At 44.9% G+C, this 108,195-nt stretch overlaps 1 protein-coding gene and 1 pseudogene across 1 annotated transcript; both read left to right on the top strand.

Annotated features, from left to right (window-relative positions):
- Positions 1-17,415: 17,415 nt before the first annotated feature.
- On the top strand, positions 17,416-107,878 carry LOC136624522 (zinc finger protein 84-like; annotated as a pseudogene).
- LOC136624496 (oocyte zinc finger protein XlCOF29-like) lies at positions 104,754-105,485 on the top strand. The gene is made up of 2 exons (XM_066598481.1): positions 104,754-104,882; positions 105,240-105,485. Exons 1-2 carry the CDS (start codon positions 104,805-104,807, stop codon positions 105,483-105,485), a joined length of 324 nt encoding a protein of 107 aa, XP_066454578.1. The 5' UTR covers positions 104,754-104,804.
- Positions 107,879-108,195: the final 317 nt, after the last annotated feature.

Genomic DNA, 108,195 nt, shown 5'->3' with positions numbered 1-108,195 from the left:
CACCAAGCTAATTAGTTTTTATTTAGTGTCCATAGAAGGCAGACCTCTTCATTGTTGGTCTTCAAGTGCCATATTTGGACCTATTGCATACAGGGAAGCAGGACTCTCCCAGTTACCCCAGTGAGAAGGGCGAATAGAATGGTTTCTTCCCTTCTGTTGTCGACCTTCTATCTCACAAGAAAATATGGCATGTTAAGGCATTCTCAAAGGTAGCCCACCTGCCATAGGGTTTCCCCTTCTTTTGTCCGAAACACACTCGCCCTCTTTAAAAGGCTGGCGAGGGATGAGAGAAGTGGGGACACTGCTGGGGCCATCAGAGCTTGCTGTCCGGCACTAGACTTTTTTGGGCCTCAGTCAAAGCAAGTCCCCCATTGAGACCTGCTTTGACCCTCCCTCGCAGTGATTCCTAACTTGAAAGCAACAGCTGATCTCACTCCTATCCTGCTCCTGTCCTGGGGGCTGTTCTGGCGTTTTCTGTGCCTTTTTGGGGTGCTTCCCCTGTTGTTGGTCCACTGCCCTTACCAGTGAGGGTCCGTTTGTTTCTCTGTCCTGCCAGGCTGGTGTGCGCAGTGCTGTGGGATTGATCCCCATGCTGCTATTTTACTTTTCAGAAGGCAATGTGTGCATCTGTGGGTTCACAGCATCCTGACAGTTCCTCGTGCCACCTGGGCATGTGCTTCCGGGGTCCCTCCTTCACTTCCAGGTGAGCGCTGTGCTTCTACCACTTGACTTCCAGGGTATCATTGCTGGGAGTTTATGTGGTTGGTGGTGCTGCATGTACGGGAGGCAGGCTGTGGTTGGTAGGGCACTTGTTAAATTTAGCCCCGGCTTCAGGCCTTTCGGGGGGCTTCCACATGGGATGGAGCTTGTATGCATTGGGCGGAGGGATGTCTCCCCTACTATTAGCTGCTGGTATGCAAGACTTTTCATTTGCATCCCAGAGGACTGCCGCCATTCTTTTATATGCTGGACGTTCTTTGTCAGCACCCACATTTGGAAGTTCCTGCATGCAGGCCTCTCCATACAGCAGCGACTCTACACTATGTAAGAAGGCATGCTGACACTTGTGGTTCCACACAGGAAAAGCTGGAATTGCTGGGACATGCACTGTATAAAACAGTTCCATTGGCTCCATGGGACAGATTCGGCTGAGTAAGCTCTGCCTGGCAGCCAGCTTCCCGCTTGCTACCCCTCCTATGTCGTTATTAGTCAGGCTTTCTGTCCGTCACCATGTCAGACACCATAGTGAAGGATTCAATACAGCAGTCAGCCAGAGTCACATACTATGAGTGTTCTTACTATAAAACTAAATTTGTATGTGGACAATTTAATCTGTTTTGTCTTAACTGTATTCCATTGAGACAGGTGACTGTAGATCCTTCTCCTGATACCCCTTCTATTCAGTCCTCTCTAATCACAGAGCTGTCACTGGCAGTTTCAGATCTTTCTTGGCCATTCTTGACAGGCACGACCGCATGTTTAGTCCACCTGGACAGACTGTATCTGATGACAGCACCTATTCTTTGCAGGTCTTGCCGTTGGGTAGACCACGTAAGAGACTTAGGCCTTATTGCTCTATGTTATCATTTGGCTTTCTGGCTTCGTCCTTTTCTTCTGCACTACCTAAGCACTTACAGTAATTTTCCCTAGGCACAGTAGTCGATCAGTGGGCAAATTATCTGAGTATTTCTCTCTCTGATATGGACCAGGAACAGGTTTCCAAACTCTCAACGATAGATTTAATTATGGCAGTAACAGATACTTTGCAGATATCGGATTAGCCTCCAATTACATCTACATCGTTTTTCTTCCAACACCCCAGGCATTTTCCCCAAACTTTCCCTCGCATGAGGAGTTTGATGACATCATAGTCAGGGAATGGGATGCTTCAGACAAACGTTTCATCATGCCTAAACGTTTAGATATTATGTATCACTTTCTGGAGGATCTTGTGAGGTTAGGTCAGTTTTTTCAATAGTGGATTCATCTGTGTCCTATTTGGCAAAACTTACCACTCTTCCTATGTTGGATGCTTCGTCATTCAAGGATGTATGTGACAGAAAGATTGAGATTCTAGCTAAAACCTCCTTTGAGGCAGTGGGTTCAGCTCTCAGGCCAGTCTGACCCAACTCTGTCGTGGCTTTGATGATCCAGGTAGAGGTGAAATCAGCTGCGCAGGGATATTCATTTCCAGTTATCTCAGCAGTGCTTACACTGGGGGTAGACAATAGGAAAGCTGACTTCCTCAGCCATGAGACAGTAAATCCAGGAGAATGGTAGCTACATCACAGTCTTTAGGATTATATGTCTGAGCTGGGCTCATCCGGACGTCAATCTGATGGCTTTCATGCTCAACCACCGGCTACTGATCTTTGTAGCCAGGTGTCGGGATCCACTGGCACAAGCAGTAGACGCTCTCGTAATCCCGTGGATGGGTTTCCAGTTCCAATACATGTTTCCTCCCTTCTCACTAATTTCACGTCTCATTATATTGTCTTTTCTGTTGCCCAAAAAGCCATGCACGGTCACTTTGAAAGAGGACCAAGTGGCTAATTCGAAATTTGTGAGTTTAGTATCAAAAGTTGGATCTTTCATTAATTTCCTGATCTGTAGCTGAACAAATATGCCCTCTTTTAGCATTCCATCGCTCAATTTGGGAAACATTTCTTTCAAATGATTAAATGTCTGACCTTCTTTATCAAGAGCTTTTACGATGTTCTTCATCAGGCCCAACTTGATATGAAGCGGAGGCAAAAGGACTTTACTTGGTTCAACCAATGGAGTATTCTTCACATTTTCTTTTCCAGGTATATATGATTTCCTCACAGGCCTTTCCTTGACTTTGTAGTGGTTCTTGGTGTCTCATGTCCATTAGACTTAATACCTTTATCGGTCAGTATGTTCACCCAGACGACGTTGGATTCATCCCTGGTCGGCAAGTCACTGATCAGACAAGATGGGCAATTGATACTATGTTGGCTGTGCGGTCCGCCTGGGATGTAGTGGGAACCAGACAAGGACTCCTCCTCAGTCTAGATCTGAAAAAGGCTTTTGATTCAGTCTCCTGGCAATATTTACCTTTCATCCTTGAGTAGATGGGTTTTGGGACAAAAATCCGAACGCTAATTCAAGCCCTTTATTCCATCCTCTCCGCCTCAGCGCGAATACGTGTCTCTGAGTCTGACACAATAGCAATTGAGAGGGGTAGAAGACAGGGTTGCCCCTTATCACCTTTCCTTTTTGAGTTTGCAATCGAGCCTTTAGCATCCTTGCTCAGAGTGAAAGTGAATGTTGAGGGTATCCACAAGAACTCAAATGCGTCCTATATGCAGATGACGTGCTGTTATTTATTTCCTCCCCTCTCACTTCCCTTCCTAATATATATCAGATTCTGGATACATTTTGAGTGATATCAGGCCTCAGGGTCAATGACACCAAATCATTGGCTATGAATCTTAACTTGCCTCTCCCCATGCTTAAACTCCTAAAAGTTAACATTAATTTTTAATGGGTCACAGAGAGTCTGCCTTACTTGGGTATACAACTTACAAACTCCTATAAGACCTTATTCCAAGCTAACTATTCTTCCTTGATTAAAGATTTAGAGCAAGACCTAAATATTTGGGCAACCTATAATTTTATCCTGGCTAGGTAGAATCCACTCTAAATATCTTAGCTCCCAAAAATACTACACCTCTTCAGTGCTTTGCCCTTCCCTATCCTGGCAGTGGATTTGAAACACCTACAATACAAACTATTGTCTTTCATTTGGTCTATCAAAACCAGGCATATCCAATAGTCTACCCTATACACGCCCTGGAGTGTGAGAGGCTTGGGGGTGACTAATATCATAAAGTACCCATTCACAGAAAAAGTGCCATAAAAATCAACCTTTATTAACGTTCAGGGAAAAGATAAAAGGTTGCTCTCCTTCACTGCATCCAAGTGGTGTCAGTTTTGTAAAGCCATGTGTCCACGGAGCTCTGGCATCACTTCTCAGTCCCAGCGGTATAGCGAACAAGAAAGAATTGAAGTTGAAGTCAGCTTCCCGTGACAAAAGAACATGCTTTATTTAGTGCTTAGTGCCAAAAAACATCAGCGCAAAGGACGCGTTTCTTTGCGCTGAAGTTTTTTTTGGCACTAAGCACTAAACAAAGCACGTTTTTTTGTCACGCGAAGCCAACTTCAATTCTTTCTTGTTTATTAATGTTCATCTAAAAACTATGACCTAAAGGCTAACAAAATGTACAAAACAGACAAGATACCACAAATGTGGATCAAGGTGGAATACCATACAATGTAGTCTTTCCAAAAGAGAGAAATCCAGAAAGATGGGAGAGTCAGTCATTAAACTCCTAGAATATGAGAGTAATAAAAACAACCAGAGACCCCTAGGATACGGTCCTGGTTGTCTAATCAGTCACTCCGATGCCAAAATAAATCTCTAATAAGGAATGGGACTATATCTATTTTAACAGAAATGAACCCTGTATGCAGTAATGCCAGAACCCAGGGATAACCTGGAGCTATGACTGATGTTGATATTGCCTGTTTAGTGAATTGACCCAGCTGGGGTAGCCGAAAAACATATTTCTCAAGTCTCCACTGTGTGTATCTGTACCAAAATCAACATAAAAAACTGGATCATTGAGTTTACATTTTGGCACAGTTTTTGTTGTAGATCTGCATCAAATTTTACCCTTTCAATGGAGGAGGTGATGTCTGCTGCCCTAGAAGATTTGAGTGATTTTACCGCCTTCCACGCTTCCTCTACAGATACCTCCCTTTCAAGAATGTCCCTATAGTCTGGTGTTAGTTTTGGAAGAACTTTGTCTAACAGTTACCTACACATTTGCTGTGGGAAATGTTCTTGTATATAGTTTATTATAGAAATGACCAAATGATCTACCAATCTCTGCTGGCTTTTAACTCTGGGTACCATTCTGGAGACGTAACTTTGAGAGGGCTGGGAGTAAGAGTCTGGGAGCCAGATGTTGGGCCAACAGGCGATCCTGTCTGTCTCCCTGTGAAAAAAAATGTAGAGCTGGACCATCTTAATTGTTTTTCTGTTTGTGTAGTTAGGCAAAGGTTGAGCTCAGTGTGGGTTTTAGCTATCTCAGACAAAAGATCTGGATGGCGATTAGTTTTATGACTTTCTAACAATGAAAAATAATGGGCCTCTTTTGACTGTAGCTTCAAAAACCACTGAGCCTTCATCCAGAAAACCAATTGAATGAATTTTCCACTAACCATCGCCTTGGTCATCGATATTTTGGTTCATCAGCAACAGAACCTGTTTCTTGGAATTTGGAAATAAGTTTGGCAATAGCACTGTGGGTAATAGGAGGTCTGGTTGGGTGGCGTTGATTGAAATCTGTTTTGATGGCATGTGCTTTGTTCACTTGACATAAGGACCATCTCAACATGTATCTAAACAGAAACGTATCTGACTTGAATAAATTGTGTGTCTCACTGCCCCCCATCTTCGCGCACACTCCATATCATTACTATACAACCTGATTATCAGTCTCTCTTCCTAAGAACTCCCTTATTACTGTTCTTCCTGGGAGGAGCTTGGGATGATACTTGATGAATCACAATAGACCAAGTGTTATCAGTTTGCACATAGAACTCTTATTGCTAAAAAAGCACAGGAAACCTCCTTCAAAATTGTCTTCCAGTAGAGAGTGACTTCCGTACTCCGCCATTGGTGCAGAAAAGTCCCAGCCACATGTTAGAGATGTGGGGTGGAAAGGGAGAGAATGACACAATAAGTTGAAGTTGTCCACCAGCTCATGGATTTTGGTCCTAGGTCTTGATGCTCGAGATGACAGGGACTAAATCCTCTGAAGCAACCCTTCTGTTTATGATCCCCACAACTCACAGTAGTTACAAAAGATCGGTGGTGAGCTTTTTGCTCCAACCAGCCGAGAACGTCCTGCCACGTGACTGGAAAAGTCAGGATTTCCCATTTTTGGGAGAGTGATTTGCTGAAATTTCTGTTCTCAACAGAATGGAAGACCTTATAGCTTCCAAACCAACTGCTAGGGAGAGATATTACCGGATATGGAGGGCCTGGGTAGAATTTCAGCAGACTGTCACACAAAGATCTAGGTTGCCTGGGCTATCTACTCTGGGTGTCCCCTATATTCTTCAGTCTTGTGTCCTGCTCCACCAGGAACGGTCTAGGGAATCGGATGCTCAGCACCTGCAAGAAAAAATGATACCTACTGCTGTCTGTATTGTCCTTACTTTTTCCTTTTCCCAGTTCCATTGTCTTTTCTATTCCCATTCCCATGTTCATCTCTAAAAATGTGTTTGGAATGTTCTTTCTTTTCTTGTTTTGTAAATTCTGTTTTCATTAAATTATATGCATATAACAGATTGATTTTTGTATGGAAACCAAATTATACAAAAGCTTGAGTGTAGCATCATAAATAAAACATAACTTGAATTTGGATGAGGGGGTAAAGGTCTGAAGTAAGGGAGTAAGGTTGAGAGAGAAGACCTTCTGGGAGGGGTATGACCTTGAAAAATGAATACATAGTGTTAATTGGCTAGAGACGTGAGATATTTCACATCTGGAATGGGTCATGGTCCGGGCTAGGCTTACAGTCAGCACTACATTCATTTCAATGGCAGTGAAGGAAAAAACCAAATGGGAGCGCTGCTCTGGTACTCGGATGGCCCATTGAAAGTGAACAAAGTGCTCATGCGCTTGCACAACCAGCGCACCATTCAGTCTTTAAGTAGAAATCACAGAGGCATACGGGAAAAACCAAAATTTTTTGAAAATATTCACTGTGTGTATTCCTTAAAACATAACTTTTAATAAACAATACTTAAAAACTTAAGGTGCCTCACTGACACGACATCACATACAAAAACGAACATACAAGACTAATATGAGCTCAACATGGAGCTAATAGTGAAAACACTACGAGAAAGCCCTATAGTAGGTAGTAACCAACGAGAAAAGCCGGTAACACCTTATGTTGATGATTACCAATGAAATAAAGCGATGCTGAGTATTAGATGCTACTTATTATAGATAATGTCGAATGGATTGGTACCGACCGACCGTGGTTTAGGGCTAGTGGCCCAATGATGGTCAATAACTCCTAGATTTCACAAGTGTATGAGAATCGTAATTCTGGGACAATGCCCAGCTTAGAAACAGGTAGATGACTAATATAAGTGTTGTCCAGGAAAACCCGGACAACAAAACAGATCGGTTCTCAAATGCTAGTTGGTTCAACTCGTTTCTGTCAAAATCTGACTCATCAGGAACCTTAGTCAAATAATTGTCATCTCAAGAATGGGTATAATGACCCGTGCAAATATGTTAGTATAAGGCTGCCGTATCCTTAGGGTAGAAGGTATGCAACAGTCCAAAAATGATGGCCCGATAGCAGCCATAAAGTGGCCCTTAGACTGTGCACCCTTGCCTTCTCTTTCCTTAGTGGTGGCAGATAAACACCAAGACCGTACACCTGAGAGCATCTGACAGCATCACCCGGCTCTGTGCTGCTATGTACCCTGCGTCAGCACCCCCCCCCCCCCCTTCCCTCTGGCTTCGTCTCCTCGCATAATCACTGCTGGCTACAACAATAACAATGTGACCGTCTGAATGGGAATAATTATGCAATTTATATATGGCGCGGCGGTGGGCCTCTGTGCCCCAAAGAGCAGGAGCCCGGGTGCAAATAGGACCCCTGCGATCCCCTTACTAATAGATATAGCACATTATATGCTGCATTAAAATATCCCACAACACACAAGTCTGATCTGTCATCGGAGCATCCAGACACCATGGCTGCAGGAGAGCGAGGGGGAGAACTGAGGAATGGCTGGTAGATAAAGGGTTAAACCATTTACATATGTACAACGGCCTGTATGGCACTAAAAATAATAGTAAGACAGCCCCTACATGTACGTCACACACTCGGCTCCGCCCCCGTCTCGCACGCACTCGGCTCCGCTCCCCCGTCTAACACGCGCTCGGCTCCGCTCCCCCGTCTCACACGCGCTCGGCTCCGCTCCCCCGTCTCTCACACGCGCTCGGCTCCGCTCCCCCGTCTCTCCCAAACGCTCGGCTCCGCTCCCCCGTCTCTCCCAAACGCTCGGCTCCGCTCCCCCGTCTCTCCCAAACGCTCGGCTCCGCTCCCCCGTCTCTCCCAAACGCTCGGCTCCGCTCCCCCGTCTCTCCCAAACGCTCGGCTCCGCTCCCCCGTCTCTCCCAAACGCTCGGCTCCGCTCCCCCGTCTCTCCCAAACGCTCGGCTCCGCTCCCCCGTCTCTCCCAAACGCTCGGCTCCGCTCCCCCGTCTCTCCCAAACGCTCGGCTCCGCTCCCCCGTCTCTCCCAAACGCTCGGCTCCGCTCCCCCGTCTCTCCCAAACGCTCGGCTCCGCTCCCCCGTCTCTCCCAAACGCTCGGCTCCGCTCCCCCGTCTCTCCCAAACGCTCGGCTCCGCTCCCCCGTCTCTCCCAAACGCTCGGCTCCGCTTCCCCGTCTCTCCCAAACGCTCCCCCGTCCCTCCTCCGTCTCAGACGCGCTCGGCTCCGCTCCTCCGTCTCTCCCAAACGCTCGGCTCCGCTCCCCCGTCTCTCCCAAACGCTCGGCTCCGCTCCCCCGTCTCTCCCAAACGCTCGGCTCCGCTCCCCCGTCTCTCCCAAACGCTCGGCTCCGCTCCCCCGTCTCTCCCAAACGCTCGGCTCCGCTCCCCCGTCTCTCCCAAACGCTCGGCTCCGCTCCCCCGTCTCTCCCAAACGCTCGGCTCCGCTCTCCCGTCTCTCCCAAACGCTCGGCTCCGCTCCCCCGTCTCTCCCAAACGCTCGGCTCCGCTCCCCCGTCTCTCCCAAACGCTCGGCTCCGCTTCCCCGTCTCTCCCAAACGCTCGGCTCCGCTCCCCCGTCTCTCCCAAATGCTCGGCTCCGCTTCCCCGTCTCTCCCAAACGCTCCCCCGTCCCTCCTCCGTCTCAGACGCGCTCGGCTCCGCTCCCCCGTCTCACACGCGCTCGGCTCCGCTCCCCCGTCTCTCACACGCGCTCGGCTCCGCTCCCCCGTCTCTCCCAAGCGCTCGGCTCCGCTTCCCCGTCTCTCCCAAACGCTCCCCCGTCCCTCCTCCGTCTCAGACGCGCTCGGCTCCGCTCCTCCGTCTCAGACGCGCTCGGCTACGCTCCCCCGTCTCACACGCGCTCGGCTACGCTCCCCCGTCTCACACGCGCTCGGCTACGCTCCCCCGTCTCACACGCGCTCGGCTACGCTCCCCCGTCTCACACGCGCTCGGCTACGCTCCCCCGTCTCACACGCGCTCGGCTCCGCTCCCCCGTCTCAGACGCGATCGGCTCCGCTCCGCCGTCTCAGACGCGATCGGCTCCGCTCCGCCGTCTCACACGCGCTCGGCTCGGCTCCGCCGTCTCACACGCGCTCGGCTCCGCCGTCTCACACGCGCTCGGCTCCGCCGTCTCACACGCGCTCGGCTCCGCCGTCTCACACGCGCTCGGCTCCGCCGTCTCACACGCGCTCGGCTCCGCTCCTCCGTCTCACAGGCGCTCGGCTCCTCCGTCTCACACGCGCTCGGCTCCGCCGTCTCACACGCGCTCGGCTCCGCCGTCTCACACGCGCTCGGCTCCGCCGTCTCACACGCGCTCGGCTCTGCCGTCTCACACGCGCTCGGCTCCGCCGTCTCACACGCGCTCGGCTCCGCTCCTCCGTCTCACAGGCGCTCGGCTCCGCTCCCCCGTCTCACAGGCGCTCGGCTCCGCTCCCCCGTCTCACAGGCGCTCGGCTCGGCTCCTCCGTCTCACACGCGCTCGGCTCCGCTCCCCCGTCTCACACGCGCTCGGCTCCGCCGTCTCACACGCGCTCGGCTCCGCCGTCTCACACGCGCTCGGCTCCGCCGTCTCACACGCGCTCGGCTCCGCTCCTCCGTCTCACAGGCGCTCGGCTCCGCTCCCCCGTCTCACAGGCGCTCGGCTCGGCTCCTCCGTCTCACACGCGCTCGGCTCCGCTCCCCCGTCTCACACGCGCTCCCCCGTCTCACACGCGCTCCCCCGTCTCACACGCGCTCCCCCGTCTCACACGCGCTCCCCCGTCTCACACGCGCTCGGCTCCGCCGTCTCACACGCGCTCGGCTCCGCCGTCTCACACGCGCTCGGCTCCGCCGTCTCACACGCGCTCGGCTCCGCTCCTCCGTCTCACAGGCGCTCGGCTCCGCTCCCCCGTCTCACAGGCGCTCGGCTCGGCTCCTCCGTCTCACACGCGCTCGGCTCCGCTCCCCCGTCTCACACGCGCTCCCCCGTCTCACACGCGCTCCCCCGTCTCACACGCGCTCCCCCGTCTCACACGCGCTCCCCCGTCTCACACGCGCTCCCCCGTCTCACACACGCTCGGCTCCGCTCCTCCGTCTCACACACGCTCGGCTCCGCTCCTCCGTCTCGCACACTCAGCTCTGCTCCTCCGTCTCGCACACTCAGCTCTGCTCCTCCGTCTCACACACGCTCGGCTCCGCTCCTTCGTCTCACACACGCTCCGCTCCTCCGTCTCACACACGCTCGGCTCCGCTCCTTCGTCTCACACACGCTCGGCTCCGCTCCTTCGTCTCACACACGCTCCGCTCCTCCGTCTCACACACGCTCGGCTCCGCTCCTTCGTCTCACACACGCTCTGCTCCTCTGTCTCACACACGCACGGCTCCGCTCCTCCGTCTCGCACACGCTCGGCTCCGCTCCTCCGTCTCACACACGCTCTGCTCCTCCGTCTCACACACGCTCGGCTCCGCTCCTCCGTCTCACACACGCTCTGCTCCTCCGTCTCGCACACGCTCGGCTCCGCTCCTTCGTCTCACGCACGCTCCGCTCCTTCGTCTCACACACGCTCGGCTCCGCTCCTCCGTCTCACACACGCTCCGCTCCTCCGTCTCACACACGCTCGGCTCCGCTCCTTCGTCTCACACACGCTCGGCTCCGCTCCTTCGTCTCACACACGCTCCGCTCCTCCGTCTCACACACGCTCGGCTCCGCTCCTTCGTCTCACACACGCTCTGCTCCTCTGTCTCACACACGCACGGCTCCGCTCCTCCGTCTCGCACACGCTCGGCTCCGCTCCTCCGTCTCACACACGCTCTGCTCCTCCGTCTCACACACGCTCGGCTCCGCTCCTCCGTCTCACACACGCTCTGCTCCTCCGTCTCGCACACGCTCGGCTCCGCTCCTTCGTCTCACGCACGCTCCGCTCCTTCGTCTCACACGCGCTCGGCTCTGCTCCTCCGTCTCACACGCGCTCGGTTCCCCTCCTCCGTCTCACACACGCTCGGCTCTGCTCCATCCACTCTCTGAATCCATCCTCACACAGCAGAGTCCTGCATCCACTGAGCAGATAGACCTGGTCATGTGACCCCTTGTCTCCTCCCACACACTGATCACATGACGGTGACATCATCACAGGTCCTGTAAGCACAGAACAACCCCACGGCTCCTGTCCGGCTGCAGGTGGAGGTATGTGGGGTCACCAGCACTCTGAGCGGGGGATTCAGAAGACAAGTGGGGTGGCACCGTTCTGCATCCAGCTGTTCTCTGCTCGGAGCTCAGCTGGACCGCTGTGTTCTTCATGCCCCACCTGTATTCAGGGAGCGGGATGAAACAATAGTATCAGCTGTATCCCGCTGTTAATCCCTGATGAGGCTCATCGTCAGCACGCTGAAAGACAACAATCAGCGACGGCTTAATGAAGTCTGCAGGATGTCAGTGCAGTTAGACACAACGATTATCGCTCAGAAGACGGCTTTAAGCGATATTTGAGCAAAACTCATTGTGTCTAAATCAGCCTTAAGGAAGAGTAGAGGGGATAATTACCTCTCAGGATCTAGACTCTATGCTTCTCTTAATACATCTAATTTTTTTTGCTACTGCTGCATCACATTGTTGACTCATGTTCAGTCTATGATCTATTAGTATACCCAAGTCTTTTTCACTTGTTTTGCTGCTTACCCCAATTCCTCCCATTCTGTATGTGCTTTCTTCATTTTTCTTGCCCAGATGTAGGACTTTGCATTTCTCCTTGTTAAATACCATTCTGTTTGTTGCTGCCCACTGTGCAAGCTTTTCTAGATCTTTTTGAATCCTCTCTCTCTTCCCTAGTGTTAGCTATCCCTCCTCGCTTTGTGTCGTCTGCAAATTTGATCAGTTTCCCATCAATTCCCTCCTCCAGGTAATTTATAAAAATGTTGACCAACACTGGGCCCCGGACAGAGCCTTGTGGTCCCTCTTGATACATTCTTCCACTCGATGTGCAGCCATTTATGACCAGTCTGAGTACGATCACTCAATATCAATGAGACTTTCTAATGTTAAAAAGTCGCACGTTTCTGCTTTGTGATTTTTGTGTGACGCGTTTTTACATTAGAACGTCCCTTTGACATCCGCATTTTAAAAAGCGCAGCGGTAAGTTAGGTGGGCAGGAGCCCTGAGGGCGATATAATCACACAATGCGAGAGAGAGTAAAAAAGCAGGTTTATGAAACCAATGATTTTCAATGGTTCCCTTCCAATGAGCGATGTTTTCACTGATGCGATGCTGCGAGGATTCCAGCCCAAATAGAGCCCATTGTATGTAGAAATACGCAGGACAGCAGAGTATTGTGCCAATGAAAAAACATCCGCAGGGACGGGCTTTATTTCTAAACAATCATAACAAGTTTGCGTTGTTTTGACTACATCCTGTAATCTTTGCCAAGCTCGACAAAAACTACAGGACACAGTCGAAAAGTCGCAAACTTTTTATCATTGTGAAGAAATAAAGCACATTCCTGCGGATATTTTTTTATTGGCACCAATACTCTGCTGTCCTGCGTATTTCTACATACAACACACACACGGCTCTACTACGTTTGCGTGACACACAGGCCACATACTGCTCTGATACATGTGCATGATACAGCAGTACACACACGTGACACATAGGCCACATACTGCTCTGATACCTGTGCATGACACACCGCACACACACAGCTATGCTACATGCACGTGACACAGCAACACACACACAGCTCTGCTACATGCGGGTGACACACAGCAACGCACACACAGCTCTGCTACATATGCGTGATACACAGGAGTATACACAGCTCTGCTACAAATGCCTGACACTCAGCAGCACACACAGCTCTGCAACATGCGCGTGACACACTGCAGCAAATACAGCTCTGCTACATATATTGTTCATCGGCTTCTGCTGGTTTAGGATCTGTGATGACATGACCATCATGTGATCGGGGAGCGGAGCTAAGAGGCGGTGACTGATCTCATGATGGTGACCTCATCACAAATCCTATCAGCACACGGCTGCTGTCAGACTTAGCATGTTTTATGCTTTATAGGACCTACGATCACAAACATGATTTAAACTATATTTTATTAAAAATCTAAAAGGAAAACACTTTTTCGTAGATTATAAATTAATAATAAAAAAAATAATCAATAATCAGCTAAAACATTAATTTTCAAATTTTTGAATTTTTTCTAAAACGTCATTTAAGCCATTGGGTCTCAAGGTGTTAGGGCAAAAAATCCAATACATCTCCTTAGATTTTGCGTGTGAAACATGCCCATGAGGTATATAATCCAAGAGTGTGATGCGCATTTTGGTGGTATCTTTGTTGTGGTGATGCAAGAAATGCTCAGACCCACTGTGGAGTAAATAACCTCTACAATGCTGGAGAGATGCGGATTCACGTGTTCGCACAGCTGAGTTACAAGCGCAAAAAAAATGTGACTATGAGAACCAATGGATTCCTGTGGGAACTCTCAGACGAAAGAATTTTAGGAGCATCAAAAAATAAATTGCACCTAAAATATTCGGACAAGCGTGACTAAAACCGCGCAACTGAAATGCCCTGCTGCATGAAAAGATGGGACCTGACTAGAGATGAGCGAACCTACTCGTTTCGAGTAATTACTCGATTGAGCACCGCGATTTTCGAGTACTTCAGTACTCGGGTGCAAAGATTCGGGGAGCGCCGGGGGGCGGGGGGTTGCAGCGGGGAACAGGGGGGAGCCCGCTCTCTCTCCCTCTCCCCCCCACTCACCCACGGGGCCCCCCGAATCTTTTCGCCCGAGTACGGAAGTACTCGAAAATCGCGGTACTCGGGCGAAAAAGGGGCATGTCCGAGTAGGCTCGCTCATCTCTAGACCTGACCAGTCTTTGGTGCGCGATGCGCAGGAGCTTCCATAGACTCCTATGAGAGCTGGAAAAAAGGGAGGGGGAGGGAGTTGAGCTGTGCTCAACGCTTGGAAAAGATGACAGCTGTCTGTAGTTTAGACAATAAAAGTCATTCAGAGGATTTCTACCGACCGAGGGAATTCCGAACAGCAGCGCATATTTTCCTGCAACGCGCAGCTCCCAATCGTGTGAATGGGCTATTTCACCACTAATTAGGCTTGGGACTTGGGACATTTTTATTTTTTTCCTGCAGTTATCTGCGATTTTTGTGCGTGGGTAACTTCGGCCTGATTTTCACGCTCGTGTGAAAGAGGCCTAATTCTTAAGGTATTTGTGGTTCTCCCTACGTATTGGAGACCGCACGAACACTCGATCAAATAAACTAGATATGAGGACCCGCAGTACTTTCCCTGCTGCTACTGTCTGCTGTTTAATCAGGGGGCAGGGGACCAGGACAAGCCCGCTTACCTGATCCTTTAGCAGGGGATCTTCTCCATCCCCTGCTCCCAACATCAGCTTCTTCCAACCGCCTGCTCCTCTGCCATGCTTCCCCAATCACAGGCTAAGAAGACGTCTGTGAGCCGTTTCGGCCCTGACTTTGTCTGTACCTTCTTTGTCACTTAGCTTTCACTTTTAGCTGCCTCTGCAGCTGTCAGGGGAGCCATGGGTTATTTTATTCTGTTGCTTGGAGGTACGGAGCTTCACTCTCTTGCTGCTGCTTCCCTCTCCATCCAGGCCACGCCCCCCCGAGCTTTACTGGGTTTTGATAGCACTATAATAGCAGCATCATAAAAGGATGGGAGGGGGTCCTCCAGAAGGGCCTGTTGTAGCGTGTCTTGTGATAATGTGGAAGAAATAATGTAATATTTTGCTGTACGGGTTGTTATGGATGTGACAATACCACATTTCGGTAGATTTTTTGTTTGTTTTATTTTGTCAATGATAAAAGCCTCGTGTAAGGGCTACAGACAAACTTATGGGGTCATAAAGCCAATAATGTTAGCTTTACAATAACTTCAGAAGCATATCGATAGCTCTGATACAACCGGAGCTAAAGCCATTTAATACAGAACAAACTCCGTCCGAAACTGTAATGTTCTTTTCTTGCAGAATGAACAGATGTCGTCCAAAACTACTGTGGGGAAGGGGTGGGGGGTTGATGACCAAGCTACGTCTTTCATTGTATTAAGTGCCATAACATTTTTTATATTTTTAGCGGCATAGCCATATGATGGCTCATTTTCGGAAGCACAAGTTGTATTTTTTAATGGCACCACTTTGTTTTGTGGGTTATTTTTTAAAATTTTACATTGGATTTTTTTCACTAAACGGTTACTGAGCGTTTCTAAACACTATGCTTTAATCTGTCATGGTGGACTTGAAGATGCAATTAGTCGATTTCTAAAATAGCACACTGCATTACTTCTGTAATGCAGTATACTATGCATATGCCGTCAGCCTATTAGACTCTGACAGAGGTGGGATCTAAAAGGCTGAGATAGCTGACGAATACGGAAGCTTTTGTTAGGCTTCCTGCTGCCATGGTAACCCATCATCATGATCACATCACGTGGTGCTGATGGGGGACACTCCTCTCCCTCTTACCCACTTACATGCTGCTTATATTTATAATTGATTGTGGCATAGAAGGGATGGAGGTTTCTCTACTCTCAGCCGTTACAGTAGGACCCCGGCTATGAGTAGACCACCAAACACCCAACCTGCCCTTATTAGATTAGAGGAGCTTTAAAGCTGCACCTTAAATTTTTCATAGGATGGGTTTAAAGCACAGTACCAAGTGCTGTACAGGCTTGGTCACTAAAGAGTTAAGATCTCCTTACATGTTTTCCCTTTTAATGACCAGTAATGGTTGTAAATTACTACAGATTTTGTATGATGTTACATTGTCTCGTCTTCTTCCCATTCAGGATCCTCGGCTGATATCTTCTATATCAGATAATATTCCTGATTGACCCGACAAGGATGGAGAGGAACCGGGACAAGATGGCGGAGAGTATATTCACCCTCACCCTAGAGATACTCTTCCAGCTTACAGGAGAGGTGAGAGATTCTGGGGGTGACGTCACGTTCCATCATTCTTATCTCTGTCAGTCTCTGGTCACATCTACGGCAGAGGATTTACTGCCGATTAGGTCATAAATGCTGGAAAATAATAGAGCCGGCTGGGCAGTTTTGCTGGTAAAATGACAGATACCCAACAGATCTATTATAAGGCAATGGGGTTCTTGGCTGCTGCTGATGTCGGCCATATAATAGATCCGACACTCTGCCAATGTTGTTTTTCTGTTTCGATGAGTAGAACAAAGAAATTGATGAACACAGATGTGAACAGAATCTTAGTAACAGATGGATATAATTGGAGACATGAAGGACTCTGGAAATCTCTGCAGTGATATTTATGGATGTATCTCCCCATAAACAGGATTACACGGTAGTGAAGAAGACTTCTAGTGATGGCTGTCAGGCCCCGGTGTCTGATGGATGGGGAAGACCCCTGAGCCCAATCCCAGGGCCTCCACCTCACCCCCTGATACTGGAGGAGATCAATGAGCAGAAGATCCTAGAACTCACCAACAAGATGGTTGAGCTGCTGACTGGAGAGGTGACGCTGCTGGGAATGCTGGGACATTATACAGTAACACTATGGCGGTATAACATGTCTGGGTGATGACGGTATCATTGTGTTGTAGAAGCAGAATCCAAGATTGGCAACAGCACGCAAAATAAATTTACTATCAGAGGTATATATACCTATAATCTAACCACATTAAATAATGCAAGGTTCTTAGTATGTAATTTGATCAAACTACATTGGCCCATCCACCAACGTCCAGGTGACCAAGCTCTCAGATGGGTCCTACCACTAATACCAGGTGGTTTATCTCAACCTGGGAAAGCTGAGTTCCTACCTCTCAGAATGCTCCTCTCTTGGGACTAAGCCTACAAATAAAACCAGGGAGGGTAGGATACCTTATAGATGTTTCAATAGGAGGGACAGGAGGTGAATGGGCGGCAGGTGTGCACGACCCAGTGAAGGCAGCCAAAACTTCACAATATATGTACAGAAAGGGAAAAAGGGGGTCAGCACTAACCATGGGAAATATATCCCAATAGAAATGTATAGGTGCACGTTAAACCATGGCTGCAACACAACCCTTTCGGTATCATTGTGTTGTCAGGTTCCTATAAGGTGTCAGGACTTCACTGTCTATTTCTCCATGGAGGAGTGGGAGTATTTAGAAGGACACAAGGATCTATACAAGGACATCATGATGGAGGACCACCAGCCCCCCCTATCACCAGGTAATAGACAGGACTAAATCCACACGGCCTTTATTATTTGTATGTAGAGACTGAATTTAGTGGCTGTCTGTGTTTTCTGCAGGTAGATCCAGTAAGAGAACAGCAGCGGAGAGATGTCCCCGGCCTCTTCTTCCACAGGATGATCAGGTAGATGGAGAGAAGGTCTCATGAAATCTCCCCTCTGGTCTGTAGGACGGCTGGGAAGGTCTTGTGTTCAGTCTTATTATATGATTGATACTTGTGTAATGAGAAAGCTGGAGATGGCAGGATTACAGCCGACCGCAGACATTAGATCTCCGCATCTTATCACTATTTTCTGGTTCTGGAGACTTCTGGTTGGAATAAAGAAGCAGCAGGTTGGAGTTATACAGGAGACCTGCAGCTATTTGGCCCAGATCACTACTGCTGTCATGTCATTCCGGCTCCTCATACTAATTAATGACCTTTTCTGGCCATATAAAACCTTCCACACGACTTCTCCAACTGTGTGATGACTTTTACAATATTTATTTCACAGCTGGTGAAACTGGAGGAAGATCTGCTCCCTATTGATGCTACAGAGACACATGTGAGGGGGGATCAGCCGTGTAAGGAGGAGATCCCTACAGATGACCCCCCAGGTGAGACTACATGTAGAGAAGAGTCTGTGTTGTCGGGGTTTTCAGCTGTATATTCCCTTATTCAGCCAAAATACATAATAAAGTGTAACTGCTGTTAAAAACATTTTTATGTAAAAGCAATTGGAAACATTTTTTCAATATATGTTACTAAAAATAAATTGAGGAAACATCTCAATCACACATCAGCTCTGCAACGGAGTGGAAAAATGAAGAAAGGTTTGTCTAAAATGATTGGTCCATTAAGTTAGTTGTCAGATTGGGTGCGCCATGGAATATTGTGCCTGCTATTATTGGGAGATCCTTTTAGAAATTGAATTTGTAAAATAGAAATGTAAAAAAATAAATAGAATTGCTATTTTATATTCAAAAATATTAAAACCTGTATTATTCTTGGCAGAAGACGACGCCAGGAGTTCAGAGGGACATCTGATATCAGGAAATTGTAAAACGGAAGATCATGATATCATTACAGATACATATGAAGATTGTGCCATTATCCCAGATATACCCTCAGTCCCTCACAGCAACGATCTGTCATCTGATCCTTCTAAACAGCTTCCATCATCTGATTCATCACAGACTAGTTGGCAACACAAAATTTACAGAGATGTTGAACATGAAGGAGTTGACACAGGAGAAAAGCCATATTCATGGTCAGAATATGGGAAACGTTTTCCCCAGAAATCAAATCTTGTTAGACATGAGAGGATTCACACGGGTGGGAAGCCATTTTTATGGTCAGAATGTGGGAAATCTTTTACATGTAAAACAGTTCTTATTAAATATCAGAAATCTCACACAGGCGAAAAACCATTTTCATGTTCTGAATGTGGGAAATGTTTTAACGAGAAATCGGCTCTTGTTCGACATCAGAGCACTCACACAGGGGAGAAGCCATTTTTATGTCCTGAATGTGGGAAATGTTTTACCCAGAAATCACATCTTATTAATCATCAGAGAATTCACACAGGAGAGAAGCCATTTTCATGCTCAGAATGCGGGAAATGTTTTGCTCAGAAAAGATATCTTCTTAACCATCAGAGAATTCACACAGGAGAGAAGCCTTTTTCATGTCCTGAATGTGGGAAACGTTTTACCCAGAAATCAGATCTTCTTAGACATCAGATAAGTCACACAACGGAGAAGCCTTTTTCATGCTCAGAATGTGGGAAATGTTATACCCAGAAATTAAATCTTGTTAACCATCAGAGAACTCACACAGGGGAGAAGCCATTTTTATGTTCAGAATGTGGGAAATGTTTTACCCACAAATCATATCTTGTTGAACATCAGAGAATTCACACTGGGGAGAAGCCATTTTCATGTTCAGAATGTGGGAAATGTTTTACCCACAAATCATATTTTATTAAACATCGGAGAAGTCACACGGGAGAGAAGCCATTTTCGTGTTCAGAATGTGGGAAATGTTTTTTCCAGAAACCACATCTTGTTAAACATCAGAGAACTCACACAAGGGAGAAACTATATTAATATTTAAAGTTTAAAAAAAGGTTTCAGCCACAAAATCACATTTTCTTAAACATCCAATAACTCATCAGGGAAGAAGCCATTTCCTGTTATTTTTTTAGCTATTGTTTTTTTTTGTTTTTTTTTAATTTTTAATTTTTTTTTTATTTAAAAAATCCAACATTCATTCCTTCCCAGCACTCATATTGACAGGCACAATTCCTCTGCAGCTGCTAGGATTAAACTTTACTCCATTCCCAGTGATTTAAGCCCATAGATACTGCTACTGCCGACAGCGGCATCTAGATGGTTTGGTGAGCTATTGGGCTCCCTCCTTCACCCCATCTGTATCCCCATAATGAAATCATTGTGTGCCCATAATAATGGCCCCTTGGTCTGCCATGTTCAGTGACCTAGGGCAGTCAGTTTTTTCATTGTCAGTAATAGGCCTTACTTTAGTGTTTCATCTAACTGATTGTATCTTCAAGTACTTTTGTCTGACAAATAAATGTGTTAAAAAATATTTCTTGTCTGTATCATGGGGAGACATAGCCTAAGACCATGGGTATAGCTACGGCCACTTTGAGGCGGACACTCAGCAACAGAAAAAGTTTTGGCTCCTCCCACTGGCTATATTTCCCCTGCAGGCACCAAGCCTCCTTTTAGCTGCTAGCATGCAGGATTTTTCATTTGGATACCTGAGGACCGCTGCTACTGCCTGCCTCTTTCTTATCCCAATCTTCCTATGGTGGACGCTTCTTCATTCCAGGATGTATGTGACAGGAAGATTGAGGCTCTAGCTTAAACCCCCTTTGAGGCGATGGCTTCAGCTTTCTGGCCAGTCTCTGGATTATCAAGGCCATGGCTGAGTGGGTCAATCAGCGGCGCCGGAATATTTGTTTCCGATTATCTCGGCAGTGCATATACTGGGGGTAGACAAATGGAAAGCCGACTTCCTCAGCTGAGAGACTGTTGATCCAGAAGAATGGTAGCTACATCATGAAGTTTTTTGGATGATATGTCTAAACTGGACGTCAATCTATTGGCATTCAGGCTCAACCACAGGCTACTGACCTTCGTAGCCAGGTCTCGGGATCTGCTACCAAAAGCAGTAGACGCTCTCATAATCCTGTGGATGGGTTTCCAGTTCCCGTACATGTTCATCCCTTCCCACTAATCTCACATCTCCTTATAAAGATTAAGATGGACGGTCTTCAGATAATCCTCATAACCCTAGATTGGCCTCGCTGAGCACGGTACGCAGATCTCGTCCACCTGCTGGTTGACTCCCTATGGCACCTCTCTTGTCAAGAAGATCTTCTCTTACAGGGAGCCCTCTTCCACCTGAGATTGTCCATGCTTCATTTAACGGTGTGGCGGTTGAAGATGCCGTCTTCTAAACACGCAATTCTTAGAAACCGGTCAATCAAACCATAGTAAAGGTGAGGAAACCTTCCTCCTCTTGCCTTTGTTATTGCTTTTTAAAAAGTTTGTTTTTTTCTGTGTGCGAACATCGCAATTTTCACCCTATGCGTTTTTCTCTCTTACCTTCTGCTCTTTCTACAGGAAGACCTGCATATGGTATTAAGTCTGAGTTCCCTGAAGGCTCAGGTATCTGTGCTATCTATTCTGTTCCAGTGCCCACTTGCCTCTAAGTCGGCCATCTGCACTTTCTGCAAGGGGTAGTGCATGCCGTTCCTCAATACTGTTTGCCCATACTGCCTTAGGAACTGAATCTGGTACTGGACGCACTTCAGTCCCATCCTTTTGAACCATGAAGTGAGGTTCCAGTACGTCTTCTAACCTAGAAGGTGGCCATCCTGGTAGCAGTTCCCTCTATACTTGGGGTTTGTGTGCCAGCAGCTTTCTCAGCCAAAACCCGCTCACTATTTTTCATCAGGATAGGGTAGTACTGCGTCCCGTTATGTCCTTCTTGCCTAAGATTACATCAGCATTCCATCTCAATGAGGATATCATCCAGGCTTTTCTTGTCTTCTAACAAGGTTCATCCAAGAGAACGTGCACTCCATAAATTGAATCTAGGATCTATCTCAAACAGCTTCTTTCAGACGTGCAGACTCTCTGTTCATAATTCCGGACGGCCCAAGAAAGGGTCTTGCAGCTTCTAAAATTGCCACATCTCGCAGCATACAGGTCACTATGGGCGAGGCCTATCATGCCAAAGGCAGGGCACCTCCATTCCAGGCTACGGCACATTCCACTTGGGCAGTAGGAGCATCATGAGTGATTCATAATGGGGCCTCAGCTTTGCAGGTGTGTAAGGCTGCTATATGGTGTTCTCTGCATACTTTTGCAATGTTCTACTGCGTGCATACATATGGATCCGTATATACTTTTCTCGATCAGAGAGTTTTGCAGATGGCAATGGACTGTCCCCATGCATCAAACTTATTTCCTCCCATTCACATATAATCTGTTTCTTAGAGGGTCTTGTCAGCTCCAACCATGTAGTGAGTTGAGTTGAACTGTCTTGTAGTAGTGAAACATATCTGGTAGGTTGATCCCGCCACTCTCCCTTCTCTACATCATAAGGCAATAAATAGAGATGAGCGAGCACCAAAATGCTCGGGTGCTCGTTGCTCGAGTCGAACTTTCCGCGATGCTCGAGGATTCGTTTCGATTAACGAACCCCATTGAAGTCAATGGGCGACTCGAGCATTTTTGTATATGAACGATGCTCGCTAAGGTTTTCATTGGTGCAAATCTGCAAAACCTACAAAAGTGATGGAAATGACACAAACGGATAGGGCAGGCGAGGGGCAGCATGCAGGGCTGCATCTCAGGTTCCCAGGTCTCACTATTAAGCCACAATAGCGGCAAGAGTGCCCCCCCCCCCAACAAATTTTACTTCGGACAAACCCTCATTAGCAAGGCCATACCTTAGCTAAGCACCACACTACCTCCAACCAAGCACAGTCACTGCCTGCGGGACACACTGCTGCCTCTTCTCCTGGGTTACATGCTACCCAACCCCCCCCGCACGACCTTGCGTCCAATGGGGACTCCATGTGTCCACACACTACTCATTCTGTTTGGGTGTCGGATACCTCATCGACAACGCAAGGGGTTAACCATCTGCACTCTGCACCCTACCCAAATCTGTCAGTGTTTTAGGGACAGACAGGTAAAACACCTCAATGTGAAGTCTGTGTGCACCCACAGCATGGGTGGCTAGCAGGAACCCACAGACGGTACATAAAGAAATCCCATTGCAGTGCCCCGGATAGCTGAGGTTACGTGAGAGGAAATACATGTTGGCTGCGGCCCACACGCCATGCCCTAGTCAGTCTGGGTTTTTTTTGGGGGGCCAGATAGGTAGAACACCGTGATGGGAAGACTTAGTGCACCCATAGTATACACAGACCCCTGTAATATTCCTGTAGCAAAGGTTTAAGCTGACCCCAGTAACAGTTATGTTGCAGAAGTCTAGGGAGACCCCAGTAACATTTCTGTAGTAACAGTATAGACAGACCCCAGTAACATTTCTGTAGTAACAGTATAGACAGACCCCAGTAACATTTCATTAGCAAAAATGAAAAAATTATAAATAATTATATGCTAGGCTGCAAAAAGGCCTAGCTGGCTAACAGTGAGCCACTACAACTCCCAGCAGCCACGCAGTAAAATGCACACAGTCACAGGTAGCCCTAAGAAGGAGTTTTTTTCAGATTTTTTCGAAAGAGCCAACAGCCTAGATAGCGTGTGTATGTCTTTCCCTCCATCAGCGGCTGTGGGCATACGCTGTGCGTGAAGTTGACGGGACGCACAGAGCGGTGTAAAAAATTATGCAATTATTGGCCTGCACTTGGAGGTTCACAGCAGTTATGTATACGCTAGGCTGCAAAAAGGCCTAGCTGGCTAATAGTGAGCTACTACAACTCCCAATGGCCACGCAGTAAAATGCACACGCTCACAGGTAGCCCTAAGAAGAAGCTTTTTGGGGGTACTTGTTGACAGGATTCAACGCTAGCACTGTCCCTGCCTGACCAGTACTGCCCCTATACTCTGTATAATTGGCTGCAGACTGAGAACGCTATAGTCTGCACAGCCCAAGATGAAAACAAAATTTGTGCGAATCTGCTCCCAGCAGCCACAACAGTAATGCACACGGTCAGACGTCGCCCTAAGAAGGACCGTTGGTGTTCTTGAAGACGCAAACAGTAGCCTAACACTCTCTCATAGCAGGAACAGCACTCTCCCTAATCTCTGCCAGCGTGTGTCTGAGGCAAGCCGCGGGCGGGAACGCTTTAGATACTCGGCGGTCACTTGATCTCGCCAGCCACTCACTGCAGGGGGGTAGTATAGGGCTGGAACGTCACAGGAGGAAGTTGTAATGCCTTCCCTGCATGTCTATTGGCCAGAAAATGGAGCAAAACATGCTGGGAAGGAAATGTAATTGACTCGAGTACCGCGTGGTGCTCGTCTCGAGTAACGAGCATCTTGAGTACCCTAATACTCAAGCGAGCATCAAGCTTGGACGAGTACGTTCACTCATCTCTATCAATAAACTATCCGAGGTCTCTTATGCTTCCAAGTGAATCTAGAAAACAGTAATTTAATAGTTGAAGAATTCATTTGGGAGGTGAATCGGCAGCATCTGTAGTTTGTACAGTATTTTTGGGACAATGTATGTTTGCAGCAGGTTTTTGCGCCCGAACCACAATAGGACTGGAAGGTCATATGTATGTAGTGAAATCCAAAACACTCTTGCCATGAGCAATACCTCGGAATTGGATCCCTTTGCAGTATAACTTTTATTGAAGAAAACAGAGATTGTACCTAGAAATGCAAATATTTAAAAGCCCAGTATATGCTGCCGGCATATATATTTATTCTGTGGTTTATTACTAACCACATTGTCAACAATATCCCATATTCAGATTCAAAGCCGCAATCAAGGCTCCTCGTGTCTTGCGGTCCCTACTTTAGCAAGACACAAAATTAGGCAGCACAGGACACACAACACCCAGCAAGCTGCAAACCGACATGACACAAACACAGGCAGACAAGACTGAGGAAATACAGCTTCCTCTTGCAGAAGGGCTTGGGTATATATCTACCACCAAACCCAGGGGATTGGCTGACCAGAACAATCCCACCCAGCCAGCTTATAAACCCGTACCTGTGAAGGTGTACTCCTGGAACTCTGAAATAGAGTCCAGCAGCACAACCTGACACAATCTTTGTGTTATTCCATAAAAGTTATATTGCAAAGGGAATGTTCTGTATTTTCTGTGCAATGTTCGGGAAAACTGAATAAACTTAAAATGCGTAAAAAAAAAAAAAAATTTTTTTTCCAGAAATCTTTGCACGACATGATAGACTTACTGGGCTGGCTTCTCCACTATTGCCCTCTATTGGTCTTCTCTCCATTGTACTGTAACATAGTAACATAGTTTGTAAGGCCGAATGAAGACAATGTCCATCTAGTTCAGCCTGTCTATCCTACTGTGTTGTTGATCCAGAGGAATTAGCCCTTTTGGTAGAAAAATTCCTTCCCGACTCCCTAATGGCAATCACACTAATCCCTGGATCAACCCCTAATAGTTCCTACCTGCCTGTATACCCGGATTAACAAATAACCTTAGATTTATATCTTGTAATATCCTTCCCCTCTAGAAAGACATCAAGTCCCCTTTTTAAACTCCTCTATGGATTTTGCCATCACCACATCCTCAGGCAGAGAGTTCCACAGTCTCACTGCTCTTACAGTAAAGAACCCTTTTCTGTGTTGGTGATGAAACCTGCTTTCCTCTAGACGTAGCGGATGCCCTCTTGTTACCGTCAGTCCTGGTTATAAACAGATCTTGGGAGAGATCCTTGTATTGTCCCCTCATGTATTTATACATAGTTATTTGATCACCCCTTAGCCCTCTTTTTTCTAGAGTAAATAGTCCCAATTTGGATAGCCTCTCTGGGTATTCCAGTCCCCTCATTCCATGTATTAGTTTAGTTGTCTTTCTCTGAACCCCCTCCAGTACTGTAACATCTTTCCTGAGCTCTGGTGACCAGAACTGTACGCAGTATTCCATGTGGGGCCTGACAAGTGCCTTATATAGTGGGAGGATAATGTTCTCCTCCTTCGCCCCTATACCTCCTTTAATGCACCACAAGCTTTTGCAGCAGCTGACTGGCATTGGTTACTCCAGTTTAGTCTACAGTCCACTAGTACCCCCAGGTCTTTTTCCATATCACTTTTCCCTAGCAGTACGCTATTTAGTGTATATTGGTGACATCCGTTTCTCCTGCCCATATGCAGAACCTTACATTTTTCAACATTGAACTTCATTTGCCATTTTTCTGCCCAAGCCCCCATCTTATCTCGGTCCGTTTGTAGCCGCACATTGTCCTCCGTTGCATTGATTATATTGTAAAATTTTGTGTCCTCTGCAAATATTGATATTTTGCTGTGCAGCCCCTCTATCAGGTCGTTGATAAATATATTGAACAGAATGGAGCCTAATACTGAACCCTGTGGCCCAATCAGAGTACGAACCATTTATTACCACCCTCTGCTTTATATCTCTGAGCCAATTATTTACCCAGATACACACGTATTCACCCAGGCTGAGCTGTCTCATTTTATATATTAGCCTATTATTCGGCACTGTGTCAAATGCTTTAGAGAAGTCCAGATATACGAGATCAATAGACTCTCCCAGGTCCAGCCTAGAACTTACTTCATCGTAGAAGCTGATCAGATTGGTCTGACATGATCGACAGCTTCATGAACCCATGCTAGTGAGGAGTACCCTTGGGTGTATTCCATCTGGGCCTGGCGAGTGGCGGCACTGCTCTGGTACTCGGATGGCGCATTGAAATTTAACAAAGTGCTGGTGCGCTTGTACAACCAGCGCCCCATTCAGTCTCTTCATTGTTGGGGTGCAGTAAACCAACAGTGAGGATGATAAGGGACACAGGACCCCCTTTCTGATAATCAGTGGGGGTGTCAACGGTGAGACCCCCACCAATCAGCGCGTTGTCCCCTAACCTATGGATAACTTAACATTCTGGTACAACCTGTTTAACCCCTTAAGGACATGGCATATTTTAGCCTCAAGGACCAAGCTTTATTTTTCAAATCTGACATCTGTCACTTAATGTGGCAATAACTTTTGAATGCTTTTACCTATTGATGTGATTCTGAGATTGTTTCTTCATGAAATTTTGTGCTTTATGTTAGTGGAAAATTTGCATCACTGAATCAAAATGTACGAAAAGAGTTTTTCTCTTTGTAAGAGAGATAGTCAAACACCATAAAATAGTTGAAATCATATTGAAATTTTAGAAGTGTTATTGTATTTTTTTGGACTCCAGAAAGTATATAAATTTAGCAGTAATTTTTATAAGGTAATTTATTTTAAGGACCAATTGACTTCTGACGTGGATTATAACAGCCTACCACCATGATTTGCCCCATTTTTAAAACTATACCCCCCAAAGTATTCAAAATGGCATTTGGGAAGTTTATTAACTCTTTATATGTATTACAGAAAAATGCATCAAAAATTAGAACAGATCAATTTTTCTTTGCAGATTTTCAATTTAAAACTCAGAATGTATTACCTGGATTCTGCAGTTTTTAGAAATGTCCCACATGTGGACTTAAACTGTTGTCCGGGCGCATGGCCAAGCTCAGCAGGGAAGGAACGGCATGTGGCTTTATGTACAAGCTGTGCCGAGTACATCAGAGTACATCATATAACGGTGTTTCAATGCAGTAACACAATTAAAATTCCAGGAACGTGTGATATAATGTGAAAAAATCTTTTATGCACAGACCGGGTTGCGTGGGGAACTTTTCACAATGACATACGGTGTCCTTTCTTATCCCTCATCTGCACCTATTTTTGGGGCGAATTTCAATAGTGAAGTGTTGCTCTGGTGCTATACATATGACCTCACTTCCAGAAGTTCTGGTCCGCTCCCTCACCTCCTGGTCCCCAAATATTACGGCCTTGATGACTTCCTCATGAAATTCAAAAAAGGTGCCCCTCCTGCCTACACATCGATATAGCACATAGGCATTATACAGTGCCTCCTGTATGATGTGCATGGACAGTTTTTTTTTTATACCACACCCTTGCTTTTCTCATGGCCAGAGTACTGCCTCTGACAAGTCAAACCCCTCCACCCCGGTATCTATTGTAATCAAGAATGTGGTCTGGCTTCGGAGTCTCTGTACTGGTACCTTGTATTGGGCATAGGGTACTTCTATGGCCGTTTATTGTGCTCAACATAAGTATATCTGTCTTGTCCTTATATTTGACACACAATACTTGGTCGCTGCATATTGCCCGGCTCTCGCCACTTCCCAGAGTTTGCCCAAGCAGCGACTTAGGGAGGCTTTTCTGAATTTTTCCCCAAGCAGTGCCGCATGCCACTGTTCTTCTGGAAGCAAGGCTCTGAAATAGGGGAACACTCGTTTAAAAATTATCCAGGTACAGATGATAACCCTGGTCCAGAAGTGGGGGCACAAATTCCCAGCATGAGGGGGCTCAATTTTGGTGTCTTTCCCTTCATAAATGCAGAACTTATGGGTGTACCCTGATGGGCTCTCACACAACTTGTACAGTTTCACACCATACCGTGCCCACTTAATGGGTAAGTGCTGGTAGTATATAAGCCTACCTTTGAAATGGACCAGGGATGCATCTACAGAAAAGCTTTTCTCAGGGGCGCATGCCTGGGCAAACTTAGCATTAAAATGCTCTATAATCGGCGTAATTTTAGGTGATGATGATCATTATCCGTTCAGTCGCATCCGACCTTCGGTCACTCTATTGATCAATGTTCTCCACGCATTCCTGTCTTTCACCACTTCTTTCAGTACCGCGATTGATATGTTCATGGTGGCCTTGATTGTATCTAGCCATCTTGTCCTTTGTCGTCCTGATCTTCTCTTTCCATTGACTTTGCGAAAAAAAGGGACCGATTTTATATAGCCGATCATAATTCTGGTCATTGCTGGGCAATAAAGTCACCTGAAAAAAGGAATTTAAAAAAGTGCACCCCTCTGAGTCCTGTTGTATTTAATTGAATCCTTGAGTTTCCAGTAAAGCCAGGCATCTGGAGGTCTGCAATTTTCTGGGGTAATCCAGTGAGCATCAGATGCATTGCGGTCCTCAGAAGTGGCAGTCCTTGGACAAGTTCTCGCGGGTACAGGGAGTTCAGACTTGATGAAGAGGACGATAATGCCAGAAAAGTTGGGTCAACCTCACTGGCTGAGTCTGACTCAGATCCAAAAACTGCATAAGCGTCCTCCGCAGTAAACCTTCTGTGGGCCATATTACTTATAAGCGTCCTCCGCAGTAAACCTTCTGTGGGCCATATTACTTTAAAAATTTGTAATGCGCTCAAAAAAAAACTTTTATGGGTTGGGTGACCACAGGACACTGCGGGACCACTGGGATTGGGTTACCACAGGACGGGATCAGAAGCACAGCAGGAACTTTTCTTTTTTGTGTTTTGTTTTGCTGTTTACACCGATAGATATGCTAATGCTCGTACACTGACTAACCACAAGCTACACTGACTAATGTTAGGAAGGGGTGACTACAAAATGGGAACACAGAAGGGAAGTTTTTTTTATTTTTTAACACTAATAAGATTGGACACTACAATAAATGCACTGACTAATCGAACACACTGATCACACTTTACTAACTACTCTAATATACTGATCATACTACACCTATCCTACACTAATATACTGATCACAGTTACAGCTACACCTACACTAATATACTGATCACACTAAACCTACACTACACTAATATACTGATCACACTAAACCTACACTACACTAATATACTGATCAGAGTATACCTACACTACACTAGTAAACTAAGCACATTACACCTACACTAATATACTGATCACACTACACCTGCACTACACTAATAAACTGATCACACTACACAACACTAATATACTGATCACACTACACCTACACTAATATACTGATCACATTACACCTACACTACACTAATATACTGATCACACTATACCTACACTACACTAATATACTGATCACACTACACCTCCACTACACTAATATACTGATCACACTACACTAATAGACTGATCATACAATACCTACACTACACTAATATACTGATCACACTACACCTACACTAATATACTGATCACACTAAACCTACACTACACTAATATACTGATCACACTACACCTACACTACACTAATATACTGATCACACTAAACCTACACTACACTAATATACTGATCACACTACACCTACACTAAGCTAATATACTGATCACACTACACCTACACTACACTAATATACTGATCACACTACACCTACACCACACTAATATACCGATCACACTACACCTACACTACACTAATATACTGATCACACTACACCTACACTAAGCTAATATACTAATCACACCACACCTACACTACATTAATATACTGATCACACTACACCTACACTACACTAATATACTGATCACACTACACCTACACTACACTAATATACTGATCACATTACACTAATATACTAATCACACTAAACCTACACAACACTAATATACTGATCACACTACACCTACACTACGCTAATATACTGATCACATTACACTAATATACTAATCACACTAAACCTACACAACACTAATATACTGATCACACTACACCTACACTACACTAATATACTGAGCACACTACACCTACACTACACTAATATACTGATCTCACTACACCTAAACTACACTAATATAGTGATCACACTACAAGTAAACTACACTAATATACTGATCACTCTACACTTACACTACACTAATATACTGTTTACAAATAAACCTACATTACACTAATATACTGATCACACTATACCTACACTACACTAATATACTGATGACATTACACCTATACTACACTAATATACTGAACACACTACACTAATATACTGATTACACTACACCTAAACTACACTAATATACTGATAACAGCTACACTTACACTACACTAATATACTGATCACACTACACTACACTAATATACTGATCAAACTACACCTACACTACACTTATATACTGATCACACTAACCTCCACTACACTAATATACTGATCACACTACACCTACCTTACACTAATATACTGATCACACTACACTAATATACTGATCACACTACACCTGCACTACACTAATATACTGATCACACTACACTAATAGACGGATCATACAATACCTACACTACACTAATATACTGATCACATTACACCAACACTACACTAATATACTGATCACACTACACCTACACTACACTAATATACTGATCACATTACACCAACACTACACTAATATACTGATCACATTACACCAACACTACACTAATATACTGATCACATTACACCTACACTACACTAATATACTGATCACACTACACCTACACTACACTAATATACTGATCACACTACACCTACACTACACTAATATACCGATCACACTACACCTACACTATACTAATAAACTGATCACACTACACCAACACTACAATAATATACCGATCACACGACACCAACACTATACTAATATACTGATCACACTACACCTACACTACACTAATATACTGATCACACTACACCTACACTACACTAATATACTGATCACACTACACCTAAACTACACTAATATACTGATCACACTACACCTACACTGCACTAATATACTGATCACACTACACCTACACTAAGCTAATATACTGATCACACTACACCTACACTACACTAATATACTGATCACACTACACCTACACCACACTAATATACCGATCACACTACACCTACACTACACTAATATACTGATCACACTACACCTACACTAAGCTAATATACTAATCACACCACACCTACACTACATTAATATACTGATCACACTACACCTACACTACACTAATATACTGATCACACTACACCTACACTACACTAATATACTGATCACATTACACTAATATACTAATCACACTAAACCTACACAACACTAATATACTGATCACACTACACCTACACTACGCTAATATACTGATCACATTACACTAATATACTAATCACACTAAACCTACACAACACTAATATACTGATCACACTACACCTACACTACACTAATATACTGAGCACACTACACCTACACTACACTAATATACTGATCTCACTACACCTAAACTACACTAATATAGTGATCACACTACAAGTAAACTACACTAATATACTGATCACTCTACACTTACACTACACTAATATACTGTTTACAAATAAACCTACATTACACTAATATACTGATCACACTATACCTACACTACACTAATATACTGATGACATTACACCTATACTACACTAATATACTGAACACACTACACTAATATACTGATTACACTACACCTAAACTACACTAATATACTGATAACAGCTACACTTACACTACACTAATATACTGATCACACTACACTACACTAATATACTGATCAAACTACACCTACACTACACTTATATACTGATCACACTAACCTCCACTACACTAATATACTGATCACACTACACCTACCTTACACTAATATACTGATCACACTACACTAATATACTGATCACACTACACCTGCACTACACTAATATACTGATCACACTACACTAATAGACGGATCATACAATACCTACACTACACTAATATACTGATCACATTACACCAACACTACACTAATATACTGATCACACTACACCTACACTACACTAATATACTGATCACATTACACCAACACTACACTAATATACTGATCACATTACACCAACACTACACTAATATACTGATCACATTACACCTACACTACACTAATATACTGATCACACTACACCTACACTACACTAATATACTGATCACACTACACCTACACTACACTAATATACCGATCACACTACACCTACACTATACTAATAAACTGATCACACTACACCAACACTACAATAATATACCGATCACACGACACCAACACTATACTAATATACTGATCACACTACACCTACACTACACTAATATACTGATCACACTACACCTACACTACACTAATATACTGATCACACTACACCTAAACTACACTAATATACTGATCACACTACACCTACACTGCACTAATATACTGATCACACTACACCTACACTACACTAATATAGTGATCACACTACAACTAAACTACACTAATATACTGATCACTCTACACCTACACTACACTAATATACTGATCCCACTACACCTACACTACACTAATATACTGATCACACTACACCTACACTACACTAATATACTGATCACATTACACCAACACTACACTAATATACTGATCACACTACATCTACACTACTATACTGATCACACTACACCTACACTACACTAAAATACTGATCACACTACATCTTCACTAATATACTGATCACACTACACCTACACTACACTAAAATACTGATCACACTACACCTACACTACACTAATATACTGATCACACTACACCTACACTACACTAATATACTGATCACATTACACCAACACTACACTAATATACTGATCACACTACACCTACACTACACTAATATAGTGATACCAGGTACATCTACACTACACTAATATACTGATCCCACTACACCTACACTAATATACTGATCACACTACACCTACACTACACTAATATACTGATCACAATACACCTCCACTACACTAATATACTGATCACACTACATCTACACTACTATACTGATCACACTACACCTACACTACACTAATATACTGATCACACTACACCTACACTACACTAATATATTGATCATACTGCACCTAAACTACACTAATGTACTGATCACACTACACCTACACTACACTAATATACTGATCACACTACACCTACACTACACTAATATACTGATAACACTACATCTACACTACTATACTGAACACACTACACCTACACTACACTAATATACTGATCACACTACACCTACACTACACTAATATACTGATCACATTACACCAACACTACACTAATATACTGATCACACTACATCTACACTACTATACTGATCACACTACACCTACACTACACTAATATACTGATCACACTACACCTACACTACACTAATATACTGATCACAATACACCTCCACTACACTAATATACTGATCACACTACATCTACACTACTATACTGATCACACTACACCTACACTACACTAACATACTGATCACACTACACCTACACTACACTAATATATTGATCATACTGCACCTAAACTACACTAATATACTGATCACATTACACCAACACTACACTAATATATTGATCATACTGCACCTACACTACACTAATATACTGATCACACTACACCTAAACTACACTAATATACTGATCACACTACACCTACACTACACTAATATACTGATCACATTACACTAATATACTAATCACACTAAACCTACACAACACTAATATACTGATCACACTACACCTACACTACACTAATAACCTGCGCACACTACACCTACACTACACTAATATACTGATCACACTACACCTACACTACACTAATATACTGATCACATTACACCAACACTACACTAATATACTGATCACACTACATCTACACTACTATACTGATCACACTACACCTACACTACACTAAAATACTGATCACACTACATCTACACTAATATACTGATCACACTACACCTACACTACACTAAAATACTGATCACACTACACCTACACTACACTAATATACTGATCACACTACACCTACACTACACTAATATACTGATCACATTACACCAACACTACACTAATATACTGATCACACTACACTAATATAGTGATAACAGGTACATCTACACTACACTAATATACTGATCCCACTACACCTACACTAATATACTGATCACACTACACCTACACTACACTAATATACTGATCACAATACACCTCCACTACACTAATATACTGATCACACTACATCTACACTACTATACTGATCACACTACACCTACACTACACTAATATACTGATCACACTACACCTACACTACACTAATATATTGATCATACTGCACCTACACTACACTAATATACTGATCACACTACACCTACACTACACTAATATACTGATCACACTACACCTACACTACACTAATATACTGATCACACTACATCTACACTACTATACTGAACACACTACACCTACACTACACTAATATACTGATCACACTACACCAACACTACACTAATATATTGATCATACTGCACCTACACTACACTAATATACTGATCACACTACACCTACACTACACTAATATACTGATCACACTACACCTACACTACACTAATATACTGATCACACTACATCTACACTACTATACTGAACACACTACACCTACACTACACTAATATACTGATCACACTATACCAACACTACACTAATATATTGATCATACTGCACCTACACTACACTAATATACTGATCACACTACACCTACACTACAGTAATATACTGATCACACTACACCTACACTACACTAATATACTGATCACATTACACTAATATACTAATCACACTAAACCTACACAACACTAATATACTGATCACACTACACCTACACTACACTAATATACTGAGCACACTACACCTACACTACACTAATATACTGATCTCACTACACCTAAACTACACTAATATAGTGATCACACTACAAGTAAACTACACTAATATACTGATCACTCTGCACTTACACTACACTAATATACTGATCACAAATAAACCTACATTACACTAATATACTGATCACACTATACCTACACTACACTAATATACTGATGACATTACACCTATACTACACTAATATACTGAACACACTACACTAATATACTGATTACACTACACCTAAACTACACTAATATACTGATAACAGCTACACTTACACTACACTAATATACTGATCACACTACACTACACTAATATACTGATCAAACTACACCTACACTACACTAATATACTGATCACACTAACCTCCACTACACTAATATACTGATCACACTACACCTACCTTACACTAATATACTGATCACACTACACTAATATACTGATCACACTACACCTGCACTACACTAATATACTGATCACACTACACTAATAGACTGATCATACAATACCTACACTACACTAATATACTGATCACATTACACCAACACTACACTAATATACTGATCACACTACACCTACACTACACTAATATACTGATCACATTACACCAACACTACACTAATATACTGATCACATTACACCAACACTACACTAATATACTGATCACATTACACCAACACTACACTAATATACTGATCACATTACACCTACACTACACTAATATACTGATCACATTACACCAACACTACACTAATATACTGATCACATTACACCTACACTACACTAATATACTGATCACATTACACCAACACTACACTAATATACTGATTACACAACACCTACACTACACTAATATACTGATCACACTACACCTACACTACACTAATATACCGATCACACTACACCTACACTACACTAATTTACTGATCTCACTACACCTAAACTACACTAATATACTGATCACACTACACCTACACTACACTAATATAGTGATCACACTACACCTACACTACACTAATATACTGATCACACTACACCTACACTACACTAATATACTGATCACACTACACCTACACTACACTAATATAGTGATCACACTACACCTACACTACACTAATATACTGATCTCACTACACCTAAACTACACTAATATACTGATCACACTACACCTACACTACACTAATATACTGATCACACTACACCTACACTACACTAATATAGTGATCACACTACAACTAAACTACACTAATATACTGATCACTCTACACCTACACCACACTAATATACTGATCACACTACACCTACACTACACTAATATACTGATCACATTACACCAACACTACACTAATATACCGATCACACTATACCTACACTACACTAATATACTGATCACATTACACCAACACTACACTAATATACTGATCACACTACATCTACACTACTATACTGATCACACTACACCTACACTACTCTAAAATACTGATCACACTACATCTACACTAATATACTGATCACACTACACCTACACTACACTAAAATACTGATCACACTACACCTACACTACACTAATATACTGATCACACTACACCTACACTACACTAATATACTGATCACATTACACCAACACTACACTAATATACTGATCACACTACACCTACACTACACTAATATAGTGATAACAGGTACATCTACACTACACTAATATACTGATCCCACTACACCTACACTAATATACTGATCACACTACACCTACACTACACTAATATACTGATCACAATACACCTCCACTACACTAATATACTGATCACACTACATCTACACTACTATACTGATCACACTACACCTACACTACACTAATATACTGATCACACTACACCTACACTACACTAATATACTGATCACACTACACCTACACTACACTAATATACTGATCACACTACACCTACACTACACTAATATATTGATCATACTGCACCTACACTACACTAATATACTGATCACACTACACCTACACTACACTAATATACTGATCACACTACACCTACACTACACTAATATACTGATCACACTACATCTACACTACTATACTGAACACACTACACCTACACTACACTAATATACTGATCACACTACACCAACACTACACTAATATATTGATCATACTGCACCTACACTACACTAATATACTGATCACACTACACCTACACTACACTAATATACTGATCACACTACACCTACACTACACTAATATACTGATCACACTACACTAATATACTGATCACACTAAACCTACACTACAATAATATACTGATCACACTACACCAACACTACACTAATATATTGATCATACTGCACCTACACTACACTAATATACTGATCACACTACACCTACACTACACTAATATACTGATCACACTACACCTACACTACACTAATATACTGATCACACTACACTAATATACTGATCACACTAAACCTACACTACACTAATATACTGATCACACTACACCTACACTAATATACTGATCACAATACACTAATATACTGATCACACTACACCTACATTACATTGATATACTGATCACACACACTCTCCTCCGTCTCGCACGCGCTCGCCTCCGCTCCTCCATCTTACACGCGCTTGCCTCTGCTCCATACACTCTCTCTGAATACATCCTCACACAGCAGAGTCCTGCATCCACTGAGCGGAGAGACCGGGTCATGTGATCCCTTGTCTCCTCCCACACACTGATAACATTACACCTACACTAATATACTAATCATACTACACCTCCATTACATTAATATACTGATCACACACACTCAGCTCTGCTTCTCTATCTCACACACACTCAGCTCTGCTCCTCCATCTCACACGCGCTCGGCTCCACTCCTCCGTCTCACACGCGCTCGGCTCCGCTCCTCCGTCTCACACACGCTCGGCTCCGCTCCTCCGTCTCACACACGCTCGGCTCCGCTTCTCTGTCTCACACATGCTCGGCTCCACTCCTCCATCTCACACACACTCGGCTCTGCTCCTCCGTCTCGCACACGCACTTGGCTCCGCTCCTCCGTCTTAAACATGCTCGGCTTCGCTCCTCCGTCTCACACACACTCGGCTCCGCTCCTCCGTCTCACACACACTCGGCTCCGCTCCTCCGTCTCACACACACTCGGCTCCGCTCCTCCGTCTCACACACACTCGGCTCCGCTCCTCCGTCTCACACACACTCGGCTCCGCTCCTCCGTCTCACACACGCTCTGCTCCGCTTCTCCGTCTCACACACGCTCTGCTCCGCTTCTCCGTCTCACACACGCTCTGCTCCGCTTCTCCGTCTCACACACGCTCTGCTCCGCTTCTCCGTCTCACACACGCTCTGCTCCGCTTCTCCGTCTCACACACGCTCTGCTCCGCTTCTCCGTCTCACACACGCTCTGCTCCGCTTCTCCGTCTCACACACGCTCGGCTCCGCTTCTCCGTCTCACACACGCTCTGCTCCGCTTCTCCGTCTCACACACGCTCTGCTCCGTTTCTCCGTCTCACACACGCTCTGCTCCGCTTCTCCGTCTCACACACGCTCTGCTCCGCTCCCCCGTCTCACACACACTCGGCTCCGCTCCTCCGTCTCGCACGCGCTTGGCTCCGCTCCTCCGTCTCACACGCGCTCGGCTCCGCTCCTCAGTCTCGCACACGCTCGGCTCCGCTCCTCCGTCTCACATATGCCCTCGGCTCTGCTCCCCTATCTCGCACACGCTCGGCTCCGCTCCTCCATCTCGCACACGCACTCGGCTCTGCTCCATCCACTCTCTGAATACATTCTCACACAGCAGTCCTGCATCCACTGAGCAGATAGACCTGGTCATGTGACCCCTTGTCTCCTCCCACACACTGATCACATGACGGCGACTTCATCACAGGTCCTGTAAGCACAGAACAACCCCACGGCTCCTGTCCGGCTGCAGGTGGAGGTATGTGGGGGCACCAGCACTGGGGGGCAGATTTATGGAAGCCCATAGCAATCAATCACAGCGCAGCTCTCCTGAGGAGCAGGTAGTGCTATAAGCTACTTTCAGGACTTACAATACATCCCGATAAATGCCACATTGCTTACATGAACTTTCCGCCCTCCCTGACAAAACTAATTGATTTAAATTTTGGTTTTCAGTAGAGATGAGCGAATGTACTCGTCCGAGCTTGATGCTCGGGCGAATATTAGCGTGTTCGGGATGCTCGTTACTCGTAACGAGTACCACGCGGTGTTCCGGTTACTTTCAGTTTCCTCTCTGAGACGTTAGCGCACTTTTCTGGCCAATTGAAAGACAGGGAAGGCATTACAACTTCCCCCTGTGATGTTCCAGCCCTATACCACCCCCCTGCAGTGAGTGGCTGGGGAGATCAGATGTCACCCGAGTATAAAAGTCGGCCCCTCCCGCGGCTCGCCTCAGATGTCTTGTGAGATAGCTGAGGGACAGTGCTGCTGGTGCCGGAGCTGCTGTAGGGAGAGCGTCAGGAGTTAGTGTAGGCTTCAAGAACCCCAACGGTCCTTCTTAGGGCCACATCTAACAGTGTGCAGTAGTGTGGAGGCTGCTGTTAGCAGTGTTGCACTTTTTTTTTTTTTTCCAAATCGGCCGTGCAGAGCATTGCGCCCTGCAGTAATACTACAGGGACAGAATTGTGTAGGCAGGGCCAGAAGACATTTATTATTGATTGAATATACGCAGTGGGCCTTTCCTTTAAAAAAAAGGGAAAAAAATCTATTTGGCCTGCAGGCTTGCGCCAATTTATTTCCTTCCTGGGAAATCACCGCTCTGCTGTAGTTAATAACTCTGCAACACTGCAGTTCTGTGACACATTGCAGGGCCACAACACATTTATTATTGATTGAATATACGCAGTGGGCCTTTCCTTTAAAAAAAAGGGAAAAAAATCTATTTGGCCTGCAGGCTTGCGCCAATTTATTTCCTGCCTGGGAAATCAAATCACTGGTAATACAGCATGCTGAGGGGTAGGGGTAGGCCTAGAGGACGTGGACGCGGCCGAGGACGCGGAGGGCCAAGTGAGGGTGTGGGCACAGGCCGAACTCCTGATCCAGGTGTATCGCAGCCGACTGCTGCGCGATTAGGAGAGAGGCACGTTTCTGGCGTCCCCACATTCATCGCACAATTAATGGGTCCACGCGGGAGACCTTTATTAGAAAATGAGCAGTGTGAGCAGGTCCTGTCGTGGATGGCAGAAAGTGCTTCGAGCAACCTATCGTCCACCCACAGTTCTGCGCCGTCCACTGCTGCAAATCCGAATCCTCTGTCTGCTGCTCCTCCTTCCTCCCAGCCTCCTCACTCCACTACAATGACACATGCTCAGGAGCGGGAAGACTCCCAGGAACTGTTCTCGGGCCCCTGCTCAGATTGGGCAGCAGTGGTTCCTCTCCCACCAGAGGAGTTTATCGTCACTGATGCCCAACCATTGGAAAGTTCCCGGGGTCCGGGGGATGAGGCTGGGGACTTCCGGCAACTGTCTCAAGACCTTTTAGTGGGTGAGGAGGACGATGACGATGAGACACAGTTGTCTATCGGTGAGGTAGTAGTAAGGGCAGTAAGTCCGAGGGAGGAGCGCACAGAGGATTCGGAGGAAGAGCAGCAGGACGATGAGGTGACTGACCCCACCTGGTTTGCAACGCCTACTCAGGACAGGTCTTCAGAGGGGGAGGCAAGGGCAGCAGCAGGGCAGGTTGCAAGAGGCAGTGCGGTGGCCATGGGTAGAGGCAGGGCCAGACCGAATAATCCACCGTTTCCCAAAGCGCACCCTCGCGCCATGCCACCCTGCAGAGGCCAAGGTGCTCTAAGGTCTGGCAGTTTTTCACAGAGACGCCTGACGACCGACGAACAGTGGTGTGCAACCTTTGTCGCGCCAAGATCAGCCGGGGAGCCACCACCAACAGCCTCACCACCACCAGCATGTGCAGACATATGATGGCCAAGCACCCCACAAGGTGGGACGAAGGCCGTTCACCGCCTCCGGTTTGCACCGCTGCCTCTCCCCCTGTGCCCCAACCTGCCACTGAGATCCAACCCCCCTCTCAGGACACAGGCACTACCGTCTCCTGGCCTGCACCCACACCCTCACCTCCGCTGTCCTCGGCCCCATCCACCAATGTCTCTCAGCGCACCGTCCAGCCGTCGCTAGCGCAAGTGTTGGAGCGCAAGCGCAAGTACGCCGCCACGCACCCGCACGCTCAAGCGTTAACCGTCCAGATAGCCAAATTTATCAGCCTTGAGATGCTGCCGTATAGGGTTGTGGAAATGGAGTCCTTCAAAAGTATGATGGCGGCAGCGGCCCCGCGCTACTCAGTTCCCAGTCGCCACTACATTTCTCGATGTGCCGTCCCAGCCCTGCACGACCACGTCTCCCGCAACATTGTACGTGCCCTCACCAACGCGGTTACTGCCAAGGTCCACTTAACTACGGACACGTGGACAAGCACAGGCGGGCAGGGCCACTATATCTCCCTGACGGCACATTGGGTGAATTTAGTGGAGGCTGGGACAGAGTCAGAGCCTGGGACCGTTCACGTCCTACCCACCCCCAGAATTGCGGGCCCCAGCTCGGTGGTGGTATCTGCGGCGGTGTATGCTTCCTCCACTAAAGCACCCTCCTCCTCCTCCTCCAACGCAACCTCTGTCTCGCAATCAAGATGTGTCAGCAGCAGCAGCACGTCGCCAGCAGTCGGTGTCGCGCGGCGTGGCAGCACAGCGGTGGGCAAGCGTCAGCAGGCCGTGCTGAAACTACTCAGCTTAGGAGATAAGAGGCACACGGCCCACGAACTGCTGCAGGGTCTGACAGAGCAGACCGACCGCTGGCTTGCGCCGCTGAGCCTCCAACCGGGCATGGTCGTGTGTGACAACGGCCGTAACCTGGTGGCGGCTCTGCAGCTCGGCAGCCTCACGCACGTGCCATGCCTGGCCCACGTCTTTAATTTGGTGGTTCAGCGCTTTCTGAAAAGCTACCCACGCTTGTCAGACCTGCTCGTAAAGGTGCGCCGGCTCTGCGCACATTTCCGCAAGTCCCACACGGACGCTGCCACCCTGCGGACCCTGCAACATCGGTTTAATCTGCCAGTGCACCGACTGCTGTGCGACGTGCCCACACGGTGGAACTCTACGCTCCACATGTTGGCCAGGCTCTATGAGCAGCGTAGAGCTATAGTGGAATACCAACTCCAACATGGGCGGCGCAGTGGGAGTCAGCCTCCTCAATTATTTTCAGAAGAGTGGGCCTGGTTGGCAGACATCTGCCAGGTCCTTCAAAACTTTGAGCAGTCTACCCAGGTGGTGAGCGGCGATGCTGCAATCATTAGCGTCACCATTCCTCTGCGATGCATCTTGAGAAGTTCCGTGCAAAGAATAAAGGCAGACGCTTTGCGCTCGGAAACAGAGCCGGGGGAAGACAGTATGTCGCTGGATAGTCAGAGCACCCTCCTGTCTATATCTCAGCGCGTTCAGGAGGAGGAGGAGGAGCATGAGGAGGATGAGGAGGAGGGGGAAGAGACAGCTTGGCCCACTGCTGACGGTACCCATGCTGCTTGCCTGTCATCCTTTCAGCGTGTATGGCCTGAGGAGGAGGAGGATCCTGAAAGTGATCTTCCTAGTGAAGACAGCCATGTGTTGCGTACAGGTACCCTGGCACACATGGCTGACTTCATGTTAGGATGCCTTTCTCGTGACCCTCGCGTTACACGCATTCTGGCCACTACGGATTACTGGGTGTACACACTGCTCGACCCACGGTATAAGGAGAACCTTTCCACTCTCATTCCCGAAGAGGAAAGGGGTTCGAGAGTGTTGCTATACCACAGGACCCTGGCGGACAAGCTGATGGTAAAATTCCCATCCGACAGCGCTAGTGGCAGAAGGCGCAGTTCCGAGGGCCAGGTAGCAGGGGAGGTGCGGAGATCGAGCAGCATGTACAGCACAGGCAGTGCAACAGTCTTTAAGGCCCTGGACAGCTTTATGGCTCCCCAGCAAGACTGTGTCACCACTCCCCAGTCAAGGCTGAGTCGGCGGGAGCACTGTAAAAGGATGGTGAGGGAGTACGTAGCCGATCGCACGACCGTCCTCCGTGACGCCTCTGCCACCTACAACTACTGGGTGTCGAAGCTGGACACGTGGCCTGAACTAGCGCTGTATGCCCTGGAGGTACTTGCTTGTCCTGCGGCTAGCGTCTTGTCAGAGAGGGTGTTTAGTGCGGCTGGGGGAATCATCACAGATAAGCGTACCCGCCTGTCAACCGACAGTGCCGACAGGCTAACACTCATCAAGATGAACAAAGCCTGGATTTCCCCAGACTTCTCTTCTCCACCAGCGGACAGCAGCGATACCTAAGCAATACGTAGGCTGCACCCGCGGATGGAAGCATCGTTCTCTCTCACCATCCAAAACGAGGACATTTCTGCTTCATCAATCTGTGTATAATATTCCTCCTCCTCCTCCTCCTGCTCCTCCTCCTGAAACCTCACGTAATCACGCCGAACGGGCAATTTTTCTTAGGGCCACAAGGCTCACTCATATAATTTTTCTAAACAATTTTTATACGTTTCAATGCTCTTAAAGGCGTTGAAACTTTAACTTGAACCAATTTTTCGTTAAACTGGGCTGCCTCCAGGCCTAGTTACCACTTAAGCCACATTAACCAAAGCGATTAATGTGTTTCACCTGCCATCTCGGTTGGGCATGGCCAATTTTTTCTGAGGTACATTACTACTGTTGGTACACCAATTGTTTTGGGCCCTCACCTACAGTGTAATCATAGTAATTTCTCTGTTCTTCGCCTGCACTCATGGTACCGAAAGGTGTGTGGGGTTGGCCTACACTTTAGCTACATAAATGTAACTGGGGCCTTGTCTATACTGCAGCTACTGAAATGTGAAAGAGACTGTTATCTCCCTAAACTGCTGCAATGGGAATGTTACTGGGGCCTGTCTTGAGTGCTACTATTACTGAAATGGAACTAAGACTGCGCTCCCCCTATACTGCTACTAGTGATATGTTAGTGGGGCCTGTACCTAATGCTACCGCTGAAATGTTAATAATTGTGGGCTCTGCTGCTAATGCTATGTCACTGGGGTGTGGAAACAGAGGCTTCACAAAGACATGATGGCGGCGAGGCCATTTCCCACCAACGCTGTTACTGTTAAGGTGCATATAACCACGGACACGTGTAGAGGACACATAGTGCCTCCAAAACATCCCCCTCCTCCTCCAACAATGAAAACATTCTTGGCAAATACCTTTGCATTGGTCCGTCTGGTGGCAGTCCAAGAATTTCACCTTTAACGACACAACAAGAGAGCACCACCACCATCCCCCCGCCACGGCCCACTTAATCCTGGCCAAATTCCGAAAACCAACTACATAAAACCGCGCTACCAGGTCCGCAGTCACCACCACATTACCACCAACGAGGTTACTGTTAAGGTACATATTACCAGTCTGACTGGGGCATGCAGTGTGGGCCGAAGCCCACCTGCATTAAGCACGACATTACTACCTCAGCTGTGTTGGGCAATGCAATGGGATATTTTTATGTACCGCCGGTGGCTTCCTGGCACCCACCCATGCTGTGGGTCCACAGGGAGTTGTTACTACATCTGTCCACTTGTAAAGAACCCCAGTCTGACTGGGGCATGCAGTGTGGGCCGAAGCCCACCTGTATTAAGCACGACATTACTACCTCAGCTGTGTTGGGCAATGCAATGGGATATTTTTATGTACCGCCGGTGGGTTCCAGGGAGCCACCCATGCTGTAGGTGCACACGGAGTTTAACCTACATCTGTCCACTTGTAAAGAACCCCAGTCAGACTGGGGCATGCAGTGTGGGCCGAAGCCCACCTGTATTAAGCACGACATTACTACCTCAGCTGTGTTGGGCAATGCAATGGGATATTTTTATGTACCGCCGGTGGGTTCCAGGGAGCCACCCATGCTGTAGGTGCACACGGAGTTTAACCTACATCTGTCCACTTGTAAAGAACCCCAGTCAGACTGGGGCATGCAGTGTGGGCCGAAGCCCACCTGTATTAAGCACGACATTACTACCTCAGCTGTGTTGGGCAATGCAATGGGATATTTTTATGTACCGCCGGTGGCTTCCTGGCACCCACCCATGCTGTGGGTCCACAGGGAGTTGTTACTACATCTGTCCACTTGTAAAGAACCCCAGTCTGACTGGGGCATGCAGTGTGGGCCGAAGCCCACCTGTATTAAGCACGACATTACTACCTCAGCTGTGTTGGGCAATGCAATGGGATATTTTTATGTACCGCCGGTGGCTTCCTGGCACCCACCCATGCTGTGGGTCCACAGGGAGTTGTTACTACATCTGTCCACTTGTAAAGAACCCCAGTCTGACTGGGGCATGCAGTGTGGGCCGAAGCCCACCTGTATTAAGCACGACATTACTACCTCAGCTGTGTTGGGCAATGCAATGGGATATTTTTATGTACCGCCGGTGGCTTCCTGGCACCCACCCATGCTGTGGGTCCACACGGAGTTGTAACTGCATGTGTCCACTTCTAAAGAACCCCAGTCTGACTGGGGCATGCAGTGTGGGCCGAAGCCCACCTGCATTTCATCTGACGTTAGCTCTGCTGTCCAGGGCACTGCAATGGGATACATTTATGTACAGCGGGTGGGTTCCAGGGAGCCACCCATGCTGTGGGTGCACACGGAATTCCCATTGCGGAGTTGTACCTGCCTGTGACTATTTATAAAAAACCGCGGTCTGACTGGGGCATGCAGACACCTTGACAGAATGAATAGTGTGTGGCACATAGGTTCCCCATTGCTATGCCCACGTGTGCAGCTCCAGATGGAGGTGGCACAGGATTGGATTTCTCATTGCTTCTGTACAGCATTGTGGACTATCGGCCCGCCCCTTTTATGGGGGGGTCGCTGCCTAGCCATGCCAACCCTCTGCAGTGTGTGCCTGCTTTTCCTGTGGCAGACGCACTTATAAATAGACATGAGGGTGGCGTGGCATGAGGGCAGCTGAAGGCTGGGCAGGGACAATTTGGTGTACGCTGTGGACACTGTCGTGCGGGGGGGGGGGGGGGGGTTTGGGGGTTGTGCAGCATGTAACCCAGGAGAAGTGGCAGCGGAGTGTCATGCAGGCAGTGATTGTGCTTTGTTGGAGGTAGTGTGGTGCTTAGCTAAGGTATGCATTGCTAATGAGGGCTTTTCAGAAGTAAAAGTTGTTGGGAGGGGGGGGCCCCACTCTTGCCGGTATTGTGGCTTAATAGTGGGACCTGGGAACTTGAGATGCAGCCCAACATGTAGCCCCTCGCCTGCCCTATCCGTTGCTGTGTCGTTCCCATCACTTTCTTGAATTGCCCAGATTTTCACACATGAAAACCTTAGCGAGCATCAGCGAAATACAAAAATGCTCGGGTCGCCCATTGACTTCCATGGGGTTCGTTACTCGAAACGAACCCTCGAGCATCGCGAAAATTTCGTCCCGAGTAACGAGCACCCGAGCATTTTGGTGCTCGCTCATCTCTAGTTTTCAGCATCAACCCCAATATAACCCTTACCTGGGAATCAATCTATCTACCTCACCTGGTACTTTATATAAATGGAATTACCCCCCTTTGATACAAAAAATAGTGTCAGAATTGACTAGATGGGATAACCCTTTATTGTCATGGGTGGTAAGGATTCATGCGGTGAAGATGAATCTACTACCTCATATATTATACCTGTTCCGGACACTGCCTATCCCGCTCCCTTGCCCAGTTCTAGCAAATTTACAGCGACATATTTTTCAATTTTTTGGGGGCTTCAAAGCGCCCTAGAATTAAGAATATCCTAATCCATTATGGTAAAAGCAAGGGAGGTCTTTCTGTTCCTAATCTATGGAAATACTATGTGGCGGCACAATCGACCCAATGGATAACAACATTGGGGGGCGTCGAGGCTCCATTATGGGTTGATATAGAGTCATCTAGCATAACCCCCAACTTTCCCCAACCTGATATGGTCAGATAGTCCCATGAGCCCAAATCTATGTCATTAGTCCGCTCACTTATTACTCTTTGAGAATATGGAGAAATGTTCGGTTTAAATATAATCTATCTATAAGACCCTCTAAGATGCTTCTCTTTATCCCGAATGTGAGATTTCCACCCAGCCTGGACTTGGTCCATTTCCAATGGTGGAAGGTTAATGAACTGACAGACCTTTACCACTTTCTAATGGGATCCCATCTATTAACACTGGCCCGATTTCAAGCTATGTTTAATACCCCTGAAACAGAAATTGATCGAGTCAATCAGGTTTTCCTTTTTCTGCATTCGCTGAACTTGCCACGGTCAATTCCCGAGATGACAATGCTTGAAACTCTGTGCGAAAACAACCCCCCGAGAAAGGGAACCCTGTGCTTGCTCTATAATTTACTGAATAATCCTAATATAGAAGGCAAGCTCCCTTCTATGTGAAAATGGGAAACAGATTTACAAATTAATATATCAGAAGAAAGATGGTACCACTGCTGTGAAACTATTACTCAAGGCCATCACCAGGTCAACTTAATGGAGACATCCATCAAGATCCTACATTGAACACATTTAGTACCAATTAAAGGGGTTGTCTCGCGGTGAAAGCGAATTTTTTTTTTTAAATGGATCCCTGCATTATGCCCTGTGAAAAAGAAAGCATGTGTTAGTTTTAGAGATGAGCGAACGTACTCGGATAAGCACTACTCGTCTTGAAAGATTCGGGACGCGCTGCGGAGCGGGGAGCTGCAGGGGAGAGCGGGGAGGAACGGAGGGGAGATCTTTCTCTCCTTCTCTCCCGCCCGCTCTGCCCCGCTCCCCGCTGCGACTCACCTGTCAGCAGCGGAGCGTCCCGAATCTTTTAAGACGAGTACAGCGGTACTCGGATAAGGCACATTACTCGGACGAGTAGTGCTTATCCGAGTACGTTCGCTCATCTCTAGTTAGTTTTTAACAAGCACATTGCACTTACCTGCATCAGCGTTCTGCAGCTTCTTCATTTCTTCTTTTAAAGATGGCGCCACTGGTCTTCTCCCACGGTGCACCGCGGGTCTTCCCATGGTGCACCGTGGAGTTTCTTCTTCTGTCTTCCGCGTTCCACTGCCGATACAGCCACCTCATTGGCTGATCGGCACCACGTGACGGAGGCGGAGCTTCGATGATGACGCGCAGACCAGCTCTCCGGCGTGCGCGGCCCCATTCACCAGGCAGAAGACCGCACAGCGCAAGCGCGTCTAAAAACGCCAGAAGACATCAGAATTAGACGGCACCATGGAGACGGGGACGCCAGCACCGGAGGAGGTAAGTGAATAACTTCTGTATGGCTCATATTTAATGCACGATGTATATTACAAAGTGCATTAATATGGCCATACAGAAGTGTATAACCCCACTTGCTGCCGCGAGACAACCCCTTTAAGATAAATAATTTTTTTATCCTCAGTTTCACCCTTATGTTTCAGGGGATGCTCGGAGATCGGATCCCATGTGCGTTTATGGTAGAGGTGCCCGGTGGTAGCCAGACTCTGGTGCCAGGTTCATGGGTTACAACATAGGTTATTTATAGGCCCATTTCCAAAATCTCCAACGTTGTTCTCAATGGGAGATTGCCCACCTGGAATTAAGCACCAAGCTCATAAGCTGATCCAAAATATATGCATGACGACCAGGATCCATATAGCAGCTAGATGGAAGCAACCCACCCTGTCATTGTGGAACCCACCTTGTCAGGTGCAGAACTAGATCTGACAATATGCCTTGTACGAGAGGCTACACGCCATACAATCAGACACTTTAGTGAAATATAGAGAGCTGTGGGGACCCTGTCTCGAGCAAATCGATATCCCAGGCCTTAGACACAACCTGCTTTCGACCTAGAATTATCCCGTTGACCATCTAAAAAGCTTATCTTAAGTTTGCACCTACTGTGATTACAGAATTACTGAAAAATACGAAGACCTATGTTTTGATTTAGTTTTTAGAATTTTATTTTTCACTCAAGATTATTTGACAGTACATAATTTTGTGGGATATGAGAAAGTATTCGGCACAAATGTTCAAAATGTTAGAAGATAGATTGTTGTTATTCCTTTTACTCATCATCCTGCCCCCTGCGTGGGGTAAATTGAACGCATGAATGACATATGTATCAGATTTTTTACTTAAATAAAATCCATTGAAACTAAATCATCCCAGACAGATTTGTCCAGCCTTTGTTTGAAGACTTCCATTGAAGGAGAACTCACCACCTCCCGTGGCAACCTGTTCCAATGATTTTCAATGGTTTCCTTGCTATTAGTAATGTTTTCACTGATGCGATGCTGCGAGAATAAAACATCATGGCACGTTCCATCCTTCTGTAATGTGCGATTTTTCATCTCCCGTGTTTCCCTATGGAGCCTCCTTTTTATAATAGCGTAACACACAAACTCGTTTTGCAATACGATTTTAACATTAGAAAGCGTTACTGCTTTTCGCAATACAAAAATGCGCGATATTATCGTGGGGGGCAGCGATGCAATGCGAGATTATTCTAAAAAAAAAAAGCATCGCTGATGCTCAAAAATCGTGCGAACAAAGACACAATTTTGCCACAATTCTTTCAGGGCAAAATCCTGATCACCTGTGTGGAACTCCACTAATAGCTGCATTGTCAATCCAATATTTGGCCTTTTTTTAAATAAGGATGTATGAGATACTTTATCACTGCCTAAAGTCAAAACATAATATATCTACTGCATTTCTCTAAAAGAAACCGGGACGGCGCCTCTGCAAGGAAATATTGGGAAATAGAAAATTATTTTGGAAATTTGACTCGCTTGGCGTGTACGGCACAACCTGGAAGGGTTAACCAGTAATGCATTATTTAGGTTGTCAGAAAAAAATACTAAAGAACGCCAGAAATTTGCTTTTTTTTGGCCACTCTGTTTCCAAGCAGAAATGCAATAAAAAAGATCAAAAAGTCATATATATTCCAAAATGGTACCAACGCAAACTACAGGACATCCTGCAAAAATTGAGCCCTCACACAACTGTGTCACCAAAAAACAAAAAAGTTATTGTGGTCAGAAAATGGCAGCAGAAAATAATTTCTAAAAAATGTAATATTTTTGAAAAAAATTATAGTATAGCGAAAAAAAACCCTCTAAGTTTGATACTGTAGTAATTGTACTGAACCATACAATAAAGTGATCATGCCATTTGTCCTAGCGAATTGTAGGAGTTGAAGCCAGGCCATCACTGATGCATTGATGGAGGGGCACTTTTAGACAGGGAAAAAGGGAACCAGAGACACTGCTATGAGTAGGTTTTTCATGGATTTGCCCTTTGTTTTGTGTCTTTTTAATTGTGGCCCTTTAGTTAGGAAAAAACTGAGTGTACTAGGTTTGCATGATAAGAGGCCTACAGATTCGGTATCCCCAACCCTCCTCTTTCTCTTGATTCGTACATTATGGAGATCGCTACTCTAGGTCTTTTATTCCCCCGTATAAAAGCCAACATTTGTCTTTGTAGGGATTTTATGAGTTTTTGTGATATGGGAAGTGGGAGAGTGTTCGTTAGGCTGAATGAAGACAATGTCCATCTAGTCCAGCCTGTCTATCCTCCTGTGCTGATCCAGAGGAAGGCAAAAAAAAAACCAGGAGCAGAAGCCAAATAGCCCTTTTGGGGAAAAGAATTCCTTCCCGACACCCTAATGGCAATCAGACTGTTCCCTGGATCAACCCCTAATATTTCCTACCTGCCTGTATACCTGGATTAGCAATTGACCTAAGATTTATAACCTACAATATCCTTCCTCTCCAGAAAGACATCCAATCCCCTTTTAAACTCCTCTATGGATTTTGCCATCACCACTTCCTCCGGCAGAGAGTTCCACAGTCTAACTGCTCTTACAGTAAAGAACCCCTTTCTATGTTGGTGACGAAACCTGCTTTCCTCTAAACACAACGAATGCCCCCTTGTTACCGTCGCAGTCCTGGGTGTAAACAGATTATGGGAGAGATCCTTGTATTGTCCCCTCATGTATTTATACAAAGGTATTTGATCGCCCCTTAGCCGTCTTTTTTCTAAAGTAAATAGTCCCAATTTTGATAGCCTCTCTGGGTATTCCAGTCTCTTCATTCCATGTATTAGTTTAGTTGCCCTTCTTTGAGCCCCCTCCAGTACTGTAACATCTTTCCTGAGCACCGGTGACCAGAACTGTGCATAGTATTCTATGTGGGGCCTGACTAGTGCCTTATATAATGGAAGAATAATGTTCTCGTCCTTCGCCCCTATGCCTCTTTTAATGCATCCCAAGACTATACTTGCCTTAATAGCAGCTGACTGGCATTGGTTACTCCAGTTTAGTCTACTATCCACTAATACCCCCAGGTCCTTTTCCATCTCACTTTTCCCTAGCAGTACCCCATTTAGTGTATATTGGTGACATCCGTTTCTCCTGCCCATGTGCATAACCTTGCATTTATCAACATTGAACTTCATTTGCCATTTTTCTGCCCAAGCCCCCAGCTTATCTAGGTCCGTTTGTAGCCATACATTGTCCTCCGTTGCTTTAATTATATTGTATAATTTTGTGTCATCTGCAAATATTGATATTTTACTGTGCAGCCCCTCTATCAGGTCGTTGACAAATGTATTGAACAGAGTGGGGCCTAATACTGAACCCTGTGGCACCCCGCTAGTGACTGTGGTCCAATCAGAGTACGAACCATTTATTACCACCCTCTGCTTTCTATCATTGAGCCAATTTTTTACCCAATTACACACGTTTTCACCCAATCCGAGCTGCCTCATTTTGTATATTAGCCTATTATGTGGCACGGTGTCAAAGGCTTTAGAGAAGTCCAGATATACGAGATCAATAGATTCTCCCAGGTCCAGCCTAGAGCATTCTTCGTCGTAGAAACTGATCAGATTTGTCTGACATGAGCGACCCTTCATGAATCCATGCTGGTGAGGAGTTATTCCCATGTTCTCCTTGAGGTACTCATCAATGGCGTCTCTCAGAATCCCCTCGAAAATTGTTCCCGATACAGAAGTGAGACTTACTGGCCTGTAGTTACCAGGCTCACTTTTGCTCCCCTTTTTGTAAATTGGAACCACGTTGGCAATGCGCCAATCCAATGGTACAACACCGTTCTTGATAGTGTCTAGAAATATTAAATATAGCGGCCTAGCTATCTCGTCACTTAGTTCCCTTAGTATCCTTGGGTGTATTCCATCTGAGCCTGGCGATTTATCGATTTTAGTCTTCTTTAGTCGCTTCCGCACCTCCTCCTGCGTTAGGTATGAGATATTTTGTGAGGTGTTCATTTTATTCCCCTGCATCTCGTGTGGCATTTCCTCTTCTTTTGTGAATACACTTGAGAAGAAACTGTTTAGTAGATTTGCCTTCCCTCCATCATCTTCAATGATCTCTCCTGCATTATTTTTTAAAGGGCCAGTGCTCTCCCTGCAAATCCTTTTGCTGTTAATATAGTTGAAAAATAGCTTTGGGTTGTTTTTGCTCTCTTTGGTGATCAGTCTTTCTGCTTCCTCCTTGGCAGTTTTGATCCTATCTTTGCATACTTTGTTTTTTTCCCTGTACGATTTTAGTGCTTCTTCGCTGCCTTGTTGCTTTAGTAGTTTGAACGCTTTCTTTTTTTCGTTTATTGCCTCTCTTACCGTTTTGTTGAGCCACATTGGTTTCCTTTTAGTTGAGATTCTTTTATTTTTAAAGGGAATGAATTGCTCACATGAGGTGATTAGGATCCTTTTAAACTTTTCCCATTTGTCCTCCGTACTGGCATTTTTGAGGATGTTGTCCCAATTAATGTTACCGATAGTAGTTCTAAGCTGATCAAATTTTGCTTTACTAAAGTTTCGTTTCTTTGCCACTCCCTGATAAGGCTTCCTATTGAATGACAGCTGGAAATTGATTATGTTGTGGTCACTGTTCCCCAAGTGCCCCTCAACCTGTACCCCTTTTATCCGTTCCGGTTAGTTAGTACTAGTTCCAGAATGGCCCTCCCTCTCGCTGGTTCTTGCACCAGTTGGTTCAGGTAATTATCTTTAATTACTTTCAAAAACTTATCACCCCTATGTGATTTGCAGGTTTCCTTCTCCCATGTTATACCTGGGTAATTAAAGTCCCCCATGATAATTACTTTGTTGCACTTTGACACCTCTTCTATCTGCCTTAGTATTAGGGTTTCAGTTTCTTCTTTTGCTTTTGGTGGTCTATAGAAGACCCCTATCAGGATTTTGTTATTTTTTTCCTCCCTGTATTTCTACCCACAGAGATTCCACCTGATCCTCTCCTACTCCTATATCCTCCCGTAGCCTCGGCTTTAAGTTCAATTTGACATACAGACATACCCCTCCCCCTTTCTGGTTCCTTCGGTCTCTTCTGAAGAGATTGTACCCCTGCAAATTCACCGCCCAATCGCACTTATCAAGCCATGTTTCCGTAATTCCGACTATATCATAATTTTCATCAGTCATTCTCGCTTCAAGCTCACCCACTTTACCGATCAGACTTCTTGCATTCGTGGTCATACAATTTATATCTTTTTTTTGTTTTTTAGATTCGTTTTGCTGCTATTCGTACTAATGGCTGATCTAACAGTTCTAACTGTACTAACCCCTCCTCCAGCTCGACCCCCATTCCCCTTGGTTTGACCCGGGTCGCTAGTTACACTGGCTACCCCACTATTTCTCATTTTACCCTCCCCCCAGTCCCTAGTTTAAACACTCCTCCAGCCTTCTAGCCATCTTTTCCCCCAGCACAGCTGCACCCTCCCCATTAAGATGCAGCTCGTCTCTACGGTGGAGCCTGTAGCCGACAGCAAAGTCAGCCCAGTTCTCCAGGAACCCAAATCCCTCCTTCTTACACCAACTCCGGAGCCACTTGTTTACCTTCCTAAGATCCTGCTGCCTTTCTAGTGTGGCTTTAGGTACAGGTAGTATTTCCGAGAAAACTACCCTGGCGGTCCGTGCCCTAAGCTTGGACCCCAAGTCCCTGAAATCATTTTTGAGGGCCCTCCATTGACCTCTAACTTGTTCATTGGTGCCAACGTGCATCCCTCTTATCTGCCAACTTTGCAAACTTGTTGGGTTGTGCCAGTTCAGGACTAGCCTCCCTGGTTCTCTTCCCTTTACCCCTCCTTCTTTCTGTCACCAAGCTTACTGCCTGCTCCCCCTGCTCTTCTGTACTGCCATCCGCCCCCGCCTCTACCCCAGGGAGTGCCTGCTCAGTGAGCAGCAAACTCCTTTCCATGTTGTCAATGGCTCTCAGTGTTGCCAGTTGCTCATTTAGATCCAGAATTTGGGCTTCTAAATGTGCGACGTGCACGCATCTAGCGCAACAGTATGCACCCTCGATCGGCTGATCAAGGACCGTATACATTGCACAAGTAGCACACTGGATGACATTGCCAGGCATGGAGCTCATCCTAATGGTAATCTACAATTTACTTGTGGAAGTAGTGAAGATGGACTTGCTCACACGCTGCCGCCTCTGTGCGACCGCTCACACGCTGCCGCCTCTACTCAACCGCTGCTGCCTCTACTCAACCGCTCACTCACTGCCACTCACACGCAACCACTCACTCGCTGCCGCCTCTGTGCAACCGCTCACACAAATTTTTTTTTTTCCCCCACAAACACTTAGACCCCCAGACACAGACACACAAACACAGAAGACTCAACTAGGATACACTAGAAGACACACACTTAGATTCACAAACACACACAGAAGATACTTATCGGCTCCTGCTGTAGCTCCTCCACTCCTCCTGAAGACGTCACCTGCTCTCCCGGCGGCCGCTCTCTCTGACCTCCTGTCTCGGTACCTGCTGCTCCGCTCTGCTCACTTGCTCCGCTTCTGCCGCTCCCCTTGGATAAAACTTCTGCCAGCGCTGGACTCCTGGTGGCCTCTGGGCACCGGTTCCTGCCGACTACTGCTCCGCTCCGGTCTCCCCTTTCTGCCCCCCGCACCTGCTTCGCCGCTTCTGCCTCAGCGCGCTCTGCTGCCACTGGCGTCTGACGTCACTTCCTCTGTCCGTCCGTCCGTACGCATAATGTACAGTATTTTCGGGAAGATCATCATTTTATATAAAAGACGATCCTTCCCAACCAGGAAGACTCCATCTTAACAAAGGAATTAAGTTATTTCTGAGTAGTGTTTTAGAGATTAATAAGCTTTTTATCTGGCTTGAAAAAAGTGCCTTAGATCACCGAAACACGTTGCCATCTATTGTCACTGTTGGCTACTATGGAATAAAGAATCCTCATATGTTAACTTGTGCCGGCAAGAATTGCATTATTACTGTACTGCTTGGAGTGGTCCCCTCCAGGAGGGGGCTTCTGTTCATCACACCGCCCTCCTCCAGACTAAGTGCTGTTCTTGTACTGTTTTTCCTTTACTTCATTTGTGACATCACCGTTACATGTTCTAGGAGCACAGGATTTTTGTTTGATACCCCATTGGTAGTCTGACAAAGAATTTCTCTACTGTCTTTCTGTGTCATGTCAGTCACAATATGTGCCAGACATATACACTGATAAGGAGACTGAACAGTGCAGAAATGATGCTTGCATGTCCAATATGGTGCATTGCTACAACTATAGCCTACCTTAGCTCCCTTGATAAAGCCTTGTAGTGAAACATGTTGGGAGGGCATGTGTTATAGGTTTTTTAGATTAGGTTTAGGGATGGATCCACTCTACAATATGTTTTTGCATAGCTAGGCATCTAGGCAGTCTTTTTGTGGTTTAATAGAGACTTCTGACTGCCAAAAGTCACACCATTTCCCAATGGTGCATGCTGTGTGTGTATTCTAGAGATCACTCTGACACTGATAATCTCTATAACACCTGTGTTTAATGCACAAACAGAATAGCAATGTACTGGATAACACATCAGTGCAGCATACTGGCATAGCAGCTCATATACTATATGAATATACAGAGATCTCTCTGATATTTTCAGCCTATGTCACAACTGTTATTAAGACATAATTAATTAGCATAGAAATGTACTGAATCTTATTATTTGCCTTCTTCTTATAGGATCTTTATACTGGGACCCTGTGCGTCCCCGTATTGGCTGCCTGCAGTTATGTTGTTTTCTTGAGGACAGCATGCTATAATATGATAGTGGCTATAAATGACTGCCCTTTTAGCTTACCTAGGAAACATATAATCAGGCTGCTTGCATAGTACCTCTATTAACTCACACTTTTGTATCACCCTTTCAGCTTGCCTAGCTAACATACACTTAGTTCCTCTATGAATATACTCCAGATCTAGTTTAGCCACCTACTCTTTTATTTTAAAGTGTCTTTGTCCTTTTTTGAGTGCATATATGTTAATAAAGTGTAAAATTAATTATTTTCTGTTCGGGAGGGTATAACCCTTAAGCTATTCTCTTGTCTCTGACAATTTTATTGATAATTGTTTGCTTAGCTAGGTAAAACCTAGGGCTCTCTTCTTTCCTTACAGCATATAGGCATACAGTCAGAAAGATTTTCACTGTCACAGTTGTCATTGAGTTCATATGTTATCGCCTTGCCTTCATACTCATCAAAACCACATCTTGTCAAGAACTCCAATAGCTTTTTCATCATTCTCTCCCACACAATCTGCTTGGTGGTCTTCCAGCCCTGTTCAACACTATTTTATAGCACATCACCCATAGCTTACCTCAGGTTTCTCTGTCTCTTATGGCCCAGGTCTGGCTTGTCTCTCCTCTCTCTACACACATAAATACTTAGTTACATCTTCTGGTCACAATTTAGAGAACCCCTCTGGAGCTGTTTCTTCTACAACTCATGGCACAGGTCTGTATTTTTAAAAAAAAGCATTTGCCCCAATATCAACAGCCTGTTCAGCTCACCGTAATTGAAGAAATGCTAAATGTGAGCCGTATGCAACTCTCAGTAGTAGCATATAACAACAAAGTACCTCCTTCTGGGTGATATACTCAAACAACAAGCTGCTTAGCACTTCTGTTGTCCTGCTTCAATCTCAGATTCTATGGTCAATACAGAAAGACACACACTCGGGAGAGCAGAGAAAAAGAAAACCCAACCCTTCCTCTTAATGCGTATATGCCAAATTCGCCAAAATTCCATTGCTATTGATCATCTACAGCGTTAAATCGAAACAATTTTTTGTACATTTAACAACACAGTCACTACGTATTAGACGTCCACTGTCTTCTAAGGAATGTCAGTCAGATTTGGAAGAAGAAGGGGGAAGTGAGATGTCACTCTCTAACAACCACGCGCTCTTAGGCAGACCAGACTTCCTAACCAACTCTAACTACCTCTTCCTTTTAGTCCCTTGAACTTTGCTATTCATTTACTCAATCTATTTCTCAGGGCAATAATATGCATTCACAGCACTCACCTCACAAATGGCCGGACAACATTCTCGTACAGATTCCAAAATTACCCAAAAACATACCGGCCTGTTGGGTTCTTTGCATGGATCAAAGCATGATTATAATATTCCCTCCGTCTCCAGTGCAGATAGGCAAATCACAGCTGCAGAGAAAGACAGACAATTTGTAAGAAATAAAGTTTCTTACTTTTTCATTTGTAGAGCGCACTCTGTCTCTGTCTCCCAGGGGAGTGAAAAGCACTGAATTCTTAGCTGGGGTCTGGAGACCCAAAGCCCTTGTTGGGGAGCAAATGTTAGTGAAAGCTTAAAGCTTGCATTCCCAAGTATGCTTCTGGGTTTGACACGCCAGTCAGTCTGGATGCTTCATAGCTATCTCCTGGCAGCTCTGGCCTCGCTGTTCACTCCAAGGCTTTTTGAGCAACTATTTAATATCTACAAATTCTCATTGTAAAGTAAAAATGAATGCAAATGAAAGAGGCCACCATGATGGCTACCTGCTACAAAATGGCTATGCATAGGATAGAACATGGTGTCAAATTCATTTCACTAACAGTCTCTGACACTGTAAATCCAACCACGTTGGAAATGTGATACCCTTTAAGCAAATTTGTTATTAATCTTATTCTGTTTGCAATGCACTCATCAGACTTGTCAAGCGCATAAATAAAAATGTATTTATCTACCCAACTTTCCTTAGGCACTGTACACTGCTTTCCACACAGCACTGTATTTTTTCCTTAGTATTCTGTAATCCCTTAGACCTTTGATTCTCACTCGCTCCTTTCCTGAGGAGGGATTATCTAATCCTTTACTTTTTACATCATCTAGCTTCACCCCTTTGAATTCGGCTACTTGTTTGACTGTCTTCGCTCACACTTGATCGTTCCAGTTCACCAACACACACATCCCATATGCAATACATACACTCATACTGTGTATGAGAAACCTTTCCCCCCATTGGGGACATAGGAGGAGTCAACCAGGAAGAATCACAGCACAATCATACACAGGTATATTCAATTCAAGCAAGCAGTGGTTAGTTTTCCAGTGAGCCAAGATTTTGCTTTCCCTCCCTTTTTTGTGTCCCAGAGACACACGCTCATGAAGTTTTAGCAACTGAAATTTACAGGTCCCACCTTTTGCTGCTTAGCATTATGCTCACATCGTTGAAGCTGAGGAGATAAGAGAAAGCAGAAGCAACAACAAAGCACAGTATTGCAGCTTTTTTTTATACACATAATAGCTTTTTCAGCCCTACCTCAATGGCTTCCCAAGCCCATAAACTGAATCAAGCAGACGCTGATCTGAAAGATTATTTTGGTTGTACCCCATCGGTAGTCTGACAAAGAATTTCTCTACTGTCTCGTCTTTCTGTGTCATGTCAGTCATAATGTGTGCCGGACGTATACACTGATGAGGAGAATGAACCGTAAATGCTGCTTGCATGTCCAATATGGTACATTGCTAAATTGCTATGTACTGTCAGCATATAGTCAGGATTCTCTCTGTTACAGTTGTCATTTAACTTCATATGTTATCACCTTGCCCTCATACTTTTCAAAACCACATCTTGTCACCTCCTCTGTCAGCTTTCTGCTCTTTCTCCCACACAATTTGTTTGGCGGTCTTCCTGTTCTGTTCAACGCTATTTCTTTCCCATCACCCATAGCTTACCTTAGGTTTCTCTCACTACTAACGGCCAGGTCTGGCTTGTCCCGTCTATACACATACACACACACACACACTTACAGTTTTGTCTCCTGGTCGCAATTAGAGAAACTCTCTGGGGCTTTATGGTTGTATAGTTTGGAGTAGAATTCCCTAAAGGCCTCAGCAATATCTAGGGGGTTGCTTACTTGGGTTTATTATCTATTAGGAAGGGCATGTTGGCCTTGACTCTTTTGTTTGACTGTGTTTGCCATCATCTACTGTGTTTGCTGTTGGCTATGTAATGCATGGTTTTAATGCTCTTATTTATTTTTCATGCTCTTCTAATAATATTGCCCTCAATTCTAGTTTTAATTATTTCTGAATGTAGGTACCTTGATGGATTCTCTTTTTGTTCTGCCTCTTATTTCCCTAGAGCTGTTAGGGTATCCTTTTTTCTTTTTTGTATGTGGACCCTGTCTGGATCATGGTCCCTCTAACTACTGTTTTATGTACAGAGGATAAAAGGATTTACATCTGGGGAATCGTTAAAGTGAAAATATTCCTTAATGGAATTTTGTACTTTTTCCTGGAATTTGAGGATTTTTATTATAGAAGTGTTTTTTCCTCCAGGTTCTGGGAATTTGGTCATTTTTAAATAGCTTAAGGGTGACTACCCACTACAGTTTTTCTTCACTGCGAAATTCGCAGCGTTTTTTTTCTGCAGGGGTCTATGGGACTTGTAATGTTAAAATCGTGATCTCGCAAAATCACGATTTCGCGGTAAATTGTAGTGGGTAGTCACCCTAAGGGCTAGGTATATTGGGGCATGGTAGATTGGGCCATGGTCAGATCAAGTGACTATTTCTATGTATGCCTTTTGAATCTTTGAGAACATAAAGAAATCAACAAGAAACATGTCAATTCTAGAGAAAAAGCAAAGTCTAGCAGAATAGAAAAAGTATTCTCTGGAGTTGTCCTTTAGGCTTCTGAATATATTGTTGAGTTCTCTTCTTAACCAAGGCATCAGGGTGTACATAGATTTCCTTCTTGGGTTTTTAGTGTCCATATCTTTATCTGCTATCCTATGAAGGTCTCCACAGACCTTCCTCGTTATCCTAGATACTTATCCAAGAAATTAATTTGTGATGTGTTTGGCAAGTAGATATTAGCGATCGTCAAAGTAACATCGTTTACCTTGCCAACCAGGATAGTGAATCTGCTGTTTTGTCTTCTACTAGGTCTATCAGTTGGAAATCTATGGTGTCTCTTAAAGCTATTTCCACTCCAGCTCTTTTCTTTTCAACATTAGCCAAACAAATCCTAGGAAATTTGGGTGTGAGAATTTCGGGCCATTCTTATACAGGAAGTGTGTCTCTTGTATGCATAGGATGTCTGTCTTGGACTCCAGAGCATCTCTCCATACCACTGATCGGTCATATGGCGAATTAAGGCCTTTTGCATTATTAGATGTGATGTTGATACTCATGGTGGCAGGTTATAATTCTGCAGAGAGTAGGGTGAGGTATTCTTTGACTCCTTGTAGCCTGCTGGCAGTGGAGGTAATGAAGGTAGTTGGTTTATTGATAATTTGAATTTTGATCCTTCACACATAGCACCAATGAAAGTATACAGGAAAACTGGGGTAACTAGAAATTGAAGTAATGGACTCATAACCATGGAGTCACTGGTAATCAATAAAATAGAAAGTTCCTTTGCTGGCGGGCAAAGATGTGCCCTAAGGTGCAAAGTGACTCTTTTGGGGTGCAAAAGTTTTAGCCATAAAGAGATGGAGACTGTGGTATAATGCTATTGATAAAGTGTTCCCCGACTGAACATATCAACTTGCCTACTGGAAAAGCTGAACTTCTCAATATTTTTAATTTTCCCTTCATCCCTCACATCTGAGAGGTCTCTGATATGCATTTGGCTTCAGAAAGTCTTTGATCATGATGGCAGTAAAGTAAAGCTGCATCTACACAGCAAGATGATCACTCAAATTTCACTCAAATGGCAGTTTGAGTGACAGTTTTGCGCGATCACTTTGCATAAACTCTTAAGTAGCTAATTAGCTACTTAAGAGCTTATTAGTGTGTAAATGAAGGTTCCCACTGTGTGCAGAAGACAGCGCAACTGCTTTGTTCTCAGAGCTCTCAGTGGGTATCCCGCTGAGCTGATGAGGTTGAGAACAGCAGGAGCTGCTTTGTTCTCCTAGCTACCACTAAAAGCTCTGTGCAGAATACCAGCTGAAAGAATGATGGTATGCAGCTGAGAACTCAGAGTGCGGCGCTGATAAGAGAGTGATCGCTGACTTTTAGCTTACTAAAAGTTAGCGATGAACGAATAGTGCATAAAAAGTGCACAATGGCCGGGTGTTTAGATGCAACTTTTATCACTCAAAAGATGGCTTTTGAGCGAATTTTGAGTGATAATCGTTCTGTCTATATAGGCTTTAAGCCAGGGACAGGTGGATAGTAAATACACCCTGCTAGCGAGGATTGACCCCACAGACATCCTGGCTCCAAGTTTCAAATGAGAAGAAAATCTCTTAATAGGCATTATTGGTTGTGTGAAGGTCCTAGTCCAATATGAATTATATTTTCGGAATCAGGCAAGCCAGCCGAATAAAATGCATCTACACAAATTGAGGTGCGGACCCAGAACACCTTTCAAATGGCATATCCGCGTACCTAGGTATAATTTCTGGGTCATACTTTTTATCGCTGAGTAGATAAACTCATGACGGGAAATATGGCAAGCATATATTCATGATCAGAGGATCTCCTGCCGAGATATGGCACAAATAGGGAATTATGGTTTTTCCACAGATACCTCCACCTCCACCCCACCCCTCCTGAATGACCCCAGAGAGGTTGGATGGAGGTGTGTTCTGGGGAAACCTTTAAGAACCAAGGGGGCATAGGTCCTGAGTGTCAGACCTTCAGAGGTGCGCCAAGGCTTATGGACTGTCCTGTTTTTTCCTGTGACTCTGCACAAATCAGAATCTTGGGATGAGCATCCCGATTCCGATATCTTTCTGTTATTTTCCACTTGTTTTATTTTAAGTACTGTCTGTTGTGTATGCCTATAAACCTTATCTTCATTGTAACATCCTTTTCTGTATATTTTTACATACATATTGATATTTAGCACTGCTAGTATTTTTTAGAATAAATCTACAGTTTATTAGTTGAACCTTGTCCGTTTTAAAAGGAACCATAACTATGAAAATTGTGTTCATAATTCATAGTCTGGTTTCATCTAACGTTAAAAGCTGTTGGTGGCAGCAACTGTGTGTGGGTATTGCATAGTGCTGAAGGCATAAGACTGGATCAGGCAGTGATTTGAGCTTTCATTCTGCATGTATGCAGAAGCCTGGAAAAGCTAGGTACAAATCCACCTGTATTCGAACAACTCCATGCTTGCAACCCCGCTAGAGTGATCGATCCAGGCTCTGCCGTCAAAAGCGGTTATAGCGACAAGAGCACTTGGAGTAGTCAATCCTTGACAAATTGGTGACAGAGGTGGGATCAGTCGGTTCCCCCCCTCTCTCTCCCTCACAGAGACCTCCTCTGTTGCTTTCACTTTTACAGCAGTTTAAGATTGGGGTTATTGTCGGGTCTATTTCAGTCTATCCATCTTTATTCTGGAATGGTGTGTTTTGGACCACTCCTGAGATAGGCAAGTAGTTTTGTTCCTTAGGAGACTATTGAACCTTATTTTTGTAGTGTGTCTTGGCCTTCTTTGGGCTTTGGGATAACTTAAGGGATGACATCGTTAACTATTATGAGCTTTGTTGGGAATCCCCATTTGTATGGGATGTTATTTTCCTGGAGAAGGGAGGTGATAGGATTGTATTTTTTCCTTGCAGGAATAGTTGCCTGGGATAAGTCGGCAAAGACTTGGATCTTATCGTAGGGCTGTGGAAGATTCCCTCGCTGCTTGCATCATACTTTCTTTGATATAAAAGAAATGTACACGTTCTACGATGTCCCTAGGAACATTCTCAGATATTCTTTTTGGACGTGGTAGCCTGTGAACCCTATCCATGATTAGTTCCACCTGTTTGGAATCTGGGAGCAGAATTTTGATAAGACGATTTATGAATTCTGGGAGATCCGCCGAGGAGAGTGTTATTGCTAGCCTGGCATTTTTATGTTGTGTCTACTTGTATCCTCAAGGTCTGCTTGCTTTAGTTTGATACTTTCAGGATCATCAGCTATACTATAATGTGGGTCAACTAATTTGTTATGTGAATTTGTTAGTTTACCAATCTTAGCCTCCAGATGATCCACTCTGCCCCCTAGTGCATTAATGGTGTAATTAAGTGTAGCGTTCAGTGAGGTTATGTCCTTTTACAAAGAGCGCCTCAGAGCTATTATCATATCTCTGATGAAGCATTCTGATGCTGCCTTGCTGCTGCAGAAAATTTGTAAGTAAAGGATCTTCTTCCTCTGGGGCTTTGTGATGACTTATCTGCAATTTCTGTATCGGGCAGAGATGGAGGCTCCTGTGCTCTATAGTTTCCCAAACTCCATTGCTTAGGGACCCCCACAGGTCATGTTTTCAGGATTTCCTATAGTAAGAACACCCGTGTCTGAGGCACTCACAATAATTACATCACCTGTACAATATTGAGAAAATCCAGAAGACATGACCCGTGGGTGTCCATGAAGACTGGAGTTTGGGAAATACTGCTCTATAGGGTGATTGCTGCTCTATTCTGTCTTTTGTGGAATTTGGGCTGTCCCGGCAAGGTGGCGACGGCTCTGCATTTGGCCATGTGCTTGAAAGTCTGTCCTCCTCTCTCTGCTCTCCTCAGTTACTTTCCCTACTGCTACTGTCTGCCATTTGATCAGGGAGCAGGGAATTTCCTCCGTCCACTGCTCCCAGCATCAGTTTCTTCACCACAGTGGGTCCCACTGCTGTCCGCTCTGATGCGCTTTCCTGATCACAGGCTATGAAGAAGTCTGTGAGCCGGTTTGGCCCCCACTTCATCTGCCTCCTTTCTTAGCTTTCACTTTTAGCTGTCTCTGCAGCTGTCAGGTGAGCCATGGGTTATTTTATTCTGTTGCCTGGAGGTATGGAGCTTCACTCTCATGCTGCTGCTTCCTTCTCCATCCAGGCCACGCCCCCCCCCCCCCCAGAGCTTTACTGGGTTTTAATAGTACTATAATACCAGTATCATGAAAGGTGGTAGGCAGTCCTCCAGAGAAATGTAAGACTATGCACATGGGCAGGAGGAACGGATGTCACAAATATTCACTTAATGGGGTACCACTAGGGAAAAGTGATATGGAAAAGGATCTGGGGGTATTAGTGGATAATAGACTAAACTGGAGTAATGCAAGTCAATGCAAGTCAGCCGCTGCAAAGGCAAATAAAGTCTTGGGGTGCATCAAAAGAGGTATAGGGGCGAAGGACGAGAACATTATCCTTCCATTATATAAGGCACTTGTCAGACCTCACATGGAATACTGCGTACAATTCTGGACACCGGTGCTCAGGAAAGATGTCACAGTGCTTGAGGGGGTTCAAAGAAGAGCGACTAAACTAATACATGGAATGACGGGACTGGAATACCCAGAGAGGCTGTCCAAATTGGGACTATTTACTCTAGAAAAAAGAAGGTTAAGAGGCGACCAAATAACCATGTATAAGTACATGAGGGGACAACACATGGATCTCTCCCGCGATCTGTTTACACCCAGGACCACGACGGTAACAAGAGGACATCCGCTACGATTAGAGGAAAGTAGGTTTCATCACCAACACAGAAAGGGGTTCTTTACTGTAAGAGCAGTTAGACTGTGGAACTCTCTACCGGAGGAAGTGGTGATGGCAAAATCCATAGAGAAGTTTAAAAGGGGACTTGATGTCTTTCTGGAGAAGGATATTACAGGATATAAATTTTAGTTTAAGTGTCAATCCTGGTATATAGGCAGGTAGGAACTATTAGGGGTTGATCCAGGGAACAGTCTGATTGCCATTAGGGAGTCGGGAAGGAATATTTTCCCCAAAAGGGCTAATTGACTTCTGGCCTTGGGGTTTTTTGCCTTCCTCTGGATCAACACAGTAGGATAGACAGGCTGGACTAGATGGACAATGTCTTCATTCGGCCTTACATACTATGTTACTATGTTACTATGTAGAAGGGCCTGTTGTAGCGTGTCTTGAATTAATGTGGAAGAAATAATATAATATTTTGCTGTACGGGTTTTTATGGATGTGACAATACCAAATTTGTGTAGATTTTTTGTTTGTTATATTTTGTCAATGATGAAAGCCTCGTATAAGGGCTACAGACAAACTTATGGTGTCATAAAGCCAATAATATTAGCTTTACAATACCATCAGAAGTATATCGATAACTCTGATACAACCGGAGCTAAAGCCATTTAAAACAGAACGAACTCCGTCCAAAACTGTAATGTTCTTTTCTTGCAGAATGGACAGATATTGAAACAAACTCCTGGGGGGTTGATGACCCAGCTATGTTTTTCATGTCTTGTTAAAAGTGCCATCACATTTTTTTTAGATTTTTGTCGACATAGCCATATGAGGGCTTGTTTTCTTAAGGACAAGTTGTATATTTAATGGCACCACTTTGTTTTGTGGGTTATTTTTATTTTACATTGGATTTTTTTCACTAAGCTGTTATTGAACATTTCTGAACACTTTGTTTTAATCTCTCAAGGTGGACTTGAAGATTTGATTAGTCAATTTCTAAAATAATCCAATGCATTATTTTAATGCAGTATACTATGTATATGCCATAGCCTATTAGGCTTTGACAGTGCCGAGATCTGAAAGGCTGAGATAGCTGATGGATATGGAGGCTTTTGTTAGGCTTCCTGCTGCCATGGTAACCCATCATCATGATCACATCATGTGGTGCTGATGGGGGACACCCCTCTCCCTCTTACCCATTTACATGCAGCTTATAATTGCTATTGATTGAGGCATAGAAAAGATTAAATGGTTGGGAATGGAGGTTTCTCTACTGTCAGCCATTACAGTAGGAGCCCGGCTGTGAGTTGACCACCAAACACCCAATTTGCACCTACTAGATTACAGGAGCTTTAAACCTGCACCATAAATTTACCATAGCATGGGTTTAAAGTACAGTACTAAATGCTGTATTATTACAGGATTGTGTATGATTTTGCATTGTCTTCTCTTTTTTCGATCCAGGATCCTCGGCTGATATTTTATATGCCAGATGATTTTCCTGATTGACTCGACAAGGATGGAGAGGAACCGGGACAAGATGGCGGAGAGTATATTCAACCTCAACCTAGAGATACTCTTCCAGCTTACAGGAGAGGTGAGAGATTCTGGGGATGACGTCACGTTCCATCATTCTTATCTCTGTCAGCCTCTGGTCACATCTATGGCAGAGGATTTACTGCCGATTAGGTCATAAATGCTGGAAAATAATAGAGCCGGCTGGGCAGTTTTGCTGGTAAAATGACAGATACCCAACAGATCTATTATAAGGCAATGGGGTACTTGGGTGCTGCTGATGTCGGCCATATAATGGATCTGACACTCGATGAGTAGAACAAAGAAATTGATGAACACAGAGGTGAACAGAACCTTAATAACATATGGATATAATTGGAGACATGAAGGATTCTGTAAATGCCTGCAGTGATATTGATGGATGTGTCTCCCCATAAACAGGATTACACGGTAGTGAAGAAGACCTCTAGTGATGGCTGTCAGGCCCCGGTGTCTAATGGATGGGGAAGACCCCTGAGCCCAATCACAGGGCCTCCACCTCACCCCCTGATACTGGAGGAGATCAATGAGCAGAAGATTCTAGAACTCACCAACAAGATGATTGAGCTGCTGACTGGAGAGGTAACACTGCTGGGAATGCTGGGACATTATACATATACATTATGGCGGTATAAAGTGTCTGGGTGATGACGGTATCATTGTGTTGTCAGGTTCCTATAAGGTGTCAGGACGTCACTGTTTATTTCTCTATGGAGGAGTGGGAGTATTTAGAAGGACACAAGGATCTGTACAAGGACGTCATGATGGAGGACCACCAGCCCCCCCTATCACCAGGTAATAGACAGGACTAAATCCACACGGCCTTTATCATTTGTATGTAGAGAATGAATTTAGTGGCTGTCTATGGTTTCTGCAGGTAGATCCAGTAAGAGAACAGTAGCGGAGAGATGTCCCCGTCCTCTTCTTCCACAGGATGATCAGGTAGATGGAGAGAAGGTCTCATGAAATCTCCCGTCCGGTCTGTAGGACGGCTGGGAAGGTCTTGTGTTCAGTCTTATTTTATGACTGATACTTGTGTAATGAGAAAGCTGGAGATGGCAGGATTACAGCCGACCGCAGACATTAGATCTCCACATCTTATCACTATTTTCTGGTTCTGGAGACTTCTGGTTGGAATAAAGAAGCAACAGGTTGGAGTTATACAGGAGACCTGCAGCTATTTGGCCCAGATCACTACTGCTGTCATGTCATTCCGGCTCCTCATACTAATTAATGATCTTTTCTGGCCATATAAAACCTTCCACACGACTTCTCCAACTGTGTGATGACTTTTACAATATTTATTTCACAGCTGGTGAAACTGGAGGAAGTTCTGATCCCTATTGATGCTACAGAGACACATGTGAGGGGGGATCAGCCGTGTAAGGAGGAGATCCCTACAGATGACCCCCCAGGTGAGACTACATGTAGAGAAAATAAAGTGTTGATTCCAGCAGTACAACAGAAATAGATCCAACTTTTTGGAAAGCCATATAAGTGCACACTCAGTAGTAGATCCTGACTTCCTGGATCCCTCAAGACAATACGAAAAGCAAGTAACAGAGCAGCACAAAGAGATTTTCAATGAAAGATGTTCAGCATCCTAAGATGCCTTCTTTATTTCTTCTCCATAAAGGCAGTGATGTTTCCGCCATGGTGCGACCTTTGTCCTACAATGTGGAAGTACTCGGTTTCAATGGAGATGAAAAATACAGAAAGCTTTGGTCCATTAGATTGGTTGTCAGATTAGGTGCTCCATTAAATATTGTGACAACTATTGTTGGGAAATGCTTTTAGAAATTCAATTTGTATAAATATGTAATATAGAAATATAAAAAAATATATATAATTGTTATTTTATATTCAAAAATATTAGAATCTGTTTTATTCTTGGCAGATGACGATGCCAGGAGTTCAGAGGGACATCTGATATCAACAGATTGTAAAGTGGAAGATAATGATATCATACAAGATACATATGAAGAGCCTGCCACTATCCCAGATATACCCTCAGTCCATCACAGCAACGACCTATCATCTGAGCCCTCTAAACAGCTTCCATCTTCTGATTTATCACAGACTAGTAAGCAACACAAAGTTTACAGAAGAGATGTTGAACATGAAGGAGTTGACACATGGAAGAAGTTATATTCATGTTCAGAATGTGAAAAAATTTTTACATATAAATCCGCTTTTCTTAAACATCAGAGAACTCACAGAGTGGAGAATCCATTTTTATGTTCTGAATGTGGGAAATGTTTTACCCAGAAAGTACATCTTTTTAATCATCAGAGAACTCACACAGGCGAGAAGCCATTTTCATGCCCTGAATGTGGGAAAAGTTTTACCACGAAATCAGGTCTTGTTATTCATCGGAGAATTCACACAGGGGAGAAGCCATTTTCATGTTCAGAATGTGAGGCCTGTTTTACCCAGAAAAGATACCTTGTTAACCATCAGAGATTTCACACAGGGAAAAAGCCATTTTCATGTCTTGAATGTGGGAAAAGTTTTACCAGGAAATCAGATTTCGTTAACCATCAGAGAAGTCACACGGGGGAGAAGCCATTTTCATGTTCAGAATGTGAGACATGTTTTACCCAGAAAAGATATCTTGTTGACCATCAGAGAACTCACACAGGAGAGAAGCCATTTTCATGTCTTGAATGTGGGAAAAGTATTACCAGGAAATCAGATTTCGTTAAACATCAGAGAATTCACACGGGGGAGAAGCCATTTTCATGTTCAGAATGTGAGAAATGTTTTACCCAGAAAAGATATCTTGTTAGACATCAGAGCACTCACACAGGGGAGAAGCCATATTAATATTTTGAATTCCAGCCACATTTTCTTAACCATCAAATAATTCATCAGAGAAGAAGCAATTTTTTGTTATTGTTTTAGCTATTCTTTGGACAATACTTTGGAGGAATTCCTCCATCCTCCGTTAATGTCATATAAAAGGAGTCAGAATTTGAAGGACAAGCTTGTCCATTCTCTGTATAAAAAAACTAAGACTAACACACAGCCCACATTTGCCCCCCTTAAACCTGGGAATTATCCATGTCTCAATTGTGTTGCATGTAACAACATGGTGAAGGGAGATCGCTTCTATCATGCACGTTCGGGTGCTATGTTTAGAATTTCAGATCGCTATACATGTCCTTCCTCTTACGTAATATATTTAATTACATGCCCTTGCGGGCTACAATATGTAGAAGAAACGATGTAGATCCCTCATGTAACAGACTGCACTTTTTTGGGGGGGTCCTTCCCTTCTTACCAGTGGAGGAAATTTCACTAGGAAAGTGTTGCTCTAGCACTATACGTGTGACCTCGCTTCCAGAATTACTGCCCCCCCACCTCCTGGTTCCCAAATATTAGTGCCTTGATGACTTCCTCCTGAAATTTAAGAAAGGTGCCCCTCTGGCATACACATCGATGTAGCAAGTAGGCATCATACAGTGCCACCTGCATGATATGCATGGGCAGTTTTTTTTATACCACACCCTTGCTTTCTGCATGGCCTCGGTACTTGATCTGACAGGACAACACCTCCCATGTACCTATTGTAGTCAAGAATGCAGTCTGGCTTGGGGGTCTCTGTACTGATACCTCGTACTGGGCAGGGGGTACTGCTATGTCCCTATGATGTGCTCTTGTCCTTATATTTGATACACAATACTTTGTCGCTGCATAGTGCCCGGCTCTTGCCACTTCTCAGAGTTTGCCCAAGCAGCGACTTAGGGAGGCTTTTCCTATTTTTTTTCAGGTAGTGCCACATGCCACTGTTCTTCTGGAAGCAAGGCTCTGGAATAGGGGAACACGTGTAAAAATCATCCAGGTACAAATGGTAACCCCCAAGCTTTTTTGATCTTTGTCTCTTTGATGCATCCGCAGGGGTCTATTTGCAAGACTGGAGCTGGGATTTTCTTGGATGAAATTCTGGGCATATAAATTAGTTTGGGTAACAATGTGGATAATAAAGTTATCTGAAAAAAAGAACTTAAAGTGTGCCCCTCTGAGTCCTACTGTATTAAATTGTATCCCTGATCTTCCAGTAAAGTCAGGGATCTGGGGTCTGAAATTTTCTGGGGTAATCCAGTGAGCATCTGATGTATTGGGGTTATAGGAAGTGGCAGCCTTTGGACGCCTTCTCGCAGATACAGGGAGATAAGGTAGAACTGTGCTGGTCACCAACATTACATGCTGGTATATATGTTTTTCCCTTCGTCATCATGACAGCATACGCTTGGAGGTTGCTCACCTGCTGACCTGATGGGACAGGAAAAGGCAGAGCATAAAAGAAACCTCCCCTCCACCAAACACCAGTGTTTTTCCTGTCCCTTCAGGACAGCAGCGGCAGAGCTCCAGCGATGCTGTCCCATGCCGGAGGTTCCAGGGCTTACCGGTGAGCGGCGGCATCTCTCCTGGCAGCCCCAGCGCCCCAGTGGGAAGTACCTCATCTGGGAGCTTACCGGGGACTGCGTGGGCCTGGGTCCAAGTACGGGCTTTCCGGCACCACTGCGGCCGTCATTTCGGCGGTGGCCGCCATCTCTGGGTCCAGGGCCGAGCAGCAGCGTTCCTCAAGGGGGCGTGGCCTCAGCGGAGCTCCGGGAATGACGCAGTGACGTCAGACGCTCCACAAGGGGCGTGGCCTAGCGCGAAAGTGGGCGTGGCTTAGCGTGGCTGGCGCCGGATTCAAATGTTTAAAAGCTCCTCCACACCAGGGAAGCAGCTGGTGTTTCTTCATGCCGGGAATCGATCCTAAGTACAGGAGTTGATCCCACAAGCAAGCGCAGGATGTCGGCCAGAGAGGACCCAGAGAATCTCCAAACTGTAAGTGGTCCAGTGGCCCAACCTACAGACACCTGCACTACATACACTTCCTTACTAACAGAGTTCTCCCTTGTCATTTCAGGACAGGGATACTCAAAAACCTAGGGAGGCTAGGAGGAGGAGTAAAAAGTGTCCAGTGTGCTTGGCCAAACTCGACGACTCCTATACCAAAACATTATGTGCCGTTTGTTCTGCAAAAATTTTGCAGGAGGAAAAATCTTCCCTCATGTCCGAAATTCGGTCGGTCGTCCGGGAAGAAGTTCAGTCCTCCCTCTCGGACCTCCAACCTTGGCCCTCAGGGGTTACACGAAGGTCTGCTCCGGCTGTGTCAGAGTCCGACTCTGACATGGCGGAAGATTTGGAGTATGATAATCTTGGGGAAGTGTTGCAGGAGGAGAAAAAGTACCTTTTTTCCACCGCTGACATGGATCAACTTTTAAAAGCTGTACGTAGAACCATGCAGGTGGAGGAAGATGTGCAGCAACCCCGCACAGCACAAGACGATATGTTTGCGGGATTGCTTCCACAACGGAAATCTTCGTTTCCTGTAAATGCCACGCTCAAACAACTAATCCTGAACGAGTGGCTTTGTGGGGATCAGACTCCGCTAATCCCTAGGGAGTTCAAGGAGCGCCTTTTATTTGCGGGAGACGAGGTGGCATTTCTGGATGAAATGCCGAAAGTAGATGCGGCTATCGCTATGGTGTCCAGGAAGTCGGGATTACCATTCGAAGATACGTCCCACTTAAAGGACTCCTTGGACAATAAAGTGGACATGACCATGCGTAAGGCCTGGTCCACGTCCAGCCTTATCATAAAATCCAATATCGCGGCCACTTCTGTGGCTCGCTCCATGGCGGTCTGGCTGGATCAGCTTGTGTCCCTAATCGACCAAAAAGCCTCCAGGGAAGAGTTGGCGAGCGGCATCCCTCTGCTACAGATGGCAACGGGGTTTCTGGCGGATGCCTCTATGGAAACGGTCCGCTTCGGAGCGCGCACGGCAGCCCTATCCAACACCGCCAGAAGGGCAGTCTGGGTAAAGGAGTGGTCGGGGGACTTAACATCCAAAAACAAGCTGTGTGCCCTACCCTTTCGGGGTGCACGCATTTTTGGACCGGACCTGGATCGCCTGCTGGAAAAAGCAGCTGACCAGAACCAGGGACTGCCAGCCATCAGACCGCCCAAAAGACCCTTCACTCCACGTCCCTCGTCTACATACGCTGGGAAAGGGAAGACCGGAAGATGGTCTTATCCGAAGGGTGGAAGGGGTAAGACTCTTATTATCGTCCCTCAGCCCGCATCTTCGTGCCCGGTGGGCGGTAGACTGGCTCGTTTTGCCACTAGTTGGCGTAATATAACGACTAACGAGTGGGTGCTACACCTGGTGGCGGAGGGGTACAAGATCGAACTAGAATCTCGCCTCCCTGACAGATTTATTGTAACCCCAATCCAGTCTCCAGCCCTAGAGCAGGCTCTGTTGAGAGGTGTACAGAACCTGCTGGATCTCGGCGCGGTTATCCCCGTCCCCAAAAAGGAACGGGGGAAGGGATTTTATTCCCCCCTTTTTCTGGTTCCCAAACCAGATGGCTCCCACCGCACAATAATTAACCTCAAAGAATTGAATAAATTCATTGAGTATAGAAAATTTAAAATGGAGACTATCAGAACTGCAACTCCCCTAATTGCCAGGGATAATGTAATGGCTACAATTGACCTAAAGGATGCTTACTTTCACATCCCTATTTACACCAACGCGCAAAAGTTCCTGAGGTTTGCGCTGAGAATGGAAGGGGAAATCTGTCACTTTCAGTTTATTTGCCTCCCTTTTGGAATTTCCTCTGCTCCGCGGATTTTTTCCAAGGTGGTGATAGAAATGGTTGCCTTTTTGCGCAATCGTGGGATTATTATCGTCCCCTACTTGGACGACTTCCTGTTGGTGGCAGATTCCCCGACTATTCTGAGGTCACACTTGGGTTCCACACTTCAACTGTTTAAGGACCTGGGTTGGATTATTAATGATCTAAAATCCAACATGGAACCAGAAACCAGGAAAAAATTCTTGGGAGTCATTCTGGATTCCAGTCTCCAAAATTCATCCCTTCCTCCTCTAAGGAAACAGCATATTTTAGAGGAATGCTCCACTCTCTATAAAAAATCTAGAGTAACAGTAAGAGACGCAATGCGGATCCTGGGGCTAATGACTTCGTGTATTGGCGTGGTTCCCTGGGCTCAGTTCCATAGTCGCGGTCTCCAGTCACTAATCCTTCAGAATTGGGACAAGTTACAGTCCTCACTCGACCAGACAATCTCTATTTTTGCTAAAGCCAGATCTTCACTCCGCTGGTGGTTGTCATCAGACAACCTGTCACGGGCATCTGAATGGTTCTTGGACCCTGCAATAATAAATCACAACAGATGCCAGCGCCAAAGGGTGGGGGGCCCACTTTGAAGGCGGTTATATACAGGGTACTTGGGACGCTCATGAGAGATCTGGTTCGTCTAATTTTAGAGAACTTAATGCGGTGTGGAAATCCCTACGTAGCCTGCAATCGCTCTTAGGGATGAAGCATGTGAGGATCTTTTCAGATAATATGACGACAGTGTCACTCATTCGCCACCAGGGTACCACCAGGAATCCTCTACTGCAGCAGTTGGCGGGAAGGATCCTTCAGTGGGCGGAACTCACAACCAAGTCACTGTCGGCCTTTCACATAAAAGGAGCCGAGAATTCAGCCGCGGACTTTCTAAGCAGGAAGAAAGTGGACCCAGGAGAGTGGGAACTCCATCCCGAGGTGTTCAGCCTGCTCGTGACGAAATGGGGGGTACCGGAAATAGACCTATTTGCGTCAAGCGCAAATACCAAGTGCCGGCTTTTCTTTTCCCGAGGCGCGGAGAAACAGGCCTTGGGCACGGACGCTCTCTCTCACCCCTGGGTTTGGGACTTGGCGTACGCTTTTCCCCCTTTACCATTAATTCCGCTCCTACTAAGGAAATTACTGCGGTCAAGCATGTCAGTAATTCTGGTAGCACCTTATTGGCCCAAAAGACCTTGGTTTCCCCTCCTGAGATCTCTGTCAGTAGGAGAGCCTTTCCACCTTCCACCAAGACCCGACCTATTGCTGCAGGGCCCTCTTCTTTACCCGGAGGTTCACAAGTTCAGGCTTACGGCCTGGATCTTGAACGGGTAAAATTCTTGGGGAAGGGTCTTTCTCCTAACGTAATTTCCACTATTAGCGAGAGCCTTAAACCCTCGACAAAAAAGATCTATTCCAAAGTCTGGGAAAAATTCTCAGAGTGGATAGGCCAGGACATCCAGCAGTTAGATCAGCCAGACATCCGTAAAATCCTAGATTTTCTCCAGGCGGGCCTGGATAAAGGGTTGAGTCCGAATACCCGCAAAGTCCAAGTTGCGGCTTTGGGGGCATTTTTTGATCTCGCGCTTGCGGGGCACAGGTGGATTAGGAGATTTCTTAGAGGGGCAAGTAGATTGCATCCATTTACAAGGCTTACGGCACCCCCCTGGGATCTGACCATAGTCCTTCAGGCCGTCTGCGATCCCCCTTTTGAACCTATTAGAGATCTATCCATCGCCTTGCTGACGTATAAGGTAGCCCTCCTTGTGGCAGTCACGTCGGCCAGACGCGTGGGTGAAATCCAGGCCCTCTCACGAAGGGCCCCATATATGACTATTCACCCAGACAAAATAGTATTTTCTTTAGACCCGTCCTTTCAGCCTAAAGTCTTGTCAGATTTCCACAGAGGCCAGCCAATAGTTATTCCAGCCTTCTGCCAAAATTTTAAAAACGAAAAGGAGCAGAAGCTCCATAATCTAGATGTCAAAAGAGCTGTACTAGCAACGGAAAGTTTCAGAAAGACCGATAAACTTTTCGTTCAATTTCAGGGGCAGGCCAAAGGAAGGGCCGCTTCTAAAGATGCGATCGCCCGGTGGCTCAGGAGAGCGGTCCAGGAAGCTTACAAGGCCAAGGGCATCCCTCCTCCAGAAGGATTGAAGGCCCACTCGACGAGAGCGGTGGCATCTTCTTGGGCATGTGAGGGGTAAATTCACGTTTATGCCTTATTGACTACAGCGACTCCATTTTGTATTCTTTGCTTTTGCTAAACACATGTATTTGTACATCTTTCACTTTTGAACTAGAAGAATGTTAGACCCAATTATAATAATGATTTCGAATCCTTATCAGCTTCCTCTCTCACATGCATTCTTTCCCTTGAGAAAGTTCACTCCTTTCTCTCAGAAGCGCCCAGGAATGTTTTGTTTTGTTACAGGTGTCACCGGACATTGATATATATTGTTTATGTAGGAGACTTCTCTAAAAGATGTGTAATGCTAATTAAAATCTGCAGATGCTATGTAACCTTGGGCATGCGCAGTAATCAAATCATACGTCAGCAAACTTTTCCCTATAACTTCTGTAATACTCTGAATAAACGCACTTCACTCTGACAACTCATCCAGCATGTGGTTGTCCATTTGTGTCGTCTATGGGTACCCATATCTAAGAGGCTAATCTGGAGGCAGACAGCATCCGCTCTACGGTCAAGACTTGATTGACCCCCCACATTACTTGGCGCAACCAACGAGGGCCAGAATTTAACTCCTTACCTGCAGCCAATATCTGACAACCCTGCCTGCCGACCATCCGGACTAGGGGACACGGGACCTCAGATCTACAAAACACCGGTGTAAGGTAAGCCATTGACTTATCACTCAAAGATCTGAGCCCCCCTGTCTCCAAAAGCCACGTGTCGACAGAAAGGTTTGTTGCTGCATGTTTATAGGATACTTCTGCCTGTGTAACTTACGGTGTTCTTAGTAACCGTGTTAGACGGAAAGAACCCACATGTGTATATTGCCATGCTGTCTGCTGGAACCATTGAATTGATAACTTTCTGTTGTACTCTGACTGCCGCACTCATTTTCCTAGCTGTCATTTGTTATAAGATCACAGAGGCCGCGTATAAAGGTGAGAGGTGGTTTCCTCTCTCTCCATAAAAAGTCTACTAGTAAACATCCGTACCCTGCCAGCCGTAGGCTTGGCAGAAGGGACTGTGTCCTGATCTACTCGAAGGACTGAGGTAGAGACAGCGGACACCAAGTCCATAATACTAATAAGTGAATATTAAACATTCATACCCTGCCAGCCGTAGGCTTGGCAGAAGGGACTGTCCTGATCTACCCGAAGGACTGAGGTAGAAACAGCGGACATCAAAGTCCATAATACACATTTGTGTCCTGCCCATAGTACACATTTGTGTCCTGCCAGCCGCGACCTGGCAGAAGGGACTTAAAAGGTCATCGCGACCGCCAGATTTACCGGTGAATCAAAAATGGCAAGTCCAATTATTAGTATGGGGTCTCAGTTCTTGACCCCTATTGAGATAATTAGGGAGAGAGAGGGGGAGGACAGTTATAAACAAGCCCGTAAAGTTTACCAGCTGATAGGGCTTAAAAAGGCAGGAACTTTCAACTATGAGTTCTGGCGGCAGTACAGAACAAAACACAAGAAAGCTATCAAAGATGCCAATCTAGATAAAGGAGTAGAGGCCATAATCAAATATAGTAGAAAGGCAAACGTAGAACGGTGGGATTGTGAGCCGGTGTTTGAGGGCATACTTGTGTATGCACCACCCCCGGTGCGTGATCCGACCAGAATGCACCCGATTTTACCAACCGCAAGCAGCTCTGAGATTCTTCCTGAGTATCAGAGTTGTACCGCTGCAACTCCACCACAAGAGCCCCCCAAAAAAAAACAAAACCTTATTGGCATTGTCCCAGATGCGGACAACGACACCCTTTACAAAAAAACAGCTTTAACTATGTGTAAACAGGAAAAGAATGAAACCGTTGAATGCTATTTTGGCAGATTAGAAACAAAGGCTAGAGACATGGGTCTCACCCCCCGTACAGATGAAGTGTACTACTCAATGATGTGTGAAGCGTTCATGCAAGGCATTGGCCCATCATTGGCAAATAAAATAAAAGCATGCACCCCTGATTGGCAACAAGCCAAGCCCAGAGACTTGTATAAAAAGGCAGTAGGGTTTGCTATGGATGAGAAGCGCCCTGCAGTGGTGGTTAAATATTATAGCTACCAGGAGGGGAAAGTCCAACTCTGGGACAGACCCCACAGAGAAACACGCAAGTGTTACAACTGCGGCAAGGTAGGCCACCTGGCCAAGCATTGCCGCTGTCCCAAGAAACCTTGTAACCAGAAGACGGATCAGGGCGCCACTCCCAGCGACAACGCCGCGTCGCCCGAATCCGTCCCAATGAAGTCCCGGCGATCCAGCCCCAGTGTCCCTACCGTGGAAACAGAGGATAGAGGCACTCAGACTCTCGAGCCTGTTTCCATATGAAGTAAGGAAGTGCCCTTCCTTATAGACACTGGGGCTACAAATCCTGTCTCAAAAATTCATGTGAAATAGTAGAAATGTTTAAGGCAAAGAGTATGCTTATATGGAAAAGCAAGTTAGAATTTGGGGATCTGAGACCCACAAAGTCTCACAGATTCAGAGATAAGCAAAAGTTGGTGAAAGTATGTTAATAGAAGGAGTAAGATACGTGTAGATACGGTAGTTATCAGAGAAAGAGAATTCTTTTATAGTTTGTGTCCCTAGGGACATAAAGCAAGTTCATGCAGAATCTGTGAATAATTATGTGTCAAATAACCAATATTGTGTGTCTTCATGTTATGTAATCTAATTTTTTGTCATACGTTTAGTTTTTTGTCCTTTTTTTTGTGTGAGCGTTTAACTATTCCTCTGCCGTCCAGGTTTGATTGGTGTGGTTTGGAGCCTGGATATTCTGGCTGTTTTCCAAAAATCTTAGTTCTGTTCCAGAGAGATAGAGGAATGCGTGCCTCTAAAAGCCAAAAAGATTAGAGTGGAGAACACTGAACGAGTAACCCTGCTTGCTTGAATAGAATGAAACCCGTAATGAATCCAGTGAATTTTACTGTTTTTGCTGTTCTTCGTGTAAATGTCAGTCCTGTCACTGGTCGGACGTGTGCATAATTGCTAAATGTGTGTTCATTAGTTTTACAAAGTGGTTGATGTGGAATCTGGTATACTTCTCTGGTATTACAGACAGTTAAAGTTTGACTGATCCCAGGGAGGGGTGAGAATGATTGAATGTATTTGTCTGCAAGATGAGGACAGTTGCATCCTGCGTGTTACGTCCTGTGTGAACTCTTACTAATAGTTGAATGAGACTTGACCGCATGAACGGATGAGAATTAATGACCCGTGTTCAGACTGTAATGTATGCATAATGTGTGTGATGTAGGCGCTGTGTGCTGATAATTTGGCAGCCTGCCAACAAGTCATAATTATACTGTTTCTGAGAATGCTCTGTAGAAGAAACGTACGGACGGCCAAACCTGTACTTACACCTGCTGCCAAATTCCGCACCTTTCTGGGCCTTGTTTTCATACTGCCCCCATTGGTCCACTTTGTTTTCGCTCTTATACAACTACTTATTCTTTTCTCTCACCCTTTTATACTTCATCCGTTCTTTTCTGTACTGAATTTTCTGACCAGGTGACAGTATCGACACAAAAGCACAGGGGACGACCACGGCCACCTGGATGCTACTCAGAATCCAGTGGCTCGAGGAGCTCCCTCATGTGTTTGTGCGGTGGCAGCAGTACAGGCAATGGTTAACAAATCTTCGGAGTTGGTCTTGAACCAACTCCCCCTAGTGGTCCTCACCCCCCCCCCCATGACACCCGGAGCATATACACGCAAGTGCAACCCAAGCACTTATTTCTGGCCCCTCAAATCCAGCTACAATGTGCTCTTGTCATTCTTCTACTACTTTGAACTCGGTTACCCTTCCAATTAAGTACCCTAGTTCAAAAAGGGGGGGAGAGAAGATATAGGTGATCTAGGTATTGCAGGTCAGCTATTTTTAAAGCTATTTTTAAATTTTTAATTTTTTTCTTTTTCCTTTTTACAACAAGGTTATGATCTATTTGAAATAGAATACCAGCCTGATTGTCTAGCGATAATCGGTGCAAGGGGCTTCAGAAGTGCCAATTCAGCTGGCAGAAACTGAACCGCTTGAGGTAATGTTTAAAGGGTCACGATACCTCACTCGCTTCCTTATGCTGGAAGGTCCTGAAAGCATATTGAGAATTGCGTGATGGGACCCTTGGGAGGTTGTATCAAACTTCACCTGTCCGGTGAGGCTTGTATACACCCCGGGTCTGAAAGTCACCCGACCTTCTGTCGGATGGCAGCAGACCAAGCGACACCTCTACCCGTCCTCACTTTTACGTACGCAGAGGAACAAGCTCTTAGCCCCCTTGGTCCGTCAGTACCCCCTGGCACATGTCCAGGAAGAGGCAATTGTAGACACTGTCTCTTCTTTATGTCAACTGAAAGTTTTTGTTAATAATGTATATTCTGAGTTGTTTTTGTAGATGGTACCAGGGTAATTGATGACTCCACGCTGGATATGCAGTGATCACGCAACAAGATGTCCTAAAAGCAGAATGCCTCCGCATGTCCCAGGACAGGAAGCGGAGTTACAGGCCCTCGCTGAGGCGTGTGGAGTGGTAAAAGGTAAGACGGCAAACATTTACACTGAATCCCAGTATGCATTTGGCATAAGCTCATGACTACGGCCTAACATGGAAGGCCAGACAGCTTGTTAAGAATGGTGCAGTGGTGACAAAGTGGAAAGCTCACACCAATTCCTACAGCAGAGAAACAAGAGGCAACGCCATCACAGACCACACAGCAAAGGCAGCGGCCCTTAAGCCGTGGAAGAAAAGAAGAAAAGAAGAATTTAACAATAATTTTGGACTTTGAATTACTTTGATACAAACATTGGACTTTGATATGCTAAAAGACTTTACAGTTACAAGCAGCAGAAATGGGACGGTGAATGGCGAACAGTCAACAGAACTTGCCCACCACGGTCCCTGTGCCCCCTGATGGCCCAGCAAATGCACGGAAAGACACACCTACCGGGGGTCCAGATGTCCGCCTTGAGGTCGTGTCCTCTGGCCTGCTTCGTCGCCTCCGGTGCCGTCCGGCATGACGTGCCCACGAGGGTCTTTCTGACTTTATTCCTGATGATGTTGCCTCCTGTGGCTAGAAACGCACTGACGCCGAAATCTGCGATCTGCACGGAGCCGTCTTCACCCAGAAGGATGTTTCCAGCCTTAACATCCCTGAGGATCTGGCCGTTCTTATGCAGGTACTCCAGGCCTTCTAGCACCTCCTTCAGCATGGTGGCGATGCTTGCCTCATCCAGCACTCCGTTCCAAGCAGCAATGAGATCGACGCTTGAACACGGACGGGTGGCTCCTGGGTTTCCTGTAGTTGCTGCATCATCACTTGTCCAATTTTGCATGACCTTTGCCGTAAGCAACAGGGCAGAAGTAAATTTGCCACATAACACTTGCCTAGACCACTCTACCCATTTCAGGGATTGCAATTTGACTACACTCAGCTCCCACTTATTGGGAAGTATGACCACGTGCTTGTTGTTGTTGATGTCTTTCCAGGTCGGAGACCTACCCTGTTATCAAGGTAAATAAGCAGGTAATCGTACAGGAGCTGATGAATGAGGTAATCCGCAGATACGAGGTACCGGAAGTGATTGACTCAAGCAAAAGGTACACACTTCACACCTGCAGAGTTTAGACAAAGTTAACAGACTAAATAGTACGCTTAAGTTAAAGAAAGTGTTGTTTGGCTTTATGCCAAGATTGGGACTGTATCATCCACAAGCCCTGCAGCAGGGCTATGACATAGTAGCCGGATATGTAAAGCGCCTGTGTGACCAACTAATGGTAACCCAGAATCTAGTCTTTTTCTCCCATTCCAGGCCCAGACAACTTAGAGGGATCTCATTCCCTACTACCTGGAGATTGGGTGGTCGCAAAGAGACGTGTCCGGAAATCCCTAGGGCCCAGAGTCAAAGGGCCCTGTCAAGTCCTGCTGATCACACCTACTTTAGTAAAGTTGTAAAGAACTGTTGTTTGTTTTAGGACTAATGGACTTTTCACGCCCTACCTTTGCCCCCCCATGAGAAGGAAAATGAAGGACATTTTGTTTATTGATGGACTTTTGGACTCTTCACTCCATGCTTCGCCCTTGTGAGAGGGTGCAAAGGGACAATGCCCTAAACCACCTTGTTAGGCACCACCAAGTACTGTTGGACTTGTACACACACCTAGTGCCACTGGTTTTCCTTTCTTGGCTGTTCCTGTTCCGTCAAAAGAACTGTTTGCATGGACAAATGAAAACTCAGAAACCAGAGATAGCTGGTGGGGTAACACATTTAGTTCTTTGAACCCTGCCAATTGGTTTCCTGGTTTAGGAGGTTGGTTTATGGGGATCCTACAAAGTATATTACAAGTTGTGATGATTTTATTATGCATTTATAGAGCAATTAAGGTTATAATTTCATGTATTTCTAAATGTACTGAAAAAGCTTTCTTTTCGCCGATATGAATCACGTGTTTATGGACTAGGAGTCATACTTGTCTTGACCCCATGTCCAAAACGGGGGAATGTGAGGGGTAAATTCACGTTTATGCCTTATTGACTACAGCGACTCCATTTTGTATTCTTTGCTTTTGCTAAACACATGTATTTGTACATCTTTCACTTTTGAACTAGAAGAATGTTAGACCCAATTATAATAATGATTTCGAATCCTTATCAGCTTCCTCTCTCACATGCATTCTTTCCCTTGAGAAAGTTCACTCCTTTCTCTCAGAAGCGCCCAGGAATGTTTTGTTTTGTTACAGGTGTCACCGGACATTGATATATATTGTTTATGTAGGAGACTTCTCTAAAAGATGTGTAATGCTAATTAAAATCTGCAGATGCTATGTAACCTTGGGCATGCGCAGTAATCAAATCATACGTCAGCAAACTTTTCCCTATAACTTCTGTAATACTCTGAATAAACGCACTTCACTCTGACAACTCATCCAGCATGTGGTTGTCCATTTGTGTCGTCTATGGGTACCCATATCTAAGAGGCTAATCTGGAGGCAGACAGCATCCGCTCTACGGTCAAGACTTGATTGACCCCCCACAGGCAGAAAGAGCGCCCGCGTCAATCGAGCAGATTTGTAACGCAGCCACGTGGACTTCTGGCCATACTTTTGTTAAACACTACAGGCTGGACTTTAAATGTAGTCAGGACTCAACCTTCGGTAGGAAGGTGCTCCAAGCGGTAATCCCTCCCTAAAAAAGCCCATGCCAGTTATTTGGTATTCCTCCAGATGTATGCTGTCATGATGACGAAGGGAAAACGGGAATTTTTCTTACCGATAATTCCCTTTCTTGAAGGCATCATGACAGCATACGGGCTTTCCCCCCCCCCCCCCCTACCGACATGGTTACCCTTGTTTTGTCCAACACATGAGGTAATGTGTATGCTTATGTTTCTTTGTCTGAGGTGTGTGATGACAATAAAAACACACCTTCTGGTTAAGTATTCTGTCACTGTGGTTATTTGGAACGCACTGGTGTTTGGTGGAGGGGAGGTTTCTTTTATGCTCTGCCTTTTCCTGTCCCATCAGGTCAGCAGGTGAGCAACCTCCAGATGTATGCTGTCATGATGCCTTCAAGAAAGGGAATGATCAGTAAGAAAAATTCCAGTTTTTCCCTGCACCACTGAAATGTTCCCGCTTCACATGTTCTTTAGTGAACATTATAGGGTGCATTAAAATAACCCACAACACACAAACCTCGTATGTCAGTGGGAACAAAAACCCCAATAATGACTGGCAGTTAAAGGGTTAAATCATTTTACAATGTACAACACCCAGTATGGCAGTAAAAATAATAATACGGCCCCTACATGTACATTACACACTCGGCTCCGCTCCTCCGTCTCGCACACGCTCGGCTCCCCTCCCCCGTCTCACACACGCTCGGCTCCGCTCCTCCGTCTCGCACACGCTCGGCTCCGCTCCTCCGTCTCGCACGCGCTCGGCTCCGCTCCTCCGTCTCGCACGCGCTCGGCTCCGCTCCCCCGTCTCGCACGCGCTCGGCTCCGCTCCCCCGTCTCGCACGCGCTCGGCTCCGCCCCCCCGTCTCGCACGCGCTCGGCTCTGCTCCATCCACTCTCTGAATACATCCTCACAGCAGAGTCCTGCATACACTGAGCGGAGAGACCTGGTCATGTGACCCCTTGTCTCCTCCCACACACTGATCACATGACGGTGACATCATCACAGGTCCTGTAAGCACAGAACAACCCCACGGCTCCTGTCCGGCTGCAGGTGGAGGTATGTGGGGTCACCAGCACTGGGGGGCAGATTTATGGAAGCCCATAGCAACCAATCACAGCGCAGCTCTCCTGAGGAGCAGGTAGTGCTATAAGCTGCGCTGTGATTGGCTGGTTTTCTTGCACACAGGGTCACGCGGCTCGCAGGATTTCCGGGGTGAATTTCCCATTAAAGAGGTTTTCTGGGACATAAAATGAAGCCACATTGAATGTTCTCCCGGCGGCTCCCGTCCGGCTCCGCCCCCTGATGTCTGCCGCACGGAGCCCGGAAGAAGCGGCGGCCGGCCCCGTGGTGCTCCCCCTCACAGGCTTCAGGGGGGATTCTTCTATGGCCGCTGTGAGGGGCTCAGCGCTCACGGACACAATGTGCGGCACATGACCGCCGGCCGCTTCTCCCGGCTCCATGCGGCCGCACTGAGGCTGCAGCGCTGGACGGGAGCCGCCGCCACAGGGGGGCAGTCAGCTTCTCATTATAAGGGCTCGTTATTAAAAGTGCCAAAATTGGAAAAAGTATCATTTTTTCATATTTTCAACTGTAATATCACAAATTTATGCAAACATACTGTCCACATTTTTGATAAGACATATATTTCCATCTGTTTACTTTATTAACCATTTAGGAAACGTAAAAATTTAATATTAATTATTTACATTTTGAGGAACACTTTGTTTTCCTGCACCAAGCCAAGATTGCAAAGGCTCATAGGTGTCAGAGTGATAGATGCCCGCACAAATTACCCCATTTTAAAAGCTACACCCCTTAATATATTCACTGAGGGGGTCAGGAGTGTTTTGACCTCACAGTTTTTTTTCAGAAGTTAATGCAATTCAGAGGAGAAAAAATCAAATGTTGCACTTCTGCAAATATGTCATTTAAAAGATATTTTTTTCTATAGTTTACATGAAAATGAGGATTTGCACCCCATAATGGATCCCTCCGTTTATCCTGTGTTCATAAACATACCCATTGTGGCTCGAATCTAATAACTGTATGCACTAGTTCTTCTCTGTTCAACATTGTAGCCCTAATCGGCTTACTGGACACAGGGATAGGTGTGTAATAGAGGAAACACTCATTAGATTTCAGGGCACAAAGGGAATAAATTCCCGGCCCCATTGCCCACTTGTGCAGAATAAAAATCAACTCCCTAAAAAGAACCTCCCTCCCCCCAACTTTTTTTTGCATTTTTTTTAATATTAGATAAAATTAATAATGTAAACGGTGTGCTATGTCTGAAAACCGGGGTAAAAAAAGGAGGCCGGGTTGGGATGGGCTCATGGAAGAAGGTAGCTGGGAACCAGGAGATTTCAAATCTCCCGGGCGATCCCGTCTTCTGCGCATGCGTCATCATTTTTCCTTTGCCGCACATGCGCAGAACACAGTGGCAGATTCTTTCAGGACGGAATCGCCGTGGGACATTGAGGAGGCCAGGGTGAGTACTTTCAGCTCCCCTCATGGATCTAATCCATAAGGGGAGTTGAAACTTTAACTTTTGTAAACTTTCTATTTACTTTCATGCAATCATCGTTATCCATTCACTCCCCGCGGACCCCATGACAGCTCCAGGTTGTCAACTACCTCCAGCAGCCAACATAAGAGGGAGCTGTCACATCCTCAACCCATGTGGCTTTAATCCTCAGAGCAAGTGTGTTTTTACTTCCCTGAGGACTAAAGCCCACTAAGCCAGAATGTAAAAAGGCAATGGGGCGGTTACTAAGTTGTTAAAAAAACAGCATTTTTATTTCTATGTAGTGAATGTGTGTGGCTCCCCGTTTGGCAGAGGACGGCTGTTACTTCTCAGCCACTCTCACACATCGGTCACCAATATTCCCTTCTCTCTCTGTAGTGAATGTGCGCAGCTCCCCGTGTGGCAGAGGACGGCTGTTACTTCTCAGCCTCTCTCACACATTGGTCACCAATATTCCCTTCTCTCTCTGTAGTGAATGTGCGCGGCTCCCCGTTCGGCAGAGGATGACTGTTACTTCTCAGCTGCTCTCACACATTGGTCACCAATATTCCCTTCTCTCTCTGTAGTGAATGTGCGCGGCTCCCCGTGTGGCAGAGGACGGCTGTTACTTCTTAGCTGCTCTCACCCATCGGTCACCAATATTCCCTTCTCTCAGTAGTGAATGTGCGCGGCTCCCCGTGCGGCAGAGGACGGCTGTTACTTCTCAGCTGCTCTCACAGATCGGTCACTAATATTCCCCTCTCTCTGTAGTGAATGTGCGCGGCTCCCCGTGTGGCAGAGGATGGCTGTTACTTCTCCGCTGCTCTCACACATTGGTCACCAATATTCCCTCCTCTCCCTGTAGTGAATGTGCGCGGCTCCCCGTGCGGCAGAGGACGGCTGTTACTTCTCAGCCGCTCTCACACATTGGTCACCAATATTCCCTTCTCTCTCTGTAGTGAATGTGTGCGGCTCCCTGTGTGGCAGAGGACGGCTGTTACTTCTCAGCTGCTCTCACAGATCGGTCACCAATATTCCCCTCTCTCTGTAGTGTATGTGCGCGGCTCCCCGTGTGGCAAAGGACGGCTGTTACTTCTCAGCCGCTCTCACACATTGGTCACCAATATTCCCTTCTCTCTCTGTAGTGAATGTGCGCGGCTACCCGTGTGGCAAAGGACGGCTGCTACTTCTCAGCCGCTCTCACACATCAGTCACCAATATTCCCTTTTCTCTCTGTAGTGAATGTGCGCGGCTCCCCATGTGGCAGAGGATGGCTGTTACTTCTCGCTGCTCTCACACACTGGTCACCAATATTCCCTCCTCTCGCAGTAGTGAATGTGCGCGGCTCCCCGTGTGGCAGAGGACGGCTGTTACTTCTCAGCCGCTCTCACACATCGGTCACCAATATTCCCTTCTCTCTCTGTAGTGAATGTGCGCGGCTCCCCGTGTGGCAGAGAACAGCTGTTACTTCTCCGCTGCTCTCACACATTGGTCATCAATAGAGCTGAGCGAACATACTCGGTAAGGACAGACCCTCGAACGAGTATCGTCCTTACTGAGTACCTGCCTGCTCGCCCGCAAAGATTCGGGTGCTGGTGGGGAACAGGGGGAAGATCTCTCTCTCCCCCCCCCCCCCCCCCCCCGGCTCTCTCATGCTCACTCCCACAGCACAGCGCTCGCTCATCTCTAGTCATCAATATTCCCCTCTCTCTCTCTCAGTAATCAGGAACTAATGTTAGTCTCTGGGTCTATCTGTATGTTCCCATAACCTGGCGCGCTCGGCCCTCATCCGCTCTGCAGATGGGAAACCTCCAGTGAAATCTATGGGGAGTGACGGAGGTGCAAGCACCGACGTATGTAGCCGGGATTTCAGCCATTTTTCAGAATGCCTTTCTTAGGCTTGATTCACACGGACGTATTTGTGCATGAAAAGTTTACCCATGCAATACGCAGAGAATAGAACCCATTGATCTCTATGGATTCATAGGCCTCATTAACACAAGAGTATTGTCACCGCATATTACGCATGCATATTTCCCATGTGTCAGGGAAAGGCAGCATTCCTGCAAGTCAAGGTTAGACTCTTTATACAAGCCTTGTAACAATGACTGGGAATGAGGCGCATGAATGGCCTTATAAGCCTCCACTCACTCACCTTCTAGATGTTCTCCCTAAGGAGAAAACGCATCAATGGATGCTCAGTAGAATGTCCAGTGTGGGGGAATTCATCCTCTGATTGTGTAAGATTGCAAAATGTACCTCCAGATGTTATAATCCCTTTTATAGGCAAACCTGTATGTACTCCTATACCTTGAATGATGTAACCCTGTTCAGAGCGGCCCACTTGTGTACATTAATTAACACCCCCCAGATCTCTGTGTCTGAGTCTTCATTTATCAGCGTTGTCACTAGTGACTGGCTATTTTAATTCTACCTGGTATTGGCAATTTCTTTAGGACTAAAACAATTTCTCTGACAATAGCGTCCCTGACCCACGTCACAGGCTTCTCACTAGCCAGGCCAGAAACTTACTGCACACTGATGAGGAGCAAACACCCCGAAACAGCTGTCTGTGTATGGATTCTGGCTTTGCTTTCAATTCCCATTCATTGTTACAAGGCTTGTATAAAGAATCTAACATTGACTTGCAGGAATGCTGCCTTCCAATAGCAGAGGCATTATCGCATGTCCTGTATTTCCCATGTGTAACCCGCTGTGAATGAGCGCAATGAAAGTCTATGGACTGTGTGTGGGCACCGTGTGTCGATACCTAGGAGAAATAAATTGCAGCATACTCTATTTCTCCGCATATCAAACAGAGCCCTTGAATGGTCTATATGCAGGCATTGCAAAGCGGCAGCGTTAGAAAAAAATAAAGTGGAAAAAAGATCACACTGCGCATGTCCGTCACGTGCCGATCGCAGTCGTACGCGATGATGCTGTCCCCTCTCACCAGCGCTATTCACGTTAGCGATTGAACCCCTTGCAATAGCTGTCCGACCAAATCCCAGTATAAAAGGAATTACAGTGGGGGGAGTGGAATACAAACTGAGTCTATTCGCTGATGATCTGCTGCTCACATTAACCCAGCCGTTAATTTCTTTACCCAACCTGATGGGACTACTGGATAAGTGGGCACTACTTTCGGGACTTTGTGATATTGCTTACATGAACTCTCCGCCCTCCCTGACAACACTAATTGATTTAAATTTTAGTTTTCAACATCAACCCCAATATATCCCTTACCTGGGAATCAACCTATCTACCTCACCAGCTACTTTTTTCATTTTTCTTGCCCAGATGTAGGACTTTGCATTTCTCCTTGTTAAATACCATTCTTTTAGTCGCCCCCCACTGTGCAAGCTTTTCTAGATCCTTTTGAATCCTCTCTCTCTCTTCCCTAGTGTTAGCTATCCCTCCTAGCTTTGTGTTGTTGACAAATTTGATCAGTTTCCCCTCAATCCCTCCTCTAGATCACTTATAAAAATGTTGACCAACACTGGGCCTAGACAGAGCCTTGTGGTCCCCACTTGAGTCATTCTTCCACTTGGTGTGCAGCCATTTATGACAAGTCTGTGAGTACGATCACTCAGCCAGTTGTGGATCTACCTGAGGGTGGCTTCACATGGGAGGTACAAATGTGCAATGCGAGAGTGAGTAAAAAAATCAGATTTATGAAGCCAATGATTTTCAATGGTTTCCTTGCTATTAGCAATGTTTTCACTGATGAGATGCTGCGAGAATAAAACATCATGGCACGTTCCATCCTTCTGTAATGTGCGATTCTTCATCTCCCGTGTTTCCCTATGGAGCCTCCTTTTTATAATAGCGTAACACACAAACTCGTTTTGCAATGTGATTTTAAGATTAGAAAGTGTTAATGACTTTCGCAATACAAAAATGCGCGATATTATCGTGGGGGGCAGCGATGCAATGCGAGATTATTCTAAAAAAAAAGCATCGCTGAGGCTCAAAAATCACGTGAACAAAGACACAAATTTGCCACAATTCTCTCACGTCAAATCCTGATCACCTGTGTGGAACTCCACTAATAGCTGCATTGTCAATCCAATATTTGGTCTTTTTTTAAAATATGGATGTATGAGATACTTTATCAGATGCTTAAAGTCCAAACATATTATATCTACTGCATTTCACTAAGAGAAACCGGGACGGCGCCTCTGCAAGGACATATTGGGAAATAGAAAATTATTAAAGAAATCTGACTCGCCTGGCGTGTACGGCACAACTTGGAAGGGTTAACCATCATGCCTTAGGTCTAAGTGGGTGGTATGAGAGACACTCTGTCCGGACGACATCCATAGGGAAAATATATGAAGGAAACGTTCTCCTGCGCTCAGACATCAAGCCCATAAGATAGAATATAACATGTAATATCAGGATAAGAGCACTTACTTGTAGAGGGGGCATAGGGTAAAGACCAAAAGATACCACTAGAGTTGAGCGAACGTCCTCTGTCGAGCTTGATGCACCTAACTACATATGTTCCTAACTACATATGTAGCCACCCCCTCCCCAGTCAATCTCAACATGTTAAAACACCTATAAAAGCTTGAACACCTATACAAGATTTTCAACAAAGAGGCAGATGACAGAGTAGGAAGCTATAAGAAGGCCCATGGGCGTAACTATAGAGGATGCAGGGGATGCGGCTGCACCCGGGCCCAGGAGCCTTAGGGGGCCCATAAGATCTCTCTTCTCCATATAGGAAGCCCAGTACTATGAATAAAGCATTATAGTTATAAAGTAATAATATGAAAAATAATAATCATCTAAAAAATGTATTTCAAATGTTTATATTTTTTTCTAAAACTTCGAGGCGTTAAGGCAAAAAATCCAATACATCTCCTTAGATTTTGGGCATGAAAAATGTCCATGAGGCTTTGTTTCCTAGGATGTGATGTGCATTTTGGTGACGTCTTTGCTGTGATCCAAAAAATACTTAGACCCACTGCAGTAAATAACCGCTCGCGATGCTGATTCCCTCTAAGGCCTCTTTCACATGAGCGTGTTCGCACAGCTAAGTTACAAGCGTCACTTTGGCGTGATTTTCATGCTCCTGTGAAACTGGCCCAATTCTTAAAGAATGTGTGGTTTTTCCTACATATTGGAGACCACACGAACACTTGATTACATAAACCAGCCATGAGGACCCGCACTTCATAAATTGTTTAATTAAAAAAAAATTTCTGTCTATTTAGACAAATTTCTTGTTTCGCATGTTGGATGTTGCCGCAGCATTTACAATTTCTAATGCTGCATTTATCGACCCCCACATGATATACCTAAAGGATTCTTGGGTCCAATCTGCAGAATTTAATTAGAAGGGCTGGGATGAGAAGGAGCCAAAGTGTTCTTGAGGTTGCGCTTTTTTTAAAAATGACTTTCGGTTCATGTGGGATCTCTTCCTGAAGGAAAGAACCCCTTTCAAAATGCCCAAATATGTATTTACATTTTTCTTCAAAAGGTGATGTTGGGAGCTGTATTGGGTTACGACAAGCATCTTAGAGTCAAAGGGTCCTTTTTTTGATGCGCCTGTCAAACAGCTGGTCCGGTTTGGGCTCAAGACCTTGTTATATGCCGATTGGACCAGAGTTGGGATACCCTTTTCCCCTAAAATGTTTAAATAGAGCTTTGGATTGATCTTTAAAATCTCCGTCAGTGGTACGGGTATTCTTTCTATGGAGAATTGGAGGATGGCCAGTTGAGAATTAGGAGGATTTTGAAAGCTGGCTTTCCAGAATGAACGTAATTTTTCACAACCCCAAAAGATGTGGAGTAGGGTGCCTTGTCCCCCACAGGCTCTCCAGCACTCAGCTGTAACATTTGCGAATAGAGAAGCTAATCTGTAGGGTGAATAATATCATCTTGTGATAATTTTGTAATGTACTTCAATTAGACTCGCACATACTGTGGATTTGTGGGCCCATGTAAAAGCCCGAACCATTGTTCTGTAGAGTATGTTGTGTTTAGATCTCTCTCCCAAGTGAGGATAACGGCCTTCTTATAGCTTCCTACTCTGTCATCTGCCTCTTTGTTGAAAGTCTTGTATAGGTGTTCAAGCTTTTATAAGTGTTTTTAACATGTTGAGATTGAATGGGGAGGGGGTGGCTAAATATGTAGTTATGAACATATGTAGTTAGGTGCAGCTCTAGTGTTTTTAATTTAGTATTGATGTTTTTGATTTGCAGGTATTTAACCCCTTAACACTATAGGACATACAGTTACGTCCTGCAGCGTCAGGATATATATGAAGGGAGATCACATGGTGATTTTCCTCCATACAACATTGGCACTGACTGTTTCCTATAGCCGACACCCGCCGGCAACAGCTCCGATAAGCCACGCAGCTCATTGGAGCTATTAACCTTTCTGAATGGCCCAGGGCTATTATGGAGGAATGCCTAACAAGATATCCCCCTGGGGTGGGTTAATAGAATGCCTGTCAGATCACAATATAATGTAATGCTATGGCATTACAACATACTGCAGGAGCTATCAAAGTATCTGAAGTTGTTATCCCCTCTGGGGACTAAGAACAAAGTAAAAATAATCTAAAATCTAAGCAATGAAACAAAAATACATTTTGGTATCGCTGCTTCCGTAAAAGTCCGATCTATCAAAGTAATGCATTATTTAGGTTGTCAGAAAAAAAGGAACTAAAGAACGCCAGAAATGTGCTTTTTTTTTGGCCACCCTGTCTCCAAGAAGAAATGCAATTAAAAAAAAAGATCAAAAAGTTATATATATTCCAAAATGGTACCAACGCAAACTACAGGACATCCTGCAAAAATTGAGCCCTCACACAACTGTGTCACCAAAAAACAAAAACGTTATTGCGGTCAGAAAAATAATTTGTAAAAAATTCAATATTTTTATTGGAATTTGTGCGCTGTAGGAACGAGACGCACTCATCGATGGCGGAATTTCATTTTTTATTTCATTTTACTCTACTTATAATTTTTTTATGGTACCACTGAAAAATACAACTCGTCCCGCATAAAACAAGTTCTCAGACATCTATGTCGATGGATAAATAAAAGACAATTTTTTTTACAGGGGGAGGACCAAAAAATGAAAAATAAGGGCCATGTCCTTGAGATGTTAAATACTTTGTTCTTGGGTAGCTTGAATTCCTCACTCATGCTCTGAAAAGATTTCATTTTGGAGTTCTCTAAGAGTTCGGAGAGGAGCGTTCCTCCATAAGGCCACTGTTAGGCATTTGAACGAAGCTTCAGGGTCTCTTTGGTACTGCCACATTTTTCTTGGGATCCTGTGTCCTAGCGAATGGTAGGAGTTGAAGCCAGGCCATCACTGATGCATTGATGGAGGGGCACTTTCAGACAGGGCAAAAGGGAACCAGAGACACTGCTATGAGTAGGTTTTTCATGGATTTGCCCTCTGTTTGGTCTTTTTAGTTGTGGACAGCTAACATCTTCAGTTAGGAAAAAACTGAGTGTAAGTTGCCTGATTTGGTTTGCTTGGTAGGAGGCCTACAGATTCCCAACCCTTCTTTCTCGTGTTGGCAAGAATTGGATTATTACTGTACTGCTTGGAGTGGTCACTTCCAGGAGGGGGCTTCTGTTCATCACACCGCCCTCCTCCAGACTAAGTGCTGTTCTTGTACTGTTTTTCCTTTACTTCATTTGTGACATCACCGTTAAATGTTCTAGGAGCACAGGACTTTTTTTTATTGATACCCCATTGGTATTCTGACAAAGAATTTCTCTACTGTCACGTCTTTCTGTGTCATGTCAGTCACAATATGTGCCAGACAAATACACTGATAATGACACTGAACAGTGCATAAATGATGCTTGCTACAACTATAGCCTACCTTAGCTCCCTTGATAAAGCCTTGTGGTTAAACATGTTGGGAGGGGATGTGTTATATGTTTTTTTTAGATTAGGTTTAGGGATGGATCCACTATACAATATGTTTTTGGATAGCTAGGCATCTAGGCAGTCTTTTTGTGGTTTAATAGAGACTTCTGACTGCCAAAAGTCACACCATTTCTCAATGGTGCATGCTGTGTGTGTATTCTAGAGCAGTGTTCCCCAACTCCAGTCCTCAGGGACCGACAACAGGTCATGTTTTCGGGATTTCCTCAGTATTGCACAGGTGATGTAATGATTGTCGGTGCCTCAGACATTGCAAAGGTGTTCTTGCCATAGGATATCCTGAAAACATGACCTGTTGGTGGTCCCTGAGGACTGGAGTTGGGGACCCCTGTTCTAGAGATCACTCTGACACTGATAATCTCTATAACAGCTGTGTTCAATGCACAGCAATGTACTGGATAACACATCAGTGCAGCATACTGGCACAGCAGCTTATATGCTATATGAATATACAGAGATCTCTCTGATATTTTCAGCCTATGTCACAACTGTGATTTAGACATAATTAGCATAGCAATGTACTGAATCTTATATCTTGGCTTCTTCTTATAGCATCTTTATACTGGGACCCTGTGCGTCCCCGTATTGGCTGCCTGCAGTTATGTTGTTTTCCTGAGGACAGCATGCTATAATATGATAGTGGCTATAAATGACTGCCCTTTCAGCTTACCTAGGAAACATATAATCAGGCTGCTTCCATAGTACCTCTATTAACTCACACTTTTGTATCACCCTTTCAGCTTGCCTAGCTAACATACACTTAGTTCCTCTTGAATATAGTCCAGATCTAGTTTAGCCACCTACTCCTTTATTTTAAAGTGTCTTTGTCCTTTTTTGAGCGCATATATGTTAATAAAGTGTAAAATTAATTATTTTCTGTTTGGGAGGGTAAAACCCTTAGGCAATTTTCTTGATAATTGTTTGCTTAGCCTGGTAAACCCTAGGGCTCTCTCCTTTCCTTACAGCATACAGGCACAAAGATTTTCACTGTCACAGTTGTCATTGAGTTCATATGTTATCACCTTGCCTTCATACCCATCAAAACCACATCTTGTCAAGAACTCCAATAGCTTTTTCATCATTCTCTCCCAGACAATCTGCTTGGTGGTCTTCCAGCCCTGTTCAACACTATTTTTTAGCACATCACCCATAGCTTACCTCAGGTTTCTCTGTCTCTTATGGCCCAGGTCTGGCTTGTCTCCCCTCTCTCTGCACACATAAATACTTACAGTTTCATCTTATGGTCACAATTTAGAGAACCCCTCTGGAGCTGTTTCTTCCACAACTCATGGCACAGGTCTGTATTTTTGAAAACAAGCTTTTGCCTCAGTATCAACAGCCTGTTCAGCTCACCGTAATTGAAGAAATGCTAAATGTGAGCCTTATGCAACTCTCCGTAGTAGTAGTATACAACAACAAGGTACTTCCTCCTGGGTGATATACTCAAACAACAAGCTGCTTAGCACTTCTGTTGTCCTGCTTCAATCTCAGATTCTATGGTCAATACAGAAGGACACACACTTGGGAGAGCAGAGAAAAAGAAAACCCAACCCTTCCTCTTAATGCGTATATGCCAAATTTGCCAAAATTCAATTGCTATCGATCATCTACAGTGTTAAATCGAAACAATTTTTTGTACATTTTACAACACAGTCACTACGTATTAGACGTCCACTGTCTTCTAAGGAATGTCAGTCAGATTTGGAAGAAGAAGGGGGAAGTGAGATGTCACTCTCTAACAACCACGCGCTCCAAAGCAGACCAGACTTCCTAACTAACTCTAACTACCTCTTCCTTTCAGTCCCTTGAACTTTGCTATTCATTTACTCAATCTATTTCTCAGGGCAATAATATGCATTCACAGCACTCACCTCACAAATGGCTGGACAACATTCTCTTACAGATTCCAAAATTACCCAAAAACATACCGGCCTGTTGGGTTCTTTGCATGGATCAAAGCATGATTATAATATTCCCTCCGTCTCCAGTGCAGATAGGCAAATCACAGCTGCAGAGAAAGACAGACAATTTATAAGAAATAAAGTTTCTTACTTTTTCATTTGTAGAGCGCACTCTGTCTCTGTCTCCCAGGGGAGTGAAAAGCACTGAATTCTTCGCTGGGGCCTGGAGTAAGACCCAATGCCCTTGTTGGGCAGCAAATGTTAGTGAAAGCTTAAAGCTTGCATTCCCAAGTATGCTTCTGGGTTTCAAATTGGTTATTTGTTTGTTCAAGCTCAGAAATAACTTGTTATACCACAACACAACTGAATGCGATCAAAAGTTACCTATGAATTGACAGGCAACAGTTTTTATAGAGGCACATGCTTCAATTACAATAATTCAAATTTATTATATTGATTTATTACCATTGGTTCATAAAACTAAAATACAAATATGAATATGCATGATAAAGAATTTAACATCTAAATCACCAAATACACGCATTGTAATCATATATGATTGACTTCTTGGAACACGGGTACAGGAATGTATAACAATAAAATGTTTGATATAAATATTTGGAACATGTGTGAACAGTGAGGAACAAATCATCTTGACATGCCAGTCAGTCTGGATGCTTCATAGCTATCTCCTGGCAGCTCTGGCCTCGCTGTTCACTCAAGGCTTTTTGAGCAACTATTTAATATCTACAAATTCTCATTTTAAAATGAATGCAAATGAAAGAGGCATACATCATGGCTACCTGCTACAAAATGGCTATGCATAGGAAAGAACATGGAGTCAAATTCATTTCACTAACAGTCTCTGACACTGTAAATGCACCTACATTGGAAATGTGATACCCTGTAAGCAAATACATTTACCCTTTAAGCAAATTTGTTATTAATCTTATTCTGTTTGCAATGCACTTATCAGACTTGTCAAGCGCATTAATACAAATTTATTTATCTACCCAACTTTCCTTAGGCACTGCACTCAGCTTTCCACACAGCACTGTATTTTTTCCTTAGCATTCTGTAATCTCTCAGACCTTTGATTCTTACTCACTTCTTTCCTGAGGAGGGATTACCTACTCCTTTTCCTTTTACATAATCTAGCTTCACCCCTTTGAATTCAGCTAATTGTTTGACTGTCTTCACTCACACTTGATCGTTCCAGTTCACCAACACACACATTCCATATAGAACACATAGACTCATACTGTGTATGAGAAACCTTTCCCCCTTTTGGGGAAATAGGAGGAGTCAACCAGGAAGAATCACAGCACAATCATACACAGGTCTATTCAATTTAAGGAAGCAGTGGTTAGTTTTCCAGCGAGCCAAGATTTTGCTTTCCCTCCCTTTTTTGTGTCCCAGAGACACACGCTCATGAAGTTTTAGCAACTGAAATTTACAGGTCCCACCTTTTGCTGCTTAGCATTATGCTCACATCGTTAAAGCTGAGGAGATAAGAGAAAGCAGAAGCAACAACAAAGCTCAGTACTGCAGCTTTTTTTATACACATAATAGCTTTTTCAGCCCTACCTCAATGGCTTCCCAAGCCCATAAACTGAATCAAGCAGACGCTGATCTGAAAGATTATTTTGGTTGTACCCCATCGGTAGTCTGACAAAGAATTTCTCTACTGTCTCGTCTTTCTGTGTCATGTCAGTCAGAATGTGTGCCGGACGTATACACTGATGAGGAGAATGAACCGTAAATGCTGCTTGCATGTCCAATATGGTACATTGCTAAATTATTATGTACTGTCAGCATATAGTCAGGATTCTCTCTGTTACAGTTGTCATTTAACTTCATATGTTATCACCTTGCCCTCATACTTTTCAAAACCACATCTTGTCACCTTCCCTGTCAGCTTTCTGCTCTTTCTCCCACACAATTTGTTTGGTGGTCTTCCTGCTCTGTTCAACGCTATTTCTTTCCCATCAACCAATATCTAGGGGGTTGCTTACTTTGTGTTTGAGTTTATTATCTATTAGGAAGGGAATGTTCTTGACTCTTTTGTTTTACTGTGTTTGCCATCATTCTCCTGTAATTGTTGTTGGCCATGTAATGCATGGTTTGAATGCTCTTATTTATTTTCCACATCACCTTGCCTCTCTGGATACTGGAAAAGCTGAACTTCTCAATATTTTATATTTTCCCTTCCTCCCTCACATCTGAGAGGTCTCTGATATGCATTTGGCTTCAGGAAGTCTTTGATCATGATGGCAATAAAGTAAAGCTGCATCTACACGGCAAGATGATCACTCACATTTCACTCAAACGGCAGTTTGAGTGACCGTTTGTTTTTTTTTTAAATCAAAGAATTTTTATTGGCATTCGGTTCATACAACATGTACAAGGATTAGGTAATTGTTTCGCAATCAATGTTTTACAGAGTTGCATGTTACAACTTATTTCTAAACGGGGAAAAAGGAAAGTTGGAGGGAAGGAGCAGGGGGGGCAGGGGAAAATCAGGAAAGAGACTTAACCTTAAAGGGGTTGTCCCGCGGCAGCAAGTGGGTCTATACACTTCTGTATGGCCATATTAATGCACTTTGTAATGTACATTGTGCATTAATTATGAGCCATACAGAAGTTATAAGAAGTTTTTCACTTACCTGCTCCGTTGCTAGCGTCCTCGTTTCCATGGAGCCGACTAATTTTCGCCGTCTAATGGCCAAATTAGCCGCGCTTGCGCAGTCCGGGTCTTCTTCTTATCTCAATGGGGCTCCGTGTAGCTCCATGTAGCTCCGCCCCGTCACGTGCCGATTCCAGCCAATCAGGAGGCTGGAATCGGCAATGGACCGCACAGAAGACCTGCGGTCCACCGAGGGAAAAGATGCCGGCGGCCATCTTCAGCCGGTAAGTAAGAAGTCACCGGAGCGCGGGGATTCAGGTAAGCGCTGTGCGGATTTTTCTTTAGGTCCCTGCATCGGGGTTGTCTCGCGCCGAACGGGGGGGGGGGGGGGGGGGTTGAAAAAAAAAAAACGTTTCGGCGCGGGACAACCCCTTTAACTCTAAGGTACCTAAACTCGTTGACACTGTATTTTCGAATGATGCTCCTATAAAGTCTTTGTTCTTGTTGTTCCGAAGAAAATACTCTTGTGGGTAGGCTTTGCGGTAGGGGATGAGATGGCCCCCGTCCCCCTGGAATATTTGGTGTGTTCCCTCATATCCTCCATTAGGCAGGGTTAGCGGGTAGGCGGTGCAGGATGGGAAGATAGAGGGGAGGGGAAGGGGCAAGGGGCAGAGGATGGAGAAGATGGGGACTAGTTCCCGACTAGTCGTAGCCTATTGGCATTTTCATTGCTTGGGTCCACACTGCCCAATTTTTACGAAACTGGGGTAGTGTGTCTTTTTGATGGGCAATCAATCTTTCGTGTACACAGTTTAATGAGACAATATCCTGCATTTCTTCTATAGATGGAATATGTTTGGATCTCCAATTCCTCACTATGAGACCTCGCGATGCATGTAGTATGTGAGATACTATTACTCTGTGGTTTCTGGGTGTGTTTCCTATACCTATTAAAAGCAGAGCAAATTCAGGTTCTAATTTGTTTGAGGTGTGAAGCAGGTTGGAGATATATTGTGAAATTTTAGTCCAGTATTGGCGTATGTGGGGGCAGGACCAGAATATGTGGAGTAATAATAATAATAATAATAATAATCTTTATTTGTATAGCGCCAACTTATTCCGCAGCGCTTTCAGGCATGGATAAATGCAAAACAATACAACAATTACAATGTGAGATACATTGGGTTAGACACAAATGGGTTGAGGGTGGTACAGGAGGTGCAGGGGGTGGGGAACACAGGCAATAGGAAATATTATGTACAGATCATTTATCAGAAGGCAACCAGGGTGGAGCACCATAGGGAGGGGCGAGGGACTAGGTCAGGAGATTTGGTATGCTTCCCTGAAGAGGTGCGTTTTTAAGGCACGTCTGAAATTTCGTGCATCGGGAATTGTCCGGATGCCTTGGGGTAGAGCATTCCAGAGGATGGGTGCTGCTCTAGTGAAGTCCTGTAGGCGAGCATGAGAGGTTCGTATTACAGGGGTGTTTAGTCTGAGTGTGTTTGCCGATCGGAGTGAGCGGGCTGGGTGGTATACTGACAGGAGGGAGGTGATGTATGGTGGCGCAGCGCCATGCAGAGCTTTGTGAGTGAGGTAGAGGAGTTTAAATTTAGTTCTGCAGTGGATGGGAGTAGAGACCCGATTCCCCCACAACCTCTCCAGCAAAGAGGTGAGATGTATTTTTACATCTGTGACAATCTTAATGGAGAGCAATACCATCTGGTTAAGAGTTTTTGGTATTGTTCCCAGTGAGAGGCGCAGGCGGAGGACTTGTGGCCCCATTTAAGGGCATCGCACCACATGTTTTGAGAGAATTTCTTATTCAAGTCTTTTTCCCAGTTTAGGAAATTTATCGTTTTCTTGAAAAATTGGATGCCAGAAAGACAGGTGCATATGGTTTTTGTTAGTTTTTTCTGTGTTGCTATTTTTGCGTTTAACAGGTCGTTAAGAGGGTCTGGAAGGGATACAGAGGTGGCTTTATGAGCTTTTAAGTAGTTGCAGATACGGAAATATGTATATTGTTCTGATGGGGGAACTGCATATTTTTCCTGTATCTGTCGAAAGTCAAGTAGGTTGCTACCCTGGAACAGGTCTGAAATAGTCATGGATGCTTTGTGTGGCCAGTTGTGAAAGGAGAGGTCTGGGATTAAGTGTTTTAGGGTGCGAAGTGGGAGAGGGATTCTTGTGCTTTGTTCTGCATTTACACCTCCTCCTATTGTGTGTCATGCTTGTAGTGAGGCCTTCACTGACGGGAGGAGTTGTGGGTCTCCTTGAAGTTGTATTGAGTTAGCTAAGAGATAAGTCTTCCAGTTGGGAGCTCCTGTTGTGGTTGATTCAATAGTCGCCCATTTTTTATCAGTTTCCGAGTTAAACCAGTGTCTGGTCTGGTCGATTAAGAAGGTTTTATGGTAGTTTCGGAGGTTGGGAATGCCCAATCCTCCGAATTTCAGAGGCCTGTTTAGGATAGAAAATGCCACTCTGGGTTTTGCTCCTCTCCATATGAACTTGCACATTTGCTGGTGAAATGTGGCAAATATGGAGTCCGGGATAGGTACCGCGATAGTCCTGAAGTAGTACAAAATTCGAGGAAGTATATTCATTTTGTACAGTATCACCCTGCCCATTCAGCTGGGCTCGTATGTGGAGAGGCGATCTAGTTCTTTTTGTATTGAGGACTTCAAGAAGGGAAAGTTTGCTGAAGGGAGGGCGTCAGCTGAGGGAGTTAGGGCGATTCCTAAGTAGGGTAGGGAGTCAGCGCACCAGAGTGACAGTTTTGAGGGATCACTTTCCTTGAGCTCTTAAATAGCTAATTAGCTACTTAAGAGCTTATTAGTGTGTGCATGAAGGTTCCCCCTGTTTGCAGAAGACAGCTTTGTTCTCAGAGCTCTCAGTGGGTATCCCGCTGAGCTGATAGTGCCGAGAACAGCAGGAGCTGCTTTGTTCTCAGAGCTATCACTAAAAGCTCTGTGCGGGATACCAGCTGAAAGAATGCTGGTATGCCGCTGAGAACTCTCTTATCAGCACCGAACAGAGTGCGGTGCTGATAAGAGAGTGATCGCTGACTTTTAGCTTGCTAAAAGTTAGCGATGAACGAATAGTGCATGAAAAGTGCACAATGGCCGCGCGTTTAGATGCAATTTTTATCACTCAAAAGATGGCTTTTGAGCGAATTTTGAGCGATAATCGTTGTGTCTTAATAGGCTTTAAGCAAGGGACAGGAGGATAGTAAATACCCCCTGCTAGCGAGAATTGACACCTCTGGTATTACCCACAGACATCCTGGCTCCAAGATTCAAATCAGAAGAAAATCTCTTAATAAGCATTATTGGTTGTGCGAAGGTCCTAGCCTCATATGAATTATATTTCCGGAATCAGGCAGGCCAGCCCAATAAAATGCATCTACACAAATTGAGGCGCGGACCCAGAACACCTTCCAAATGGTGTATCCGTGTACCTAGCTATAATTTGCGGGTCATACTTTTTATTGCTGAGTAGATAAACTCATGATGGGAAATATGACAGGTATATTCCCGATCAGAGGATCTCCTGCCGAGATATGGCACAAATAGGGAATTATGGTTTTTCCACAGATACCTCCACCTCCACCCCACCCCTCCTGAATGACCCCAGAGAGGGTGGATGGAGGTGTGTTCTGGGGAAACCTTTAAGAACCAGGGGGGGGGGGGGGATAGGTCCTGGGAGTCAGACCTTCAGAGGTGCGCCACAGTGTATGGACTGTCCTGTTTTTTCCTGTGACTCTGCACAAATCAGAACCCTGGGCTGAGCATCCCAAATCCGATATCTTTGTTATTTTCCCCTTGTTTTATTTTAAGTACTGTCTGTTGTGTATGCCTATAAACCTTGTCTTCATTGTAACATCCTTTTCTGTATATTTTTACATACATATTGATATTTAGCACTGCTAGTATTTTTTAGAATAAATCTACAGTTTATTAGTTGAACCTTGTCCGTTTTAAAAGGAACCATAACTATGAAAATGTGTTCATAATTCATAGTCTGGTTTTCAGCTAACTTTTAAAAACTGGTGGTGGCTGCGAGTGTGTGTGGGTATTCCAGAATGCTGGAGACATAAGACTGGATCAGGGGGTCACTTGAGCTTTCATTCTGCATGTGGATCAGAAGCCTGTGAAAGCTGGGTACAAATCCGCTTGTATTCAAACAATTCTATGCTTGCAACTCCGCTGGAGTGATCAATGGAAGCTCTGCCGTCAAAAGCGGTTATAGCGGCAAGAGCAGTTGGAGTAGTTGATCCTTGACATATTGGCGACAGAGGTGGGATAGGTCGGGTCCCCCCTCTCTCTCCCTGAAAGAGAACTCCTCTGTTGCTTCCACTTTTACAGCAGTTTAAGATTGGGGTTATTTTCGGGTCTGTTTTAGTCTATCCATTCTTATTCTGAAATGGTGTGTTTTGGACCACTCCTGAGATAGGCAAGTAGTTTTGTTCCTTAGTATTGATACCTTTTTTTTATAGTGTGTCTTGGCCTTCTTTGGGCTTTGAGAGAACTTAAGGGATGACGTCTTTAACTATTATGAGCTTTGTTGGAAATCCCCATTTGTATGGGATGCTATTTTCCTGGATAAGGGAGGTGATAGGATTGTATTTTTTCCTTGCAAAAATAGTTGCCTGGGATAAGTCGGCAAAGATTTGGATCTTATCGTAGGGCTGTGGAAGATTCCCTCGCTGCTTGCATCATACTTTCTATGATATAAAAGAAATGTACACGTTCTACGATGTCCCTAGGAACATTCTCAGATATTGTTTTTGGACGTGGTAGCCTGTGAAACCTATCCATGATTAGTTCCTCCTGTTTGGAGTCTGGGAGCAGCATTTTGATAAGACGATTTAGGAATTCTGGGAGATCCACCGAGGAGAGTGTTATTGCTAGCCTGGCATTTTTATGTTGTGTCTGCTTGTATCCTCGAGCTCTGCTAGCTTTAGTTTGATACTTTCAGGATCATCAGCTATACTATAATGTGCGTCAACTAATTTGTTATGTGAATTTGTTAGTTTACCCATCTTAGCCTCCAGATGATCCACTCTGCCCCCTAGTGCATTAATGGTGGAATTAAGTTTAGCGTTCAGTGAGGTTATGCCCTTTTACAAACAGCGCCTCAGAGCTATTATCATATCTCTGATGAAGCATTCTGATGCTGCCTTGGTGCTGCAGAAAATTTGTAAGTAAAGGATCTTCTTCCTCTGGGGCTTTGTGATGACTTATCTGCAATTGCTGTGTCAAGCAGAGCTGGAGGCTCCTTTGCTCTATAGTTTCCCAAACTCCATTCCTCAGGGATCCCCACAGGTCATGTTTTCAGGATATCCCATAGTAAGAACACCTGTGTCTGAGGCACTCACAATAATTACATCACCTGTACAATATTGAGAAAATCCAGAAAACATGACCTGTGGGTGTCCATGAAGACTGGAGTTTGGGAAATACTGCTCTATAGGGTGATTGCTGCTCTATTCTGTCTTTTGTGGAATTTGGGCTGTCCCTGCAAGGTGGCGACGGCTCTGCATTTGGCCATGTGCTTGGAAGACTGTCCTCCTCCTCTCTCTGCTCTCCCTGCTGCTACTGTCTGCCATTTGATCAGGGAGCAGGAAATCTCCTCCATCCACTGCTCCCAGCATCAGTTTCTTCACCACAGTGGGTCCCACTGCTGTCCGCTCTGATGCGCTTTCCTAATCACAGGCTATGAAGAAGTCTGTGAGCTGGTTTTGCCCCCACTTCATCTGCCTCCTTTCTTAGCTTTCACTTTTAGCTGTCTCTGCAGCTGTCAGGTGAGCCATGGGTTATTTTATTCTGTTGCCTGGAGGTACGGAGCTTCACTCTCATGCTGCTGCTTCCTTCTCCATCCAGGCCACGCCCCCCCCCCCCCAGAGCTTTACTGGGTTTTAATAGTACTATAATAGCAATATCATAAAAGAAGTAGGCAGTTCTCCAAAAGGGCCTGTTGTAGCGTGTCTTGAATTAATGTGGAAGAAATCATATAATATTTTGCAGTGCGGGTTGTTATGGATGTGACAATACCAAATTTGTGTAGATTTTTTGTTTGTTATATTTTGTCAATGATGAAAGCCTCGTGTAAGGGCTACAGACAAACTTATGGGGTCATAAAGCCAATAATATTAGCTTTACAATAACATCAGAAGCATATCGATAGCTCTGATACAACTGGAGCTAAAGCCATTTAAAACAGAACAAACTCCGTCCAAAACTGTAATGTTCTTTTCTTGCAGAATGGACAGATATTGAAACAAACTCCTGGGGGGTTGATGACCCAGCTATGTTTTTCATTGTCTTGTTAAAAGTGCCATCACATCTTTTTTTTTTTTTTTTTGTCGACATAGCCATATGAGGGCTTGTTTTCTTAAGGACAAGTTGTATATTTACTGGCACCACTTTGTTTTGTGGGTTATTTTTTTTATTTTACATTGGATTTTTTTCACTAAGCTGTTATTGAACATTTCTGAACACTTTGTTTTAATCTCTCAAGGTTGACTTGAAGATTTGATTAGTCAATTTCTAAAATAATCCAATGCATTATTTTAATGCAGTATACTATGTATATGCCGTAGCCTATTAGGCTTTGACAGTGCTGAGATCTGAAAGGCTGAGATATATGACGGACACGGAGGCTTTTGTTAGGCTTCCTGCTGCCATGGTAACCCATCATCATGATCACATCATGTGGTGCTGATGGGGGACACCCCTCTCCCTCTTACCCATTTACATGCAGCTTATAATTGCTATTGATTGAGGCATAGAAAAGATTAAATGGTCGGGAATGGAGGTTTCTCTACTCTCAGCCGTTACAGTAGGACCCCGGCTGTGAGTAGACCACCAAAAAACACCCAATTTGCACCTACTAGATTACAGGAGCTTTAAACCTGCACCATAAATTTACCATAGCATGGGTTTAAAGTACAGTACTAAATGCTGTATTATTACAGGATTGTGTATGATTTTGCATTGTCTTCTCTTTTTTCGATCCAGGATCCTCGGCTGATATTTTATATGCCAGGTGATTTTCCTGATTGACTCGACAAGGATGGAGAGGAACCGGGACAAGATGGCGGAGAGTATATTCAACCTCACCCTAGAGATACTCTTCCAGCTTACAGGAGAGGTGAGAGATTCTGGGGATGACGTCACGTTCCATCATTCTTATCTCTGTCAGTCTCTGGTCACATCTACGGCAGAGGATTTACTGCCGATTCATCATAAATGCTGGAAAATAATAGAGCCGGCTGTGCAGTTTTGCTGGTAAAATGACAGATACCCAACAGATCTATTATAAGGCAATGGGGCTCTTGGGTGCTGCTGATGTCGGCCATATAATAGATCCGACACTCAATGAGTAGAACAAAGAAATTGATGAACACAGAGGTGAACAGAACCTTAATAACACATGGATATAATAGAGACATGAAGGACTCTGTAAATGCCTGCAGTGATATTGATGGATGTATATCCCCATAAACAGGATTACACAGTAGTGAAGAAGACCTCTAGTGATGGCTGTCAGGCCCTGGTGTCTGATGGATGGGGAAGACCCCAGAGCCCAATCACAGGGCCTCCACCTCACCCCCTGATACTGGAGGAGATCAATGAGCAGAAGATCCTAGAACTCACCAACAAGATGATTGAGCTGCTGACTGGAGAGGTGATGCTGCTGGGAATGCTGGGACATTATACAGTAACGCTATGGCGGTATAACGTGTCTGGGTGATGACGGTATCATTGTGTTGTCAGGTTCCTATAAGGTGTCAGGACGTCACTGTCTATTTCTCCATGGAGGAGTGGGAGTATTTAGAAGGACACAAGGATCTGTACAAGGACGTCATGATGGAGGACCACCAGCCCCCCCCATCACCAGGTAATAGACAGGACTAAATCCACACGGCCTTTATTATTTGTATGTAGAGAATGAATTCAGTGGCTGTCTATGTTTTCTGCAGGTAGATCCAGTAAGAGAACAGCAGCGGAGAGATGTTCTCGTCCTCTTCTTCCACAGGATGATCAGGTAGATGGAGAGAAGGTCTCATGAAATCTCCCCTCTGGTCTGTAGGACGGCTGGGAAGGTCTTGTGTTCAGTCTTATTATATGACTGATACTTGTGTAATTAGAAAGCGGGAGATGGCCGGATTACAGCCGACCACAGACATTAGATCTCCGCATCTTATCACTATTTTCTGGTTCTGGAGACTTCTGGTTGGAATAAAGAAGCAACAGGTTGGAGTTATACAGGAGACCTGCAGCTATTTGGCCCAGATCACTACTGCTGTCATGTCATTCCGGCTCCTCCTACTAATTAATGACCTTTTCTGGCCATATAAAACCTTCCACACGACTTCTCCAACTGTGTGATGACTTTTACAATATTTATTTCACAGCTGGTGAAACTGGAGGAAGATCCGATCCCTATTGATGCTACAGAGACACATGTGAGGGGGGATCAGCCGTGTAAGGAGGAGATTCCTACAGATGACCCCCCAGGTGAGACTACATGTAGAGATGATAAGGTGTTGATTCCAGCAGTACAACAGAAATAGATCCAACTTTTTGGAAAGCCATATAAGTGCACACTCAGTAGTAGATCCTGACTTCCTGGATCCCTCAAGACAATACGAAAAGCAAGTAACAGAGCAGCACAAAGAGATTTTCAATGAAAGATGTTCAGCATCCTAAGATGCCTTCTTTATTTCTTCTCCATAAAGGCAGTGATGTTTCGGCCGTGGTGCGACCTTTGTCCTACAATGTGGAAGTACTCGGTTTCAATGGAGATGAAAAATACAGAAAGCTTTGGTCCATTAGATTGGTTGTCAGATTAGGTGCTCCATTAAATATTGTGAGAACTATTGTTGGGAAATGCTTTTAGAAATTCAATTTGTATAAATATGTAATATAGAAATATAAAAAAATATATATAATTGTTATTTTATATTCAAAAATATTAGAATCTGTTTTATTCTCGGCAGATGACGATGCCAGGAGTCCAGAGGGACATCTGATATCAACAGATTGTAAAGTGGAAGATAATGATATCATACAAGATACATATGTAGAGCCTGCCACTATCCCAGATATACCCTCAGTCTTTCACAGCAACGACCTATCATCTGATTCCTCTAAACAGCTTCCATCTTCTGATTCATCACTGACTAGTAAGCAACACAAAATTTACAGAAGAGATGTTGAACATGAAGGAGTTGACACAAGAAAAAAGCCATATTTATGTTCAGAATTTGGGAAAAGATTTCCCCAGAAATCAAATAATATTAGACATCAGAGAACTCAAATGGTGGAGAAGCCATTTTCATGTGCAGAATGTGGGAAATGTTTTACCCAGAAATCATATCTTAGTAAACATACAAGAATTCACACAGGAGAGAAACCATTTTCATGTTCGGAATGTGGGAAATGTTTTACCGAGAAATCAGCTCTTCTTAGACATCAGAGCACTCACACTGGAGAGAAGCCATTTTTATGTTCTGAATGTGGGAAATGTTTTACGCAGAAAGCACATCTTGTTAATCATCGGAGAATTCACACAGGGGAGAAGCCATTTTCATGTTCAGAATGTGGGAAATGTTTTACCAGGAAATCAGATTTCGTTAACCATCAGAGAAGTCACACGGGGGAGAAGTTATTTTCATGTTTAGAATGTGAGACATGTTTTACCCAGAAAAGATATCTTGATAACTATCAGAGATTTCACACAGGGGAGAAGCCATTTTCATGTCTTGAATGTGGGAAAAGTTTTACCAGGAAATCAAATTTCGTTAAGCATCAGAGAATTCACACGGGGGAGAAACCATTTTCATGTTTAGAATGTGAGGCATGTTTTACCCAGAAAAGATATCTTGTTAACCATCAGAGAACTCACACAGGGGAGAAGCCATATTCATGTCCTGAATGTGGGAAAAGGTTTACTCAGAAATCAGATCTTGTTAGACATCAGAGAACTCACACGGGAGAGCAGCCATTTTCATGTTCAGAATATAAGAAATGTTTTACCGATAAAAAATATCTTGTTGAACATCAGAGAAATCACATGGGGGAGAAGCCATATTAATATTTTGAATTTCAGCCACATTTTCTTAACCATCAAATAATTCATCAGAGAAGAAGCTATTTTTTGTTATTGTTTTAGCTATTCTTTTTAATTAATAATAATGACAATAATCTTTATATAGTGCCAACATATTCTGCAGTGCTTACAATACAGGGGAAATAACACAGAACAACGGTTACATGAAGTAATCAATGGGTGAAAACATTAGGGGTGAGGGTCCTGCTCCAACGAGCTTACATACTGCAAGTAATGGGGTGATACAGAAGGTAAAGGGGCTGGAGATGTGCACGGTATGGCGAGGTGGAGAGTGAGGGATACTATACACACAATGGTCAGGCCGTATAGTGGTGGAATTAGGATGACT

This window comes from Eleutherodactylus coqui, chromosome 4, assembly GCF_035609145.1.
Source record: "Eleutherodactylus coqui strain aEleCoq1 chromosome 4, aEleCoq1.hap1, whole genome shotgun sequence".
In the NCBI taxonomy this organism is placed as follows: Eukaryota; Metazoa; Chordata; class Amphibia; order Anura; family Eleutherodactylidae; genus Eleutherodactylus; species Eleutherodactylus coqui.
The sequence above is the reverse complement of the archived record's forward strand: the minus strand, read 5'-3'. Positions and strand labels throughout refer to the sequence as shown.

Coding starts and splice junctions, on each gene's coding strand:
- LOC136624496 (XM_066598481.1), top strand. CDS start 104,805: ATGGAGAGGAACCGGGACAAGATGGCGGAGAGTATATTCAACCTCACC. Junction 104,883..105,239: donor TCTTCCAGCTTACAGGAGAG/GTGAGAGATTCT, acceptor CCCCATAAACAG/GATTACACAGTAGTGAAGAA.